We start from the raw sequence: 144,179 nt of genomic DNA, 5'->3' as shown, positions 1-144,179 counted from the left end.
CTGAACATTTATTGGACATAACAGAGAGGTCAGTTCGTGGACAAAATCCTGCACTGGCAACACTTTGGCAATTAAGGGCGTCCATGGAGGTAGCATGGGTCAGTGTTTCCGTAGGAGAATTCCAGCGGCTTTTCGAGTCCATGCCATGTCGAGTTGCTCCACTACGCCGGACTAAATGAGGTCTGACACGATATTAGGAGATATGTCATGACTTTTATCATCTCAGTATAAATCTGTCAGGCGTGGTGATTAGTGGGCACCAGTTGTACTTGGAACACGGGGACAATTGAAGTTATGTTACGAATGACTACAAACTACGAACAGTGCAGCCCACATAACGTTTGTTGTTTCTTGTTTCAGTAGATGAACAATTTTACGAGAGTGAGTCGACAAATACGTCGAAAACGGGATAAAGACGTCAGAGACCCGCGTATCAGGCTCCCCCTTTACGTTAAACAGTTATCCCCTCGTTTGACAGAGCGTTAAAAGCCTGCAGCACACAATTCTTGTGGCAGCAGTCACATATAATGAGTGACCTCTCGCGATATTAGAAGTTTATTTCGTTCCTTAAATTTCTGCAACCCAAAACAGCTATGTGTGCTGCGAGTAACGAAATACTCCTAGATGGGTAAACAATGTGCCATCACTGAATAACCAGGATGGCCAGGATGCTCCTTTTCTGTGACCTTTTTTTGTCCTTTGCTCTATACCTGAACAAAAATTTCCATGAAATACAGTTCCAACCACATACAGGACGAATTTATCTATGGACGTGCTCTGCTGACAATCCCTCCGCTCAAAAAGTCGCCTCGTTTTAGTCGGGTACAGGCTGACAGCACAATTGTCCTCTTGGTCTGGCTGCAGATCATTAATCAATGGCCGCGGAACATTGTGTATCGGCTACCTTCCACGGGACATGTGCTGCCTCCTTCTAGGTACATACTGTCGCAGAATTTGAAACGATATGTCGTATTCTAGCGTTTGCTATTTATTTATTGACTCACCATCGTACTAGAGTTTCACGAGGGGGATTTGAAAGTATGAAATTCCAGCCACTCTGTAGATACATATTAATTTCAAGGTCAACAGTATTGATTATCACGTGCGTACACGCTTTCACCTGTATAATTCTTCTTGATCGCATACAATCTTCACAAAACGTCGAGAGAGCTTTAGACAGACTTTGTAAACTTGTCAGTTCCTCGTGAGGAGCGAGACCCTCAATCATGGTGCTTCATATCTTCGCTATGCTATTTTGCAGCTCAATATGCCTATCCCGCTTGGGCACACACATTCGATGCGACAAGGTCGACACAGCACTAAATATCACTCCAGCATTATTTTTCGCTGAATTAAACCGACGCCGCTTAAACGAAATTCACCTCTCAACGATAGTTCTTCTTTCGAACACCAGAATAAAATTTTCAAAGTGCATGAGAAACAGTAAGAAGTTCTTGAATGAGTACCATTATTGCATGACACTATTTCGGTCAAGAAGAACCTTTACTAAGATCGGCCAATCAGCAGAGAAAATTCGACTGGATCAATGGAAAGCAACTTTGGGCAACATGTACAGTATGTATGAACAAAACCTGCCGAAGGAAATGATCCGAGGCACCAGTATGGTATGACTGTCTCGAGATCCTTAAACAGAGGGCTAAAGTGGGAACAGTCAAACACAATCTAGTTAAATGTAGTATAGTATAAGATATGGAACTCCTACGACAGTAAGGAAAAACTCAATGTATGCACTTATTTTAACCCATCCTCTGAACTGGGTGCTGTGTGACATAAATAACTTCTGCTGATGATAGAGAAGTTAGAAACACTGGTAGAATACCATAAGAAAGGAATTTAAACTATTAGCAAAGCTATTCTGCTAAACTAAGGAAGTCGTCTCTCTGATTTTGTAAAGTACACAGACAATGACACGAAATAAATAAACAAATTTTCAGACATGGATATAGGCCGTCACATCTCATCTACTATGAACGCACTGGTGTTTCCCGCCTTTGTGATTCTGTCCACGAAGGAAGCAGCTTGTGCTCCCATGAAGCGCAATCCAAAATTTTCAGACGGACTATGCTACACGTCTCCACCACGCTTTGGCGCTTTCGGTGGCCGTGAATCATTCTTTCAGGTATGAAACAAAGGAAAGTGTGTATCGCCAAAATCAAGCCGTGAACTACCAGAGTACTTTTAAAGTTCTAGGTTTCTCTCGTGAAACCTTACCATCGGGAAATGCAAGCACAATATGGCAGCACGTGGCGCCATTTCACCCACCCTCTATTTTAAATGATTACTGTGATTACTAGTTTCATCTGGATAAAATGACGAACGAAGTGAGGTACAGCTGAAGGGCCCGCAAGTTCCATCGATGAAAACTTAACTACCCGTTCTACAACGATTTGAATATAGCACACGTTAATTTGTATTTTGGGTGCCGCCAGCCGGTTGATTGTCTAGGGACTCAGTAGCGAGAGCCAATTTTAGTTGCACGTTGGCTGTTGAGATCTGATTTTCCTGTTTTCTGTAGGTGTACGCCTATACGAGCTGATGGGTATAGTTTTCGGAACTGACACAAATAACAATTTGTTTAGTAACTTTTTGTCTCAAAAATCATTTGATCGAAGTATGCTGTCGACTGGGCTAGTTATAAAACGGTTATATCTAAATAGCTTCCCCAGTATTTTTAATGAGTCACCATTGTGCATTTCTAACATGAAGAGCACCTTTACTGTAAGCTATCTATAGCTAGTAGCACAGAGTATGCCTTGTTATACTCCCTTCACGCTTGGTATGGTAAATGTGATCAAAAGTATCCGGACACCTGGCTGAAAATGACTTACTAGTTCGTGCCACCTTGATGACTGCTTCCACTCTCGCAGGTGCTGGAAGGTTTCAATCAGTTGCTGGAAGGTTTCTTGGGGAATGGCAGCCCATTCTTCACGGACTGCTGCACTGAGGAGAGGTGTCGATGTCGGTCGGTGAGGCCTGGCACGAAGTCGACGTTCCAAAACATTCCAAAGGTATTCTATAGGATTCAGGTCAGGACTCTGTGCAGGCCAATTGATTACAGGGATTTTATTGTTGTGTAACCACTGCGCCACAGGTCGTGCATTATGAACAGGTGCTGGATCGTGTTGAAAGATGCAATCACCATCCCCGAACTGCTCTTCAACAGTGGGAAGCAGGAAGGTGCTTAAAACATCAATGTAAGCCTGTGCTGTGATAATGCCACGCAAAACAACAAGGGATGCAAGCCCCTTCCATGAAAAACACGACCACACCATAACACCATGGCCTCCGAATTTCACTTTTGGCACTACACACGCTGGCAGATGACGTTCACTGGGCATTCGCCATACCCACACACTGCCATCGGAACGCCACATTGTGTACCGTGTTTCGTCACTCCACACAACGTTTTTCCACTGTTCAATCGTCCAACGTTTACGATCCTTACACCAAGCGAGGCGTCGTTTGCATTTACCGGCGTAATGGGTGACTTATGAGCAGCCGCTCGTCCATGAAATCCAAGTTTTCTAACCACCCGCCTGTCATAGTACTTGTAGGAGATTCTGATGCAGTTTGGAACTCCTGTGTGATGGTCTGGATAGATGTCTGCCAATCACACATTACGACCCTCTTCAACTGTCGGCAGCCTCTGTCAGTTAACAGACGAGGTCGGCCTGTACGCTTTTGTGCTGTACGTATCCCTTCACGTTTCCACTTCACTATCACATCGGAAACAGTCGACCTAGGGATGTTTACGAGTGTGAAAATCGCGCGAACAGACGTATGACACAAGTGACAGCCAATCACCTGACCACGTTCGAAGCCCATGAGTTCAACGGAGCGCCCCATTCTGCTCTCTCACGACGTTTAACGACTGCTGAGGTCGCTGATATGGAGTACCTGGCAGTAGGCGGCAGCACAATGCACCTAATAAGAAAAACGCATGTTTTGGGGGGTGTCCGGATACGTCTGATCACATAGTGTATTTGCGGTGTTTTACGTATCAACGTGGTAGCTGTGGTGTCACATCATGTAACGTTCATAGTCTACGTCTAGATAGATCCACATGAAACATCCCTGATTTCCTTATACATTTGAAAAACCTATGAGACAAAGATAGTTGAGGTTTGTGGCATCATGTAAAGCAGTTGCCGGCCGAAGTGGCCGTGCGGTTAAAGGCGCTGCAGTCTGGAACCGCAAGACCGCTACGGTCGCAGGTTCGAATCCTGCCTCGGGCATGGATGTGTGTGATGTCCTTAGGTTAGTTAGGTTTAATTAGTTCTAAGTTCTAGGGGACTGATGACCACAGCAGTTGAGTCCCATAGTGCTCAGAGCCATAAAGCAGTTTTTTTCTAAATATCGCTGATGCTGAGTGAGCAAACAGGTAAGGTCGTCAGTCCCCTATTCACTCAACTCCCCCCCCCCCCCTCCCCCCGCTTTCCCACGACAGAAGTAGTGTACTCTAACTGTCTGCATGTTGAGTAAATTCTGTGTGCAAGTGGCAGAAAGTGTTCAAACTGTTTGCAAAGCGTGTATCTGAGGCAGAACATGGGCTACCTAGGGGAATGTTGCAACCGCCTAAAAGCCACACCCATCGGGAGCAATCGTGTTAATACTCGCGGCTACACGGGCTGGTTTTCCACACGGCTCCTTTTGATTTGTTTCAATAATTACCAGGAAAAAGAGACCAATGCGTGTTGTGTTATATGGAAAGAAAATCAGAAGGTTTGGTATGACGGGTGCCTAGCAACTGAGAGGGTAACTTAAACAGCTCGTCAGATTCTGGCAGGAAACGCACATTAGATGAAACGGTAGAGAAGATCAGAGAGACCTTCTAAAGAAGCCCATCAAATTAAGTTCGGCGGGCATCGCGGGAGCTAAACATCTATCGTTTAACAGTTCAAAAATCGCTGTGTAAACGATTTCGCTCGCACATTTACAAAGTTCAAATTGTGCACGCATTAAGTGGAAAGATTTTCAGCTACATCAAAAATTGGCTATTGAGATGTTCGACCTGATCGGGCAAAACAGACAAAGAAGATCGAAGAGTGTCTCAAACCGGCAAAGGAAAGAAGAGATCCATTTGCAACATCGGGAATATTGAGCATACCATGTACATGTGGACAAGTCTATGCTGGAATGACTAGACGATCAATCAGCAGCAGGATCGCCGAATATAAGCGGCATTGCAGGTTGGGACAAGTGGAGAAATCGGTCGTGGCGGAGCAAGCGCTGTGTGAGCCCGGCCACATAATAAAATTCGCCGACACAGAAGTTCTTACTGAAGAGAAAAGCTGTCACACCCGCTTTTTCAGGGAAGCCATATAAATGCACAAACATGACAATAGCTTCAACAAGAAAGAGGGAGGTCTTAAAGGTGAACGCGTCCTGGATTCCCGTGCTGCGGCGACTGACCTTCGCAGGCAGCAGTAATGAACACGGAAGAGCCCTCGGACGTTGGCACGCCAGGAACAAATAATCTGCGGCCGCGAGCTCGCCTCCAGTACACCACTAGCAATGGAGAGAGAAGTTTTGACAATGCCAGCCACTCGCGCTGGCGAAACGTCAGAAACATCATCAAACAAACGTTGGCCGAAGAACCCGAGACAGAAGCCAACAGGCAATTTGTCAAAAACAACATACGACAACAGAGTTGGACCATTTTTCTACGTCGGGGAAACAGTTACAGGAATCGTTTAGCTTGACACGCTTGAGCAGTTTACCTGCTCTCAGCTTCTTCCCCTTGAGAGCAGAATGGTTTACCGCCGCACTGGAGTTTAAGTGATAATTTTTTTTCTTTTTTTTAGTTTGGGCCCATCCTCCCCATCCTTACCCCTTGGTGAGATGTATTGGAACCTCTCCCCCTCACGTGAGGTTCATCCCATAGCTGGTAAAAATACGTACAGAGTAATTTTTATTCGTTTTAAGGATTGATTAAAACACTTTAATGAAAATATGTTTCGTTTAGAAGTGTATTCTACAGAATATCTGAAAAGCGATTAAAAACATTTTATTTTAAACATGTCGACCCTGAGTAATATTCGGACGGACAGACAGACAGAGACAGATGGACAAAATGGGCTTCACAAAATATTATTGACTGTTTTGACGGATCCATAAAAAATTAACCTTTTATTCATATACTATAGACATCAATTGTGGCTTAACCTTTACTTACTTTGCATATGAAAGACAATATAATTTGTACTTCCGTTTGAACCGTATGATCACTTAGCATCTCAGTCTCTTGATTTATATAATCAAAAGGAGCGTTCCCGAGGGTGTCCTTCAGTTTAGCTTCCTTCCACAAACGATTAACGTCTTGCTCACACGTGTGTTTCGACTTGTCGACATGTCGCTTAATACAGGATGATCCAGGAGGAAAGGTGCATGCTTTGAGAGGAAATAGTATTAGTGATTCTAAAGAAGATAGAACACAATTAGTGCACATTGTTATTTAGTGTCATTCTCATTGTTTACAACATACCTCAGTAGTATAGAGGAAGTTGATACGGTACACTTGTGGTCTACCAAGTCGGGAAACTACCTCAAATTGTCCTACAAAAAATAGCTAAGCTACAGCGCACGCGTGCTACACGAGATTTTCAGTATTCTTGCACTCCCTTCACGCAAGCTATTAGTCCTAGAGAAAAAATGGATGGGACCTTTTTTGCAGGAAATTTAATGCAATGTACAAGGGTCGTTCAAAAAGTAATGCCCCTCAAAAAAATGGCTCTGAGCACTATGGGACTCAACTGCTGTGGTCATAAGTCCCCTAGAACTTAGAACTACTTAAACCTAACTAACCTAAGGACAGCACACAACACCCAGCCATCACGAGGCAGAGGAAATCCCTGACCCCGCCGGGAATCGAACCCGGGAACCCGGGCGTGGGAAGCGAGAACGCTACCGCACGACCACGAGATGCGGGCAGTAATGCCCCTCATTTTTTTTTTAAAAAGCCATTAATATATATAGACAAACGTCCTTGTTGGTGCTTCATATTTGATGTTTGTTCTGTGTCGGTGAAGTTTCGAACCGTTCTGGCAGATGGCAGAGCCGTAGTACAGCGTCAAAATGGCGTCTACATACGACTTACGTTACAAGCAGCGTGCTGTTATTCAATTCTAGTGCGCAGAAAAAGAAACCGTGGTGTGCAGTGTGCGGCGATGCTGCAGTTGATAGGAGTACAGTTCGGCGATGGGTAAAGAAAGTTACAGCCTCAGGAAATGCAGAAACAGAGCTCCATGATCAGCCACATTCGGGACGTCCTGTGACAGCCCCTGCTAGAGACATGCTGAATCGTGCGGATGTCATTATTCGTGCTGACCGGCACATCGTAACTCGGCTACTGCTTCTCCACAATATTCATAGAAAGACCATTTAATCTGAATTATTGGAGCGTTTTGAGACCGACGGAGAGGCTTTTCTGTTACGGATCGTTACAGGGGATGAAAGCCTGGTGTACCACTTTGAAAGAAATTCAAGACAACTCCCTCTGCCGGAAAAGTTATGGTGACAGTCTTCTGGGATTGTGATGGCGTCATTCTTGTGGATGTGATGCCAAGAGGGTCAATCATCGATTCAGAGGCATACGTGAAGAATCTGAATGAACTCAAGAACCGTTTCCGACGTGTTCGATCGGACAAGAATCCAGCAGAAATCTTGCTCCAACACGATAATGCCTGCCCACACACAAGTCTGAGAACCCGGAGCACATCGCCAAATTGGGCTGGACATCATTGCCTCATCCACCCTACAGTCCAGACCTGGCACCCTCGGACTTCCATCTCTTTGGGCCGCTTGAAGATTCTCTACGGGAACACACTTTGAAGTTAACGAGAGTGTTAGTCATGCAATGAAAACATGGCTACGCCTACAGGACAAGAGCTTTTACCATCAGGGAATACATGCTCTTCCACAACGTTGGCGTACGGTCATAGAACGTGATGGAGACTACGTAGGAAAATAGGACATGGACAAGATATGTTGAAGAGTATTGTCACCAAATTCTGACTCTTAACAGTAAATATGTTCTGAGAAAAAAAATGTGGGGCATTACTTATAGAGCGACCCTAGTAATTTTCTACTGCGACACATTCTCGCTGGATGGTGCGATTTTCGAAAGAACAAAAATGATATTAAACGTGCTCTATCTCAGAGACTATTCAGAATAGGGCATACGTCCATAAGAAGTTTTTTGTTCAGAATCACTAATACTATCACTCTTCAAAGCACGTACCTTTCCTTCTTACCCTACATATGGACGGTAAAAATTTTGAGACAGATTCATGTTGAACACAATAACAACGACTTTATAGGCGTCTCAGATTATCACGACCAACTCAGTGACTAACTGACATGCAGTTACTTCGACCGCCGCGACATGGAACTCACCGGATTGAACTTGACAATTCTATAGCAATTGTTTCATGCAAAGCATCCAACTACCGTCGAATCACAATTTGCACATTAATACTGTCTATACTTGGGATTAATTTTACGAAACAAAAGTCTTCGGTTGTAATAACGTATATTCTCTGAATAAAAAGTTGATCTGTGATTTTCATCCCGACCTCCCCTTTAAATGAAATTTGATGAGATTTTGCCGGACCCCACCCCGCCGCCCCTCACTATTTTCGACCGACGTAATCATTATTTCCCTTATGTAAAAGAAATTGTATATGTCACACCTTTGTATGACCTTGACGATATTCACAGAAGGTTGTTGTTGTTGTTTTTTGGGGAAGAGACCAAACAGCGAGGTCATCGGTCTCATCGGATTAGGGAAGGATGGGGAAGGAAGTCGGCCGTGCCCTTTCAAAGGAATCATCCCGGCATTTGCCTGGAGCGATTTAGGGAAATCACGGAAAACCTAAATCAGGATGGCCGAACGCGGGATTGAACCGTCGTCCTCCCGAATGCGAGACCAGTGTGTATTCACAGAAGAATTGTGGATGAAACAGGCTCTGTCACTCCAGACATGGGCTGAGACAAAGTATCGCATAGAAATTCTGCGGGTTGCCAAAGGAGATTATGAAGTACGGTATTTATTTGTTGTCCAAAACTTTCTAAATTACTTTACATGACGCTGCAAACCACGAGTATTTATGTTTCACAATTTTTCTTTAATTGTATTTGAAAATCAGGGAGGTTTCATGTGTCGCTCTGTATATGCCCTCAGCCACTGTGCGACTGTGCATTGAGTAAAGGAGAATGCTTTGATTCAGCTTTAGCCACTTTCTGTCCTCTTCGATTCGCGTAATGAGTGACGAAAAAATAATTGTGTACATACCTCTGTAGACATCCAAATCTCCTTTACCTTACTCTCGAGATTCCTAAGCGAAACATGTTACTATGGCAGCAGACTTACCTCATATTTTTCCTCAAAAACTCGTTTTATAAATTTAACCAAAAAGGATTCTCGAGGACAACGTCATTTTTCTTCCAAAAAGTTCCCGTTTCATTTCTTTCTCTATTTCTGTTACATTTTTTTGTGGGCTCTACCGCCTGTTACGATTCCGACAGAGTGCCTTTGTATTCTTTGAGTGTTTGCCGTCGTCAGTATTTGATTCCGGTTTCAAACACGAAATAGTATTGTAGAACTGGCCGCTCTAACGTCCTGCATGCGATTTATCGTACAAAAGCACTGCACTTTTCCATAATACTTCCATCTAATCTCTCTTGTCCATTCGCCTTCCCAATTTCTAGTTTTACATATTTATCTAAAGGTATGTCGTTTCTTAGTATTCGCGGTAGATACAAGGGGGCTCAAATACTAAGTTACACATGTCGTCCCATGCTAGAGACATTCCTGCAGAGACAGATTTATTACGGTACGGTTAACAGGTGCATCACAGCGTGGGAGTAAAATGACGCCGCAATCATGAACATACTCCAAAGCTGAAGTAAGCCGGACAGTACGATTCCTGTGAGCTAAACGACTAAACTGCACCAGATTCACCGTGATGTTCTGGCAGTATATGGACCAAATCCAATGGGCGTCCAGGAGTAGTGAAGCCAGAAATTCGACCAGTGCCGTACGGGTGTGGGGGATTCTAGTCAGGAGAATCCATGAAAACTGTGCCCAGTGAAATTTGCGCCCAACCAGAAATCTGTGAAATCTGCACCCAATACCCGATCCCTTTGTGTCACGGCTTACCTGCATCCGGACCTCCGCCATTACTCTAAACTACCTGCTCACCAGACAGCCGAACTGCACCCTTCTCTCTACAGTAGCCGACTGTCTTTCTTAGTACCGCTCTAGCCGTCGTAGAGTTGACACCATACGACTTGCGTATTTCTGACCCAATAGTTCCGATGTGGAAGTTTCAGGCCGGCTGGAGTGGCCGAGAGGTTCTAGGCGCTACAGTCTGGAACCGCGCGACCACTACGGTCGCAGGTTCGAATCCTGCCTCGGGCATGGGTGTGTTGTAGTGTAACGACGTAAGTTTTATATAACCTATTTTCGTTTGATATATGACCATGTGCAGACTTCGTCACCTACGTCAGTTACAACCCACTTCAAAATGATTTATATTCTTTTTAAATTGTCATAGAATGGTTCTTGAACGAAACTGTAAAACATCAGTTGAGTCGTATGCAAAGAATTACATCACTTGGGCCAATTGGTTTTCGTAAACTTTTTCGATTTAAATTTCGTTTGTTTCTCCTCAGAAATTATATTGACACACGTTATCTTGATTTAATCGATATCAGAATCACACATTGAATAAACCTTTGAGATTCAAAGTTTCGATGAACGCTGTCAGAATTCAATAATCTTGTTAAATATATTATTAATCCGTTCACATAATTCTTCATAAATAAATCCTCAGAACACGTGTTTCAACTTTAGTAGCATCCACTATTTTATTAGCTTCCTACACATACAGATGTGAACTTGAACGTTGACAGACTAGGACTGACTTTTCAATAAGATTAAGCTCTATACGACGTAATTGTTGTACAAAAAGAGTACAAAAAATTCATTTTTAATTTTTAGAAGCACGACGCAACAACTCGGTTCCAGGATCTTCTGTTGCTCCTTGGCTGTCGACCCGCGACGTATAGCGGCCAGCAATTTCCTCTCTGGTCGCGGCAACGAAGATGCTGTCTCCGTTCGTTGCGCCGCCCTCTCCGTACATGAAACATAAAAAAATACAAAACTTTTAGATAACTTACAGCTATTACAAATATTAAGAGAAATACATAAACAAAACTAAATTAACTTATATTCACCTGCAAACTGGGCTGACACTGGTGGATGGGTGACGCTTAATTTCGTCCCACTACAGTGTCTGATGTCCTTAGGTTAGTTGGGTTTAAGTAGTTCTGAGTTCTAGGGGACTGATGACCTTAGTAGTTTAGTCCCATAGTGCTCAGAGCCATTTGAATCATTTTTTGGAAGTTTCAACGACCATTCGCAGCACGCCATATTGCAACTATGAAGGTTATTTTTACATAGTAAAATGAATGAAAGTAACGGGACTGTGACGTGGCGTTGTCCACGACAGAAAGCAAACCAGCAAACAACTGATGAGAGCTGCTTAAAACCAAGGATTGGACGGTGCGTTTTTCACTCGAGGACCAATGTCGAGCTCCGGATGACGCTCCGTTGGAAGCAAGGAATACTTTGAATCAAACAAACAAAAGTGTACGAGAGGAAGAGACTACTATTTCCAAAATATATTCAGAGGAGCTGAGTTGCATACATAATCGAGGGTATGATTTTGTCACTGAAATTCCAGAGCAGCAGGCAACGACGAGAACTTTATACTACCAGCGGGCAAAATCACAGGGAAATGAGAGAGATCCGCAGATAAGAGAACAAGATGTCCTCATAGCAGAGTTAATTGCGGTGATTGATGGCAGCAGTTTACTGTCGAATGACGACAAATTAGGAGAAAGGATAACAGTTTTTAGCGGAAGAGCAGGGAGAGAGGCTCTAAGAAGTAACAAGACTTTTTATAGATGGTACATTCAAGTGCTGCAGCAAACGGGAGTACAAATAATGTGACAAACATCTATCCAGTTGCCTTTGCATTATTGCCAAACAGATGAAAAGAGACATATAATCGTCTTTTCAGAAATCTGGTGGAAAATATTTCAGAATGTAAACTTGCAAACTTGACCGTAGATTTCGAATCAGTAGACATTTCCGCGACTGAAGTTGTACTACCTATAGCCGAAGGGCATGGATGTTATTTCCACATGAAAAAGTCTCGCATGTGTGCTGCGCTGGCGTTTCTACGGCCTGAAGATGTACCGGTGTGTGATTGCTGGCACGAGATACTTCCACAGGCGCCGGATATCCCCAGGCTTTCTGAGTTTTTCACTACTTTATAGATAGGTGGTTGGAAAAAGAAGAAAATCCTGTCAGCCTTTGAAGCTGCTACAAACGGCGTCATCGAACGACGAACGCTGTAGAAGGCTGGCACCACAAAATTAATAAAATGCTTTCTAAACCAAATCCTAATATCAGTGACGCAATTATGTGTATGAATAGAGAAGCAGAAAGTGCTGCAGCAAACGGGAGTACAAATAATGTTACAAACATCTATCCAGCTGCCTTTGCATTATTGCCAAACAAATGAAAAGAGACATATAATCGTCTTTTCAGAAATCTGGTGGAAAATATTTCAGAATGTAAACTTGCAAACTTGACCGTAGATTTCGAATCAGTAGACATTTCTGCGACTAAAGTTGTACTACCTATAGCCGAATAGAGAAGCAGAAAATTCAGCGTGCTCATTAATGTGAGCAGAGATCAGTACGGAATGTAAAACAGGGTCGGGAAAAATAGTAAAAAAGTATGAAGAGGATGATGAGATCAAGGCCTGTTTGGAAGCTATCTCCTACCTACAAAAACTTAATTAAATTTGTCAGAAGGTGTATACAGATAGAAAAATGTACAAACTATAAATAACAACTTATAAATAAAAAAATTAAAGAAAGATATGCTTCTAAGCTGATTTTAAACACGCCTAAATAACAATACTTTGCGTCCGCGGTTTAGCTAGTTCAAAAGCTGAGTAAAGTGAGATGGAAATCTGATTATTTTGAAAATCCTGGGCTCAATTCTATGGCCGGGCAGACCGCATTTGGTTTTCCATGGTTTCGCAGATCATTCTAGGCAAAGTCTGGGATGGTTCCTGCCCCCCTCCCCCCTCCTCCTGTAACCACAAATCCGAGCGAAAGCTAAATCTCTAACGATAAAATGAAATGAGCGTATGGCCGCCGAGTGCAAGTCTTATTCCAGTCGACGCCACATTGGGTGACTTGCGTGCCGGTAATGAGGATGAAATGATAATGAGGACAACACAACACTCAGTCCACGAGCGGAGAAAAATCTTCGACCCCGCTGGGAATCGAATCCCGGGCAGCTTGCATGGGCGCCAGCAGCTACGTAGGAGGAACGTCTCTGACAATAATAACAATTGAAGCGACGTAAAGCACCAAACGCAAAATTTGTTTTCGGTAGGTTGTTACGATAATGAATGAAGATACACTGAGCTAAAATAAAACATATCAGTGGAACGTAAACTTTGTTTCTGTGAGTGGACTTGTCATTCATTTTATAAAGCTTCTTAGACACATACGCATACTTTAATGACTTAAGGTTAAGAATGGCTCTGAGCACTATGGGACTTAACATCTGAGGTCATCAGTCCCCTAGACTTAGAACTACTTAAACCTAACTAACCTAAGGACACACACATCCATGCCCGAAGCAGGATTCGAACCTGCGACCGTAACAGCAGCGCGGTTCCGGACTGAAGCGCCTAGAACCGCTCGGCCACAACGGCCGGCTAAGGATAAGAGTTACGAGCTACTTTAATGTTATTGAATGTCTTGGCGATATTTTCAGTGATCAGTTTCGGAGTTGTATAGAACTGTACAAAGAATTCCCTATTTGGTTACCTACACACCCAGTATTTTACTCCGGTTCAGACTGACGCTTACGCAGTGGCGTAGCTAGGTACATGGTACCCGGTGCAGGCTTTTATTTTGCCACCCGCCTTCCGCCCCCCCCCCCCCCCCCAATACCCAACTACACAAAAGCACAAAATAATTACACAAACAGCTTTTTATGTACGAAAATGAAGAGGTAAAACGCATTTTAAAAAAATTACAGCTTAACTGATTATTAAGGAAGCAGAACAAGTAACCGAAAATCTCCTTAGTGACAGGATACTAGAACGTAGCTTGACATTTCTCCTTCGTTTATGGCTGCAAATTTTGAAATTGCCTCATTAATATCGATATCTTTAGCTAACTCATTTTTTTTTTCATTGCGTAACTGCTAAATTAGACAGTCGTGCATGACTGATAGTGGACGCAAGAGAATTCTTCAGTAATCTGATTTTTGTAAAAAAAGAATTATCTTCCACAACGCTACAGAAACATACAAACTTAAGGAAAATCTTAGTACTAAAATAAAGTTGGGAACAGTTCGAAAAAAATCTTTGTAGTCGTGAAATTTCTGCAAGGATACCGTCTTCAGGAGTCTCATGATAACTGTAAACTGATTTTTGTATAATCGTGGGAAGTTTCGTGTCTGAAGTTTTAATCAAATGATTAAGATCTGAGACAGCATCTAATATACACGACCCATGGATTTGCAATGTGTATTGATTTCTTGTACAAAGTTGTCTGTGTACTCTTAGCATTGACCTTCTCAGTTCGCAGTGTTCTGTATAGAATGGCTTGAAAATGCGAGCTCAGAAAGCTCTAGGTAGCGTCCTTCAGCTCTTCTCCTTGCCACACAAGGGAATTAGTGGACCCTCCCTCGACCTTTCTGAGCGCAGACTTCAGTGGGCGCAATTTTCAATGGGCGCAAATTTCAGTACACTAGTCAGGAAGGAAGACCATCGACATCGACCACAAAGAACAATGCCCAGGTATTCGAGGAACCAATTCGCAGCAGTCGCATTTTCCGAGGGTGAGGACATTCACATAGCCGTTCTCGAACAGATCCCTACCGAAGGAGCGGATTTTTTATCATCGAGTGGCTGAACTATTGGTATAAGATTTTGAAATGGTTCAAATGGCTCTGAGCGCTATGGGACTTAACATCTGAGGTCTTCAGTCCACTAGAACTTAGAACTACTTAAACCTAACTAACCTAAGGACATCAGACACATCGATGCCCGAGGCAGGGTTCGAACCTGCGACCGTAGCAGTCGTGCGGTTCCGGACTGAAGCGCCTAGAACCGCTCGGCCACCGCGGCCGGCTATAAGGTTTGGACCGTCGTTTACAGACACTTAGTGACTATGTTGAAAAACAGTGCCATGCATATGTGTCACTTCAAATTGTAGTGCGGTACTGAATAAAAGTTATTTGGCCCCCCCATAATAATGTCTAACGTGCTATCCGAAATCCCCTGGTAATTATGTGACTGACGCGCTCCAGGTGCTCACCTTGATGGGATACTGTCGGGTTGTTTCTCGATGTTCTGGCCATTTCCTCCGAATCACTCACATTTAAAGTGAGCTGTCATTCATTGCACAATGTGAAAATTATATCCAAGTCTTTCTTCATTTTCTTGCCATCGCCCAATGACAGTACTTTTTGTTGCTGATCATATCTGATAAATCATGTGTGTATAATTTGAATCTTTAGCATCTGGGAACACAGCCGACGAAAAACTCGAGTACACCATGGAGAGCTTTTAAAAAAATTATGTTGAAGATCTCTATTAGAAGCTACGTCCCATGAAAGTATCCATAGCGCACCTTAAAAGACATGACAAGAGGTGTTTTACAAAAGCCTTTGGACAAAGACTTTGTTCCGTGTAATACCGCCGTGTAGGAAGCCCAAACGGCGGCGTTGCATTTCGCTGGACTCGGCTACCTCGACGTCATTCATCCGCGGCGCCGAGGTTACTCACCCAGTGATGTGGCAACCGCTTTCCCTGCCATTGAGCGCGCTGCCCCAGTGTGGAGTATTTGTAAACAGTGAATGGCGGAGTCCCTGAATGACGTGGAAGGGCCCAGCTGCGTGCTGGCTGTCCCACTGTCCGCGTCTCGCGCTTCCCAGAACTACTGGCGGGGGGCTGCGGTGGCCAGGCTGGAACAGTAGCTAGCACAGACCGCCCATCATGTAACTGTACTGAAACCAGCATCTCGATCAGTTGAATTTATTTATTTATTTATCCTGATCAGATTAGAGACACCAGCCACCAGCTCTTACATCGGACCAGTGTTCCACACATCCAGTATTACACACTTCAGAGTTACATAATGACAATAGTTTAAATAAGAAAATTAGATTACTCTAGTGACAATATGAATAAAGAGTAATGACTGTTGTTGTTGTTGTTGTTGTGGTCTTCAGTCCTGTGACTGGTTTGATGCAGCTCTCCATGCTACTCTATCCTGTGCAAGCTTTTTGATCTCCCAATACATACTGCAACCTACATTCTTCTGAATCTGCTTAGTGCGAACCTGCTTAGTGCATTCATCTCTTGGTCTCCCTCTACGATTTTTACCCTCCACGCTGCCCTCCAATGCTAAATTTGTGATCTCTTGATGCCTCAGAACATGTCCTACCAACCGGTCCCTTCTTCTTGTCAAGTCATGCCACAAACTCCTCTTCTCCCCAATTCTATTCAATACCTCCTCATTAGTTATGTCATATACGCATCTAATCTTCAGCATTTTTCTGTAGCACCACATTTCGAAAGCTTCTAGTCTCTTCTTCTCCAAACTATTTATCGTCCATGTTTCATTTCCATACATGGCTACACTGGCTACACTCCATACAAATACTTTCAGAAACGACTTCCTGACACTTAAATCTATACTCGATGTTAAGAAATTTCTCTTCTTCAGAAACGCTTTCGTTGCCATTGCCAGTCTACATTTTATATCCTCTCTACTTCTACCATCATGAGATACTTTGCTCCCCAAATAGCAAAACTCCTTTACTACTTTAAGTGTCTCATTTCCTAATCTAATCCCCTCAGCATCACCCGACTTAATTCGACTACATTCCATTATCCTCGTTTTGCTTTTGTTGATGTTCATCTTATATCCTCGTTTCAAGACACTGTCCATTCCATTCAACTGCTCTTCCGAGTCCTTTGCTGTCTCTAACAGAATTACAATATCGGTGAACCTCGAAGTTTTTATTTCTTCTCCATGGATTATAATACCTACTCCGAATTTTTCTTTTGCTTCCTTTACTGCTTGCTCAATATGCAGATTGAATAACATCGGGGAAAGGCTACAACCCTGTCTCACTCCCTTCCCAACCGCTGCTTCCCTTTCGTGCCCCTCGACTCTTATTAACTGGCATCTGGTTTCTGTACAAATTGTAAATAGCCTTTCGCTCCCTGTATTTTACCCCTGCCACCTTTAGAATTTGAAACAGAGAATTCTAGTCCACATTGTCAAAAGCTTTCTCTAAGTCTATAAATGCTAGAAAAGTAGGTTTGCCTTTCCTTAATCTATTTTCTAAGATAAATCGTAGGGTCAGTATTGCCTCACGTGTTCCAACATTTCTACGGAATCCAAACTGATCTTCCCCGAGACCTAATAATGTAAATGCTGGCAGTATTTTTACAACAGGTCCTATACATACAAATTATGATAAAAGCAATAATAATAACAGTAAAAAAATCAAATAATAATGATAAACATGAGAAAAATTGGCAATAGTAATGAAGATTTGTGCAGATGTACATTAATATCTTGGTGTGTAAAGTAGATGTTTACTAATGTAGCGAGTTTTGGGGAAGGGAGAGTTAAGGAGGGGAAAGAGGGAAGTAATGAGGTGAAGTGCATTCATGTACAGAGGAAGGCATTACTGCTACTTAAGTAGATACGTCATTGACTGTTTTTTGAAGTCGGACATGTTTTTGAGTTCTCTTACATAACGAGGGAGGGTATTCCAGAGTCGGGTTCCCGCTACTTTAAAGGACTTGGTAAAGGTGTCAGCGATGCAGGGGAACAGAGAGGATTTTATTATGATGGGAACGTGTGTTTCTGTCATGTTGTTCCGACATAAGCGTTAAGGACGAGGAGAGATATGAGGGACAGTTTACATTTATAAGGCAGTAGATGAGACAGAGTGTATGGAAATCTCTGCGTTTGTCTGCACGCAGCCAGGACAATTTTGCATATGCTGGTGAAATGTGATCAAAAAGTCGAACGTCACAGATATATCGGACCCAGGCATTCATGACCAGTTCTGGACGTCGCAAATTTTCCTGAGAGAGGCCTTGTAGGATAATATCGCTGTAGTCAATGATTGGGAGTATAAGCGTTTGTACTAATTTCTTTTTCAGATCCAAATGGGAGAGTTTTTTATATTTTTGTAGGACATGAAGGGATGCTGATGCTTTTTTGCACACTGCAGTTACGTGCTCTGTCCAATTTAGATTTTCATCTATTATTACTCCCAGACTCTTCGCTGAGGGAGAGAACTTAATGTTTGTTCCATTTACGATAAGAGATGGTACGGAATCCCGATGTTTTGGGCTAATGAGCTTAGACTGACCAACAAGTACCGCTTGGGTTTTAGATGGGTTTAGTTTTAGTCCAATGTCCTGTGCCCATTTTGATAGTGCATCGAGGTCAGTATTGAAATTTTTAATACCTTTCTTAAGATTGCTTGGTTTCGCACTTAGATTCAACTGAAGGTCATCAGCATACATATGATATGTGCAATAGGTCAGAACCGATGACACATCATTGACACACAGAGAGAAGAGTAGAGGACCTAATACTGAGCCTTGGGGAGCGCCTGAATGGTGGTAGCATCCATTTTCAGGTGTTTCTAGAATACTGTTCAGATTATCTTCATCTCAGCTGTAGTATTTTCAGTAAAGGTTTCCTTATTACGAAATCTTGTGCAGCGTGTTGTTACACCGAAAGGCAAGTGAAAGTAAGTAATATTTATTTCCACAAACAAAATTGTTTTTAAAATCCAAAAACTTGTGAATATAACTTTACAGATTAAGTCAGTGAATTTACAGGCGGAATCTAAGTACCGATGTAGTCACATAGCAGATGTGAATGGCCTAATGTTTGAGAGTATTTATTTGAGTCTAAATATTACGAACTGAAACTCGATAAATGATGTTTTTGAGACAGCAGAATGTCAATATCTAACTCACTACAAGAGTTTTCTCTATAACCAACGATCTCTACTGCATTACGCATCTTGTCTTGATGATTGTCTAAATGGAAGAAAGATTCACACGAAGTACGAAATATGCGCGGAAATGAAACTCGCAAAAGTGTGAAATAAAAACTATTCTAAAGATTTAGAAATGTGGGCGCCCTGAATTTCAAGTGAGATGAAAATTACAGATTTCTAAGTTTCTTCGATCTAGTTCAAATGTTCAAATGTGTGTGGAATCTTATGGGACTTAACTGCTAAGGTCATCAGTCCCTAAGCTTACACACTACTTAACCTAAATTATCCTAAAGACAAACGCACACGCCCATGCCCGAGGAAGGACTCGAACCTTCGCCGTTCGATGTAGTGAAACAGGTTCAGGAAATTACACGGAAAAGGTAGTCGCAAAATTACAACGTTTATCTGAAGTAAACCTGCAGAAGAGATGTCATTAATAGGTAATACCATAGAGGAACTGCTAGCCGATGTGAAGACGATGCTTCTTGTCATCACCCAAAATGGTACGTGTGAAGCCAACCAGCCAGATTTCGTGCGAACCGCTCTTTATCATTTCGAGCGAAAAAAAGCCAGGGTACCTTGTGCCCGAATGCTATGACACATTCGTGTATAACAACGTAATTGATAAGTATCAGTGAATTACTGTTTCTGTAGTCTTCAGGAATATCAGGCCAAATTAGAACCAAAAAGTAAAGAAAACAGAAAACGAACTGTTTACTCGAAAAAAGATTGTAATCGACGTAGCAAAATCTTGAATTATGGGAAAGAATAATTTTCAGCTTTACATCCGAAACGCCTTCTTACCATTTGCAAAAAATGATTCATTGCTTTTGTTGGAATCTTGATGTGGACGTATCGATATCCTTCTCGTTAGGAACATGACGGAAGGTTGTGATAGTGTGATTCATACACTCGATAAAAAAAGTTTTCAACAGTCTAAAGCATTTTATTAAATTTCAGTCTGCGTTGACAGTTTGCATCGCCACATTCAATGAATTTGGTTAAGTATGCCTGTTACGCACCCCGATATGCACAATAACTTGCCACGACCATTTGTTACTCCATCCCAGTTCTGTCCAAGTAAAACTAATAATTACTGTGAAGGGTCTGAATGCATTAATTTTTCTTTTAACAGGTGTGCCTGGTGTAAGGAAGCTGTTTGTTTTCATCATACAATAAACCATTCGCTTTTTTGTGACGAATAAACAAGGAAGTTTTGCGTTGTTAGCAAAATACGCATTATTCAAAAATTATTGTAAGAACTGTGATACAGGAATTGTTATAAAATATTTAATGTCAACAAATTGAAGTCCCGACTGATGGAAGTCGTCTGTAATATAACATCATTCAGTGACTTGATTTTCTTTCCTCTGCAAATCATTTGAGTAAGAATTACATCTGCAACAGTTTATCTGTCGCTATGAATTACAATTTGTTAAAAAAATTGATAAGATAAGGCATTTTGGAATGGTTAAGTGCTTAATATTGACGTTTGTGGCTTAGGACTACGTGCTAGGCGCTTCAGTCCGGAACCGCGCGACTGCTACGGTCGCAGGTTCGAATCCTGCCTCGGGCATGGATGTGTGTGATGTTCTTAGGTTAGTTAGGTTTGAGTAGTTCTAAGTTCTAAGGGACTGATGACCTCAGATGTTAAGTCCCATAGTGCTCAGAGTCATTTGTTTGAACTACGTGCTACGCGGCTCTACGTCCTTTAGTCATGGATGCCTCTAGTTATTGGTAGCTTTGCGCACCAGGCAGGAAACGCTGTACAACCGCTGCTATAAGCAATTCTCCGCGCCGTAAAAATGAGTAAGTTCAACATTTTTTTAAATATTTGCAGTGCGCCTTAGCAGAGTTTTTCTTTCGGTGCATTCTTACTGTGTGAAAAATTTCAGGGTAGGTTTCGATGTGTCGGATTGAACAATTTCGTTGTAAAACCTCCGAACTGCTAATCCCACATGTTCATGGTTTATGAATTGCACTCGCGGCAGGCGCGCGCACCACGAAAGTTATCGCCTATTCGTTTAGTGTGAGCGGTACCGCAAGAGACCAAGGAAATTGCAACATCAGTTTCCCATTAGTACCACCACTACAACCCCTCCAGAGATATACATCAGACTGTGTACGACGGAAGAAGGAAATACAAAAATTTGGACGACGGAAGAAGGAGGTATGAAAATATTCAAAAAAGAAAAGAATATAGCGACGCAAATCACTTGTAAATAAAATAAATAGAAGTGCAAGGGAGGTGAAGCAAAACGACTACGGAAAACTGTGAAGAAATCAGAAAGAGATAGTCGCCGAAAGTGTGAAATCAGCTCATAGAAAAGCGAAAACAGCTTTCGTAGAATGCGTTAACATTAAGAGCGAAAAAACAATTCTAGTATTAACCACAGAGGAGAAAACGGATAGATGGATATAGTTCATTGACGGTCTCTACGACTGGGAGGAAATGTCGTATAACATGATAGAAGAATTTATGGCTGTCAATTTGGACGATATATTACAACCAGAGTTTGAACCGAGCGAGGTGGCGCAGTGGTTCACACACCAGACTCGCATTCGGGAGGACGACGGTTCAAACCCGCATCCGCCCATACTGATTTAGGTTTTCCGTTATTTCCCTAAATCACTTCAGTCAAATGCCGGGATGGTTCCTTTGAAAAGGCACGGCCGAATTACTTCTCCATCCTTCCATAATCCGAGGGCACCGATAACCTCGCTGTTTGGTCCCCTCCTCTCAACCAACCAACCAGAGTTTGGCACATTTTTGGAAGACTTTCGATCAAACAAGCAAAACGGACGGGTAAAATTCTCTCCGAAATTTTAATATCATTGGGGAAAAGGGCAGCCAAACGATTATTGAAGTTAGTGTCTTTGAGAGTGGAAAGCTACCATCGGAGTTTCGGAAAAATATCATCTCAATAATTCCGAATATTGCTAATACGAGTTCCGCTGGAACGTCAGGTTAGACTGCTCATGCGTCTCGTTTACCAAAACAATACCGGAAGAGTGGAAATAAAACAGCAGGAACTGTCAGACAACAAAGAGTTCGGTTCCAGAAAAGGTAAAAGCATCAGTGAGACCGTTCTAATGTTGTAATCGGTAATGGGATCACAAAACAAAACTCGAGATATTTCCACAGGATTCATTGACGTAGAAAAAGCATTGCAAACTTTAAGTGGTACAAAATGTTAGGAATACTCATAAGTCGGCCGCGGTGACCGAGCGGTTCTAGGAGCTTCAGTCCGGAACCGCACGACTGCTACGGTCGCAGGTTCGAATCCTGTCTCGGGCATTGATGTGTGTGATGTCCTTAGGTTAGGTTTAAGTAGTTCTAAGTTCTAGGGGACTGCAGACCTCAGATGTTAAGTCCCTTAGTGCTCAGAGCCATTTGAACCAATTTTCAGAAATGTAAAAGACTTGTGGTATAGAATATGTTCAAGTAAAAAGAGCGATAAACAGAGTGGAGGACTAGGAGAGAAGCGCGTGCGTGAAAAACTCTAAAACATTGATGCAGCCTTTCTCCTCTACTGTTAAATCCTCTATAGTCAAGAAGCAACGACGAAATATTCAGAAACAATCTTAAAATTCAGGACACTGGAATCAGTAACAACCCAAAAATGTCTAGTAATATCCGTCGAAGCGGACTAGAATCTAACGAACACACAAAACTACACTGCGCAACAGAATTAAAGAATCACTTTTTTCGAAACCCAGTAAGTGTCTGCCTTTGCGACGCATAAATCTGAACTTGCACTCAAAGGTGCCTACAACCTTTCTCTGTAATTGTGCAAAAGCGTGGCGCCCCGTGACGTCACCCTCGGGTTCGACGACGCTTCAAGTAGCAAGGTGTGGACACATACCGAAAAAGGCCACATCTCAAAAGTTCACGTGACGTGTAAAGTGGGTTGTATTGTGTGTTGAAACTGGGGACCTAAAAATGACGGAGAGGCATCACGCCGCCGTAGCGAGAGTGGTTCACAACCCCACAACAAGCCACGGCAGTCCACCCACCCCACCGCCGCCCTACACCACACCAAACCCAGGGTTATTGTGCGGTTCGGCCCCCAGTGCACCCCCCCCCCCCCCCCAGGGAATGTCTCATATCAGACGAATGTAACCCCAAATTTGGTGTACGCATACATGGAGGCATACAGTAACTGAGGCGGAATAAGGGGAAGCAGCCCGCATTCGCCTCGGTAGATCGAAAACCGCCTTAAAAACCATCCACCGGCTGGCCGGCACATCGGACGGCGACACTAACCCGCCGGGCGGGTTCGTGGCGCGGACCGACACGCCTTCCCGCTCGGGAAGCAGCGCGTCAGACCGTACGGCTAGCCGAGCGGGCATGAAGTGGGTTGATCATATCCCATTGGCACAAAATTTCACCAAAATTCTGCCCAGTCGCCGTTGTCAAATGGTTCAAATGGCTCTGAGCACTATGGGACTTGAGATCTGAGGTCATCTGTCCCATAGAACTTAGAACCAGTTAAACCTAACTAACCTAAGGACATCACACACATCCATGCCCGAGGCAGGATTCGAAACTGCGACCGTAGCAGTCGCGGGGTTCCGGACTGAAGCGCCTAGAACCTCTCTGCCACAGCGGCCGGCTCGCCGTTGACATGTCACACGACCGGGAGGTCGTCTCACCCCATCTTACCCACTTTTTGCTCCTTCTTTTGACGCCTCTGCGATGGGGTCACAACCGCGATGCCCAGCGTTGACATCGCGCACGTTTTATATGGGTGGCCGAGAAAAATGCCGCACTGAATCGACACGAAAATGCCTCAGGCGGTGGCATAAAAGGCGTCAGTGAGATCGTCCTTTCCTTGAACGTTGATTCCCAGACTTTCCGCAGTCGACAACTACAACCTGCAGTGCTATGAGCAACGACATTTTTGATACTGCTGACAACTCCCTGAAGCTTCAACCCTTCTCTAAACGACGTCGTCAGTTAGCAACACCACTAGACGTGATCGAACTCCTGGAGCGCAGTGCGACTGCAGTTTTTGTTCTGATGCACAGTGTGTAATAACTAGGGACCGTTGAAAACCAGTCGACGAAACCTGAACGCGACCCGAAGTAGCAGCGAGTTCTTATGATTTTTCAGTGCTCCTGTTTCATGGCCTCCTGTGGCGTGACCATGGCGAAAGAGCCTCCTCATTCCGGCAATATCTCTATGACTTCTGTGACACCTCCTCCCCCCCCCCCCCCCCCCACACATATATATTCAGAATTTTAAAAATACCTCTTTACAGAGAAAACCTAAGTAGTGCGAGGGGCCTGCAGCAAGGCAGCTGCCACCGGAAGTGTGTGAAGTGGTACCTACTCCATATATGCTCGCAAAAGTATACACACATTTTTTTTTCAATTTATTGGGTTTCGGAAGGTGCCCATTCAGCCAGCTCAACAGTGGAATGTCAGTTATGATGATACAAACGTAAGGACAACACAACAGCCACTCCTCGAGCGGAGAAAATGTCCGATCCGGCAGCTCGCAAAAGTATACAACGAGTTTGACTGTCGTCAGAGTGTCCTCCTTTTGTATCGTGGAGAGAACATTGACAATTTGTGAAAGGTTAATGAAAAGTTTGACGCTAAACGTAAATGTAGACAGGTTCACAAGGTCATGAAGATATACCTTGTGATATCAGATGCTTTTTTTAAAAAAAATAAAAAAAATTGTAGTGCTACGCATAATTCAAAATTTAGTCTTGGTTTTCTGTCTTCTTAATGTGGAAAAATACCCTTGTAAAATCGAATGAACCTTCTTGAAACATCCTGTCTGATTTCTTCCTACACAAGAAGTTTTTAAAAAAAGTGTCACGTATTCGTACAGGAGGTACCAATGTTGAAAACTGGAAAAAGAGTTCCTATAATGATCATGTCCGGAAATTAATACTTGTCGGGATATGAACCAATGTGTTCTCCCATTCTGATCTGCTTGTTTCATAGAAGTAGGAACCATAGGTACTGCTACTTGTGGTTTCCACACATCCTGACACACCCTAGAGCACTTCTTCGCAGTGAATCACGCGCTCTTTAAAATACACCTGGCAGCACTCCGATTGCGTCACATGTATTGGTCACACGCTGCTGTAACGCGTACGTAGGTTTGCTGCTTTGGAACCACACCAATGCCTTTAAATGTCCTCTTAGCCATAAACTCAACGGATTCAGGTCCAATAAACTGGAAGGCCATTTAGTGAGCGTGTGCATTAACCGAACAGAACATTATGATATTACACGTTGTTCGTCTTACCTGGTGTAAATATTCTTTAACACATTTGACGTTACTGGTAAAGAAAATTAATGTTGATCTCTAAGAAAGACTTCGTATCAGAAATGCAGATTCTACGTCGCTTAAAGAAAATGATAATTAATGACTGTCAAACTAAGTATCACCATGAAACTTCCTGGCAGATTAAAACTGTGTGCCGGACCGAGACTCGAACTCGGGACCTTTGCCTTTCGCGGGCAAGTGCTCTACAGGGCGTGAGTCGTGCTCAGTTGGTAGAGCACTTGCCCGCGAAAGGCAAAGGTCCCGAGCTCGAGTCTCGGTCTGGCACACAGTTTTAATCCGCCAGGAAATTTCATATCAGCGCACATTCCGCTGCAGAGTGAAAATCTCGTTCTGTAAATATCACCATATTCATTTTTTGGATTTGCAGCTCTTGTATTTTTTCCCGTGTTTTGCATAGAAGGTTGAACCTATATCCAGTAATTTTAACTGCAAGCTCGGGAGAAAATACAAGAGCTGTAAATCCAAAAGATGATTATTTCGTCATCTATCCAGGCATTCCCCAGCAAGCTCCACAATAAATACCGGAAAACTTAAATGAAACTTCAGAAGACAACCTTCAACACGCATTTTAATAAAAATTGTCTAACTCATAAAGTAATTTCAGACTATATAAAAAAAGAGTCTGTGAATAGCATGTCATCTGCACCATGTGAAGTGAAGAGGAAGGTGGACATTATGTGCCTATAACATGAAATTAGAGAACTATACGCTAAAAAACCGTTGCTCAACAGTGAACTTTACAAAACGCACTTGGAATTGGCCAATAAATTCGCAGTATCAGCTCAGTTTGAGGAAATAACATAAGGAAAAAAGCCACACATACAGAAAATAATGCGATAAAAACAGGACAAACAAAACAAAACACTCAACAGAAACATAAACAGCACTGGTACGCCTGCTATGAACAATAATCACAGTCAAAAACATCAATTCCATGACCGAATCACCAAGCTGACTGACATTAATTCCAGCAGACAAGAAAAAAGTCTGCGATAAAAAGGACCAAAACACAGCATTAACAGTCACACACATCGCACAAAACAACAGAAGATCTTTTAACAGAATCTGAACACATTATGAAACAACAAGAAAGACTGAGTACACCAAATTTTAATGCAAACGTAACAAGAGAAATAGTTGCTGCAGAAATAACACAGATAATCAGAAGACACAATTCCACCATAATTTCTCATGACAAAACGCCAGAGGAAATCACTGCCAAAAAACTAAAACAAAAATTAATACAAAACAATGCCAGACTAACAAGGGCAGACGAAGGGAACATTACTGTGATTATGAATGATATACATAGGCAAAACATTAGTATTTCTGAAGGACAATAACATCATCAAACTGACTAGTGACCCAACAGGAAGGTACCAGAGAAACATTGAACGTGTACTGAGAAACATCGGAAATACATTCTCAAAAGGCCACACAAAAAAGACACAAAAAGTCCAAAGGCACCCACTCAAAATTCCCTACAAAGGTGCACAAAAATCATGCCCCTTTAAGACCAGTCATCAGCTTCAGATAAGCTCCATCGCATTACCTGTCCCGGCATACACACTCATTACTAAAGAAAATACACCCTTTTGAAAATATCAGGCACCGAGAAAACTCGCTGGAACTAGTAGAGAGAATCAAGAACATAGACATACCAGACAAAGCAAGCCTCGTATCATTTGATGTCATATCAATGCACACCTGCATTCCAATAAATGGAACAATCCACATCACCATACAAAGAGTTAAAACAACAGGGAAACACATCATACTCGAGTAATAATGAAATAGCAACCTAACTCAAGACCATAACAGCACAAAATAACTTTATGTTCAACAAAGAATATTCACACTCATAACAAAACCAAAAAAACCCAAAGCTATATACTGGTACCGTTATGTCGATGACATAATATGCCTGACTGATGAACCACACACACACACACACACACACACACACACACATAGAACAGCTACACAACTAAACAAACAACTTACACCCAAAAATTCAATTCACATTAAAAACAGGCAACACACTAAATTTTCTGGATTTCACTATACAAAAAACAAACATCACCCATGACTTCTTTATATTCAGGAAACCATCAACAGCGAGCGCCACCATTCACAATCTATCGAACCACCTGATGACACACAAGCAAGCAAGCTCTACAGACTGAACAGAACATCCAAAAGCAGACAGACTTACACACGGGAGTTAGAGACAATAAAACAAATAGTAGAGGAAAATGGTTACAAGCCCCATATGCAAAGAAATTAAAGCATCAAATTTGTAAACGGAAAGAGAACGAATGTACAACACACACACACACACACACACACACACACACACACACACACACACAAAGCCTTAAACAATACAACACACAACAATGACCACGTACAAGACACAACAGTGCAACAAGAAACACACAAAACAAAATGGCACATACTCACCTACAATAACAAAATTGTCCACAGGATAGCCAACATATTGAAGCAAAAGGGACTTCAAACAGGATACAGAACAGACAACACACCACAGAAAGAACTCAGAACGCAGGAGACACCGACGCAGGAGACAAGAACAGATTTGAAAATACTGAAATACAGCCACAGTCTATACCATAAATTAACAATAGAAGAAAACTTCCATATACAGAATGCACTAGCAGAAGGCAAACAAGTTTTAAATGAATACACTAGACTCTACACGCAACACCTGTTAAACAGATTGGTTCTGAGTATGGCTCCATGAGACCATTTTTGGGTGTAAATTGATACTGGATTGATTTTGCTGCCTCACCTCCGAAACCTGCATCTGCATCTCCGACGATTCAGCCACGCGCCACAGCCACAGTGAGACAGCCTACACACCGAATACTACTTGAAACGTGTCTTTCTTGTACATTGAGAAATTTCAATTAAATGTTTCTCAGCCGGCCAAAGTGGCCGAGCGGTTCTAGGCGCTTCAGTCTGGAACCGCGCGACCGCTGCTGTCGTAGGTTCGAATCCTGCCTCGGGCATGTATGTGTGTGATGTCCTTAGGTTAGTTAGGTTTAAGTAGTTCTAAGTTCTAAGGGGCTAATGACCACAGATGTTAAGTCCCATAGTGCTCAGAGCCATTTGAACCATTTGAAGTCCCCCATTCGGATCTCCGGGAGGGGACTGCCGTGGAGGAGGTGATCATGAGAAAGAGATTGAAAAACCAATGAAAGGCAAGCGTTCTACGAGTCGGTGCGTGGAATGTCAAAAGCTTGAACGTGGTAGGGAAACTAGAAAATGTGGAAAGGGAAATGCAAAGGCTCAGTATACATATAGTAGGGGTCAGTGAAGTGAAATGGAAAGAAGACAAGGCTTTTTCGTCAGAAGAGTGTAGGATAATATCAACAGTAGCAGAAAATCGTATAACAGAGTAGGATTCGTTATGAATAGGAAGGTAGGGCAGAGAGTATGTTGCTGTGAACAGTTCATTGACAGGGTTGTTCTCGTTAGAATCGACAGCAAACCAACACCGACAACGACAGTCCAGGTATACTTGCCGACGTCGCAAGCTGAAGATAAAGAGACAGAGAAAGTGCATGAGGAAGTTGAAAGGGTAGTACAGTATGCAAAGGGAGATGAAAATCTAATAGCCATGGGGAACTGGAATGCAGTTGTGGGGGAAGGAGTAGAAGAAAAGGTTACAGGAGAATATGGACTTGGGAAAAGGAATGAGAGAGAAGAAAGATTAATTGGGGTCTGTAATAAATTCCAGCTATTGATAGCAAATACTCTGTTCAAGAATCACAAAAGAAGGAGATATACTTGGAAAAGACGGTGAAATAAGCGAAGATTTCAGCTAGATCACATCATGGTCAGGCAGAGATTCCGAAATCAAATACTGGATTGTAAGGCGTACCCAAGAACAGATATAGACTCAGATCACAATGATGAAGAGTAGGCTGAAGTTTTAGAGATTAATAAGAAAAAGTAAATACTCAAAGAAGTGGGATACGGAAGAACTAAGAAATAACGAAATGCGCTTGAAGTTCTCTAAGACTATAGATACAGCAATAAGGAATAGCTCAGGAGCAGTACAGTTGAAGAGGGAAGGACATCTCTAAAATGGGTAATCACAGAAGCTGGAAAGAAAAGCATAGGTACAAAGAAGATAACTGCGAAGAAACCATGGGCACCGGAAGAAATACTTCAACTGATCAGTGGAAGAAGTAAGTACAAAAATGACCAGGAAAATTCAAGAATACAGAAACAGAAGTCGCTGAGGAATGAAATAAATAGGAAGTGCAGGGAAGCTAAGATCAACGGTTACACGAAAAATGTGAAGAAATCGAAAAAGACAGGATTGTCTGAAGTACTGGCTCAGCATATAGGAAAGTCAAACCAGCCTTCGGTGAAATTAAAATCAAGGGGGGTAACATTAAGAGTGCAACGGGAACATCACTGTTAAATGCAGAGGAGAGAGCGGGTAGGTGGAAAGAGGCTCTATGAGGGAGAAGATTTGCCCATTGTAATACAAGAAGAAACAGGAGTCGATTTAGAAAAGATAGGGGATCTAGTTTTAGAATCAGAATTTAAGAGTGCTCTGGAAGACTTAGATCAAATAAGGCAGAAGGGATAGATAACATTCAATCAGAATTTCTAAAATCATTGGAGGAAGTGGCAACAAAACGACTATTCATGTTTCGATAAAATATCATCCACATATTCCGAAGAGTGCAAGAGCTGACAAGTGCGAGAATTATCGGACAATAAGCTTCACAGCTCTCATGTATCCAAGTTTCTGACAATAAAAATATACAGAAGAATCGAAAAGAAAGTTGAGGATGTGTCAGACGAATATCAGTTTGGCTTTAGGAAAGGTAAAGGCACCAAAGAGGTCATTCTGACATTGCGGTTAAGAACGGAAGGAACACTAAAGAAAAATTAAGACACTTTCATAGGATTTCTCGACCTGAAAAAAGCATTTGCCAATGTAAAATGGTGCAAGATGCTCGAAATTCTGGGGAAAATGTGGGTAAGCCATAGGGGAAGACGTTTAATATAGAATATGTACAAGATCCAAGAGGGAATAATAATAGTGGACGATTAAGAACGAAATGCTCGGAGTATAACAGGGATGTAGCCCCTACTGTTCAAACTGGACGTCGAAGAAGCAATGACGGAAATGAAAGAAAGGTGCAAGAATGGAATTAGAATCCAAGGTGAAAGAATATCAATTATAAGATTCGGTGACGACATTGCTATCCTGAGTGAAAGTGAAGAAGAATTACATGATCCTCTGATGACATAGCTATTCTGAGCGAAAGTGAAGAAGAATTACATGATCTGCTGAATGGAATGAACTGTATAATGAGTTCAGAATATGGATTGAGAGTAAATCTAAGAAAGACGAAAGTAATGAGAAGTAGAAGCAATGAGAACAGTGAGAAACTTAACATCAGGATCGACGGTCACGAAGTGTATGAAGTTAAGGAATTTTACCACCGAGGCAGCAAAATAACCAATGACGGACGGAGAAAGGAGGACGTCAAAAGCAGACTAGCACTGGCAAAAAGGACATTCGTGACCAACATAATTCTACTAGCATCAAACATAGGCCTTAATTTGAGGAAAAAATTTCTGAGAATGCACGTTTGAAGCTCAGTATTGTACGGTAGTGAAACATGGACTGAGGGGAAACCGGAACGGAAGAGAATAGGAGCATTTGAGATGTGGTACTACAGACGAACGTTGAAATTTAGGTGGACTGATAAGGTATGGAATGAGGAGGTTTGCGCAAAATCTGAGAGGAAGCCGCGCGGGATTAGCCGAGCGGTCTAGGGCGCTGCACTCACGGACTGTGCGGCTGGCCCCGGCGGAGGTTCGAGTCCTCCCTCGGGCATGGGTGTGTGTGTTTGTCCTTAGGATAATTTAGGTTAAGTAGTGTGTAAGCTTAGGGACTGATGATCTTAGCAGTTAAGTCCCATAAGATTTCACACACATTTGGACATTTTGAACATCTGAGAGGAAAGGAATACGTGGAAAACACGGACATGGAGAAGGGATGTCAGCGAATGACTTCTATGGTAATAGAGGGAGCTGTAGAGGGCAAAAACTATAGAGGAAGACAGAGATTAGAATACATCCAGCGAATAATTGAGGACGTAGGTTGCAAGTGTTACTCTGAGATGAAGAGGTTGGCACAGGAGAGGAATTCGTGGCGTGCGGCATCAAGCCATCATTAGAAAGATTAAAGTGAGACCGCATCAGGCCAGTGCGTATGTTGGATTACTTCATTGTTCAATTGAGAGGCACCCACATGCCTTGCTCATACTGTGGCATCAAGCAGTCAGGCCTGCAAGATGAGTGGTCTGCCAAGCGAGTGGATTCATTCTTAATTATCGAGTAACATGAGCTCTAGTACTCACAATTAAGTTACAAATTATTCTCCTGTTTGAATATTACGCAACGGAAACGGATAACACACATCTGACTATTAGTAATTTACACTACTCTGACTGTTCACTACACACTGGCAATACCACATTTTCTTTCTTACCCAACGGCTTTCATGAACACGTGGCCATCGCACTGAATATGAATGGCGCACACATTATAAATTCTGGATATCATGACAACATACTATTCGAAGAAAAAGGCCACCAATCTTTTTCTTTTCACTGTCTTTTTTATTCCGATAAATTCTATAACCTAAACACACCATTACATTTTCTACAACAGTGGGCATGGCTTTACATTGGTGATTCTCTATCTTATGGTCTCGTAATTATCTAACACTACAGTGCACCTTCTGGATAGGATGGCGGATCTTTTGCTATATCTCACACTTCGACTCTCACACCCATCATCACGAAAATTTCCTCCAGACCGAGCGGTACAAAAAGGAATATGCATAACCCACTGCATCTGAACCTATCTTGCTACTCTCCCATGCAAACCACACATACTTAAATTACATGAAATACACCACACTGGCAACATGGAATACAACACAAGGAATAGGCACAACGTTATAATCACATCACTTTCAGCTTTCCCTCTTCAATTAGTATTCATCCCAGTTTCACACGACACTGCCCCACTTCGTAACTTTTCTTTCCTACTACGAACTCTGGAGGATATGTGCACGTCTTCCTGTGCAATGCAAGCCAAGTGGCGTTGCTGGATAGACGGCTGACTCACTTTGCTTCTCTCTCAGAGTATTATAGTTTGAATCAAGCGTCACACGGAAACATAACACGCAAAGTAATATTAAGAACATATTCGTCACAAACGCGAGTCCTCAACTGATACCATGGACGAGTACTTCTCTTTATCTTTTGTCTCATACACAGATTGAGACTCACACAGTACTCACCACGTGGAAGTACTCGTCTCTAATTTCAAGTCCTGCACACGCCATTTCTTAAATATTTCCAACTTATAGTACACACACCAGTAATTCAGCTTAACTTTAGCACTCGGAAGTATTTCAACTTATTGCTACACGTGGTTTCATTGTGACCGTTGGTCACTTCCGAAGATTACTACGATCCCCTTAATATTACTGCCTGACATTTAATTCTCCCCACAAAAGTTCCTGAAATAGAGAAATTATTATTCCAAACTACTCTTAAGTATTCCACATGCATACCATTCTCTCCACTCTTTTGTCCTTACGGAGCACTCCTAAGACAGGTCTTACCAACACAAGATCCAGCGTCAGAGTGCTGAAACATGGCCGTTCTTCAGGTCACGTCGGACCTCTGTCGAAGTGGGGGAGCACCTTGCTGCCGTATTGGTCAGCCACATTTCAGGCGGTCAAATCTCGGGTAAATTTCATCTCTTTGGTTCCACCAAAGGTGACCAAAGGACCATCTCAAAGATGATCATATATTGCTCCTTCACTATCTGCGTTTAGCAGACGACCATACATTCATTCATTTCACAGATCTCACCAAATTGGGTGTAGGGATTTATTTTGTGGGAGTGCACATGCGATCAATGAAATAAATAAATTGTCATTCTTTCCTACACTGGTATTCGGCTTCGGTGTATTAAGTGAAATTGAGGTATTATTACAAAAAATATGTTGTTCTGACAAGAATAACGAAGAGTGTTGTACCTATTTTCAATGTCGGGCGGTACTGTACCCTTTTTACAATGATGCATCGCCGCTCAATTGAAAATAGTTCTTACGTGAAAAAAATACATAAAATTAAGAAAACATCCTCAAGTTAATCACAGGGGGCAGGGGTTCTATCTTAGGTTAAATAAGGATTAACGACAGATCACGAATAGCGCTCGATCGTTTAATCATCGAACAATTAGCTTCCAGTTTCTCATCATATTCCACTGGAATTCATAAAAATCCAAAGAAAATTACGTTCGTGACAAGGGAACTGAGGAAGGCAATTGATTCTGAAATAACTGAACACGACTAAGTATGACAAGTAGGTCAGTTATCGCCCGCAAACAAAAACACAATAGAGTGAAGCCTGATCTCCCTTAGCTCACACAGAAAAAAGGCACAAAAGTACTTACAAGAAAGTTGAAGCTAAAGAGATATTCGTTTGTCGTCAACAACGCAGAACAGCAATTCTACGGGATTCCACAAGCTTGGCTTTTTCCAGAAACATTAATTTTGATTATGAAGAGAAAAATAACTCGGGTTTTTACATTTTCCTCACACACTGAGTGATTTAGACAGCACTTAAAAAATGTAACGCTTCAGACACATTATTTGTCACATGGAAAACGGCCCAAATCTCAACTCTTTTTTGTTTCTGGGCATATAATGCACGTACTTTTCTTCTAGTTTCGACCAATACTATTTCGCATAGGAGTATGTGATACGTTTTTTTAAACATCGTTCGAAGCGATCTGGACGGGAAAAGTCGAAGAAATTCTAGGTAATTCGGAGGATTACCGTCATTCTTTTTAGCCGTGCCTCTTTCTCAAACATAGCAGGAAAAATCTAAAATGGTGGTGGTGCCAAAACTGTACTCCGCCACACTTGCAGGTTCACGGCTGTAGACGTTGAACCTGAAGGAAACGGGGAGTGAGAAAGAGTCGGGGAAAGCGTGGTATCTGCGAAGGTCCCAGCAGACGTAGACCCGACTGGGCAATTTCTACACAGAAGACGGTCTCACAAACAAAACGAGGAAGCACGCCACCGCTGGGACGCTGCCAACGTCCACCACGTGACAGGCGACACGCAGGCGTGTGTCCCAGTACCACACTGCCAAAAGTTGTGCGCACTTATCGTGAGGTCAGTGACACCGCAAATCACTGGGCGTACTGCTACAATGCAGTTACTCGGAAACCAGACGTTCCGTCAGTTCCTTGTTTCTGGCACTCTGCGTATCGCGTATTGTGCCAGACGTATTCTATTTGCAGACTTTTTCAATGTAGCGAGTACCATTTGCAAGCGTACCTGTGCAAGGTGTATGAAAACGCGTATCGGAAACTTTATGGATTTATCGTCGACATCAAATCATTACCGAAGGCTCATATGAACATGGATCCGAAAATCCTTCGTTAGCACCGCGTGAAAGGAATTCTTCAAATTGAGTCCTGGCTGTATAATGTAGTTCAAATGTGCATGTTTTCTCATTTTCTTGTTTACGGTGTGCCACCGCATTTGTTTTGTCTGACTGTAGTTTGTTCTGTTTCAGAGTAACATCCGTCACGACACATCACACCCATTGCATTTATCAAAACCTTGCGATGCCCAGCATAAAAGTAGCAGGAAGCGAACTTGCAGCTGCAGATACTGAGATTCTGCGCAAAGTGGCTGGCCTGTAGGCTGTGCAACTTTATGTAAACGCCGGCCGGAGTGGCCGGGCGGTTCTAGGCGCTACAGTCTGGAACCGCGCGACCGCTACGGTCCCTTACGTACTGGTTGTATCGAGTAAGATGTGGGAACGGCGGTTTGAAAGCGGACAAAAGTACGAGGAAGGGCGTCCCTTACCAGAGGGATCGCCACTCAAGCTACCTGGCCAAGGGGCAAGTGTGGCAAATGTCCGGCGTGGCAAACGTCCGGCGTGGCAAATGACCGGCATTCGTTGCGGCAGCCTCAAATTCAAATAAATATCTGGGAATTACAATTGCGAACAGCTTAAATTGGGAAGAACACATAGAAAATCTTGTGTGGGAGACCATCCAAAGACTACCATTTATTGGCAGAACGCTTAGAAGATGCAACAAATTTTGTAAAGAGACTGCCTACACTACGTTTGCCCGTCCTCTTTTGAAGTACTGCTTCGCGGTGTGGGATCCTTACCTCATAGAATTAACGGAGTACATCGCGAAAGTTCAAAGAAGAGCAGCACGTTCTGTATTATCAAAAAATAGGGGAGAGATGTCACGGACATGATACACGATTTGCGGTGGAAATCATTAAAACAAAGGCGTTTCTCGTTGTGGCGGGACCTTTTCACGAAATCTCAGTCTCCAACTTCCTTCTCCGAACGCGAAAGTACTATGTTGACGCCGACCTACAAAGGGAGAGACGATCATCATACTGAAATAAGGGAAATCAGAGCTCGGACGGAAAGATATAAGTTTTCGTTCCTTCGGCGAGCTGTTAGTGAGTGGAATAATAGAGAAGGTGAAGGTGCCAGGCACTTTAGCGTGATTTGCAGAGTATCCTTGTAGATATAGATATAGATACAGAAGTAGATGTGGAACAGTCTTACTCGACGGCAGCAATGAGTCATTTCTGAAGTTGAAATTAACCTTTCCGTTTTTTTTTGGGGGGGGGGGGGGGGAAATTGGACCTGCCTCTCAACTCTCAAGCTAGGTGGGGTGGATTTTAGCGAATCAGAATTGTTACTTTCTACTTCCTATAACGCAGTTTACTGTGATTAACCAGTAGTTTTTCAGAGAGTGGATATGTCCTCTCGATTCACACCTCGTCGTCTCCAGACAGTGGTGGTGTTCGTTACAAATTCTAACATTTAGCGAACGGGAAGCTTGCACTGCAAGCGGAAAAAATCCCCGGATTCTGGTTTCCTTTCCATAGAGCTGAAAAGTGCAAAAATCCTATGCTTTGAGGGCAACCTGCTCTCTTAAGATGCGTCAGGTGTATACGTCTGGCAGACTCCAATTTGGGAATTCCCGCACAGTAAACTGGGGAACTTCGGACAAGCGATTTCGCTAATCCTTCCGGGCGCGCATTGTGTCCGAAGGAACTGGGACCGCACGGCCAGCCTCGCGCTTCAGACTTGGTGCGAGGAATGTGAGCGTCCACGGCTGCACACCCAAACTGAGGTTCCCGACTTGAATTCTCAGGCTACTACTTACTGTACTTCAAGACAAATAAATGCATGGTAATACTCTGTACTGTAAGTCTTGACTTCCTATCAAGCGAGATTGCATATCATTCATTCCAATTTCGTATAGCTTCGTAACAGTGCGGTAGAACAACACTCTCTGATATATTCTAAGGGATTTACATGTGGAGTTACTATTAGGAATAATCGTGACTCCGCAGAGTCTAACACAATGATTATCCTAACACAATGACGATAACTGTCTAGACTAAATATGTTTAGCAGGACAGCTGTGTTTGATAGTTACTCAGTTCTGTCACTTCCTAATAATTACACTAGATACTTATGTTTGATCAGTCCGTCGATCGTTCATCAGTAGCGGCGTGCTATTACAGTTGCGATTGAAGGTAGTGTAGGCTGTTATAGACTTCAACTCTAGGAATGTAGGCTCTCGGATGTGAACTGCAACTGGCGACCTGTTCGGACGTGAATTCGACGAAAACTACGGCGGATGTGAATACGCAGTGAACTGTGATGTGAGCTGATGTGAACTGGATTGAGAGTGGCTGCTCGTCGTCATTTATCTCCCGAGTGGCGAAATAATCTCGCATCCGCGAAGCGGAAAGGAATCCCCTACAGCAGAGGCCGCAGAGACAGTTGATATCACCAGCCGCGAAAGAATCTGACACTTTGACAGTCTTGTAGCCGAATCAGAAATCGGTTCCATATTAAGTGCGCTATAGAAATAGATTTGACTCAGTGTGGCACCACTCCTGGAGTGTCTGAATGTTACCACGCTCTGGTACATGGCGTGTACACCGGTAACTAAAGAGAGAGTTACAGAGGTGTAATCAGTGTCTGAAATGACGGATATACAGTGCATGTACGAACTTGCACATGAGAATAAGGACGCTGAACGTTGCTGGTGATAAAATCTATTGTCAGATACTTAGCAGCATCTGAACTGTTAAAGAAGTGTGTTCATGAAGAAACTCAAAACCCCAATGAAAGTTTAAACAGTGTTATAAGGTCAAAAGTTCCCAAGACTGTGTCTGTTGGAATAGAAACACTTCACATTGACGTGTATGAAACTGTTGCTACTTTCAATGATGGCACCGTTGTAAGCTGCAAAATATTTCGAAATATGGGAATGAAGATAGATTTCAACATGGTACGAGCAATGCTTGCTTTAGACAAGGCTGACAGGCTTAAATAGCCTAGAAAAACAAGGCAGAGTAAACAGGAGGAGGGCAAAGAGAAAGCTGGAGGAGGAGGTTGCAGAAGTTAAAGATAATCCATCCTGTGGACATGGAATGCACCAGAAAGGTAATCCAAACTTCGCCACTCGATTCCCATAAGTTTTATTTTTTCATACAAATCACATATTTTCTCAGGATCTACCAAACATTTTGCATAAAATGTTCAGTAAATGTTACACGGTTCCTTCTGCGTAACTTCACACAGTCTTTTTCCAAAAACCTGGATATTGTTGAATTTATAAAACAAAATAGCACAAAAAGTAGCGAAATTTCATTACAATAGAAAAAATTAATCTCAGACAACTGAATTCAAATTTTTAAAAATTCGTATGCTAAGTTGTAGCCAATACTCCATTAAGTAATCTGTAAAAATTTCAACTTCCTAGCTCAAAAACTTTCTGAGAAAGCATGTAATTTACAAACGCTATTGTAATATTGGAAAGATAGAGCTTTCCGGAGCCTCTTAATGTAATCACCGCCTGCGTGCAAAAACCACTCTCCGGTGGCAGGTGGCAGCACTAGCAGTGAAGGGTGTACGAAGTGTGTCGGCGGGGACGCCGAAAAGAGTGCAGTCGTTGCCGCAATGTGGAAACGGAGCGATTTATCTGACGTCCAAAAGTGCATGATCATTTCCTTTCTGGCCAACGATGGAAGCCTATCCAAAACGTGTTAATTTGTAAACACTTCGAGTGCCGCCGAGGTTAAAGTATACCATGCATGACAAAATGGCCTACTCAAAACCGGCAGTGAGGGCAGTGTGGTGCAAAAAAATGTGTGTGAAATCTTATGGGACTTAACTGCTGAGGTCATCAGTCCCTAAGCTTACACACTACTTAACCTAAATTATCCTAAGGACAAACACACACCCATGCCTGGGACCAGCCGCACAGTCCATGACTGCAGAGCCTTACACAGCTCGGCTAATCCTGCGCGGCAAGTATGGTGCACCACGGGCCATTGTTGACAGGGGTGAACCACAGCTGCGGTGATGTGCACGGGCGAATAGACGTTCAACTGTTGAGCAGCTGCCGCGCGGGATTAGTCGAGCGGTCTCAGGCGCTGCAGTCATGGATGGACTGTGCGGCTGGTCCCGGCAGAGGTTCGAGTCCTCCCTCAGGCATGGGTGTGTGTGTTTGTCCTTAGGATAATTTAGGTTAAGTAGTGTGTAAGCTTAGGGACTGATGACCTCAGCAGTTAAGTCCCATAAGATTTCACACACATTTGAACATTCTGTTGAGCAGCTCACTGCCCGGACGAACTAAGGGGGCTACCAACAGCGTCCCCTCAAGAACCGTTCAGTGAATGGTGCTGCGTATGGGCCTCCACAGTGAGCTCAAAATGGTTCAGATGGCTCTAAGCACTATTGGACTTAACATCTGAGGTAATCAGTACCCTAGACTTAGAACTACTTAAACCTAACTAACCTAAGGACATCACACACATCCATGCCCGAGGCAGGATTCGAACCTGCGAATGTAGCAGTAGCGCAGTTCCGGACTGAAGCGCCTACAACCGCTCGGCCACAGCCGCCGGCTCCACAGTGCGTCAATGCTGATTGTTGTTCATAGGTGACGAAGGCTGGAATTTGCACTCGAGCATTGCAAAAGCACGTCCCCTGAGTGGCGGCAGATGGTCTTTACAAGAGAATCGCTTATTATGCTGCGTCGGACAGATAGCCGTAACGTGTACGGTGTGAAGCGTCAGAAAAACAATCGTCGGGAGGGTCCAGTCCGGAGGAGTGCGCGTATGTCTGGGGAATGTTTTCGTGGCATTCCGTGGGTGATCTCGTCATTCTGGAAGGCACAATGGCTCAACAAAAGTATGCATCGATCCTTGGGAATCATGTCTACCGCAGCATGCCCTTTTGTTTTTCCTCGGCACGATGGCATCTGCTAACAGGACAATGCAACGTATCACACAACTCGCAGTGTGACGTGCATGGTTCCAAGAGCACTCGCCACCAAACTTCCCGGATTTAAGCGCAATCGACACTAACTGCGACCACCTCGATCGGGCTGTGCGCGCCCTGGATCCTCAACCGAGAACCCTGGCGCATCTGGGCACGGAATTGGAGTCAGCATGGCTTCACATTCCTGTTGGTACCTTGTAGAGCCTCGTTAACTCTCTTCCTGCTCTGCGTTTGCTAAACATGGTTATTCAGCCTTTCTACATATGCTCACATTAACGTGAGTGGACAGTGTAATACAAGGAGGGTTGCGAGAATGGAAGGCATTAATCACACGACAGTCTGTAAAGTTCTGCATAAAAATTTGCTGTACTCGTTTCTCCTTCAGCGGGTGCAACGATTAAGTAAGGTATATTTTCAGCCAAGCGTGACTTTCTGCTGGAGCATTTTAGGGCAGCATGCTTTGTTTCTGCAGTTCTTAACACGTACCATATCGACTGATGAGAGTGCCTTTTCATGTGATGCGATCTTCAGTTACCATAACAGTCACGTCTTGGTTCATGAACACCTTCATGAAGTGGTACAATGCATTCTGTAACGGAGGGTCGACCTCAATGTGTGGGGTGGAATCATTAATGGTCATCTCATTGGTACCGGTTTGTCGCGCAACGTCTTACTGGTGAAACGTAACTAAAATTTCTCGGAAATGAGTTGCCTCAGCTACTTTATGACATACACCCAGACGTCATCCAACGAATGTGGTTTATGCACGATAGTGCTCCACCTCAATTTACACGCATAATTCGCCAGTATCTCGAGAACTAGTGTCTGGAGAGGTGATTTGCTTGGTCTGTCCGATCCCCAGATTCGAATCCAATGAATTTTTTCCTTTGGTGTCATTTAAAATCCTTGGTGTGTTCTACTCACACTTACCCACTGTTGATATTCTGAGAAAGCGTATCTAAACTGGATTTAACCAAACAGGGAACACAACGGGAGGTTTTCACAACGTACGACAAAGTATGGGACACAGAGTAAGGGGATGCATGGAAAAGGAGATGGTCACGTCGATCAATTTTTGTAAAGGTACGTGTGTTTGGTAAATGTATCATTTAGTGCCATGAACAATTAATCCTTTCACATCTCCTTAACCATCCGATTACCAGTGGTTTCTGACTGAAACCACTATTTAATTAATTTTGTAAATTACCAGTGCGTTTTGCATCAAACCACAGATGCTATTGCAAGAGAAAAATATCTAGTGCCACACTGAGGTACTTCTACGAATGTGGTGCAGTGTAGCAGTCAGTTACTGAATTCAAAGCAAAAGCCGGCGCGAAGAGTGTAACACGTCATTGTAGGAGGTCGTGACATGTGGTGGTTCCATTTTCTCTAGTAGTAATCACACTGAGGAGGTCATTGACAGTGACAGTTGGTATATCTAACGTTACTGCAACGTAAATTTGAGTTTGCTACTGCTGTTACGAGTGGTTCGAAATGAAACCACTCGAGCAGTATGTACTTTTGATATAGATTTATTAAATTTTAGGCCAATTTTATTTGTTATTTAGCACTAAAATTTGTTTTACACATTATTAGGTCATGGAAGTTTTGAGATTGTGTTTCAGGATTGTGTCTAGGAAAAAATGCGAAACTGCTTTCAAATAAATCTCATGAAACGGTGGGTGGTTGAAAACTTTATGTCCCAGTTGCTCCAAAGTGAAACCACAACTTTAAAACAACTATTTATTTACTTTTTTTGCCAATTTCTGCTTATATTCGTTGCTTATTTTGATGATAAAGGTAAACTTTCTGAAAAATTTCAAAGGCATATTCCACAGTGAAACCGCCTCCTTAAAATAACTGATTGTTTACTTTTTGTCAATATGATCATAAAGGTCAGTTTTGTGAAAAAGTTTACAGTAATTTAGAATTAAGTGGAAGTCCCTTAAGGGGGGTAGGACGTCAAACGGGCCGACTTGGAGCAGGAGAGTCACCACAGGACATTTTAATTTCTACAATTTACACTTTTACAAATAAATTCATAAAACTTTGTCATCATGACTAGGAAGGATTGAGGACTCACACTCATCGCAGCGGAAGTTCAAAAGCGTAGCAAAATACCTTTTTTTACATGTGAAATTTCTTCATTTTTTCATTTATTACTGGCTGCATTTGTTGCTATAGGTACACTTTTCTTCCTAAGTAAAAGAGATTCTTCGATTAATTTTTCATAGCATACAAACAGTAGTTACAGGTGTATGAAACTCTAGAATTTTCCAAATCTATTAAAAAACTGTGGAAAAATTGAGATAATTAACTATAAAACTTGAGTTTTTTCTAAACATGAAAATGTAACACTTCATTCATTTTTTCATAAATTAAATAATTTCATCCCCATCGACACGCAAGTCGCCGAAGTGGCGTCAAATCAAAAGACTTGCACCCGGCGAAAGGTCTACCCGACGGGAGGCCCTAGTCACATGACGACCTCTCAAATGTCATATAAATTAAATACTATGACCGGCACTGAAAAAATAAATTAATAATTAAGTTCGAGCGTGAGTCGAACCATCGCGTCATACACGCTCGTCTTACGAAGTTCGAACGCTAATCACATAACTATCATGAACTCTAACGCCTGGCATCTATGCACAGATACATCAGTTACACAATAGACGCGAAAAACTTCTCTTGCGATTTTCTCGGAATTTCCAGAGCAGTGCACGTTAGTACTTCCCTGTCACATTGGTCTAATGGCCTGCTACAGGTGTACAAAGTTTGAAGTAAATCTGTGATCGCAACGTCGTGGCCTTCCCCCGTAAGTCCTACACGCGGCTTGCTGCCTCAGCCCTGCCGATCTGCCGCCCGCGCCTGCCGATTCCCACGCAGAGTTCCTAGCACGACTCGGCGCCATAAAGCAAGCCTCCAGCCACGCACAGCCCGAGGGCAGCGGTTCGTATTCCGCGCACAGCCGCCTTCTCGTTTCTTCGCAGTAACGCGAGTGGGGCCTGGGGCAGTTGAGTCCGCACGATGCCAGGGGAAGTAGCGCACACGCTGGCACAGCGAGCCGAGGGCCGCCTCCCAAATGGAAAACCATCGCTTCAGAACTTGACGCGCCACTTACGCCAATGCCCGTGGCCTATAGGGGTTGCCGACCTAAGCAACGCGAGGGTACAGCTCAGCAGCACCAGGCGGAAGCCCCAGCTAGGGTCAGCGAGGAAGGGTGTGTCTGCCGCACTCTGCCATATACCAAAGTACATAAAGTTCTTTGTAGTTGTTAACAGTGTCTAACCTGGGCCACACGGCCTGTCACCACTAGTCCCACAGAGTGCGCACTACGCTACACTATTCAGGATTTCTGTGCCTCTCAACCACGAGTTAAACTAATCTGCGATTATAGGTGCTGCCCTTCTTTGCATATGTTCGATATGTTCTTTTATTCCTTTTTGGTATGATTACCTTACACTTGAGCAGTGCTCCAAGAAGGGACACACAAGTAGACTAGCTTCGGTTTTCCACTACGCTGCCAATGAACCGAAGCGAGCCACATACCTTACCCACGACTGATCATACCTGATCTTCCCATTTCATACCCATAGAAATTGCTATACCCTAGGTCAGGGCTTAACAACTGGCCGGTTTTGAGCGCGAGTACTCGCGTCTGCTCAGGCACGTGCTCGCGAGCAGGTGCAAGGTCGCGGAGTAGGGAGGCAGGGGAGGGAGGGGAAATGCGCGCGCACGTTTGAATGTGATCTCGCGTTCTTAGCAGATTTAACTAGCCATCTGAATGCTTTGAACATTTTACTACAAGGTAAAGATCTGCTAATTACTCATTTCATAGATCGAATACGAGCTTTTAAAATGAAATTGACACTTTGGGTGAGTCAGCTGGAAACAGGAAACCTAGCTCATTTTCCTAAATTATCATCCATGCAAGATGTTAACAAAGACTGTGAACGTTATTTACATAGTTTAGTTGATCAGCGCTTTGAAGATCTGACAGCACTAGACAGTGATTTTGATCTGTTCTCTCCATATTCAGCGAATATTTAAGAGATTCGTCCTGAGCTGCAGCAAGAAATTATTGACCTGCAGTGTGACAGAGAATACAGAGACAAATTTCAGAACAAGAAAAACATTTTGGAATTCTACAGACACTTCCCTCAGGATAGATTTCCTCGTTTGCACAAACTGGCGGCTACAATTATATCAATGTTCGGTTCCACGTATGTTTGTGAACAACTGTTCTCTGCAATGAAATGTAACAAGACGCGCCTGAGAAACGCATTGTCTGATCGAAATTTAAACTGCACGCTGCGCCTAAAATGCACAAGAACAATTACTCCGAACATAGACGCAATTGTAAAGGGCAAAAAGTACAAGATAACCGAGAATCCCACACTTCAGTGACACCTTTTATTGTGTAACAGTTGACAAATTAATACGAATGTAGAGGCATACACTAAGCTAATAAAATTATGTGGCATGTGTACATTCTCCTTTATTTGTTTCATTTTTCGCAGTAATAATTCGTGAGTGATATCCCTGCATGTGGCCGCGGATTTACATTGACTGGCGGCAGCCGTTGTGTGCCCCACGTGACTTTCCCCACTCTCCGCTCTGGTCTGGTAGTGGGGGTAGCGTGCTCGCACTGCTCACAGCTTGCTCCGCGAACACGTATGTTGTGAAGCCCTGCCCTAGGTATTTGTACGAATTACCAACTACAGTTGTTGTTCATCAATATTGTGCTTCTAAGATACTACTTTCTTGCGTTTTGTTGAGCGCGCAGTTTTACATTACTATTAATACTGTCTGGGCAACAGCCTTGTCGCAGTGGTAACACCGGTCCTCAAAGTTAAGCGCCGTCGGGCTTGGTTAGTACTTGGGTAGCTGACCGTCTGGGTCTGCCGAGCGGTGTTGGCAAGTGGGGTGCACTCAGCCCTTGTGAGGCAAATTGAGGAGCGACTTGATTGCGAAGCAGCTGCTCTGGTTGCGAAAACTTCCAACGGCCAGGAGAGTGATCTGCTAACCACATGCCCCTCCTATACGCATCCAATGACGTCTGTCGGTTGAGGATGACATGGCGGATGGTCGGTAGTGTTGGACCTTTTGAAGCCGTTCAGATTTGTTTTAGTTTGGTTTTGTTAGTATTGTCCGTCTCATCATTCAACATGAGCAGCAAGTGTCACAGCGCACTTCACTGGGGCACACCTGAAGTTACTTCTACACTTCCGTCGATATCTCTCCTTGCAAGGTAACATTTTGTGTCCTCCTCAAATAGAAATCCTCAACTGAGCTACAAATTTTCTTTGACGTCCCGTATGATTGTACGTTTCTTAATAACCATTGATGTGGCACGATCGAGGCTTTTTGGAAGTGAAGAAATACTGCATCATCCTGACTGCCTTGATCAGCTAAAGGAAACTGGTGGAACAAGGATTTGCCTGTCTGAGCTACCAAGCACCAAGGAGTAGGGATATCACATGCACTCCGTGACTTAACGCGTATTTAGGCGAGTTGATCGACGAAGTAGGATGAATCTGTTGTACAGCTGAAAGATAGCGGGCCCAGGTCTCAGGAAGCGCCACGGCAGTTCCGGCTTGTGGCTAGGTGACCAGTATGAGTGAGTCCAGGTACGAAGACTAGCAGCGTCGCTGGGAATAGGGAAAATTCCAGTACGAAGCTCCCAAGGGCTTTGTGCAGAGACAGTGCTCCAAGACATGGCGGAGTGTCAGAAAAATTAAAAACTAGCTTCTTACGGCTCTTTGAGACTTCAGCAGAGCTGAATACATCGGCAATCTCAGATAAATGAGCTGCTTCCAGTGACATTACAGTACTTCAATATCTTTAAAAACTGCAGAAATTACTATTTCACAGTGAATAAACATCTTCACAATGTACCTCTGAACTAACAACTTTTAAATGCTTCCTGCTATTTCGCCAAACGTTATCTCAGATGATAGCGTTGAACTATAGCTGTCATCCCTGAAAGCTATATATCTATATCTATTTTATTTATTGATATACGACGTCTCTTATATCTATTTCATTATGCAAATGTTTTTCAGAACATCAATCCGCCCCAAGTACACAGCAAATGAATACAGCATGATTACCTCACTTTTTATCATACTTGCGTATTTATTTCATAAACAGTTTACTACTTTGCAGGTAAATCTATTTAAATATTGATTGTAAGTACAATTAAAAACTGTGCTGGTTTAAAATTGGTCAGTTGCATGTGTTAGACGACTCCACAACTGAATAAAGAACCAAAAGACATTTCTGTCAAGTAGACGTAAATAACTGTTTAAACAATGTATAAGGGCAATCTGTAGTCATTTATTGTGAGTGCAGTTGTTTAAGTGCATGTTCTGAGTGTGATCGAATGTTTATAACGTTTCTTTTATTTAAATATTGTTGTAGTATTAGTTTAGAGCCGGAAAGTGGTCAAGGTGAGCCAAATAATGTCTGTAGCGCGTAAGAACGATATATTTTTGGTAGGGACGACTTTCAGCCAATGGAAAAGCAAACAGTAGCGGAAGACTACGGACGCAAGTGGAAATGGGACCTTTCGACTGAAGAGTTCAAGCGAGGGTTTCTAGACACTCGTTGTATCGAGTGCTCGAAGAAGGCAGACCTGTCTATGGTAATGTGCGTCCTTAAGTTGTATTGGTGATTCTAGAGGTAAACGGCCACTATAATACTCTAACTTTTGAGGAGACTTTACATTTCGAAAGGTCTGAATGTGCTCCAGAGCAGGACTCCCAACTTATTCCACTTGTGTTAAGGAACTGTCGATAGATAAAGTATGAGTTACCATTCTCTGTATTGCGAGTGTCAGTTTGTAAATCATCATGTTGAACTCTGAACAGTTTTGAGCTGGTGAATATCTCGTGCATGGTCATCACGAAACGGACTTATAGTTTTCACGTATCTTCGATGACTATTTAATTTAAGGATTTTGCTACCGTCCTTGCAAAGCTCTCAACGTAAATTTTCTGCATTTGATAAGGGCATTTTCCATCTGTATTTAAGTGAATATCGTAGGACCACTTCCCATTTATTTGAGATGCCCTTTCTTGAATAAACGTTATTCAATACAATTCTCTATAGTCTACATCAATTACAGACGTTAGAATAGAACTTTTGTTGCTAAATTACTCATTCAACTTTTACTTTGTATTTCTGTGTAGTTTATTAACTCGCATTTCTTCCCAATGCTTAGACTATTTGATTGCATGATCACAACTACAAGTTATTATTTGCAGCGGATTAGCTGCGGCACATGAAAGCAGACGTGCGCGGTTCTATCCTATGACTACATCGAGCTATTCTTCTTAAACAGAGCTCTGTATAGTTTAAGTATCTAAAATAGAACTACAGGTGAAATAACTACTCAACAGTCACCGTTAGGTACTGTCGTAAACTCCTACATATCATAGTCGTAGTCAGTATCACAGCTGTTGTTAGTGTGCTCCACAGTACGTCCGTTATATTTTCTCCCTAAATAAGGAAAGAAGGAGACACATCCAAGCAAATCGCCGCTAATGATATGATCTGTAAGCAGACATTCGTATACAGAATAGAATCGGACGGCCCAGCTATTCCGTTGCAGAAAGCTTGTGAGATACATAGTACAAATTAGGTGAAATGGTTGCTCCTTATTTACGGTTCTAAGGGAATTGGACCAGTTGTAAAGATTCCCGAGACTTTCATTTTTGCTTGAGCACAGAGGTTCAGGTTTGATCCCCGTGTTTTAGCGTCTAGCCTTGATATGTATAGACAAGCACTTCTTGCACTAGATGCGTTATCCGGTAAGAGATAGTGTTGTACCTTGGTAGAACTGTCACCTGTAGTCAGCCCTATAATAGAAATTTAGCACATTTTCTTATTCCATTTTATAAATGCTGGCATTCAGTTTTACGCACTGCATTTCTTTTCTGAAATTACAAAAATTACGATGGAATATCAAGTTTTCCAAATGTGAAAATGTGTTCCGCGGTACAACATGGTCTTGTACCTAGGAATAAATATTCTATTGAAATTTAAGAGCGCCGAGTCGATAAAATCTTGTCAATGCTTTATTTAATAGTGTATTTGTTACATTATTTCTCTGCTACCCACCAAAAATCAGAAAGTGAAATCATATTAAGAAGAAATATTGTTAAACACCAGTTACAGGTTAAAAAAATTCAAGTAGAAGCTATTGGCAACTAACACAAAATTCCATTTTCAAGACAAGTAAAATTGTTATGAGGTTAAAGAAATTCAGTTCTTTTGCAAGTTTCATGGTAAGAAAGCTTCTGTTTCAAGGAACAAGATAATAAACGACCAACGAAGTTTGATATAACTGTCCTCATTTTATATAAATAGTTCGAAAAATATCCAGCACTTTACTCACCATAAAGTTCTGTAGCCGAATAATTAACAACATATTCGAAATAGCTCAGATATATTATACAGCACGTAAATGTGTAGAACACGAAATATTTACAAATGCCGCAAAAACACAACCTCATGTCAAAGAACAACAGAAATTTCGTAAATGGCGAAACTGCTTACATTGGTCACTAGCGCGCTTCCATTTACACGATTCTGAAATGTCACCAGACTAAAGTACCGACCACTAATGATCATGTGTTCCTAAGTACACTATCCTTTAGGTACAACACTCTCCCCTAGGCTCTCTTCGGTTTCTGTAATCGAATTCTCTTTGCTTCTGTCTCTAACACCGTAGATTTTGTGACCTCACCGAGATACTTGAAGTTTCTGACCGTCTTGGTTTGCTTATACTTCGTTTTTAATTTCTTAAAGTTAAATTTAGTGCAAATGAACTTCGTTTTTTCAAAAGAGGTTTTAAGCAATTCTTTTCAGTGCATTCTTTGAGGATTTTTATCTGTTTAAGTCTTGTGATTTCAGTGTCCGCTAGTATTGCTAAATCGTATGCGAAAGCTAAGTAAGCTTATCGTAGTGTCATTTTTAGTCCGTCAAACCTCAGTAGTTATCCAGAGATTTTGGTTTTCCAATTCTTTTTAACATTTCCTAATGACTCGTTACCTAGAATGAGGTTGAAGAGGCGTGGAGACAGTTCATCTCGTTGGTGAATACCGATTTTAATTATACAAAAAATTCTTATACTTCTCTCGTAAATCTTACTCTGAACTTTTGTGTCTCTGAGTGTTTACTTGAAGAGCCTTACTCTCTTTGGATCTAGTGCCTGCCCTTCTAGAATGTCAAAAATAGACAGTCGGTCAACCGAGACATATTGCTTCTTGAAGTCGACGAAAGTACGGATGATTTAGCAGTTTCGGATTTCCTCATTATTTTAAGGTTGAAGAGTAGATCTGCACACGAACGCCTGACTGAAACCTCGCTGGTCATTCGCCGATAATATCTTCTTACTGTACTTGTGTTCTTTCAAGTAAAGATGCCAATAATGACTCGCAAATGACTCGAAGCAGAGAGATCCATCTGTAGTTATTTGCCTTCATATTTATGTCTCTACATAACACTGTCTTGACAGACGCGCTTTTCCCAGAACGTAAGTTAATTTGCTTAAGAACGAACTCGAAAATTGCAGCTGTAAAATATTTCACAACAAATAAAAATTCGTGCTGGACCGGGACTCGAACTTCAATTCCGCTTTTGTCACGAGTGGTCGACTTAACCACATTTTTTTGTTTGTTTTGTTTTTAGGGGGCACAGTGGGAAGGGGTCATTTCACGAGGCTTGGCCACAATGTCTCCGTAGACAAACAGCAACATACGGCCTCCGTCGCCAAACAGGAACATATGGAAGGAGTAAATGGCCACAGGGAAATATTCATTTCCTTATTGAAAAAAAAATAAATCTGCTTTTCTCCATGACTTGTCTCTGTCGCCAAGATTTTAAAAGAATGAAGAATGGGTACTACCTACGTGAAAGAAAGAAAACAAACACGAGGTAACACTTCTGGAACACGCATACACAGCGTTGATTACTCAACGGACGCCGCCGCCCCATCGTAATGGCAATCTCCTCGTAATGTCGTGTAGGTACCGTTATTCTTTCCACTCTTCTACGTGTGAATGTATCGAATTTACCTCCTAAAAAATGGTTCAAATCGCTCTCAGCACCATGGGACTTCACATCTGAGGTCATCAGTTCCCTAGAACTTAGAACTACTTAAACCTAACTAACCTGAGGACTCACACACATCCATGCCCGAAACAGGATTCGAACCTGCGGCCGTAGCGGTCGCGCGGTTCCAGACTGAAACGCCTAGAACCACTCGGCCACTGCGGCCAGCATTTATCTCCTGCCATGAATGATACAGCTACGGGACGGATTGTGGAAATCCTCAGCAAGAGGTTCGAAAAGTATTGGCTGTACTTATGGTTGACGATAGTTTAAATAGTTCCAAAAATCTATGAGTCCTATTATACAACGTCCAAACAAATAATGGATCGCGAGACCTCTGATCCGCGTGGCGGCGTTGTGTTTCGTCCTCGGGTAATAAACAGCGTCCGGATAGAGGAGAGGGCGTGAATTGACATAAAAGGGCGAACATCTCTTCCGCGGACCTGCAATGTAGCCGTTGTTCGTCTGTATCTTGAACTTTGCAGTTCACACATAAAGGAGAATCAGCAAGACGGATCCTATGTAGTATCCCTCGAGTAATCTGTTTTTTGTTCACCGTCGAATACCAGATCGAACGTACGTCTGAACCTAGCGTTGCCGCGTTGGCAGTGCGCCATGCTACCTTCCAGTCACGGTAGGGTACGTCAGTTAGAAGATATAAGACGACCGGCGGCGAAGTGTGGTGCAATAGATGTCACTGGCCGTTGGTAAGCGAGAGAAAGGGGTACCGGTATCTCAGTTAACGTCACAGGAGGGTGAAGGGAAGATGGTGCCAAAGCCTCCATCAGTAAGCCCGTGAGATTGGATGGGCATCGCCGTCTTAGCCTGAGGTGCACACCAACGTATAGAGAGACTGCTCTATCATGAATGTTAAGAAGGCCAAGCTCGCAGCGTTCTTTAGCAAGAGACAGAGAGTCGTATGCAACCTTATATATCATTCCAGCGCTGACAAATAAACCGAATGCCGCCATGAGGAGCTATTTTTTAAACATCGGTAGCGTTTGCGCTACATGTGGAATTCGTGGTGCCTGAAAGGCTTTATCAAATTCGGTCCCCAATATCATAAAAGTGTCTGCCACAAGACACTGTTCGTGGCGATGCTCACGTTCCGAGCATCCCTTGGCCTGGAGGACGGCGTGTCTGGAGACAACCATTGACGAAGTGTATCCATGAACTTAATTGGCCCGACCAGGTGAAGGTTTCCATCGATCCACAGCTCAATCTCGATCATGTCTAACCCGCTGGAATCGTAATTGACGATATCGTTGGGTCAAAATAAGAACACGTTGGTGTCATCTCCTGTGAAGCTCCATGTCCATCAGTTTGCGCTGAACGGTTTGTTCCGAAACGCTTACGTCTGTGTCAGCACCGTACTCGGTTCAGAGAGGGCATGCCTAAGATCTCATTCTGTGAAGAGTTGTGAACATCCAACATCTTGTCACCTACTCTTGGTTGCAACCAAAACGTTAACACCCTGACCATAACAATCTGGCATCTAAAAACATCGCTTATCTCATAGAATATCCCCATTCACGTCGCGTATCTTTGCTAGAACGATTCTCCTTTCGCTTACACAGTGTGATTCTGCTGCCCCTACCGGTGACGTTTTATGCAACCCGCTATATGCAATCTGACCTTCAAAAACCACACACGTGGTTTTCATATTCTCTCGCTCATTATGCGTAAACTATTAGTCGGACAGAGAAAATGAACAGGACCTTTCTGTAGGAAACTTGATGTGGTTAAATTTAGTACTGGGATACTTTGCTAGAGACCGTAGTTTCCAAGTTATGCAAGAAAATCATACAAAAGTGACCTTCAAACACACCCCTACTCCCACACTCAGCCAGTACGAGGTGCATTCAAGTTCTTAGGCCTCCGATTTTTTTTTCTAATTAACTACTCACCCGAAATCGATGAAACTGGCGTTACTTCTCGACGTAATCGCCCTGCAGACGTACACATTTTTCACAACGCTGACGCCATGATTCCATGGCAGCGGCGAAGGCTTCTTTAGGAGTCTGTTTTGACCACTGGAAAATCGCTGTGGCAATAGCAGCATGGCTGGTGAACGTGCGGCCACGGAGAGTGTCTTTCATTGTTGGAAAAAGCCAAAAGTCACTAGGAGCCAGGTCAGGAGAGTAGGGAGCATGAGGAATCACTTCAAATTTGTTATCACGAAGAAACTGTTGCGTAACGTTAGCTCGATGTGCGGGTGCGTTGTCTTGGTGAAACAGCACACACGCAGCCCTTCCCGGACGTTTTTGTTGCAGTGCAGGAAGGAATTTGTTCTTCAAAACATTTTCGTAGGATGCACCTGTTACCGTAGCGCCCTTTGGAACGCAATGGGTAAGGATTACGCCCTCGCTGTCCCAGAACATAGACACCATCGTTTTTTCAGCACTGGCGGTTACCCGAAACTTTTTCGGTGGCGGTGAATCTGTGTGCTTCCATTGAGCTTACTGGCGCTTTGTTTCTGGATTGAAAAATGGCATCCACGTCTCATCCATTGTCACAACCGACGAAAAGAAGGTCCCATTCATGCTCTCGTTGCGCGTCAACATTGCTTGGCAACATGCCACACAGGCAGCCATGTGGTCGTCCGTCAGCATTCGTGGCACCCACCTGGATGACACTTTTCGTATTTTCAGGTCGTCATGCAGGATTGTGTGCACCGAACCCACAGAAATGCCAACTCTGGAGGCGATCTGTTCAACAGTCATTCGGCGATCCCCCAAAACAATTCTCTCCACTTTCTCGATCATGTCATCAGACCGGCTTGTGCGAGCCCGAGGTTGTTTCGGTTTGTTATCACACGATGTTCTGCCTTCATTAAACTGTCGCACCCACGAACGCACTTTCGACACATCCATAACTCCATCACCACATGTCTCCTTCAACTGTCGATGAATTTCAATTGGTTCAGAAAACGAATGATTGCGCGCTGTTCAAGTAAGGAAAACGTCGCCATTTTAAGTATTTAAAACAGTTCTCATTCTCGCCGCTGGCGGTAAAATTCCGTCTGCCGTACGGTGCTGCCATTTCTGGGACGTATTGACAACGAATGTGGCCTCATTTTAAAACAATGTGCATGTTTCTATCTCTCTCTAGTCCGGAGAAAAAAAATCGGAGGCCTTAGAACTTGAATGCACCTCGTACAGTCAGGATTTCTTGTGCGTTGTTCATGGCACCTCCTCCTACCTCTGTACAAAATTTTGCGACTGCATGAATTATTTGCCTCGCACGAACTTTATTGGTCTTCACTGACTGGCCTTTTTACGCCACTGGCTCATTCGAGTTCTTACAAACTGTAGAATTTACGTGTGTTTAAATCTGGTCTAACAATTTTGTACATTTTAACAACGTGTAATAAACAATTACCTTGTCCTCCTCGTCTGGTCTGACTACAAAACTACTTTGCTTGTAAGGGTTAAGTTTCAGTCGAATTGTCAACGTAGTAAGCTTTAGTATAACGTTTACAAAAGTCAATTTTTCTTTAATTACCCTCAGGAGCGCGTTTAAATAAATAATGTTAACGAAGTGGCCGATAATATCGGTGGCATAGTAGCCCACTCAATATCGGGAATAGTTCTGATATGGAAGGAGGGAGTGCCACGAGCAACATACTAAAAATCCTAACTGATGAGGGATGGGTGTCGGAGTGAAATTGCGGTTGAAGGTCACTTTTGTAGGTTTTTGTTGCATAACTCGGAAACCGTGGCCTGTTGCGAAAACTTATCTCAGTACAAAATTTAACTCTATTAAATTTCTTACAAGAAGGTACTCTTCACTTTCAAATGATTCAAATGGCTCTGAGCACTATGGGACTTAACATCTGAGGTCATCAGTCCCCTAGACTTACAATTACTTAAACCTAACTAACCTAAGGACATCACTCACATCCATGTCCGAGGCAGGAACCTGCGAGCGTAGTAGGCGCGCGGTTCCAGACTGTAGCGCCTAGAACCGGTCAGCCACTCGTGCATGGTTTGTGAAGGTCAGATATAACACATCGCAGGTTGCATAAATCGAGATCGGTAGGGGCAGTTGAATCAACCTGTATACTTTTCTTATAGCGTCACGTGCCCTCAAGAAGACCTGGCAGCGTTCGGTAGACGGTGGACAGGTTAGTTAGGTTTTAGTAGTTCTAAGTTCTAGGGGACTGATGACCACAGATGTTAAGTCCCATAGTGCTCAGAGCCATTTGAACCATTTTTGAGTGGTCATAAAGTTTTCGCTCATCATTGTAAGTTCAAATGGTTCAAATGGCTCTGAGCACTATGGGACTTAACTTCTGAGGTCATCAGTCTCCTAGAACTTGGAACTAATTAAACCTAAGGACATCACACACATCCATGCCCGAGGCAGGATTCGAACCTGCGACGGTAGCGGTCGCGCGGTTCCAGACTGTAGCGCCTAGAACCGCTCGGCCACCCGGACCGGCCAATATAAGTAATATAGAATAAAACTAATTTTGAAATAGAAATAAATGTTGTTATTCTGAAATGGTAATTACATAAATACCATCCCCGCTTCCGACTCTGACTTTAAATTTGAGACAACAATTGCGGAGCCTCCGACAGCTTCTGTTGCATCCGTAGCCGGTGTTAGCATGTCGTAGAAGGCCGTCCTGCTGACGCGTCCCGCGCTGTCAGGTGGCTTTGTGTTTGCCAGCCCGCTACTGCACCGGCAGCCTGAGGTGCAGCGCGCCAGGCCAGGGAGTTGACCAATGGCAGCCGAGAATAGCGGAGCGCGCCGCGTCGTCCCCGAGCTGTCTGGCACGGCGCTGCGCTCTGTTTGTGGGGCGCGCAGCCGCAGCGGCTGGCTGGCCACACTGTGGCTATTCCGGGGCCCGGGTCACGGCTGGCGTGCCGTGCGATGTTACAGCCGCCTCCCTGCAAATACTTGCTTTCCTCCCCTTGCGACAGTGAACACCCGTTAGATCACACGCTCGTTAGATCACACGCTCCGAATGGGTTTGGGTTGGGTTGTTTGGAGAAGGAGACCAGACAGCGAGGTCGTCGGTCTCATCGGATTAGGCAAGGACGGCGAAGGAAGCCGGCCGTGTCGTATCAAAGGAACCATCTCGGCATTTGCCTGGAGCGATTTAGGAATGGCCGGACGCGGGACTGCGAGCCGTGCCGTATCGTATCGATTGATCGATCGGGTCGGCATAGTGTGATCTTTGAGCTCGGCCGTTTGACGTGGCATTTGGCCGCGACGGGCGTGTGGCGCTAGAGAGGGACAGCCGGAGAGCTGCGCGGCGAGGGAACATCGGAGGCGAGCGTGGTTGAGCAGGCGTGGCACAACGCAGAGGCTGTGGTGTGTTTGACACGTTTGCAAGACCGACCCTGGCTTGTAGTGTGGGAACTGGACTCGGCCACATTACCCGAATCGAGTCGTGCGGCCCTGATTTGGATCTGTAAAGGATTTTATAAAAGATTAGGTGAAAATTGCTTGTCATGTTTTTGGTGCACATATTATACTGATCCTTGTTTCCCAAGTACCGGCACCATGACTCTAAACTGCTGTCTTGCCAACCAAAAGGTCCCCTCTATTAAGTGCTGTTTAAGTAAACACGTGTTATTGTGTTTGGTTAAGCCGGTCGCGGTTCCGAGCGGTTCTAGGCGCTTCAGTCCGGAACCGCGCGACTGCTACGGTCGCAGGTTCGAATCCTGCCTCGGGCATGGATGTGTGTGATGTCCTTAGGTTAGTTAGGTTTAAGTAGTTCTAAGTTCTAGGGGACTGATGACCACAGTAGTTAAGTCCCATAGCGGTCAGAGCCATTTGAACCATTTTTTTGTGTTTGTTTAAAGGTTTATTTGATTTTGTGATGTGATACAGTCCGAGTAAGCGAGGTGTATTAATTGGTGCTATTGCTGTTCGGAGTGACGGACGGCATAAGCCAGTATGGTGAAACTGTAATATTTTTCCTGGTACAGTGAGCCGTGTGGACTTTGTTACAGTTGATTCAAAGCACAGGCTCAACATTGAATCTGTACGTTCTGTGTTATCGAATTGCATTACTTGTTCACTTGTAAACTGTGAAATGGTAGCCTTATTTAAGTTTATCTGTATCCTGTTAAGGGGTGATTTAAATGAGCTCCGCAGTTTCAGTGAGCATATATTAACCTACTAGTCTAGTTTAAATTTCTAAGCTGACTTGGTATTATGCTATTCGCCCTCGTTCCTTAAGGTTACCTCAAGGACATTAGTTATTGATTCACCCTTGACTATTTTATTTCAATGTTCGTGAAATAGGCTGTTATTTTATACATCGTAGTTATTTTACGTTTGAGTAATTAATGCTTGCCGTTTTCTCCCCACCCCCTCCTCCCCTCATCTCTGAAATTGTACAGTAACAAGGGCTCTAAGATCTTTTTCACAGTGTGTTATAGTGTACTGCGTGCGGCACCCTGTCCAGCTCGCCCGCTTGCTGTGGGTTCTGGGTCCAGCCGCCTCTGGTCTGGGTCCAGTGGGCCCCCCTTCTGCAACTTGAATTAGCCCGTGCCTATGTGACGTCACCTGTTTTGAAAATGTGTCACGAAGGGGTGTATCTGTTGCTATTTTCTTTTGTGTTAAAAAATTTTGTGATATCCATATTGGTTAAACTTTATCTCATTATTGTAGTCTTCTTTTGGGAGCTTTACTGTGTATAGAATTTAATTAACTTGCAAGTCACTTAATGCTTGGTTAAAGATTAATGTTGTTGTTTTAATAGGGCCGTTACCCGTGCTTGTAAGGATTTTGAATTTTAAAGATAAAATTTTAATTGGCCAATGAAAAGTTAATAAAAGTGTTGTTGTTATGAACTGTGAATGTTGCTTATGTGGCCCGGCCCTCCCGATCAACAGCAGTTGGCTGATTAGCGTGGATTAACCACCACAGACTGAACCGATGCCGGCCGGGATGGCCGAGCGGTTCTAGCCGCTACAGTCTGGAACCGCGCGACCGCTACGTCGCAGGTTCGAATCCTGCCTCGGGCATGGGTATGTGTGCTGTCCTTAGGTTAGTTAGGTTTAAGTAGTTCTAAGTTCTAGGGGACTGATGACCTCAGAAGTTAAGTCCCACAGTGCTCAGAGCCATTTGAACTGAACCGACGTCCTCCCCCATGCGCGTCCAGTGTGCTAGCCACTGCGCCACCTCGCTCGGTCCGAATGGGTTTATCTGGGCTTAACCCAACGCTAGTGCCACTCACCGGCTCTCGTCTGTTTCGTGGTGGTTCTACATGCAGTACTTTTCGCGAGCTACCGCTAAATACTGATCCCAGTGTGTAGGCAGCCCGGCCAAATATTGTATTCCGCCTCCGAATTAAACCTAACTCCTCTAGTGTTGCAGGGGAGCTTTACAATGAGGTGCCAAAAGTCATAGGATACCTCCTAATATCAGAATGAAATTCTCACTCTGCAACGGAGTGTGTGCTGATATGAAACTTCCTGGCAGGTTAAAACTGTGTGCGGGACCGAGGCTCGAACTCGAGACCTTTCTCTTTCGCGGGCAAGTGCTCTACCATCTGAGCTACCCAAGCACGACTCACGCCCCGTCCTCACATCTTTACTGCTGCCAGTATCTCGTCTCCTACCTTCCAAACTTTACAGAAGCTCTCCTGCTCAGATGGTAGAGCACTTGATCGCGAAAGGCAAAGGTGCTGAGTTCGAGTCTCGGTCCGGCACACAGTTTTAATCTGCCAGGAAGTTTCATATCAGCACACACTCTGCTGCAGAGTGAGAATTCCATTCTGGAAACATCCCCCAGGCTGTGGCTAAGCCATGCCTCCGCAATATCCTTTCTTTCAGGAGTGCTAGTTCTGCAAGTTTCGCAGGAGAGCTTCTGTAAAGTTTGGAAGGTAGGAGACGGGATATTGGCAGAAGTAAATCTGTGAGAACAGGGCGTGAGTCGTGCTTCGGTAGCTCAGATGGTAGAGCACTTGGCTGCGAAAGGCAAAAGTCCCCAGTTCGAGTCTCGGTCCGGCACACAGTTTTAATCTGCCAGTAAGTTTCCTCCTAATATCGTCTCGGACCTCCTTTTCCCGGCGTAGTGAAGCAGCTCTTCACGGCATGGGCTCTTTAAGTCGTCGGAAGTTCACTGCAGAAATACTGAGCCATGCTGTCTCTGTAGCTATCCGTAGTTGCGAAAGTGTTGCCGGTGCAGGAACTTGTGCAGGAACTGACCTCTCGATTGTGTCCCCTAGATGTTCGATGGGATTCACGTCGGGCGATCTGAGTGGCCAATATTGTTCAGAATGTTCTTCAAAGCAATTGCTAACAGTTGTGGCCCAGTGAAATGGCGCATTGTCATCCATAAAAATTCCATCGTTTTTGGAAACATAAAGCCCGTGAATGGCTGTAAATGGTCTCGAAGTAGCAGAACGTAGCCTCATCCAGTCAATGATCGGCTCACTTGGACCAGAGAACCCAGTCCACTCCATCTACACACCATTATGGATCCACCACCAGCTTGCACAGTGCCTTGAGTACAAAAAAAAAAAAAATGTTCAGATGTGTGTGAAATCTTATGGGAATTAACTACTAAGGTCATCAGCCCCTAAGCTTACACACTACTTAACCTAAATTATCCTAAGGCCAAACACACACACCCATGCCCGAGAGAGGACTCGAACCTCCGCCGGGACCAGCAGCACAGTCCATGACTGCAGCGCCTGAGACCGCTCGGCTAGCCCCGCGCGCCACCTTGCCTGCAACTTGGGTCCATGGCTTCGATGGGTCTGCTTCACACTCGAACCCTACTATCAGCTCTTATTACCTAAAATCGGAACTCATCTGACCGGCTTACGGTTTTGCAACAGATATGGTCACGAGTCCAGGAGAGGCGCTGCAGTCGATGTCGTGCTGTTAGAAAAGGCACACGTGTCACTCGAATGCTGCCATAGCCCACTAACGCCAAATTTCGGCGCTCTGTTTCAATGGATACGTTCGTTCTACGTCCCACATTCATTTATGCGATTATTTCACGCAGTCTGCTTGTCTGTTAGCATTGACGGCTCTACACAAAAGCCGTTGCTCTCGGTTTTTAAGTGAAAGCCGTCGGCCATTGCATTGTCCGTGGTGAGGTACTGCCTGAAATATGGTATTCTCTGCACACTCTTGACTCTGTGGATCTCGGGTTACTGAATTTCCTGACGATTTCCGAAATGGAATTTCTCACCCGTCTAGCTCCAATTACCATTCCGCATTCACGGTCTGTTAACTCCCATCGTGCGGTCAAAATCACGTCGGAAACCTTTCCACCTGGTTCACCTGAGTACAAATAACAACTCCGTCAATGCACTGCCATTTTAAACATTGTGTTCACGATACTACCGCCATCTGTGTATGTGACTTTTGTCACCTCAGTGTGTGTGGTCTTTCTCGTCTTTCAGTGTGTGTGTGTGTGTGTGTGTGTGTGTGTGTGTGTGTGTGTGTTCGTGAGAGAGAGAGAGAGAGATCAGACAGAGAGAGAGGGAGAGACAGAGAGAGAAAGAGAGAAAGAGAGAGAGAATAAGTAGAGATCAGTCTTTTGATTGGACTGAATGGTCCGCCACGACTTTCTGTCTTGTACTAAACTCTGTATCTCAGAGTAGAACTTAGACGTAACGCCCTCAGGTATATGTTGTATATATTTCAATCTCTATCTTTCCCTACAGTTTCTACTCTCTACAGCTGTCTCAAATACCACGGAAGTTATTCCTTGATATCCTAATGCGCATTTCATCGTGCCCCTTCTAGTCAGTATTTCCAAATGATCCGCTATTCGGCGATTGCTGAAAATGTATGCAAGGGGCACTACAGTAAGTAGTGTGTGGATAAGTTGAGAATTTGGGTCTGACAAGAGGTGTGCTAGGGTAGTCCTTACAGTTGCCATGACCAGTGTCCTGATGGCGTAGTAGTCCGAGAATCTGCCTAGTAAGCGGAAGACCCAGGTTCGAATCTTGGCCCAGCACAAGTTCTCAACTTTCTCCATTGATTTCAAGCAATGCCCGTTCGCAGCTGATGTCAGTAATTCCTTCGTGTCTTAAGTTGTTGCATATAACCACCTGTGTAACGGAGGTAAAAGAAACGTGAAATCTCAGTGCAGTTCGATGCAATGCACTCTGTCTTCAACCGTGAACTGGAAAATGTGGTTTGTGTACACTTCAGTCAGTCGAAAAGCCTCGAAGAATTATTTCGAGCTTAGATTGTGTGCACATTGTTACTGTGTAGCAAAATCGGTTGTCATCACAGGGAAATGTCCACATCGTAGCGGCGTCGTTTGAATCCTCAAGTACCGCGTGACACGAAACATTTAACATATGTCTCATAGCGGTCGTCCATGTTAGAAAACGCCAACTGATGAGGGCTACCTGAAAACTACTGGTCGAAAGTACTGTGAGGATTCGGGTAAGAGTAAAGCCTATGACCGGTTTACTGGCCTGACTGCGAGTAGAGAGTAGTGTTTCTGTGCTGCAGAAAAAGTGGACCTGGGACCATCCCGCACGGCCTGGAAAGAGGGCAAATCCTTGCCCTCATCCGGCATTGAGTTCAGGACCCCCAGGGCCAAAGTCGAGCACTCTGCCAGCTAGATCACCAGCCCACACCACGGGGACTATAGAGATTTCCTTTTTGGAGGCAACTGGAAGGGCTGTGTCGACTGACACAGTACACATACGATTTAGTACGATAAATGTGGCCTCAGGGCATCCATCACGAAGAACAGAACAACTTTCACTCTACCACGGAGTGAGAAGAAGTTGGGAAAGTATTACTTGGCAATTTATTGCCAAACTGTCCTGTAACCTGTTTTATAATTTAATAAGCAGTGAAATCCATCGATTTTGCATTGCATTCGGGGCATTCGTGTTATGAAAAATAAAAGAACAAATATGCAAAGTTTCAAAACGTCCGCTTTCAGTCTTACACCGTGAACACCATGACCGAGCGCTACTATACTGGTATTCCAGTATTTCCGTGTCTGTGAATACGCTGATTAAAATTTCATCATTCTGCGAGCTTACTATCAGCACAGGAAAAGACCATTTCTACAGAAGAAGAAGGGTGTGAGTAAATGTTGGCTACTGGGTTTGTTGAACGTTACTGGAACTTTTCAAGCGGAGGTTTCAACACAGCATGCCCAGAGAACAAGCATCTCCATTTTTCAGACTTTGAGGAAGGCCGGATTGGGCGTGAGAAACACTGGAGCTGCATGCCGACAGATTACACGAACAGTTGACTGTAGTGTATTTACTGCAGAACGAGTAGTAATCAAATGTGCTCAGGACTAACAGTGTGGCAAGAAGAGTGGGCGGGAGCTCTTCTGCGGTAACTGCACCACGAGAAGATCGTAGTATTGTTCGACTGGCTCTAGTAAATAGACAGCTTATAACAACTGAAATCTGGGCAGAGGTTACAGACAGTCATGGTTTGATACTGAATGCGAAATAGTAACTGAAGAAAAGAACAAAGCATATAGAAGGACACTGCGATCACACTGTACGAGGAGGATAGTAGAGGAATACAAAGAAAAACGGAGGACTGAAAAGAGGACTCACCAAAGAAAAAAGAGAGAATGGATGAAAGCAAGTGTCAAAGAAATGGAGGTCATGAGAAGCAAAAATGAAATAATAAAATTCTATAGAGAGGTGAATGCGGCACGGAAGCATTTTGGTAGCAAAACAAGCTTAATAAAAGATGAGACAGGGAATATAATAAGTGAAGGGAAGGGAATATGCGAAAGATGGCGCAGGTATTTTGATAGTCTCCTCAACCCTAGAATAACTATACCAGAGAACCCAACAGACACGTATGGGGAAGAGGACCTAGACAACAACATTACCCCACCAAATGTTGAAGAAGTGAAAACTGCGATGAAGAAACTGAAAAACAACAAGGCGGCAGGGACAGATGGTATTCCAGCAGAACTTTTTAAGCAAGGAGGCAGAGGGCTGGAACAAAACCTTCTGAAAATGGTCACCAGAATATGGGAAGAGGAGAAAATGCCCCAACAATGGAAAGAGGGTATCATATGTCCCATATATAAGAAGGGAGATAAGATGGAGTGTGGCAATTACAGAGGGATCACACTACTTAATTTGGGATATAAAATACTCTCTAATATACTATTCGACATAATACTCCCAATCATACAGAGGGAGACGGGGCCGTACCAATGCGGATTCCTTTCTGAGAAGTCAACCATAGATCAAATATTCACCTTAAGACAAATCCTGGAAAAAACAAACGAATACGGAGTTGGCACGCATCACCTCTTTATAGATTTCAAAGCAGCTTATGATAGCATAAATAGAGAGCAGTTATATCAAGCTCTAGATGAACTGCGTATCTCTAGAAAGTTGGCAAGGCTGGTGAGAATGACAATGAGCGAAACACAAGGTAGTGTAAGAATTGGAGGAATGATGTCCAACACATTGAGTATTAAAAATGGAGTGCGACAAGGGGATGCATTGGCATGCCTTCTCTTTAATGCCGCCCTGGAGAAGGTGATTAGAAACGCAAACCTTCTGAACAGAGGAACGATCTTCTATAAATGCTGGCCTACGCAGATGACATAGATATAATAGCAAGAACCCAAAAAGCAATGGAAAAGACATTTACAGCTCTTGAACAGGCCAGTAGGTACATGGGGTTAATTATTAATGAACAAAAAACAAAATATATGGCAGCTGGAAAAGCACATAGAGAAAATATGCCAAATACAATAACAATGGGCAATTATACATGTGAGAGAGTTGAACATTTCAAGTATCTGGGCTCGACAGTTACACATCTAAATGATACCTCCTTTGAAATTAAGCAGAGATTAATACTGGCCAACAGAGCCTATTTTGCCCTAACAAGACTTCTATCCTCAAGACTCCTGACTCGTACCACGAAATTAACTATGTATAAATAACTTATACGACCAGTGCTTACATGTGCCTCTGAAGCCTGGACATTAACAACTAAAGATATTGAAACACTGGATGCATTTGAAAGAAAGGTACTTAGACGAATTATCGGCCCAATCTGTGAAAGAGGAAGATGGAGGAGGAGATACAACCATGAGTTGTATATCATAATACAAAGACCAACCCATCAGAAGGATAGTAAAATCATCCAGACTGAGGTGGGCGGAACATGTGGCTCGCATGAATGATACAGAAGTACCAAAAAGAATATTACAAGGAAAGCCAGGAGGGCAGAGAGGACGTGGTCGACCAAGAGCCAGATTGGAAGATGGAGTAATCGAAGATCTTAGGAAGATGGGCTATACAAACTGGAGAGTATTGGCAAAGGACCGAGAGAGATGGAAGGAAATTGTAGAAGAGGCCAAGGCTTATCATGAGCTGTAGAGCAAAGAAAGAAGAAGATAACAACTGAAATCTGGGCAGAGGTTACAGACAGTCACCGCAAACCGCCCGGACAATATTGGCGAAAGCTGAGTTCACGTCTCGAATTACCATGTGTCATGTAGCATTGGCACCATATCAGAGATCAGAGACTTGCAAGACGTAGAGCCAGAGTCAACTGGTATGTTTAGCGGCATTCTGTGGTGTTCAGAGATTCGTTCCGCTTCTGTTTATGGTGGTCGGATTGACATCAACGTTTCCGAAAAAGAATCTGGTGAAAGGGCACAGCAAGCAGCGATTCTCGGTATTCAAGCCTCTCCAACTCCTGGGATCATAATGTGCGGAGCTGTTGGGTATGACAACAGGACTTCTTTGGTAATTGTTTTAGGAAGAAAGATTAAATGCTCATTGTTATGTGGCATGAGTGGTAAACCTTGCTGTCATACATTTAATGATCAGGATAACAAATTATATATTCCAGCAAGATAATGCAAGACCCCACACTGCAGTTCACTGACCAGCCTGCTCCCGTGACTTGGATGCGATCGGAAGACGTCTGCTTTCCTACCAGCCTTCAGCAAGCAGTCTACATGAACTCACACTGTTTGTGTTTCTGGCATGCCAAAGAAATTTCTCAGTGTATTCTGAGGCTGTTTGCTTCCACATCACAATCAATAAAAGTGTATTGGTACCTGTATGGATCAAATCTCATATTGATTTTGATGGTAGACATTAGTTCCGAATAGAATGAAAGTTCAACATTTAACCCTAGCAGTACCAACTCATTTTCCATAGCGTAGACTACCAAAGGGGGGGGGGGGGGGGGGGGGAGGTGACTTTATACCCACCACAAAAAAATGTTGGTAACTTTTATTAACAACATACTTTTTAGATAGATACTATGTACTAGCAGGATGCAGAACCTGAAATATATATTTAGCACAATCTTAGCAATAACATTGCATTTTTCGTAACGTCATGACGACTACAAATTTTTTTAAAATACAAATCTCGTTACTTGCCATTAATTTTTATTCACAGCAAGCTTTTTAAAGATATATAGATATGTAAGAAGGGTCCAGAACCTGAACATATAAATATGAAATTTGTCCTGAAAATCACATCCGCTACTAAGATTTAAATTATTGGGTTAAATTTTACTGAAAATTTTTAAATAATTACGGAATCTAGTAAAATAAATCATTAAAATAATAAATATTTCTTTCAAAAATTTAAACTATAAAGTACATCTCTCCGCCCCCTATCCCCCTCCCCGTTCCCAACAGCCCTCCCCCTGGTATTGCGAGGGTTAATAACGGTTATGTAATGAACAAGTGCACAAAGTTTGATAAATATGAGATTGGTCATTCATGGCGTACTACACTGCATTTCCGCCAGTGAATCTTGGAGTATACATGCTCAGCGACGTAGTGGAACGATAATAAAAAACGGATTGTACGAAAACCACATAGAAATAGATTCCAAAACCCTTGTTCAACTGATTCTTGAGCATAATTCATAAGTCTGGAAAGCTTACGGGGTGAAGGACATAGAGAAGATCCAAATAAGGATGATCGTCATGGATTGGTTTAATGTGCGAGGTAGCGTAACAGTGATACTCATCAAACTCCAAGGTAGACGCTACAAAAGAGGCGTTGTGCAACAAGGAGAGGTTTTTTCTTGCAGTTCCAAGAAGTGTCTTGTAAAATATTACTTCCTCCCAAGCAAATCTCGCGGAGAGAATGTGATGGGAAAGTCAGAGAAATTCCAGCTCAACCTAAGGCTACCGATAATCGTTCCATCCACACACCAACGGAAACTGGGACACGAAAGAGGGGAAATGACAGAAGTACTTTCCACCGCACACCGAACTGTGGTTCGCACTGTCCAAAATCAAATGTCCCTTTCCCACTTTCAACAGTAAGCAAGTCACGCAGCCCTATAAAAACAGTGAATCTCTCAGACAGGGACGGGGATGGAAACGGAACCTTACAGGTTGAGAGGGTATGTGATATTAATTCAGCGATTACAAAATACGAGTAAAATTTACAAAGAATTTGACAGAATGAACCCACTTACCAGTATGACGTTGCAGCCTCTACCGTCTAGCTGTATACACTGATTCGATTGAGAAAGCCTTGTATCCTCTCTTGAGGCAAGCTGGGTCATAACTGGTGTAAGTCGTCCTTGATATCGCTGATACTGCCACTGGGACGAAGTTGACGTCTGAACTGGTCCCACGCATGTTGTATTGCGAACAGATCTGGGGGTCTTGGGGGGCTTGGGATTACCTCTACATCAAACAGACAGTTCACAGAGACGTTTCATGTGAGGAGAGGCATTGTCCTGTTGAATAATGGCACCGCGATACTGTAGCATGAGAGGTAACACATGAAGGCGCAGCACATACATGACGAGCTTTTATACCGCCAGATTTCCCTCAATCACTACCGGCCATTCTTGAAGTTATAACCCATGGCTCTCCTCACCACGACATCTACATCGACACCTACGTGGATACTCCGCAAATCACGCTCAAGTGCGTGGTAGAAGATTCATCGAACCTCCTTCACAATAATTCTCTGTTATTCCAACATCGAACACCACGCGGAACAAACGAACACCTACACTATATGATCAAAAGTATCCGGACACCTGGCTGAAAATGACTTAGCCGGCCGGAGTGGCCGTGTGGTTCTAGGCGCTACAGTCTGGAACCGCGAGACCGCTACGGTCGCAGGTTCGAATCCTGCCTCTGGCATGGATGTTTGTGATGTCATTAGGTTGGTTAGGTTTAAGTAGTTCTAAGTTCTAGGGGACTGATGACCTCAGTAGTTAAGTCCCATAGTGCTCAGAGCCATTTGAACCATTTTTGAAAATGACTTACAAGTTCGTGGCGCCCTCCATCGGTAATGATGGAATTCAATATGGTGTTGGCCCACCATTAGGCTCGATGACAGCTTCCACTCTCGCAGGCCTACGTTCAATCAGCTGCTGAAAGGTTTTTGAGGAATGGTAGCCCATTCATCATGGAGTGCTGCACTTAGGAGAGGCATCGATGTCGGTCGGTGAGGCCTGGCACGAAGTCGGCTCTCCAAAACATCCCACAGGTGTTCTATAGGATTCAGGTCAGAACTCTGTGCAGGCCAGTTCATTACAGGGTTGTTATTGTCGTGTAACCAGTCCACCACAGGCCATGTATTATGAACAGGTGCTCGATCGTGTTGGAAGATGCAATCATCTTCCCGAATTGCTCTTCAACAGTGGGAAGCAAGAAGGTGCTTAAAACATCAGTGTAGGCCTGTGCTATGACAGCAAGGGGTGCAAGCTCCCTCCATGAAAAACACGATCACACCATAACACCACCGCCTCCGAATTTTACTGTAGGCACAACATACGCTGGCAGATGACGCTCACGGTGTATTCGCCACACCCACACATTGCCATCGGATCGCCACATTGTGTGCCGTGATTCGTCACTCCACAAAAAGTTTTTCCACTGTTCAGTCGTCCAATGTTAATGCTTCTTACACCAAACAAGGCGTCGTTTGGCATTTACCGGCGTGGTGTGTGGCTTATGAGCAGCCGCTCGACCATGAAATCCAAGTTTTCTCACCTCCCGTCTAACTGTCATAGTACTTGCAGTGGATGCAGTTTTGAATTCCTGTGTTGTGGTCTGGATAGATGTCTGCCTATTGCACATTACGACCCTCTTCAACTGTCTACGGTCTCTGTCAGTCAACAGACGGGGCCGGCCTGTACGCTTTTGTGCTGTACGTGTCCCTTCACGTTTCCACTTCACTGTCACATTGGAAACAGTGGACCTAGGTATGTTTAGGAGTGTGGAAATCTCGCGTACAGACATATGACACAAGCGACACCCAATCACCTGACCACATTCGAGGTCCGTGAGTTCTGCGGAGCGCCCCATTCTGCTCTCTCACGATGTCTAATGACTATTGAGGTCGCTGATGTGGACCACCTGGCAGTAGGTGGCAGCACAATGTACCTAATATGAAAAACGTTTGTTTTTTGGGGGTGTCCGGATACTTTTGATCACATAGTGTATATCTTTGCGTGCGAACTCTGATTTTCCCTCTTTTATTATGATGATCGTTTCTCCCTTTGTATGTCGGCGTCGACAAAATATTTTCGCATTCGGAGGAAAAAGCTGGTGATTAAAATTTCGTGAGAAGATACCACCTAACGAAAAACGCCTTTGTTTTATTTATGTCCACCACATATCCTATATCATGTCACTGACACTCTCTCCCCTATTTCTCGATAGTATAAAACGTGTTGCTTTTCTTTGAACTTTCTCGATGTACTCCGTTAATCCTATCTGATGAGGATCCCACACCGCACAGCTGAACTCCAAAAGAGGACGGACAAGCATAGCGTAGGCAGTCTCTTTAGTAAATCTGTTGCATCGCCCAATTTTTTGCCAACAAATCGCAGCCTTTTAAAATGTTCAAATGTGTGTGAATTCCTAAGAGCCCAAACTGCTGAGGTCATCGGTCCCTAGACTTACACACTACTTAAACTAACTTATGCGAAGGACAACACACACACCCATGCCCGAGGGAGGACTCGAACCTCCGGCGGGAGGGGCCGCGCAGTGCCTGACATGGCGCCTCAAACCGCGCGGCCACTCCGCGCGACTCGCAGTTTTTGGTTCGCCTTCCCAACACCATTTTCTATGTGTTCTTTCCAATGTAAGTTGTCGGTAATTGTAATTCCTAGGTATTTAACTAAATTTACGGCCTTTAGATTTGACTGATTTATCGTCTAACCGAAGTTTAACGGATTCCTTTTCGTACTCATATGGATGATGTCAATTGCAAATTTTCGCATCATACAGATATCTTTTCTAAATCGTTTTGCAATTTGTTTTACTCTTCTGACGACCTTACTAGACGATAAACGATAGCATCATCTGCAAACGACCTAAGACAGGTGCTCAGATTGTCTCCTAAGTCGTGTAGGATGAACCTCTGCCCAGACTTCCGCCATACTCAGCAACTCGACCATACGCAGCATATCCATCTCCTTCACAGTAGTCGCTGAACATCTGGCACTGTACACGCCTCTTATATATCCTAAAGGCCTGGTGACAACACGAAACGCCGTCAGTGCTTAAGCACTCTAGTGGTGGCTTTACCGTAATGTCACAGAGCACTGCAAGCCTAGTGTTTTACACACCCGCTGATAAGTCTAATCATTTACACAGCCTTCGACGGTGTGTACGTGTATGAAGTTACATTCATATCCGACCATGTCTTCTTGCCTTTTTCCTTTTCATCAGGCAGTGTAGCTAAGTGAGATGTTGTATTACAATAATAATGAGATGACGAGTACATCACGGAAGACTGAATTCGATCTTCCGAAATTGTTTCACCGCGGAAGATCGTAACACAGTCCCTCTTTTTAATGATCGCACGAACCTTGGAATGGAAGACAGTGGGATAGCCGACCCCGACTCCAGTCGCTTAGAAGTGAGCGTAAAGCCATCAGGACCAGATGAGATCCTGTAAGATTCCACAAAGACTGTGCGAAAGAACTCGTTCACCTTCTAGCGACAGTTTAACGTAGATCGCTGAAGCAACGCGGGGTACCTAGCGACTGGAAAAAAGGGCAGGCCGTTCCCTTCTTCAAGAAGAGCAGTGTAATTATAATCCTATATCGCTGGCTTTAATTTGTTGTAGAATTATGGAACATGCTCAAGAACTATGACCTTCTTTGAGAACGAAAATCTCCTCTTACAAAAATCAACGCGGGTTCCGCAAACAAAGATCTTGCGACGCTCAGCTCGCTCTGTTCCTCCATGAGGTCCATGGTACTGTAGACAACGCCCATCAGATTGGTGCGTGTTCCTTGACTTCAGGAAGACATTTGACACCGTCCAACACTGCCGATTAGTGATGGTTAAAATGGTTCAAATGGCTCTGAGCACTATGGGACTTAACATCTGTGGTCATCAGTCCCCTAGAACTTAGAACTACTTAAACCTAACTAACCTAAGGACATCACACCCATCCATGCCCGAGGCAGGATTCGAACCTGCGACCGTAGCAGTCGCGCGGGCCAATTAGTGAAAAAAATGCGAGCTTATCCAGTATCGGATCAGATTTGTGACTGGATTTAAGACTTTGTAAGGTGTCAGGCAAATCCAACACCTTCCATGAAAACCCTGACATGATAAGCAAATCCAGTAGTATGTCACATAGCTCCAAATAAATCGTGACATTAAATTAACCAAAGCAATACGAGTAACGAGTAAGCAAATGGAATACCACAGACTAACACAAGAATGCCTAAATGCATTTCATACCTTCCCACCGTGAGACAGACGCAGTTCCGAGGGGAGAAACGAGAACAGAAGCCGAGAGCAGAACCGTGTCAAGCTGGAAGGCCCTACGATAAGGGACGGACGAACACCCACGTCGCCAGCTAACTGCTACGACCACACCACTCGCAAGTTTTTGGCGTGAGACTTTTTCGCGTGTCTGTTACGTCAAGACCACCTTCCAGCCAATGTTAAAAGCTAGAGCCCTCCAGAAGAACAGTATAGATCTTACGATAACACAAAAAGGGCTACACCACCCGCAAGTTTTAGCGTGAGACTTTTTCGCGTCTCTGTCACGTTAGGACCACCCCCCAGCCCATGTTAAAAAGATAGAGCCCTCCAGAAGAACAGTATAGATCTTACGATAACGCTAAAAGGACCACACCAGCTGCAAGTTTTAGCGTGAGACCTTTTCGCGTCTCTGTTACGTTGTAAACTTTAAAAACATTGCCCCACCACGAAAAGTATAACGTTTCTCATTGGATAGACAGAATTTTTGTAGGCAGAGCTTAAGGTTAACATTGAGACCCTGATTGGTCAGATGAAAACACAGCTAGATAGTTTTTTTTAAACCAACTTCGGTAAATTGTAGTAAGGAGAAGTTAGAGAAGAGTTGCTTCCGAGAGGGCGAGCTGGACGGAGCTGCGCCGGCCGCCGCCCCCTGACGAACACCAACAAGGTAATGAACGCACGCGATGCCGCATTTTTCAGCGCATACGGCTTCACTCAGAACTGCTGATGTCTCATCTGTTACATCCCCTTTTTGCGTAATACTAGTGTCGATCGTCAATTAAAGCTCATGGTGTTCACATTTGCCACTTGAAGTAAAAATCTGAAACGCGATGATTTTTCTGTTATATAGTTATTGAGAAGCCACATCAGCCACTGTAATGTACGACAAGTTATATAAGTAATTAAAGATAATTGAGGGTCACTGTACACCATTTTGATAGTTTTCTCTTTTGTGAAACTTAATTTAAGCCTGGATTATAGATGTGATATAGGTCATCCTTTGATCCATTGTAGAACTTGGAAACCCATTCAGGGAATATTCGCTCACATTTTTGTTGAACGCAGTTGGTTTTTACTATCCTGTATTAAAACATTTCCTTTTATCAAAAGTGCAATTTATAAACGATGTTTTGTGAGTAGAATAAAATTTCCAATGGTAAACTTAACTGCTTTTCCGACGTTATTTTACCAGCTAACTAAAAATAGGAAAGCCTTGAACCCCTTCCACTAAATTTAGTTAGTATTAAGATTCTTTTACAGGGGGTGCAGTGGAACTGACGCTGAAATCATTATGTATTTGATTATATCATCGCTAGTCTCACTGAACTCTTCTGAATTCTACATGTCATGTGTGGTCTGGCGTCTCCTTACCAGCAACAGGTCCCAGGTTCAAACTAGTCAATTCCCTAAAAAACACACTCAGAGCGTCGTTGCGCGAAAGTGGTAGGGAGACACAATATAGAACAAACAGAGACCACGCAGAATGTTTAGAACTTCCTTGCAGACAAAACTCAACACGTCGACCTTAACGGAATAAAATCGACAGATGTAATTTCCCGAGTACCCCCAGGGGAGTGTCATAGGACCGTTACTGTTTACAAACTACATAAATGATTAGTAGAAAGATTCGGAAGCTCTTTACTAATGTTAGCAGATGACGTGGTAGTTTATAAGAAAGCAGCAACGCCAAAGTCAGTATCGATTTGAAGAATGATGTGCAGAGGACTGATGAATGGTGTAGGTTATAGCAGTTGACTCTGATCGTAAATAAATGTAATATATTGCGCACACATAGGAAAAGAAATACACTACTTTACAACTGCACTACCTATGACAATTGCTAGAAGCAGTGTCTACCCTAAAATATCTAAGAGTAAATGTCCTGAGCGACTTTAAGTGGAGTGACGACATAGAACAAATAGTAGGAAAAGCAGATGCCAGACTGAGATTCACAGGAAGAACCTTAAGGAAATAAAAATGGAATTGCTGTGTGGGTAGGGCCTCCCGTCGGGTAGACCGCTCGGCTGGTGCAAGTCTTTCGAGTTGACGCCACTTCGGCGACTTGCGTGTCGATGGGGATGAAATGATGATGAAGAGGACAACACAACACCCAGTCCCTGAGAGGAGAAAATCTCCGACCCAGCCGGGAATCGAACCCGGGCCGTTAGGTATGACATTGCGCCGCGCTGACCACTCAGCTACCAGGGACGGACCTCAAGGAAATGTAACTAATCGACGAAGGAAGTGGCTTAGAAGGCGCTTGTTCGACCGATTCTTGAGTATTGTTCATCAATATGGGATCCTTACACAGTATGGCTGATGAAGAGATAGAGAGTATCCAACGAAGAGCGGCGCCTTTCGTCACGGGTTCGTTTAGTCGGCACGAGAGCTGTACACAGACGCTCAACAAACTCCAGTGGGAGACGTTACAAGAGAGGCGTTGTGCATTACAGAGAGGTTTCCTGTTGAAATCTTGGGACAGCACTTTCCGGGAAGAGTCGGACAACTTATTACTTCCTCCCATATGCATCTGGGGAAATGATCACGACGAGAAAACTGGAGAAGTTAGAGCTAATACAGATGCCTACCGCAATCATTCTTCCTACGCGCCACTCGCGATTGGAATAGGGAAAGGGGAATGAGCTAGTAGTACAAGAAGTACCCCCTGCCACACACCGTTAGGTAACTTGCGGATTGTGATATAGATTCGAGGGTCTAGGATGCAAGTGCGCTGATGATCCGATGACGCACTTAGGGCAGAGGTCCGCAATTGTTTTGACATGGGGCCACATTGTGGAGGTGGAGGTTTTCACTGTATTAGTGGCCCGCACCATTTAGAACCAACTTTATCAATCAATCCCAAGCCGAATGGCTACTTGGGTAAGGGCCGCAGGCTGACCAATGCGTTATTGACTTCCTCAGTTTGTGAAGTTACTTTCATTACTTAACGTTGCATTTCAGGAAAAGTATAAATTTTCCATAAAAATCAATAACTATAAGTTAAATAAAATAGTGGCTGCAAGAACACTAATTTTAAAATCCCTTTATTAGAAAAATGTATCTTATCACGTTTTTCTGTCTTTTTGTTTTTAAAATTGCTTCAACGGTGAGACTACTTGTTCAGATTCTCAATGTCTGTCAAAGGACATCTAGGGCCAGTAGTTACTCTTGGTGTTGGTCAAGCTAGAAAAACTCTGCTCACAAATGTACAGAGTGCGTTCCGTAAGTAATGCGACCAATTTTTTTCTGACGCAACGGTGCACCACAGCGTGTTGTAAACGGCTGCGCTAAGTGGAGGGGGGTGTTAGCTTCAAAACGCTCTTTGTTTCATTCGGCTGCGAGCTGCCAGAGAGTCAGGACGTGCGTTTCCGTCAACCCCGATTTAAGTTTATGTAACATGGCACAATGGATCATTCTGTAGAGCAACGGTACGCTATCCAATTTTGCGTTGAACTTGGGAAGTACGCCACCGACAGCATGCCTTTGGGACTGATTGCTAGTTCAAATCACAAGTTTTCCGATGGCACAAGTCGTTCATGGAGGGCGGAGTGGAGATCACCGACGAACCTCGCAGTGGACGGCCATCAACCGCACGAGTCGACGAAAATGTGACGTGTGTGAGCGATTGTTTGAACTCTGACAGACGGCTGAGCCTTCAATTGATAGCACAAACTCTAAACATGTCAAAAACAACCGTTTTCCGCATTGTGACCGAAGATTTGAACATGAGAAAGGTGTGTGCCCAACTCGTCCCAAAAGTGTTGACCGACGAACACGTGCACATGCGAGTGCTTCGGTGCTAAGAAATGTTGGAAATGTGTGAAAATGATCCTCATTTTTTAAACTCAGTTATCACTGGTGATGAGTCGTGGATTTTTGTGTACGACCCTGAGACAAAAACGCAGAGTTCAGAGTGGCACACCCCATCGTCGCCCCATCCCAAGAAGGCACGAATGAGCGAGTCCAGGATCAAAACAATGCTCATTGTCTTCTTTCACGTCAGAGGCATTGTCCACAACGAATTCGTACCTACCAGGACTCCAGTGAACTCAGCTTTCTACTTGGGAGTGCTCAAAAGACTGAAAAGGAGGGTCTCGCACTGCCGAAGCGACATCAAGAACATGTGGAAAGTTCACCACGACAACACGCCGAGTCACAGCGCCTTCATTGTCAACGACTTCCTGGATAGGACCAAGACCCCATTGGTTCCCTAGCCTCCCTACAGTCCTGACCTGGCTCCCGCTGACTTTTTTTTGTTTCCTCGGTTAAAAGGAGTCATGAAAGGAAAGCATTGGGACACGATTGAAAGCATCCAGGCTCATGTTACATCAGCTGTAAAGGACATTCCGGAAAAGGCATTCCAGGATGCCTTCCAGGCATGGGAACACCGCCTCCAGAAATGTATCGACGCAAGAGGGTGCTATTTTGAAAATTTTTTATTATTTGTACGAATATATTCAATAAATGATTTTTTTTATGAATTTGGTCGCATTACTTATGGAACGCACCTTGTATGTAGACCCAAATATGGAGAACATTTTCCTAGCAAATTTGTTCATGCGTGGAAACTTTACAGCAGGCAAAGATTTGTAAGTCCTGTATGTCTTTCACAGTGCATTTTGACTGTATTTCACTAGGTAAATGGAAAATGCCTTTATAGACGTTCCCATCAGCCACCGCGTCGAGTGTCAATTTTATTTGTGCAACTAAAATCTACATTGCGTAGTGCGCATGCATATTTGCGTTTCTGTTGTAATAGAAATCCTCGATCGAGCACGGGAGGGAATCTCGGTTCAAGGCCAATTTTTCTGACTGTCTTGGTCTGCCACACAAAAACCCTTTTTTTTTTTTAATTCTTTGTTGATCTCATTTTGTTCTATTCTGTTCGTTGTATATGATCGGGGCGGACATCTCATGACACCCGTTCAGGTTGTTCGTTGAACCGTTCACTCAGTTTTTTTATTACGGAGAGTAGCTAAACCCTCTGACTGAACACGTTGAGCTACCGTGCCGGCGTTAGGTGGTCGCCTGCGGCCCGCGAGCCGCTGCTTACCCACCCCTGACTTAGGGCATAGTACCATTAGTAGGCTTTGTTGCGTAGGTTTTTTGTTTCTGATGGTTGATTGATCTGCGCCCTGCAGTTACTTTCACTCCTGCATTGCGAATTGGTATGTAACTGAAGTGACTGTCTGCCGGAATGACGCGTCGCAACGGAAAGGTCAGCGCGGGGCGACCTTGACGCGCGACGCCGAGCAGAAAACCGGTAGCAGCCGGCTAGGGCGCCGCCGCCGCCGCCGCCGCCGCCGCCGCCGCTGCAGCGGGTTGCGTCAGAAATAGCGCCGCAAACAGGTTTACCAGCGAGCGCCGGCTCCCCACCACTGCAGCCTCGTTGCTCGCATCACGCACGGTACAGTTGTACCTGCGTTAACTGCCACAGCGGTTATCGAACTCACGACTTCCCAGGTCGATATTTACAATCACCCCCGGCTTGAATAGTGGCTACAGCACTCGCCTATCACGATACCAGGTGTGGTAACATACTCTGTTTTAAATGAACTTGAAAAGATTCCGAGATCTTACCCACTGGCTGGAACATGTGCACTGCTAACTGTACATGCACCATCTCTAGCTGACTCCGAGCAACTTCCGCAGTAAATCTTCCTCGAAAGGCAAAACAGGGCATCAATTCAATCTACGACGTTCGAGCGTGCCAGTGGAAAAATAAAATATATAAAAAAAAGCTTTCACGGGAACATATGCAGTGTAACATCACTATCATTTTTTTTTCAGGGGTAATTTGTCAACTCATTAAGGTTAACATAGAAGGTAAGTGCATAACTTTGAGTCATGATTATGTAGACAAGTAATACAAACATTTGCTTCTAAGGTTTGCTAATAAAGTTGTTTTAAGTATCCCGTCATTTTAGTGATCGCTTAACGGAGGTTACTTTCTCGATGCCCTTCGTATTAGCAGTTCATTATCCTGCGAAGGAATCATTTTCTCAGAACAGAAGTAAAAGTATCTTTTTCTCAAAACTGCACTTAATTTTCGACGTAAACACCCATCGTACAATATTGCCCAATGACTAGACTCAAGCTACAAAATCGAGAGTCACGCCAAAATCGGAGCCCTTCAAGTTTCCACGAAAATAAAATAAAACTAAAATAAAATAAAAACAATTTATCATCAACAACAATATGAAGGCTTACTCTTGTCTAGTCTTTTCCATATTCAAGATTCTCAGAATTGGTCTTCTCTCTTTACTGTAGTTTTTCTGTACTTTGTGTCCCTGTTGTTGTTGTTGTGGTCTTCAGTCCTGAGACTGGTTTGATGCAGCTCTCCATGCTACTCTATCCTGTGCAAGCTTTTTCATCTCCCCAGTACCTATTGCAACCTACATCCTTCTGAATCTGCTTAGTGTATTCATCTCTTGGTCTCCCTCTACGATTTTTACCCTCCACGCTGCCCTCCAATACTAAATTGGTGATCCCTTGATGCCTCAGAACATGTCCTACCAACCGATCCCTTCTTCTGGTCAAGTTGTGCCTCAAACTTCTCTTCTCCCCAATCCTATTCAATACTTCCTCATTGGTTATGTGATCTACCCATCTAATCTTCTGCATTCTTCTGTAGCACCACATTTCGAAAGCTTCTATTCTCTTCTTGTCCAAACTATTTATCGTCCATGTTTCACTTCCATACATGGCTACACTCCATACGAATACTTTCAGAAATGACTTCCTGACACTTAAATCAATACTGGATGTTAACAAATTTCTCTTCTTCAGAAACGCTTTCCTTGCCATTGCCAGCCTACATTTTATATCCTCTCTACTTCGACCATCATCAGTTATTTTGCTCCCCAAATAGCAAAACTCCTTTACTACTTTAAGTGCCTCATTTCCTAATCTAATTCCCTCAGCATCACCCGACTTAATTAGACTACATTCCATTATCCTTGTTTTGCTTTTGTTTATGTTCATCTTATATCCTCCTTTCAAGACACTGTCCATTCCATTCAACTGCTCTTGCAAGTCCTTTTCTGTCTCTGACAGTATTACAATGTCATCGGCGAACCTCAAAGTTTTTATTTCTTCTCCATGAATTTTAATACCTACTCCGAATTTTTCTTTTGTTTCCTTTACTGCTTGCTCAATATACAGATTGAACAACATCGGGGAGAGGCTACAACCATGTCTTACTCCCTTCCCAACCACTGCTTCCCTTTCATGTCCCTCGACTCTTATAACTGCTATCTGGTTTCTGTACAAATTGTAAATAGCCTTTCGCTCCCTGTATTTTACCCCTGCCACCTTTAGAATTTGAAAGAGAGTATTCCAGTCAACATTGTCAAAAGCTTTCTCTAAGTCTACAAATGCTAGAAACGTAGGTTTGCCTTTCCTTAATCTTTCTTCTAAGATAAGTCGTAAGGTCATTATTGCCTCACGTGTTCCAGTGTTTCTACGGAATCCAAACTGATCTTCCCCGAGGTTGGCTTCTACTAGTTTTTCCATTCGTCTGTAAAGAATTCGTGTTAGTATTTTGCAGCTGTGACTTATTAAGCTGATAGTTCGGTAATTTTCACATCTGTCAACACCTGCTTTCTTTGGGATTGGAATTATTATATTCTTCTTGAAGTCTGAGGGTATTTCGCCTGTTTCATACATGTTGCTCACCAGATGGTAGAGTTTTGTCAGGACTGGCTCTCCCACGGCCGTCAGCAGTTCCAATGCAATGTTGTCTACTCCGGGGGCCTTGTTTCGACTTAGGTCTTTCAGTGCTCTGTCAAACTCTTCACGCAGTATCGTATCTCCCATTTCATCTTCATCTACATCCTCTTCCATTTCCATAATATTGTCCTCAAATACATCGCCCTTGTATAGACCCTCTATATACTCCTTCCACCTTTCTGCTTTCCTTTCTTTGCTTAGAATTGGGTTTCCATCTGAGCTCTTGATATTCATACAAGTCGTTCTCTTATCTCCAAAGGTCTCTTTAATTTTCCTGTAGGCGGTATCTATCTTACCCCTAGTGAGATAGGCCTCTACATCCTTACATTTGTCCTCTAGCCATCCCTGCTTAGCCATTTTGCACTTCCTGTCGATCTCATTTTTGAGTCATTTGTATTCCTTTTTGCCTGTTTCACTTACTGCATTTTTTATATTTTCTCCTTTCATCAATTAAATTCAGTATTTCTTCTGTTACCCAAGGATTTCTACTAGCCCTCGTCTTTTTACCTACTTGATCCTCTGCTGCCTTCATTACTTCATCCCTCAAAGCTACCCATTCTTCTTCTACTGTATTTATTTCCCCCATTCCTGTCAATTGCTCCCTTATGCTCTCCCTGAATCTCTGTACAACCTCTGGTTCTTTTAGTTTATCCAGGTCCCATCTCCTTAAATTCCCATCTTTTTGCAGTTTCTTCAGTTTTAATCTACAGGTCATAACCAATAGATTGTGGTCAGAGTCCACATCTGCCCCTGGAAATGTCTTACAATTTAAAACCTGGTTCCTAAATCTCTGTCTTACCATTATATAATCTATCTGATACCTTTTAGTATCTCCAGGGTTCTTCCATGTATATAACCTTCTTTCATGATTCTTAAACCAAGTGTTAGTTATGATTATGTTGTGCTCTGTGCAAAATTCTACCAGGCGGCTTCCTCTTTCATTTCTGTCCCTGTGGCTGTGCAATTATACGTTATTATTTGAATATCTCTTATCGGCCATTCTTCATCCAAAGTCTTTAGTTTCTTGTAGTATACCCTTACACCTAGTCCGAGGTTTGTGTCTCATTTATCCTAAAATCGACCGTGGAAACCAAATTGGCTTACCCGGATTTTTTGTTTTTCTGTCTGAGACGACCACTCTTCTCCATAAAACTAACTTTAACTCCGTCCGAACAGGCCTTGGAAGGCCCAATGGTACCGACCGGCCGCCGTGTCGTTCTCACCTATAGGCGTCACTGGATGCTGATATGGAGGGGCATGTTGTGGTCAGCAGACCGCTCTCCTGGCCGTATTTCAGTTTACGGGACTGGAGCCGCTACTTCTCAGTCAAGTAGCTCCACAGTTTGCCTCACAAGGGCTTGAGTGCACCCCGCTTGCCAACAGCGCTCGGCAGACTGGATGGTCACCCATCCAAGTGCTAGCCCAGCCCCACAGCGCTTAGCTTCGGTGACCTGACTGAGGCAAGGCCGTTGGCTCTTCTCTATAAAGGATTGTAGGAATTGTCATGGTACTTTAAAATTGTTTAATTGACACAACGCTGGTTTTGTCATCTGTTCTTTTAATTGTGTCACATAAGCTAGGGAATGATTTAATTTTGGACCAAATGTCACTGGACTTATCTAAACCCAAATTACGACGGGAGAACTTAAAAACCATGACTAGTTTCATGCTTTGTCTCCCAGTAATATTTACGTCCTTTTCAACTGTTTTCCAATGAATGCTTGTATCTTGGTTTTATTTGACGATACGTCAAAATTATTTGTTTTTAAAGAAATCGTAGAATTCACAGCCTTTGTTAAAGGTTTTTTTTTTAGTTTCTTACTTTATTTTTTGCGCATATAACCAACTCCAGCATTGCAGTGATGATCATAACTACAAGATGAAAGTAAAAGTAAAGATATTTTTAGATAGAAAAATCAAGCCAACCTGAACAGTTTAAAAGCTTGCTATAACAGACTACACTTTGGTGTAATGTAGTCAAGGTTTGGTTCCTACCATAAGCCTCGTCCAATGAGCTGCTTATCGGCGAGGACGAAAGCCGCACAGCCCATCGATATCAACGCGATATGGTAGTTCCCAGTACGCCGTTATAAACTGACAGACGGCCTACTTCTGCGGCCTGTTCTACGGCTGTTGTATGTCTTACGTTAGGAATTTAACCATTGCATTAAAATTTACTCTATCATTTTGCTGAAGTGATTATTGCATGTAAGTGCGAACCTCACTTTGGACTGCACTGACATTTAATTCCCATCAGTAAATATTTGTTTTTTTTATGATCTGTCACCACAACTCCACCAGTCAGAAGAATGTCACTGTTGTCGACCATTTACGTATCACATACGTCGTTGGTCAATTCAGTTAACGGTTACGCGTCCTCTGTGTCCCTTCCTTGTGAGATGAGAAGCATGTTTTTTTTTTCATTTGTATGCAGAAGTTTCATGTTTCTCAAATTCCGACTTGCCCTTAATTTTACTTTCTTTTTATACAACAGATGGGGGCTGTAAAGCTGAACCATGTTATCTGTGTAAATGAAATTATATGTGACCAAGATTATGAATTCTATGATTTATTTATGTATCACGGTAATTGGTTCCCTTTGCAGTTCAAGGCGACTTCATTTCGTGTTATATGTTCTTCATGTTGAGTACAGTTCGTGGACTGAAAAACATTTTTAGCGTTAGTTGAACTCGCCAAGACCGCTTTTCCGAGAAACTCCACCTTCCGCTAGCTAACAATTCCACGATCTAATACAGTTCTTCCGCCTTCCACGTGCACACGAACCTACAAACATCGGACAATCTGATTAGAACTTCACGTTCGCGAATGGGAGCTTATTTGTGAATTATTTTAAGCCTTTCATATTTACATAATAACGTTATCGATCATTGTGGATTACAAATTCCACGTTTTTGTTAACGTGAAACCACCTCGAATCTCTTACACACAGAAGGGGCTACCAAATGGATTCCTCGATTTGCTGAGTTCCAAGTGATTTCCGAAATTTACCATTGACGCCTTCCAGTCAGATGGATCATACGTCTAGAATGTTTGACTTTTGATTCAAATGTGGGTATCCTTATTGGTCATCTTATTTCTCCCATTCACAGCACTTCCCCGGAAAGTACTAGTTGCTGGCCCGACTTCTCTCATTATTACTCGTACTTCAACTTGACGGTACTGGCAGAATGATTGGCGTCACCATAAAATTTTTAACCCTTAAGCCAGCCTAGCAGACTCGGATTATTCAACATGCGTTGTGAATCGCCTGTAGAGTTCGCTTTATGTGATAGCATCAAAACTAACCCATCAAGTTCTGGCTTCGAAGTAATCACCCCAAACTCATGATGCTCACGCGAACTCTCCCAGGAGTGGGTTCTTGCATCACTAACAGTCAAGATCATGACTCCATACCGCGCCTGTCTACTGAGTCAGAATCAGACGAACGTAAAATCATTTGTCCAATTAAAATGATACCCTAATAATGGCTCTTCTGACCGCTTATCTCTTAAGATTCGGAAATAATACATTACTACCTCTCTTTCTCATTCTTCACCTGCAGAAATGTCCGCCCCCGGTAGCTGAGTGTTCAGCTCAGCGTGTTCGGTCAGAGGGTTTAGCTACCCTCTGTAACAAAAAAACTGAGTGCACAGATCAACGAACAACCTGGCCGAGTATCATCGGACGTCCGCCACGAACAAATTCAACGAATAATATAGAACAAAATGAGATCAACCAAAAAAGAAAAAAAGTGGTCAGCGCGACAGAATGTCAATCCTAAGAGCCCGGGTTCGATTTCCGGCTGGGTCGGAGATTTTCTCCGCTCAGGGACCGGGTGTTGTGTTGTCCTAATCATCATCAATTCATCCCCAGCGACGCGCAAGTCGCCGAAGTGGCGTCCAATCGAAAGAATTGCACCCGGTGAACGGTCTACCCGACGGGAGGCCCTAGTCACACAACATTTATTTTTACCTGCAGAAATAATGCGTATTCACAAGCAGAGGAAAATTATGTTCCTATTGATTTCTCTTTCATAACCGATATCAAATCAGTGGTTAAGGTATACAATATCCTCGGGTTGCGAAGTAAAGCGGTAGCTCTCAGCTCTATATCCCTGCGATTTACCTGTCGTCTGACGTAATTCCACTTGTATAAATAGTAGCTTGTTTGCGAGGGGGAAACGATGCAGGTGCTGCATTCTAGACTCGTTATCGGACAGTTTGTAATGTCTCTTTTTAATACATGGATTGCGAAGTGATTAGTGCCTGCAGAACTCGCAACGAATGGATCGAAGAGAAGTGAGAACGAAGTGGGAGTGTGTTTACTGCAAGTAGCTCGTGTTACTCGAGGGTTTAAGGAAAGAGGGCTTGTTGATGTTCTAGCCAGCTCAGCGTAACATCTCAACGACTCCAAGAAACTCAACTTCATAATATGCCAGCAGGAGGAGGCGCACTTTCCCTCCACTTTGAAAAATCATGGTCTAAATAACCGAACAAGGGGACAGGCGTCGTTCAAGGCTGTTGTCTTCAAAACTTTGCACCAATACTAAAAGATTATTACTAACAATTCCTAGGAAGCCCATCAGGTGGGTTTACTATAGGGATAGGTAAGGAATGGGGAAAAGAGGATGGGGAGACAATAGGTGCGTACATTGGTGGACGGAGAACAGAACATAGCCCAGCTACAGTAGGGACCTATGTAACGATAAGACACTAAGCCATTTCATGTGAGTTGTATGAGTGTGACTGGGTGGAAAATACAGAGGCATTCTGACGCAGGGGCAGGAGTCATAACTAGGAAGTCACCAGCACATACTTCGGAGGAAATAGTGTAACCAGCAGACTAGAGAAAAGTGCGCTACATCTTAAAGACGTGTATTTTCTCCTCGGTAATTAATTTATGATTCTGGTTATCTTAAGTATTTATATAAGTTTTTCTGTGGCCTATTTTTCTCATGTCATGACCTGTCTGTGTTTTACACGTCCAATGAACGATCTCCATATTTTCTTGAATGAATTAGTCTGAAAGTCTAAGAAATGTGCCACTCAAAATGTATTGAGGACAAGTAAATATATAATGATAGTTTTTCGCTAAGCTATAATGATGATGTTGTTGGACTGAGAACGCTCAACATCATGGCTCTGAGCGCCCTTATTGGATGTCAACAAACACATCTGGTGCTTTGAGCGATGTCTGTTCTCATAAACGATTTTGCTGCGCCGATTCCCCAGGAAAAAGTTAGCATTTTCCCTCAGAATGTCTGCCTATGTCGAAACAAGATGTGGTTTGCTGCCGATAAAATACATTTGTCAGTCTCCTTGTCATGTACTGAAACCTGTCAATCTTTTGAGATAAAAGTCCTTACGTCAAACCATCTGTTATACACTGCCTGAAAAAAAAGTGAAGTACCCAATAGATATGACTGGATTTCAATGAAACTTCATACGCGAAAACGAGTATGGTGGTGGCCAGGGAAGAAGTCCCGTTCTTCCAGTGTTTTGGATAGGCACAGTGCTGTTACTCCTGCTGTCATAGCGTGGGAAGCTATCGGGTATGATTCGAGGTCACAACTGATAGCGATTAATGGAACTCTGCCAACACAACGGTATGTTTCAGACATCCATCATGGCCATGTGTTACCTCCCATATAACAGTTTGCTGGTGACATTTTTCAACAAGACAAGGCTCGTCCACACATGGCACGTGTCTCTCAAACATTTTGTGCGATGCTGACGTACTCCCCCAGACAGCAAGATCCTCAAATTTGTCCTCAATAGAATGAGTGTAGGCCCAGCTCGCGTGTCAATCCCATCCCAGTGCCTGTATCCAGAATTTCAAGGACCAGTTAGAACAGTCGTGGGGCAGCTTGCTTGAGGAGAGAATACAATGAAATTATAGTACCATATCCAATTGAATCAATGCATTCATCCAGGCCAGAGGGTGTGCAACGTATTACTGGTAAGTGGTCTCATACTGCAAAGAACTTTGTAAATCTGACTAGATACCGTAATAACTGCAATAACATCACATACCCTCTCAACCCGGAAGTTTAATTTCGTTTCCTCACACCCTTCTGAGTGATTCTCCTTTTTGTCAGGTAGCTGAACACATGATAAAACAGGGACTGAGTCTTGCACTAAAAATCTGCTGAGTTCCTCTCCCAAACAATAGCGCAGAAGGTCCGACACTTTACAAAACTGCAAAGCGCGTGTTACACTTTTGTCATTGTCAGCTATGACGGTAGACAGGTCCCCAAACAAGTTGAAGGTCATCCTTGTGTAGGTACACTGATAAGCCAAAACATTACGACTACCTGCTTAATAGCTTGTTTGTCCGTCTTTGGGACGAAATACATCATTGATTCTGACTTTATTCGGCAGTTCGTTGGTAGGTTTGTGGAGGTATCATGTGTTGTTGTTGTGGTATTCAGTCCGGAGACTGGTTTGATGCAGCTCTCCATGCTACTCTATCCTGTGCAAGCTTCTTCATCTCCCAGTACCTACTGCAACCTACATCCTTCTGAATCTGCTTGGTGTATTCAACTCTTGGTCTCCCTCTACGATTTTTACCCTCCACGCTGCCCTCCAATGCTAAATTGGTGATCCCTTGATGCCTCAGAACATGTCCTACCAATCGATCCCTTCTTCTAGTCAAGTTGTGCCACAAACTTCTCTTCTCCCCAATCCTATTCAATATCTCCTCATTAGTTATGTGATCTACCCACCTAATCTTCAGCATTCTTCTGTAGCACCACATTTCAAAAGCTTCTATTCTCTTCTTGTCCGAACTATTTATCGTCCATGTTTCACTTCTATACATGGCTACACTTCATACAAATACTTTCAGAAATGACTTCCTGACACTTAAATCTATACTCGATGTTAACAAATTTCTCTCCTTCAGAAACCCTTTCCTTGCCATTGCCAGTCTACATTTTATATCCTCTCTACTTCGACCATCATCAGTTACTTTGCTCCCCAAATAGAAAACTCATTTACTAGTTTAAGCGTCTCATTTCCTAATCTAATAACCTCAGCATCACCCGATTTAATTCGACTACATTCCATTATCCTCGTTTTGCTTTTGTTGATGTTCATCTTATATCCTCGTTTCAAGACACTGTCCATTCCGTTCAACTGCTCTTCCAAGTCCTTTGCTGTCTCTGACAGTATTACAATGTCATCGGCAAACCTCAAAGTTTTTATTTCTTCTCCATGGATTTTAATACCTACTTCGAATTTTTCTTTTGTTTCCTTCACAACTTGCTCAATATACAGATTGAATAACATCAAGGAGAGGCTACAACCCTGTCTCACTCCCTTCCCAACCGCTGCTTCCCTTTCATGCCCCTCAACTCTTATAACTGCCATCTGGTTCCTGTACAAATTGTAAATATCCTTTCGCTTCCTGTATTTTACCCCTGCCACCTTCAGAATCTGAAAGAGAGTATTCCAATCAACATTGTCAAAAGCTTTCTCTAAGTCTACAAATGCTAGAAACGTAGGTTTGCCTTTCCTTAATCTAGCTTCCAAGATAAGTCGTAGGGTCAGTATTGCCTCACGTGTTCCAATATTTCTACGGAATCCAAACATCTTCCCCGAGGTCGGCTTCTACTAGTTTTTCCATTCGTCTGTAAAGAATTCGCGTTAGTATTTGGCAGCCGTGACTTATTAAACTGATAGTTCGATAATTTTCACATCTGTCAACACCTGCTTTTTTTGGGATTGGTATTACTATATTCTTCTTGAAGTCTGAGGGTATTTCGCCTGTCTCATACATATTGCTCACCAGATGGTAGAGTTTTGTCAGGACTGGCTCTCCCAAGGCTGTCAGTAGTTCTAATGGAATGTTATCTACTCCCGGGGCCTTGTTTCGACTCAGGTCTTTCAGTACTCTGTCAAACTCTTCACGAAGTATCATATCTCCCATTTCACCTTCATCTACATCCTCTTCCATTTCCATAATATTGTCCTCAAATACATCGCCCTTGTATAGACCCTCTATATACTCCTTCCACCCTTTCTGCTTCCCCTTCTTTGCTTAGAACTGGGTTTCCATCTGAGCTCTTGATGTTCATACAAGTGGTTCTCTTTTCTCCAAAGATCTCTTTAGTTTTCCTGTAGGCAGTATCTATCTTACCCCTAGTGAGATAAGCCTCTACATCCTTAGATTTGTCCCCTAGGCATCCCTGCTTAGCCATTTTGCACTTCCTGTCGATCTCATTTTTGAGATGTTTCTATTCCTTTTTGCCTGCTTCATTTACAGCATGGTGCCATATCCAATTGAATCAATGCATTCATCTAGGCCAGAGGGTGTGCAACGTTACACTGGTAAGTGGGCTCATACTGTAAACATCTTTGTAAATCTGACTCGATATTGTAATCACTGCAATAACATCACGCACCCTCTCACTCCGGAAGATTCATTTTGTTTCCTCATCCCCTTCTGGGTGCTTCACCTTTTTGATAGGCACTGTATATGGGTAGCTGAACACATAATAAAACAGGGACAGAGCCATCCACTAAAAATTCGTTGAGTTCCTCTACATTTTAGCAGCTACGATGGTAGACAGGTCCCGAAACAAATTGATGGCCACCCTTGTGTGTACACTGATAAGCCAGAACATTAAGACTACCTGATTAATAGCTTGTTTGTCTGTCTTTGGAACGAAATACATAGTTTATTCTGACTATCAGATATTTGGCAGTTTGTTGGTAGGTTTGTGGAGGTATCATGTAATTCTCGTAAATAATGAGCCGCTGGTTTGCGTACGCTGTGATGGCGCCTGATAATGACGCAGATGGGTTCGAAAGAATTTATATTAGGCGGATTTGGTCGCCGAGACATCAACATGAGTTCACTATAATGCTCCTCAAATCACTGTAGCACGGTTCTGGCTCCGGGATACAGACAATTATACTGCAGAAAAATGGCATCGCCGTCGGGGAAGACGTCAAATATGAAGGACTGCAGGTGATTCGCAGTTGTGAGCGTGTCTTCGATTATTGCCACAGGATCCATGCAGCCGCGGGAGAATGTCTCCCATAGAATAACGCTGAACCCACCAGCCTGCGTCCGTGGCGCGCTGCACGTTTCGAAGCACCGTTCACCTCTATGACGACATTTTTGGAGACAACCATCGACCTAGTGCACCAAAAATGTGATTCACCGGAAGAGCCAGCATGTTTCCACTGATCGACGGTCGAATCCCGATGGTTGCGTGCTCACTGCAATTGTAATTGACGATGTCATTGGGTCAACATGTGAACACGTGGGGATAGTCTGTTACGGAGCTCCATGTTCAACAATGTACGATGAACAATACGCTCAGAAACACTTATGCGGGCACCAGCATTGTGCTATTTGGGCAGAGATGCCACAGATCACCATTCACCCTACTTTAAAAAGCAGACAAGCCCCCGAATCCCACTCACTGTGAAGAGTCGTGAACATCCAACCATTTAGCGCCTAGTGGTAGTTTCACTGTCCTTCTGCCTCTCCCCCTAGATGCTCACGGCAGTAGCACGTCACCTCTCAACCAGCTTCGCCGTTTTCAAGGTACTTGTTTACAGGCTCTACGTAATAATGATCTGCCCTTTTGTCAAACTCGCTTATCTTTATGGATTTCCCCATCTGCAGCCCATATCTTCGCTATCACGATCCCCCGCCCGTGTCTGTCCCGCTTACATACTTTTGTTTCCCCATCACGAGCCCGCAACGCCATCAGGCCGCGTCCAACGTCACGGTGGAGCAGTGGTAATAATGTTTTGGCTGATCAGCGTATATAAGACATATATAGTCAAAATATACATTACTGGCAATTAAAATTGCAACATCACGAAGATTATGTGCTACAGACCCGAAATTTAACCAACAGGAAGAAGATGCGGTGATATGCAAATGATTAGCTTTTCAGAGCATTCACACAAGGTTAGCGCCAGTGGCGACACCTACAACGTGCTGACATGAGGAAAGTTTCCAACCTATTTCTCATACACAAACAGCAGTTGACCGGCGTTACCTGGAGAAAAGTTGTTGTGACACCTCGTGTAAGGAGGAGAAATGCGTACCATCACGTTTCCGACTGTGATAAAAGTCGGCTTGTAGCCTGTCGCGATTGCGGTTTATCGTATCACGACATTGCTGCTCGCGTTGGTCGAGGTCCAATGACTGTTAGCAGAATATGGAATCGGTGGGTTCAGGAGGGTAATACGGAACGCCGTGCTGGATCTCAACGGTCTCGTGTCACTAGCAGTCGATATGACAGGCATCTTATCCGCATGGCTGTAACGGATCGTGCAGCCACGTCTCGATCCCTGAGCCAACAGATGGGGATGTTTGCAAGACAACAACCATCTGCACGAACAGTTCGACGACGTTTCCAGCAGCATGGACTATCAGCTCGGAGACCATGGCTGCGGTTACCCTGGACGCTGCATCACAGACAGGAGCGCCTGCGTTGGTGTACTCAACGACGAACCTGGGTGCACGAATGGCAAAACGTCAATTTTTCGGATGAATCCAGGTTCTGATTACAGCATCATGTTGGTCGCATCCGTGTTTGGCGACATCGCGGTGAACGCACATTGGAAGCGTGTATTCGTCATCGCCATACTGGCGTATCACACGGCGTGATGGTATGGGGTGCCATTGGTTACATGTCTCGGTCACCTCTTGTTCGCATTGACGGCACTTTGAACAGTGGACGTTACATTTCAAATGTGTTACGACACATGGCTCTACCCTTCATTCGATCCCTACGAAACCCTACATTTCAACAGGATAATGCACGACCGCATGTTGCAGGTACTGTACGGACCTTTCTGGATACAGAAAATTTCGGCTGCTGCCCTGGCCAGCATATTCTCCAGATCTCTCACCAACTGAAAACGTCTAGTCAATGGTGGCCGAGCAACTGTCTCGTCACAATACGCCAGTCACTACTCTTCATGAACTGTGGTATCGTGCTGAAGCTGCATGGGCAGCTGTACCTGTACACGCCATCCAAGCTCTGTTTGACTCAATGTCCAGGCGTATTAAGGCCGTTATTACGGCCAGAGGTGTTTGTTCTGGGTACTGATTTCTCAGGATCTACGCACCCAAATCGCTTGAAAATGTAATCACATATTGGTGAACCATTCCGCCAGAAGACAGTGTGTGTCGATAGACTCTATCCCATCCGTAACCTGGTGGGCATCACTTCTTACCAGAGGTTGGTATGAGGTTCGCCACCCCACCGTGGTTGTATTTGGCTACAGTTTGTTGCGCGCCCCATCCAACCACACGTTTTCACATTGGTCCATGACTCTTTTGTCCCATAATTGGACGCAAGGGACGGCACACAGAATCACAGTGCCTCCTTTGCCCGCTGCTTTGGTTGCTTTGTCGGCTGCGTCATTTATCCACATACCAACGTGTCCTGGTACCCAGCGAAAGACCACTATTTGCCTTGGTGTTGGATCTGCTGTAAGGGATCTTGGACAGTTAGAAACTTTTCTCTGCTGGATATATGTATTGTACAAATTGCAGGGTGTAACTAACCTGTTTCTACGGGTTGTTACGTTAAGATTAGGGTCGTCACCGACTCTAACCATACAACTAATCAAAGTTTGGCAGAGTCGGAAAATAAATTAATTTGATCACAGACCAAAAACTCATAAAAATGCATACGTTGTGATGTCGTTCATAGAGGATTCGATGTAATTAATAGTATTACCCGTGGGCTCTTCACGAGAATCAAACATTTAAAATAAAATAGAAAATGCATGAACACTGTGCATAAGATCAGCACCCAGCAACGCACCTGAAGATAAGACTTAATGTAAAGCATTTGTTTTAAAATAAAAGAGGAAACTAATCACTGGACCTGTGCGTAAGGAAACGCGTTGAATTTATTCCCAAGATATGGATGTGAGGCATGTACACAATTCCTGATAACATTTATTCCTAAAACATTAAAGAAAAGCATCTATACGTTCACCGTTGTAATCTACACCTAAAATCATTGGTGTGAATCATTCATACAACTGCTGTTTTCTGATAACTGTTCGCAATAACTCGTGAAGCTGTACACGTTTCGCAGTACACCCGCGTGCCCACGTGGTTTGTGGAGACGCAATTTCTAGTTACCATGGCCAAGTTGCAACAATATCATATCACACAATCATGAACAGTTAACATTCGTTAAAACAAACATGAAATAGGACAGTTAGTGTTGACGGTAGCCCGACAAACTCTTATGTTCAACAACGTGGTTGGTTCCTCACGGACGAAAGATACATAAAGCAAGGAAAATTTACGATAAGGCAAAGCTATTAATATTTAGAAAAATAAAAGCTTATACAAGCACAGCTGAAGGCAAACTGACATTCATACAGAAGCGAGTGCTCACTTCTTATCGACACCTTTGTATGGCGCTCTTCCGGCGGATCCAACTCTCCTATAGAAATTTACTAAAAGAAAAATCTGCCAAAGTTCTGCTTTCCTTGCTGCGACAAGGCAAAGCAGTATTTCAGGGTTGAAAAGCGAGACCAAAAGCTAACAGCTCTCCTCTCGCCAAGTAACAACGCCCCACGCGGTCAGTCTAACTCGCCCTTCTTCGACTAGAGCACAGCTGTGGACGCTTCCCGTACCGGCGGCAGACTGCCTCCCTTTTTCTTCTCCAGCCTCTTCCACGCTCCTCGTGGCCCGGAAAACCCAAAGCTGCCATTTCCACCACCAACCTAACGCAGGTGGATTTCTCACAAGTAACGCAAACCTCTTTGCCTACTTGACAATTACGAGAGTTGGCTATTCTGTGCAACTGCTGCTGAATCTGTATGATTATCGCAGACTTTCTGCAGCAGACTACGCCACCGTCTAGCAACGTGACACACAACCACATTCATTCAGTCACACCACTATGAGAGTTATGAGTAAAGAGAAACAAGGAAAAGAAAGAGAAATGCTAGTGAAAATGGGCTACCGGACTAATGAAAGGTGGCTACAGGACCCTTTCAAGGGTACTGAGAGAGTGGGGACAGATGAGAAATTCTGTACTGTGATGGCTTCTCACCAGCTCCATTGTGTTTAGCACCATTTACACCTCAGTATCACAATCTGATGGCAGTTCTGGGAGGCAAACTCTGAAGTCCCTATCAGGGAACCAAAACTGCAAATGTTAAACTCTTGATACGACCCAAAATTTAGTAACATCAACTTTTTAAAATTTTTGGAATGTAAGATTTCTTGTACTCCATCATACGCCTCTGAAGGCGCCAAGGCAGTAGCTTCTTCCATTCCATTGACTCTTTACCATGATGCCTGTTAAATCCAGATCTATGACAGATTCACCTCCACATTAACATACACACTCTGCAAGCCACCATATGATACATGGCGAAGGGCATCTTGTTAAACGCTTTCCTGTTTCACTCGCAAATGGAGCGTGTAAAAGACGACTGTCTGTAAATCCCTGTACGAGTCCTAGTCGGTCTCACCTTGTGTCACAGTTCTTACGCGGAATGTACGTTGTGGCAGTAGAATCATTCTGCTGTCAGTCGAAAATGCCGGTTCTCCAAGTTTTCTCAATAGCGTTTCGCGAAAAGAACGTCTCTTCCCTCCAGGCGTTCCATTTGAGTTCACGAGGCGTCTCAATAACAGTTGAGAGTTGATTGAATTTACCGGTAACAAATCTAGCAGCAGGAGTCTGAATTGCTTTCTGTAATTCGACCGACTGGAGGGGATCGCAAACACTCGGGCAGTACTCACGAATGAGTCGCACTAGTATGCTATACCGCGACTGCCTTTATACACTGACGAAAAGAAGTCGCAACAGCAAGGAAGACTTGTGCGTCATAAACGAAAGTTGGTAGGCATGTTTCTCCACATGAAAGATGATTTCTATTCAGTTTTCGCTTACGCAACGGTCGTAAGCGTTAGCTGGGCCGGTTTTACACTATCAACTGTCTTTGTCAAAGATTTGATCGAACATTTGATCAAATATTCGTCAAATATATTTGATAAAGATCTTTGACGTGGCGCTAAAAAGGGGTATTACACTGTCATCATATTTTTCGTCAAAGTTCAAGATGGCCAACAACAACAACTTTTTATTAACCGCAGCAACCGCATGTTCCACAACTGCACAGTGTGCACATGGGGGAGAGAAGCGGGGGGAAAAAAGGAAACGTACCTGGGTGAAGCCGTGGGTTTTACGACGACACTATAACAGCATTCAACAAAACTTGTTACGTGAGCTTATAGTGGAGGACGTCAAGTCGTACATCAGTTACTTAAGAATGGATGAGCATACATTTCAGTATGTGCTCAGTGAAGTGTATCCTCATATCACAAAGCACAATACTCACTTAAGAACTGCTATATCTGCAGAAGACAGGCTCACTGTAACACTCCGATTCCTTGTTACAGGAAGGAGTTAGGTTAGGTTAGGTTAGGTTGGGTTAGGTTAGGTTGGGTTGGGTTAGGTCAGGTCTCCAATCCTCTTAATCTATTTTTGTACTCAGGGTGCCTCAAGTTGTTAAGCGCCTCATCAGCGTCATACATCTCTATTAATTTTGTAGTTGTCAGTACACACCAATTGTATTTACTGGCAATGTTTATAAAAACACTACAGATCACAGAACGCTGCAGTGACGCTAGCGCTCCGTGTGGTAACATCTCACATTGCAATGAACGGAAGACAAGCGACTTCTTTGATCAAATTTACAGCGAGGCCCTAGATTTGATCAAATTTATTTGACGACAGACGAGATTTCACAAAGTTCCCTATTACACCATCAAATTTCTTTGACAAAGATATTTGACAAAGAAATCCGATAGTGTAATACCAGCCTCACCTTTGAGATTGGGCGTGGTGAGTTGATGTTAGTCAAGAATGCCTGAAAGGCGACAAACATGCCACTATCAGCACCTCGCAGAGTTTGAACAGGGTCGTGTAATAGGGCTATGAGACGCTGGCGGTTCCTTCTGTAACACTGCAAAACGTCTTGGCAGCAGTTTAGCCACTGTACTTGATTGCTGGCAGCGGTGGTCACGAAAATGTAAGGTCACAGTCAGACTGGACTCCGAATGGCCACGTGGCATTACCGAGGTGGAAGACCATCGCGACCGGCGTATGGCTCCGGCGCATCGCACTGCATCTACTGCAGCAGTTTGAGCAGCAGCAATCATATACAACCGCTCACTTGACGAAAGGTCTGTTCCTAAAGACTGGAAAGTAGAACAGGTCACACCAATATTCAAGAAAGGAAATAGGAGCAACCCATTGAATTACAGATCCATATCACAGACCTCAATTTTCAGTAGGATTTTGGAGCATATACTGTACTCGAACATTATGAATCACCTTGAAGAAAATGACTGATTGATACATAATCAACACGGATTCATAAAATATCGTTCTTGTGCCACACAGCTAGCTCTTTATTCCCATGAAGTAATGAGTGCTGTCGACAAGGGATCTCAGATCGATTCCATATTCCTAGATCTCCAGAACGCTTTTGATACCGTTCCTCACAAGCGACTATTAATCAAATGGTTCAAATGGCTCTGAGCACTATGCGACTTAACTTCTGAGGTCATCAGTCGCCTAGAACTTAGAACTAATTAAACCTAACTAACCTAAGGACATCATACACATCCATTCCCGAGGCAGGATTCGAACCTGCGACCGTAGCGGCCGCTCGGCTCCAGACTGTAGCGCCTAGAACCGCACGGCCACTCCGGCCGGCACTATTAATCAAATTGCGTGCTAATGGAGTATCGTCTCAGTTGTGTGACTGGATTCGTGATTTTTTCTCAGAGAGGTCATAGTTCGCTGTGATAGATGGTAAATCATCGAGTAGCATAGAAGTGATATCTGGCGTTCGGCAAGGTAGTGTCATAGGCTCTCTGCTGCTCCTGATTTACACAAATGAACTAGGTGATAATCTCAGCAGCTCCCTTAGATTGTTTGCAGATGACGCTGCAATTTACCGTCTAGTAAAACTATCAGACGATCAATTCCAGTTACAAAATGATCTAGAGAGAATTTCTGTATGATGCGAAAAGTGGCAATTGGCACTAAACAAAGAAAAGTGCGAGATCATCCACTTGGGTACTAAAAGAAATCCGATAAATTTTGGGTATATGATAAAGCGCACAAATCTAAGGGCTGTCAATTCGACTAAATACCTAGGAATTACAATTACGAGCAACTGAAATCGGAAAGACCACACAGATAATATTGTGGGGAAGGCGAAACAAAGACTGCGCTTTGTTGGCAGAACACTTAGAGGATGCGACAAACCTACTAAACAGATAGCCTACATTACACTTGTCCGTCCTCTGCTAGAATATTGCTGTGCGGTGTCGGATCCTTACCAGGTAGAATTGACGGAGGACATCGAAAAAGTACAAAGAAGGGCAGCTCGTTTCGTGTTATCGCGCAGTAGGGGTGAGAGTGTCACTGATATGATACGCGAGTTGGGGTGGCAGTCACTGAAATAAAGGCGGTTTTCTTTGCGGAGAGATCTATTTACGAAATTTCAGTCGCCAACTTTCTCTTCCGAATGCGAAAATATTTTGTTGACACCCACCTACGTAGGGAGAAATGATCATCATAATAAAATAAGAGAAATCAGAGCTGGAACGGAAATATTTAGGCGTTCCTTTTTCCCACGCGCCATTCTAGTGTGGAATGGTAGAGAAGCAGTATGAAAATGGTTCGATGAACCCTCTGCCAGGCACTTAAGTGTGAATTGCAGAGCAACCATGTAGATGTAGAGTTGGCACCACAGTGACACGATGAACTGTTACAAATCGGTTGCTTCAAGGATAGTTCCGATCCGGACGCCCTGTACCGTGCGTTCCACTGACACCAAAACATCACATTTCCGACTTGAGTAGTGTCAAGGCAGAGCTCATTGGAAGGCTGAGTGGAGGTCTGTTGTGTTTTCTGATGCAAGCTGGTTCCACCTCGGTGCCAGCGATGGCCATGTGTTGAGGGCCTGCAACCAGCCGGTGTGCGTGCTACACACAATCGGCCCACACCTGTAGCTATGATCAGGACTGCGACAGCAGGAGCATTCTCGTGGTTATACCACGCACCCTGATTGCGAAACTGTACGCCAATTTGGTAACTCGACCTATTGTGCTGCCCTCCATGAACAGCACTTCAGGAGGTGTTTTGCAACACGATAATGGGCGCCCACATACAACTGTTGCAACACAACAAGCTCTACAGAATCTGAGATGTTGCCTTGGCCTACTCTATCACCAGATGCGTCTCCAATCGAACACATATGGGACATCATCTGACGACAACTCCAGCTTCATCTACAAACATTTTTAACTGTCCTTCTATTGGCCGACCAAGTTCGACTCCATCTCACAACCTGACATCCGGCACCTGTACAAAACAATGTATGCGCTTTTGCATGTTTGCATTCAACAAATGGTTCAAATGGCTCTGAGCACTATGGGACTTAACTACTGTGGTCATCAGTCCCCTAGAACTTAGAACTACTTAAACCTAACTAACCTAAGGACATCACACACATCCATGGCCGGGGCAGGATTCGAACCTGCGACCGTAGCAGTCGCGCTGCATTCAACATTGTGGCGATTACACCGGTTATTAATGTAACAGCAATTCACACTTCAAATGGTTTATCTCGATCTTACATTAACCTGTGATCAAGCAATGTTAATCACTCAAATATGTTACCTAGAAAAACGTATTCTCAAAATTTCATTACTCTACATTAATTATTTTTTGGTGTGGCGATTTTTTTCCGTCAGTGTAGATGAGCTACATTTTCCTAGAATTCTTCCAATAAACGGAAGTCGACCATTCGCTCCCCTACTACCGACCTTATGTATTCTTTTTATCTCATCTACATCTACATCTACATCTACATCCATACTCCGCAAGCCACCTGACGGTGTGTGGCGTAGTGTACCTTGAGTACCTCTATCGGTTCTCCCTTCTATTCCAGTCTCGTATTGTTCGTGGAAAGAAGGATTGTCGGTATGCCTCTGTGTGGACTCTAATCTCTCTGATTTTATCCTCATGGTCTCTTCGCGAGATATACGTAGGAGGGACCAATATACTGCTTGACTCTTCGGTGAAGGTATGTTCTCGAAACTTCAACAAAAGCCCGTACCGAGCTACTGAGCGTCTCTCCTGCAGAGTCTTCCACTGGAGTTTATCTATCATCTCCGTAACGCTTTCGCGATTACTTAATGATCCTGTAACGAAGCGCGCTGCTCTCCGTTGGATCTTCTCTATCTCTTCTATCAACCCTATCTGGTACGGATCCCACACTGCTGAGCAGTATTCAAGCAGTGGGCGAACAAGCGTACTGTAACCTACTTCCTTTGTTTTCGGATTGCATTTCCTTAGGATTCTTCCAACGAATCTCAGTCTGGCATCTGCTTTACCAACGATCAACTTTATATGATCATTCCATTTTAAATCACTCCTAATACCTACTCCCAGATAATTTATGGAATTAACTGCTTCCAGTTGTTGACCTGCTATTTTGTAGCTAAATGATAAGGGATCTATCTTTCTATGTATTCGCAGCACACTACACTTGTCTACATTGAGATTCAATTGCCATTCCCTGCACCATGCGTCAATTCGCTGCAGATCCTCCTGCATTTCAGTACAATTTTCCATTGTTACAACCTCTCGATATACCACAGCATCATCCGCAAAGAGCCTCAGTGAACTTCCGATGTCATCCACAAGGTCATTTATGTATATTGTGAATAGCAACGGTCCTACAACACTCCCCTGCGACACACCTGAAATCACTCTTACTTCGGAAGACTTGTCTTCATTGAGAATGACATGCTGCGTTCTCATATCGCGGCATGTAATGACGATTTCCTAAATTTAAAGTAAGGTACGACTGAGCACCAAAATGAAATTTTGTCCTTGTCATCCATTGTACTCGTATTGTCACTGAACGATGACACATTCCCGTACACCACAGTAACTCAGTAAACAGTCACCCTATCTGTCACATCTTTTATGTATACAGAGAACAAGAGTTGTCACCCTTCTCTGGGACACTCCTGGTGATGCCCTTGTCTCTGATGAATACTCGCGATCCAGGACAACTTACTGGGTTCTATTACTTCACAAGACTTCGAGCCATTCGCATATATGAGAATCTATTCCGTATCCTCGCACCTCCGTTAACACTACCCAGTGTGGATTAGCGACAAAAGCTTATCGGAAATCTAAGAGTATACGATCTGCTTGTCGCCCTTCCTCCATGGTTCACAGGATATCGTTACAGAAATGGGCAAGCTGAGTTTCGCACTAGCAGTGCTTCCTAAATCCGTGCTGATCTGTCGAGAGAAGCTCTTCCGTCTCAACGAAATTTATTGTATTCGAACCGAGAGTATGTTTAAGAATCTGCAACAACTGATGTTTAGGAAATCGGTCTCTACTTGTGCAGGTCCGTTCTTTTACCCTTCTTATACAGAGGAGTCGCCGCGCAGTATGAGGCGCCACGTCACGAATTGCTCGACCCTTACCACCGGAGGTTCGAGTCTTCCCTCGGGCATGAGTGTGTGTGTTATTCTTAGCATAAGTTAGTTTTAGTTAGTTAAAGTAGTGTGTAAGTCTAGGGAGCGATGACCTCAACAGTTTGGTCCCTTAGGAATCCAAACACTTTTGAACATAGAGGAGTCACGTGCACTTTTTCCAGTTGCTTGGAGCTTGTTTGGCACTTATCCACTAGCGGACTATGTGGAGAATTTTCTAACGTAGGAAAGTAATTTTCAATTCATAGCTGCCGAATTATGACACTGACTTTTTCTTTATAAATGCAGTAACATACTTTTTTTCTATGATGCTGGAAAAGCTTCCTGAGGAATAGGTTACTTGTGAGCACCAGGAGTCATCCTCCCACTTCCCTCCATTCACAATAATACAAACACGACATCACAATCCAGTGCAGAAGTCCACACGACAAGGGAAATGCAAATGCAAAAGCACTCCACTAGCACCTGACACAGAACAGCAAGCGCGATTCTCACATGCCCCAAGCGCTTATTTCTCTGTATGTGGAACTGTCTTTAGTTTTGAGTCCCACACCAGCATTTCGTGTTACGCATATTTCACTTCATCTGCTTCCGTATCTGTGCTTAGCTCCTTCGTGCTATTCTTCGTCACTATCTTAAACTCGAAGTATCCTTTGGGAAGTGATAAACATTGCTTACTTACGCCTCCTCCTCTTACTACTACTACTATTACTACACACACACACACAAACACACACACACACACACACACACACACACAGTAGCACGGGCGTTGGATGAATTTTTTCCGGAGGGAGAGAGGAAGGCTCTAAATTTGCCATTTTTGATAAAAAAAGAGAGCTGCCCAGGTTCGAGACATGTCATGGCATAAGAACTATTTACACAGGGTGATTCAGTTGCCCCTGGCTGTGGGTTTCATGCAAACCGAACGCCTTTAAAAACCATGTGCGAGATTTTCATATTCTCTCGCTCGCTATGGGCAAACTATTAGTCCTACAGAAAAAGTGGGCAGGGTATTTTTGTAGGAAATTTAAAGTAGTTAAATTTTGTACGGCGGTAAGTTTTCGCTAGAGGCCACGGTTTTCGAGTTATTCAAGAAAAAAGCGTTTCAAGGTCACTTTTGTACGGTTTTCTTGAATAATTCGAAAACTGCGACCATGAGCGAAAACGTATCCAAGTACAAAATTTAACTACATTAAATTTCCTACATAGAGATCCTGTTCATTATTTTTTTTTTCCTGTAGGACTACTAGTTTGCGTGTAGCGAACGCGATATAAAATCTTTAGTGTGGTTGTTGAAGGCATTGTGGGTTGCATAAAGTCCACATAGAGCCCATAGGTAGGGCAGCATAATCACTCTTTATACCACCAGACAATTGATGGTAATCCACTCAGTATATGAATGAAAACTCCTAACTCCACATTCGAGGTTGGGGGAGGAGGGAGGGCAAGTGGCCCCTCCCCCCCCCCCCTCGCCAATCCCTCCCGCTCGGTGATGCCCATGCTCAGTAGTGCCGTAATGTACTTTCACCACCACTCCGAAATATTGGAGCTTCTGAAAGGAATCCCACCTCCGTCTCCGTTTCTGATAAGTTTGAATTCAAGTGGTCAGTAATTTATTCAGACGACATGTTGAATGGTACGTATTACACCATATAAATGTGGTCAAAGTGATGGTGTGTGAGGATTGTTGTTAAACAAAAGAGCCCGTTATTGTTAAATTGTTGTACTATGCTGGACACTGGTGCATTGACAAATACTGTGTGACACCACTCTACTTGTAAGACTACGGCAGTGTACCTTCTTACTTCATCCCAGTCCCGTTTCTCGGATGTAAATAGCACAATATTACCGCCGTGACCGCGCATTCCGTTAACTAGGGCTTGTATTAATTTACTAGGAAACTAATTTTGTTATATAAATAAATACAAACATAAATAAATGAAGTGATAATTTCACACGTTGTTTTTCCCCTCTGACCTGTAGAAAATAACTGTACAGACTGCCACTCGCAATTTCGGTTCCGATAAAAGCTCCTCAATGCCAGCCCATAGCGCACCAGGCACTGACGAATGAATAACTAACTCGCGGAAGGCATGTGCAGTTATAGCGACGCGCCCATCTCGCTGCTGTCGGTGTACTGTATACCGCGCACGCACGCGACTCGCGGTGTCACGTGACTGAGGCGTGTCCACGTGCGCCGAAAGTATACTTCCAATTCCTTGGCGCCCTCTGTGGTTTGACAGCCCACAGCCGCGACCGCAATGCCCTGGCGGTGCGTGGCGATCACGTGATGAAGCGGTGGCCGCGTGGCCTGACGGCGCCCCATTGGTCGACGAGCACGTGACGCGCTGCCAACCTAACGCGTGCTACGCGCTGGCGCCTGGGACCCACTCCACATATCCGGCGCGCGTCCTGAGGCATCTGTTGCCTAGCAACGAGCAGACGCTTGCGAACTTGCCAAAGCGGCAGCCAGATGTTGGCAGTCACCTCAGTTTTGTGTGGCTCGCTCACTCGAGTTGCCAGGACGCAGCTACTAGTCCTGCATGGAGAGGCATCTACAAACACTGACGTACATCTGCTGTCTATATCTACATCAGCGTTTACTTCTACATCTACACTCTGCAAACCATTGTGCAGTGCATGGCAAAGGGTACCTCTCATTGTACCAGCTATTAGGGTTTCTTCCCGTTCCAACCACGTATCGAGCGCGGGAATAATGACTGATTGAAGTAATTATTCTCATCTTGTCCTCAGGAACCCAATGTGAGCGGTACGTAGGAGGTTGTAGTATATTCCTAGAGTCAACATTTAAAGCCAGTTTTTGAAAAGTTGTTAGTAGACTCTCACAGTATAGTTTACCTCTGTCTATGCCAGTACAGTTTCTTCATCATCTCTCTGACACTGTCCCACAGGTGAAACAAACTTGTGACCATTCCTGCTGCCCTTCTCTGTACACGTTCAATATCCACTGCTAATCGCATATTTTTTTATTTTTTTTTTAGCATTTTGTTCGTTGTTGATCGTTGTGTTTGGTCGTTGCGGACGTCACAATAACATCCATTCAAGTTCGTTTGATGATCCTTCCACTCAGTTTTTTTATTACAGAGGCCAATCGGCTCTCTGACTGAACACGCTGAGCTACCATGCCGGCATTTTTTTGGTACAAGTCCCTCTCACTTGAGCAATATTCTAGAACAGATCGTACGAGTGATCTGTAAGAAATCTCCTTTGTAGGCTGATTGTACTTTCCCTGTACTCTACCAGTAAACCGACGTCTACCATCTGCTTTACCCACGACTGAGTTTATGTGATTATTCCATTTCATATCCCTACAAAGTACTAAACCCAGGTATTTGTATGAGTTGGTCGTTTCCATTTGTGACTCATTGATTTTATAATCATAGGGTGCTACGATTTTTCATTTTTTGACTTGCACAGTTTTACATTTCTTTACATTTTAAGCACGTTGCCAGTCTTTACACCACTTGAAATCTTATCAAGGTGTGACTGAGTATTTCTACAGCTTCATTCAGACTGTATTTCGTTTTAGATAATTGCATCATCTGCAAAAAGTCTGAGGTTAATATTGATGTTGACCGGAAGATCATTAATATACAACATGAACAACAAGTGTCTCAACACACATCCCTAGGGCACCCCATAAACTACTTCTGCAACTGACGATTACCCTCTATCCAAGATAACATGCTGCGTCCTCTCTATCGAAAAATACTTAACCCAATCACAAATTTCATTTGACAGCCCATAAACCAATAAGTGTAGGTGTGGTTCCAGGTCAAAAGTTTTTCGGAAATGAAGAAATAGTGCAACTACCTGAGTGCCTTGAACCGAAGCTTTCAATATGTCATGTGAGAAAAGAGCGAGTTGGGTTTCACATGATCGATGCTCTTAGAATCCATGCTGGATGGCATGGAGGAGATCATTCTGTTCGAGAATCATCATTATGTTTGAGCTCATAATATGTTCTAAGATTCTACAACAAAGACCCCTGGAGCGTCCTTCAAATATAACGATTTTAGCTGTTACTCAACACCACTGACACTTATACTTATTTCACTCGATTTCTCAGTGGCACGAGAATTAAATTGGGCTAATTTTCCTCGGTTTTCCTATGGAAAGGAACATTTCAAAACAGAGTTAAACATTTAAGCTTTTGCTTTGCTACCCTCAATTTCGGTTGCTGTCTCATTCGCTAGGGGTCCGCCTCGGTAGCTGAGTGGTCAGCGCGACAGAATGCCATGCTAAGGGGCCAGGGTTCGAGTCCCGGCCGGGCCGGAGATTTTCTCTGGTCGAGGACTGGGTGTTGTGTTATCATCATCATCATCATCTCATCCCCATCGCAATGGCGTCAACCCAAAAGGCTTGAACCAGGCGATCGGTCTACCCGACGGGAGGCCCTAACCATACATTTCACATTTCATTCACTAGGGACTGGATACTAGCTTTGGTGCCGCTAATAGTGTTTGGGTTTTGTGAAACATCATTCGACAATACTCTGCTACCATAGTCATTGAAGGCTTACTCATTGCTCTCTTGACAGCCAAACGCGTTTTATTCAGCATGTCTCTATCCATAGTCCTATGCTTTGTTTTACACCTATTATGCAGTAGTCTGTGTTGCTATAGAAGTTTCTTTACAGTGACTGTATACAGAGGAGGTTCCCTCCATTGTGAACTGTTCCACTGTGTACATACGTGACCAGTGCATGGTCAACTATTCTTTTAAGACTGAGCCATAGTTTTGATAACAGAGGGCAAAAATTCGTTATAAAGTTCGGCGCTCAAAATGAAGCATTTTATTTAGCACAAAGATTGTCGCATCGAAACCTAAGGGAAAATCAATACAGTGTATCACGTCAAAAATAGTACTTAAGCGTCACATGTTTAATTGCAAACTTGGATATACTGCTTTAATTTTTCATTTTCTGGCGTACCTCTACTTCTTCTACTGGCTATTGATGGTGGAGACTTGCCATGAGTATGTACAAATGATAATTTGCGCAATGGATCCTTTAACGCTACTGAAGTCGCCCTGACACTTATACGTCCCGCAGTAGGAGTACATTATTCTCATTAATTATGATTAATTATGTAAATTGTCATGTGATAACCTACCCGTTTTCTAATCTTATCCTGTGGATACGATAGAATATCATGATAAGCCGACAAAATCCAGTCCCCCTATTAACGAATACGTTATAAATGTATAAAATGTGCAGAAGAGACAAGATTCATTGGTACAGAAAATACTATCTACTAAAGAATAAATGCCTTGATTTTAACACATTTATTCATCATCAAAACAATTTAGAAACACTAAACAATAATTACAAATCTCAGGTTCTTCCTGTATTAAAACTGGCCCTTAAAATGTCTGGCTCTGTCCTATAATGTGCTCGCGATCTGTGATTAGGCGCGGAGTAGCTGACATCCCCCGTTGTACTAAATAGCAAGAAGGAACTACTAGCTCAATTAGCAGTGTGAAACCTCAGTGCAGAACGGAGTAAAACACGTGATTCACCAGTGAAAATTCACTCTCCTACACGCCGGTGCATAAGCAAGATCACCGTAATGACAGGAGCTATAACCGCAGAACTTCTCGCCTCAGCGAGATAACAGTGAAATTGTACTTCACCGAAATTACAGCCGAAGACGTCCGTCGACCGCCGTGGAACACCAAGTTCCACGACCCCGCAACGACTCTCTTCTCCTTCTTTCGCTGCTCAAAGTCTTTTAGTCTCCCTTAAATTTGGGTGGCGAATCATCTTTCCGGTAGGCGTTCGTTTCAGAACGCCGCCGGAGTTGACCGAGCGGTTCTAGGCGCTACAGTCTGGAGCCGCGCGACCGCTATGGTCGCAGGTTCGAATCCTGCCTCGGGCATGGATGTGTGTGATGTCCTTAGGTTAGTCAGGTTTAAGTAGTTCTAAGTTCTAGGGGACTGATGACCTCAGCAGTTAAGTCTCATAGCGCTCAGAGCCATTTGAACCATTTCTGAACGCCCACCAGTCGCAGTTTAGAATCCAGATCGAAGTTTCTGGAAGTTGTTTCTAAGTCCGTAGGAAAGTACGCGAATACCTGCTGCCATGTATTTTTGGTCGACCAGGCCGCCTTCTCACGCCTGCCCGCCGGACACGCGTCCCCGCTTTGCAGGTGGTCCAGCTCACGGGCGGATCCCGGGATTAGCACCGAAAGCGGCTGTGCCGTCCTATTGTCCGAAGGAATGTGTGAGCTTCCTGTGTCCATCCGTTCTACCACGAGTTTCACAGCTCTGCTTGTTCCCCAGTCACTCAATATGCAGACATTATACAGTAAATTAAGTATACTAGACGATGTCAGTCACATACATGTTTTTAATCAACGGGCACAAACCTGATCTTTTTTATCATTGAAGGGGCTTACTTATGTTGTATTGGATGTAAACACGGTTTGTAAATTGTAAAATGACGCAACTTTACAATTTCTCTTTAGATCCTTTGATGTTAGTCTGCCGAAACGATTAACGAATGTAGACAAGTAAAGTGTGATCTAGTCTGTTGACCTATTCAATTTATTTTTCCATTTTTTGTCATTTCATCCCTCGCCCCAATGGGAGGGGCGGGGCTGCCAGCAGTGCAATATATACTCTTCAGTCAAAAAAATTTTACAAAATGTAATAAGGACATTACAGCAAGACTGATGGATGCAAAATTTCAAAATGTTTTTAAAATCTGGAAAAAGATGCTATTAGAAAAATATAATTTTTTCTTCATTTAAAATTTAGAAAATAAATAGTATAAGAGATAAAGATAAAAGAGAAACTAATAGGACATTTAAAAGACGTTGAAAAGGACTGTGACGTTAGTAAAAAAGTAACTCTGCACTTTCACTGAAAAGCTGAAGGACCTACGATTATGGAGCCAGCAACAGCTTGCACAGTACCTTGTTAGCCGGCCGAAGTGGCCGTGCGGTTAAAGGCGCTGCAGTCTGGAACCGCAAGACCGCTACGGTCGCAGGTTCGAATCCTGCCTCAGGCATGGATGTTTGTGATGTCCTTAGGTTAGTTAGGTTTAACTAGTTCTAAGTTCTAGTGGACTAATGACCTCAGCAGTTGAGTCCCATAGTGCTCAGAGCCATTTGAACCATTTTTTGATAAAATAAATTAGGAACCCGAAAGTCGCCGAAGTGGCGTCCAGTCGATAGACAAGCACCAGGCCATTGAGCCACAGTAAATTATTATTGTCAGAATCTAAAGATCTATAAAACTAAAGTAAAGTAAACTCTGACCGAACAGGCCATGTAGGCTCAACGGTACCGACCGGCCGCCGTGTCATCCTCATTTACATGCGTCACTGGATGCGGATTTGGAGGGGCATGTGCAGCAACAAGTGTCCTTTGTAAAGTTATGAGATTTACCATTTAGGTTTGGTTTATGAGGATCAGCTGTCTCTCAGTATAGGTGGGATGAACTTTGGCGAATCAGAACTACTGTTACTTTTACAGACTTCTCCTTCCAATACTTTTGTTTATTGCCTCGCGGGGTAGCCGCGCGGTCTAGGGCTTCTTGGTCACGGTCCGGGCGGCTCCCCCCATCGGAGGTTGGAGTCCTCCCTCGGGCATGCGTGTGTGTGTTGTCCTTAGCGTAAGTTAGTTTAAGTTAGATTAAGTAGTGCGTAAGCTTAGGGACCGATTGCCTCAGCAGTTTGGTCCCATAAGACCTTACCACAAATTTCCATTTTTTAAATTTTTTTTTATTGTGATTAACCACTAGACTTTCAACGAGGGGAAATGTCCTCTCGACTCACCACTTCACCGTCTCCAACCGGTGGTGACGTTCATTTCAGTCTCTAGCATTTAATCCTCTCGGTTACAACTATCATCCGTCTTCCTCTAACTGTCCCCATCGCACTCCACTCGACAGTTTGTTGCTGTTAACAAATGGTAAGCTTGCATTTCAAGAGGAAAAAAATCGCTGGATTCTGGTTTCCATTTCATGTAGCTAAAACTAAGTAAATCCTACGTTTTGGGGGCAACCACCTCTCTCAAGAGGCGACAGGTGTAAATGTCTGACCGTAATCCGACTTGGGAATTTCCTTGCATCGTAATCCGACTTGGGAATTTCCTTGCAGTAAACAGGGGAAGAGAGCTCTCTTTCGGACCAGAGTGGTTCGTCTAATCTTTCCCGAGCGCGCATTATTTCCGAAAGCTCTGGAATGGCCCTGCCGGCCTCCCGTCCACGGCGGCATAGTCAAGCTGTAGTTCCTGACGTGAATTCACAGGCTACTACCAACTGTAACTTCAAGTGAGATTAATGGACCGTAATACTCGGTAGTACAACACTTTCTGACCGCCTGTCAAGCGAGATTGCGTATCATTCATCTCAATTTCAGAAAACTTCACAGCACTGCCGCAGAATAACACTCTCTGATTGACATATACTGAGGGATTTATACGTGGAGTTCCTATTAGAAATAAACGTGACTTCGTATTTCGTATGTGTTGTTCCTGGTCAGATGCTTACATCTGAGCCTTAAGGTCCTAATCTGGTCAGACTAAATCACTAATAAATAAATAAATACACGGTTATACCTTCTTGCTCTCAACATGCAAAAGTCTGACTCCGCATTTGCTGAGCATGTACTGAGTGAGGGTCATAACTACCAGAGACCTACGTCCTTCACTTAGCCAACGAAGGTCATAATCTCAACCTGCTGGAAGCCCTGGAAATTATCAAACACCTAGGTCGCAGTCTAGATCTAATCCTAAATGACCAGACACAGCTTAACACTTCCCCCTCTCTTAAACTTCACATAATCCTGTCTGTTTTTCATTACTTTCCACACTGTCTGTGCCTACATATTCCCCCATTTTCCTGTAATTAGCGAGTTCCTTTATTTTATTGAAATTATCTATGTAATCCATATGGACTGTAGTTTCAGTTGTTAAGTCTTTCTTTGGACTGGTACTTGTATTACTTTCCATGTTTAATGCCTCTTGCAGTTGTCTCATCAAGTAGTATTTTTTTCTTGGTTTTATTTATTTAATGCAAACTGTTGCATAGGCACAGTTTTGTGTGTAGTGTTAATGGTTTCCTGTCTGCTTCTTTTGTATTTAAGCACTGCTCAGCTTTTTGACCTTCTAAAATTCAGTACCACCACACTCTCAAGGACTGCATTTACTACATAGTCCGTCACACCCCCCCCTATTTTCCTCCATTTACTCATTCCTGTTTATCTTGTTGGTATTGCTTAAGTTCCTTACATATTCTGTAGTTACATTGATAATTCTTTGGTTTTGTTTATTAATATAAACTGTTATGTGGGCTTTTTGTTCCTGTTTTGTGTTAAACTTTTTTCCCGTTTACTCCGTTTCCATTTATTTACTATTTGACATTTTACTTTTTGCATTGCCCTACCACCACACTGTCAAATATATTATTTTCTGTACGTTTCTGTTTCAGTCTAGATCTGTAACTTCTCTCCCAATGTTGTTTACAAACATTGAAACTTCTTTGCTGACAATACTCAGTAAATGTCTGAAGATGGCCTTGTAAGCCGAAAACCGGTTAACACAATAAAGGTAATACTGTAGAACAAAAGAAAATTAGCACTTTTCATTTATTAAGTACGTAAACTTCATGTTTGAGAGCCGGATGTCTGCAAAATCAGTTGACGTGTTGACAGAGCGGGTAAAATGCTGGGACAATGATATTTGCCGAATGGCACTGGGACATCATTTACCCGGCGAAATACAAGTGGAGGGCATTGCCAGATTCGAAGTGTATCAGACTTAGCCAGAGCAGGCGTGTGACTTCGAGCTGAGGTATTAACCAAATTTACAACGTCTTCAGCTAAGAATTTCAGTTCATCTACCCTTCAAAGCAAAGAGCTCCGAGCAGGTACCGTGATGACGCGGTGGTCCATGTCGTAACGAGAGGTGCGTTGTTTTTTTCAACTCTTATACATAATGGCGATTTTCCATAGATTAGAAAACCACATTCGTCCTATATAAACTATGACATATGGCACATTTATGAGACAGTAACACACTTGAGCGAGAAAGTTGTTCGAAAATTGTGCCAAGAAAGCATGGCAGGCGGCATCTCGCTGCTCCACGACGTTCTTCGGTAATTCATTCACAACCACCGGTCTAAATCCTTTTATTTTCAAATCTTTTTCTTTATGCTGTCACGCATTATTAACTGCTTGAGTTAAAACACAGCTGGTCTTTTGCAATTTAGTTTCATTGGAGACTGCTCCATTGATTTCAGTGGCGACGTCACGCATTTCATCCGGCGTTTCCTTACGTACACTATACAGACTTTCTGATATTGCCTGAAATAAAAGCACGTGTCTGCCCATCAAGCAAAGATGCTTTGCCCTTAACTCACGAGGTGACTTTTCTGTTACCTCCACGAGGTGGGGTCGCTGGGACACCTATGCTTAAACAGAGATTTAAGGTGAAAATTATTTGATATTATAAATGTAAATTATATAACATTCAATTTCAGAACTATTTAAGTGTTGTTTAAATACATCTAGTTGATTTATTACACTAAACAAAGTCTGCAGTATTTCACTTTTTATCATATGAAACTACATACGTGTGGTGTTTTAAATAGTACACTTACACGAACTCTTAGAGACCTGAATTTTTAATTCCGAAAAATTTTAATACACTCCTGGAAATGGAAAAAAGAACACATTGACACCGGTGTGTCAGACCCACCATACTTGCTCCGGACACTGCGAGAGGGCTGTACAAGCAATGATCACACGCACGGCACAGCGGACACACCAGGAACCGCGGTGTTGGCCGTCGAATGGCGCTAGCTGCGCAGCATTTGTGCACCGCCGCCATCAGTGTCAGCCAGTTTGCCGTGGCATACGGAGCTCCATCGCAGTCTTTAACACTGGTAGCATGCCGCGACAGCGTGGACGTGAACCGTATGTGCAGTTGACGGACTTTGAGCGAGGGCGTATAGTGGGCATGCGGGAGGCCGGGTGGACGTACCGACGAATTGCTCAACACGTGGGGCGTGAGGTCTCCACAGTACATCGATGTTGTCGCCAGTGGTCGGCGGAAGCTGCACGTGCCCGTCGACCTGGGACCGGACCGCAGCGACGCACGGATGCACGCCAAGACCGTAGGATCCTACGCAGTGCCGTAGGGGACCACACCGCCACTTCCCAGCATATTAGGGACACTGTTGCTCCTGGGGTATCGGCGAGGACCATTCGCAACCGTCTCCATGAAGCTGGGCTACGGTCCCGCACACCGTTAGGCCGTCTTCCGCTCACGCCCCAACATCGTGCAGCCCGCCTCCAGTGGTATCGCGACAGGCGTGAATGGAGGGACGAATGGAGACGTGTCGTCTTCAGCGATGAGAGTCGCTTCTGCCTTGGTGCCAATGATGGTCGTATGCGTGTTTGGCGCCGTGCAGGTGAGCGCCACAATCAGCACTGCATACGACCGAGGCACACAGGGCCAACACCTGGCATCATGGTGTGGGGAGCGATCTCCTACACTGGCCGTACACCACTGGTGATCGTCGAGGGGACACTGAATAGTGCACGGTACATCCAAACCGTCATCGAACCCATCGTTCCACCATTCCTAGACCGGCAAGGGAACTTGCTGTTCCAACAGGACAATACAGGTCCGCATGTATCCCGTGCCACCCAACGTGCTCTAGAAGGTGTAAGTCAACTACCCTGGCCAGCAAGATCTCCGGATCTGTCCCCCATTGAGGATGTTTGGGACTGGATGAAGCGTCGTCTCACGCGGTCTGCACGTCCAGCACGAACGCTGGTCCAACTGAGGCGCCAGTGGAAATGGCATGGCAAGCCGTTCCACAGGACTACATCCAGCATCTCTACGATCGTCTCCATGGGAGAATAGCAGCCTGCATTGCTGCGAAAGGTGGATATACACTGTACTAGTGCCGACATTGTGCATGCTGTGTTGCCTGTGTCTATGTGCCTGTGGTTCTGTCAGTGTGATCATGTGATGTATCTGACCCCAGGAATGTGTCAATAAAGTTTCCCCTTCCTGGGACAATGAATTCACGGTGTTCCTATTTCAATTTCCAGGAGTGTATAAGAGGGCTGCAAAGCAGGGATACCAATAAAAAATCTTTTTGTTTTTCCCAACTATACAGAATGAAATTTTCAGGACGTAGAGCGTATTTCCAATTGTAGCACTTATAGCATTTCTTCCCGTCCCATTCAGGCATAGAGTATTGGCAGAATGGCTGCCGAAATCCCCCTGTGTGTGCCACAGTTAGTCAGATCTTAACTTTGCAGACCTTACGAGAGCGATACGTAGTGGGCTGTACTGTACTACTAGATTCCCCAGTCAATACTCATCACCACAAATCGTTGTGCTCATAGCTGGCCATCGTGACCCCATGAACCAAGTGTCTCCATCCCAGACGGTTACTATCTTGTCTTAGAGCCTGCTCGAGATATAAACCTGAGATCTTATTGATTTGATCTGTCCACCTGCTCGCTGCTTTTCCCCTTGATCTGTTGCCCTCGATCTTCCCTTCCATGATTATTTTCTCTAGATTTGCTACATCTCTCCTCACAATGTGATCAAAGAACGGGAGAATATTTTGGTTGACACGAGAAGAATACTGAGTTGCTCAAAAATAGACATATTTGTTCTTCTTCCGTCCATTTTATGCGCAGTATCCTGCCCAAGTGCCAAAATTCAAAAGCACTTGCCTTTGGCCTTAAGGACCCAAGTTTCGCAGCCATAAAAGAACACGGGAAACACGAGTGTTTAAACAAGCCGCACCTTTTTGGTGTTCGTTATCGCCCTGTTCCGTCACATCTTGATGAGCTTCTTCATAGCCACTCTCGCTAGCGTGATCCGTCTTCTTATCTCATCTTCGCAGCTTCCCGTGTCGCTGATAGCTGATACCAAGACAGATGAAAGAACGCACAACTTCCAGTTCCTGCAATAGAACTGGGAGTTAAGCCTGTTCTCCTCGATCAATTATCATGAGTTTGGACTTGCTGAGATTGATGTTTAAACCACATGATAGACTAATGTCCTTCACTTATGTCAATAGTTCAGAAAATTCACCTTCGCTCTGGCTAAATGCATAGGGTCCTCAGAAAATCTGCGATTGTTAAAACACTGATGGCAAAAAATCGCAACACCAAGAAGGAATTGAGCGACATAAACGAAAGCTGATAGGTATTTCTCTACATCTGTTCAAATTTCGCGCCAGTCGCATAAGAACGCCACTATGAAGATACAAATCAGGTTATCTTGAAACGTCCCCTTTGGAAAATTATGAATTACTGTGCTGGTAAACCTCTTACGTTTATTTGATTTACAAAGAGCTGAGCAAAACTCAACGTACTCAACCAGTTTTCTCTTTACTTATTCTGATCATCACTAAACTGACACACAATATTTTTAGCACAACGCAGTCTGACTCTCAATAATTCCTACAAAAGAATGGCCCTCACTAACAATAACCTATACCTTTCATGAATCACTTGCCTCACAAAAACCTTCGTTACTCGAACTACTGAAATACAGCGAGCGCCAATACTGCCACCTAAATTAGGCACTAACTACTGATAGACATAGTTAGCAAATGAAAGATTTTGATAGAGAACAAACAATGTATTTACCTTAATAATGTTCAAAAGTCATCATATACATCCATCTTTACAAATTTCCTTTTTCTGGCGGACACACGTCCAGATCGTCCGCTTATAGTGACCTCTCAAAACTCTGGCATCTCTCTCTCTCCACATCCACCACTGCTGGCGGCTCACCTCCAACTGCACAACGTTACACGCTGTTCATATCCAACTGCCCAACACTACAATAGCGAATATTCCGACAATGCCAACCAGCCACAGACTGCACACAGCACCGTCAGTTTTCATACAGAGCGCTACGTGGCGTTATCAACATAAAACGTAAACAGCCTGCTTACAATCTTTGAGAGTTGACATGGTGAGTTTATGTTAATCAAGAATGCCTTTAATGCGGTAATGACGCCATTGTCAGCACCTCACTGAGGTTGAACGAGGTCGTGTAATAGGGCTACGAGAAGCTGCAGAAAGGCTTGGCAGGAAATTAGCCACTGTACATGATTGCTGGCAGCGGTGTTCAGGAGAATGTACGGCCGCAAGGGGATGGAGCTCCCTTCGACCACGTCGCACTGCCGAGAGGGAAGACTATCGTGTTCGGCGTATGACTCTGGCACATCTTACTGCAGTTGTAGCAGCAATTTGAGCAATAGTTTGCACCACAGTGACCAATGAACTGTTACAAGTAGGTTACTTCGAGAACAGCTCCGAGACACACGCCTTGTAGCAAACATTCCACTGACCCCAACGCCGTTTGCGTTGTCAGTGGTGTCAAGCCAGACCTCGCTGGAGGGCAGGATGTAGGCCTTTTGTGTTTTCTGATGAAAGTTAGTTCTGCTCCAGTGCCAGTGATGGCCATTTGTTGACTAGAAGGAGACCAGTTGAGGGCTGCAACCAACATGTGTGCGTGCTACACACTGTGGGCCCACACCTGTAGTTATGATCATGGCTGTGACTTCGTACTACAGCAAGCCCACTCTTGTGGTTATCCCACGCACCGTGATTGCAAATTTGTACGCAAATCTGGTGACTCGACCTGTTGTGCTGCCATTCATGAACGGCATTTCAGGGGGTGTTTTCCAACAAGATAATGCGCGCTCACATACCACTATGCCAATCCAACATGCTCTATAGAATGTTGACATATTGCCTTGGCCTGCTCTATCACCAGATCCGTCTACATTGGAGTACATATGACACATCATCGGACGACAAGTCCAGCGTCATCCGAAAACAGCGTTAATCGTCGTTTTACTAACCGACCAGGCACAGCGGGGACGTAAATCCATCCCTCAAATTGACATCCGGCACCTGTACGATACAATGCAAGCACGTTTGCTCGCTTTCATTCAACGTTCTAGCGGTTACACCAGATATTAATGTACCAGAATTTCATAAGGTTTACATTAATCTGTAATCTTGCAGTGCTTATCACTTAAATATGTTACTATACAAATATATTCCCAGAATTTCATTACTGTACGTTAATTATTTTTTGGTGTTGCGATTCTCTTCCGTGAGTGTAGTTCTCACGAATTGAGATGCCTTTATCCATCCATCAAGAGCATTCAAAAAAAATGTTCAACTGGCTGTGAGCACTATGGGACTTAAAATCTGAGGTCATCAATCCCCTAGATCTTAGAACTACTGCATGGGGGCTTAATTAAATACTTTTGAAAATAATTTTTATTTTTCGTTCGTAGCTGTATGTCCGATTACGCTGTTTCGTAAACGGTTGGCCCTCACCAGTAATTGTACGCAATCTGACTGCATAGAACGACAACAAAGAATGAAATGAAAATTTCGTTAACACAATTAATTAATTAAGTCCCCAGCAACTATAAAACCTACGAAACCAAAGCACAAGTGTAATTGTTCTGTGTGTGGGAGTGTGACTCAACGTACACATCTGGCACGGTTCTTCTTCAACAAGACAAGAAATTTCAAATACCATTTATACTGACGTGATAGAAAAAAAATTAGAAATACTATAATTGCGCAAGAAACCCAGAATTACACTCTAATACAAGAACACACGCCAGATGCTTTGTTGACTGAACCTGTAATGACGCATTATTCAGGACACTGAAATAATGAGAGAGAAAAGAAATTTTTTTTTTTTTTTACCTTCGTTTATATTGATGAAAAGTACTCTAAACATTACAATCTCTCCACACCGACTCGCCACTACGACATCTCAGCAAGCACTTACTACCACGAGTTTTCAACAAGCACTGACTACTACGAGTTCTGCCCAAGCACTGCCAGTGGAGGCGGCTGAATAATACTCTTTGGCGCAATCTCTGGCGCTGTGGCTCAGTGTAGCCACCTTTCACTACTTAAACCTAACTAACCTAAGGACATCACATACAGCCATGCCCGAGGCAGGATTCGAACCTGCGACCCTAGCGCCTAGACCCGCTCGGCCCCATAGGCCGGCCAAGCGCATTCCTTTTGTCCCGTTCCGTGTAGATGTTGTAGAGGTCGGGGAATAGAACACAATCCTGTCTGACAACTTTTGATACGCTGAAGAAATCAGACGTCCCAGCACTTGTCTGCATAGCTGTGAGGTAGTTACTGTATATTAATACTGGTTCCCGAAAATTTATAAGTACTTTTTCGCGGGCTAGTTGACGTATATCTTCGAACGTCTGCAGTTTCAGGTTTTTCATCATCTCCATGAGGACACTCGTTGGGTGATTTCCGCACGTGGCGAAGCCTTATGGTGACATTTTACAACGTGACACATGCAAGGAATTTGTAGCAGAGTTCAGTGTCTTACAAAATGATCTAGTAATAAATCACTCAGTTCGATTGTAGTTGTATATACTCGTGCATTTAATTTTGAAATTAATACTGTATATTAAAGATTTGCTAGCGCCAGACTCGAAAGACACTGCAGCTATTACCAGCAGTTTCTCCAAATGTACGTATGAGAACCATCGGTAATGTAAAGAAGACGGTCAATTATTGTAATCTACAGTTCTCTACATGTCCAAGACAACCGGATCACATATATGGATGTACATCGCTACAGTATTTTCTTACGGAGGACGGAGTAGCAGTAATATGTAATGCTTCTGCTTTCTTGCAGTTGTGCACTCGGGAGAAGACGGACTGAGCAATAGGTACGGCAGACACCTCTCAAAGGTCTGCAAATGTGTACACAGCCGCGCAGCATCTCTGCTTTCACCACCACCAGAATGGCTCACAGCTTACGTAAAACTCTGACATTTAAAATTTCGACTTGACTGAATGGCCGGTTCTTTCTATTACGGCTCATACTCTCACTGAATCAATACGTTTCCTTTTTCTAGCAATGTACTATGTGGCATAGGGTGAAAGTACATATGCAAGGCGTCGTAGTATCTTCTCTCTTTCAGCGGCGTTATATTGTGCCGAAACGTACTGTGAGAACTTTTTCAAATTTCTTTTTTTATAACTGTTCTTACAGCTTAATTATTTTATTTAAATACCACCATTTCTCATCACCTGCCTTTCCTTCATATCTCCATGGTTTTATACACCTCATTTGACGTTGCATCTGGAATTTTATTATTTACATCATTAGCTGTCTGCATTCTTAACTTACCTCTTAAAACACACAGCTTTAAAAACACTTCGCAATGCTTGCACAGATTTTCGTCTTCTACTAGCTACTGTGCAATTCCTTCGCCTTACAGCTATTTTCAAAGGTTTCAACCTCAGACTTCGAAGGTTCTGTGACAAGCTGTCTTCTGGAATTGCACTGTTGGGATGAGAATCGTAGGATCCCCGGCAACGGGTCAGGGATGCACATTGGAAGCTTATACCCAGGCGACGATCTGTGCGTGAAATGCACACTAGGATTTTTAAGCTTAGGCAGCTCTCCATCCGTTCCAGATAATGATGGTTACAGCAAGCCCCGAAATACTGGGATAAGAAATTGCCCCCGGAGAAGAACCGAATAAAGAGCTAGCCAACCAGTGTCGAAGCGGTACCAGCAAACTCTCAGAGATGGAAGCTGCCTTAAAGATCACGAGAGCTCATACAATACTAGGTACAGAAAACTGATTAAACTGGTGTTGTAAGTAGGCTCTTTAGGTTTTTATGTTGGTAACGCCATGTAGCGCTCTGTATTACAATCGCTGACTGCGCTGTGTGCAGTCTCTGGCTGGTTGGACTCGTTGTTGGAAGTCATTCGCCAGTACAGTGTAGTGTTGGGCAGTTGGATGTGAACAGCCCGTAGGTTTGGGCAGCTAGGTGAGCCGCCAGCAGTGGATGATGTGGGGAGAGAGATGTCAGAGTTCTGAGACGTTAATATGAGCGGATATATATATATATATATATATATATATATATATATATATATATATATATATATATATATATATAATGACTTTTGAACACTATTAACGTAAATACATTGTTTGTTCTCTATCAAAATCTTTCATTTGCTAACTATATGCCTATCAGTAATTAGTGCCTTCAATAGTTAGAATCTTTTATTTAGCTGACAGTATTGGCGCTCGCTGTATTGCAGTAGCTCGAGTAACGAAGATTTTTGTGAGGTAACTGATTCATGAAAGGTATAGGTTATTGTTAGTCAGGGCCATTCTTTTGTAGGGATTTTTGAAAGTCAGACTGCGTTGCGCTAGAATATTGTGTGTCAGTTTAGTGATGATCAGAACAAGTAAAGAGAGAACTGAAACTTCCTGGCAGACTAAAACTGTGTGCCGGACTGAGACTCGAACTCGGGACCTTTGTCTTTCGCGGGCAAGTGCTCTACCAACTGGTCCGCAGAAGAGCTTCTGTGAAGTTTGGAAATTAGGAGACGAGACACTGGCAGAATTAAGCTATGAGAACGGGTAAAGGGTAGCTCAGTCGGAGCTGGCACGGTAGGTCAGCGTGTTCGGTCAGAGAGCTGGTTGGCCTCTGTAATAAAAAAAACTGAGTGGAAGGATCAACAAAACGAACTTTAATGGATGTCATGTGACGTCCGCAACGAACGACCAAACCCAACGATCAACAAAAGAAAAAGTAAAAAAATAAATTAAAAAAAGTCGGTAGAGCACTTGCCCGCGAAAGACAAAGGTTCGAGTCTCGGTCCGGCACACAGTTTTAATCTGCCAGGAAGTTTCATATCAGCGCACACTCCGCTGCAGAGTAAAAATCTGGTGCTGGTAAGAGAACTGACTGAGTACGTTGAGTTTTGCTCAGCTGTTTGAAAATCAAATAACGTAAGAGTTTTACCAGCACAATCTTTCTTTACATTCAAAGGGGAAGTTTCAGTGTATTTATCGCAGTAGACAAGAAACTCAAACCCACTGAAATACTCATAGAAACTGCAACTGCAAGATATTGGTAGTATAAATGGGGCAATCAAAAAGTTTCTATTTCAGGATATTGCTGCAGCGTATATGCAACGTAGCGTGACTCCGCTGCAGCTGTATAAGCACCGACATGTAGGTAAGGGATTAGTTTAGCATTCGTGTCTTTCCCAGGTGCGTGCGGTAAATGCGGAAACGTAAATCATGGTGACGTTATTACCACATGTGTACAACGTGCTGTTATTCTTTTCAAACTCCGGTAGAGATCCGTCAGGGAATCAAGAATGTGTATGGGGCAGCATGTCTGTCGAAAACCATCGATGTGGAACAGTAAGTCAACCTCTGCACTGGTCGATTCGACACAAGACGCTGGTCGATCTGGGAGGCCTGCCTCATCCATTACAGAAAAGTTGATGACACCGGAGCGCCCGCTGTGTTGTCCTGATCTCCCTGCATGCAATGATCACGCGTTCGGTCCCTTAAAAAAGGCCTTGAATAGTAGACGATTCCTGTCGGAGGAGGATATGCGGCAGGCAGTTCTTCACAAGGCGGCACACGGTATTTTACCAAACAGGTATCTTCAGCCTGGTGCGTCAGTGGGATGATTGCCTCAGTGCTCATGGTGGTTTTGCTGATTGACATACCGGTTCTGGACTGTACGGCCTTCGAAAACAAACGTTTTGATCGCACCTTTTAAAATACAGGATGGTCGGAAATTCCCGTTACAAACATCTAGGACATGTAGAGGGTAGTGAGTACACAACATTTTGAATAGGAACCCATGTCCGGAATCGTATCGTTTCCGTTCTATGACAGTTTCAATTCAGATGTGTACCTCGTCAACGTCTGCTTAGAGCAAGATAAACGTTTCAGAGTTCCCTGTCCTGGTATGCAACAGGATAGACACGATGACATGTACTACGTGAAACGATCCCCAGATGTCACTTACTATCCGCTTTGTTGTGAGACCGAGTCAATACCTGTGCATCACCGGTACGGGGAAACTAGGTGCAGTACACGTTTGTGGAATACACAGACATGCTACTTGTGTATGGCGAAGCTGGAGGTAACGGAAGAGCTGCTAGTCGGCTGTATCACGAACGTTTTCCACACCGTCACACTCCATCGCACAAACTGTTTGCCCAAGTTACACAACGGCTACGAGAAACGGGTACCTTCACCGTAAGGAGGCAGGACTGTGGTGGTCCACGGCGATGCCGCACTCCCGAATTTGAAGAAGGTGTACGGCGTCGCACTGAAGATATCCAGTCAACGAGGTCGCGAACAGTTGTAATGGCTGTTAGTCTTAGCACCGTCTTGGACGTCCTGCATGTGCAACAATTACATCCGTACCACTTACAAAGGGTACACGGTATGGGTCCAGCAGACTTTCCATAACGCGTCGCCTTCTGCACACGGTTCCTGCACCGTTACACCGACGCGCCCCTGTTTCCACGTCGAGTTCTCTTCACAGATGAACGTAGGTTCACAAGGGATTGTGGTCTGAATGCTCGAAATAGCCATGTCTGGACGGACGAAAACCCTCATGCCACGCATGTTCAGGGATTTTAAGACAGGTTTGGAGTTAACGTGTGGGCAGGTATGCTGGACAGTCATGTGGTTGGACCATACCTCCTTCCATCCAAGCTCACTAGTCCCGCATACTTGGTCTTTCTACGACAACGTAGTGGACCCGCTCTTGGAAGCTGTGCCATTGAATATCCGTCAGGAAATGTGGTCATCATGATGGAGCACCACCTCACTTTTCACTGGCTGTCCGGAGACATCTCAGCAGACGGTATGGTGAAAGATGGATAGGCCGTGGTGGTCCAACCGCGTAGCCGCAACGATCGCCGGATTTAACCCCTATGGACTACTTCTTGTGGGGTCGTATGAAGAGCCTAATTTATGGCTCAAATGGCTCTGAGCACTATGAGACTTAAATGGCTCTGAGCACTAGGAGACTTAACTGCTGTGGTCATCAGTCCCCTAGAACTTAGAACTACTGAAACCTAACTAACCTAAGGACATCACACACATCCATGCCCGAGGCAGGATTCGAACCTGCGACCGTAGCGGTCACGCGGTTCCAGACTGTAGCGCCTAGAACCGCACGGCCACTCCGGCCGGCCCTAATTTATGAGACACCTGTAGAGACAGAGGAAGATCTGCTGGCACGAGTTCTGGCCACTGCACAAGACATTGAAGAGACACCAGGTGGGATGGAGAGAGTGTACCAGAACATGCTGCGGAGGTACAATGTGTATAAAAACGTTGGTGGTCGCCACATCGAGCCGCTGTAATGCATCGATACGTTGCGGCTGGTGCCGTAGATGCTGGGTTCTTGTTGTTGTCGACTAATGTCAACCATAAGGTGTAGGTTGTAATGAAAATGCGTAAGTAATAACGGAACGAGTCAGTATTCTTTTCAAATGGATTGCAATCATTGTACTGGGTCACGCCTAAGTACATTCCTCACGTGGGTGTGGATGAGATAATCATCCGCATTGAAACTGTCGTACAACGGAAACGTTACGTTTCCGGACATGGGTTTCTATTCAAAATGTTATGTACTCACTAACCTCTATATGACCTAGAAGTTTGTAACGGAAATTTCCGACCACCCTATATAATGTCTGCAAGAATACATGACTGCACGCGTCTGGTATTCATATGATTTTTCTACTAACTGTAATCAAGTCTCGAATAGCAGCGACAAGGGAAACTTAAAGAACTGTCATTTACTTTTTAAAGTTGATCAATATGGCACGTTGACAATCTGGTGATGGGACAAATTGTACAGTATATTATTAAAATTAGATTTTGCTGTAAGTGTGCCTGAAATAGCAAGTGTTTTAATGTCAGCCAGCGATGACCGAGCGAGGTGGCGCAGTGGTTAGACACTGGACTCGCATTCGGGAGGACGACGGTTCAATCCCGCGTCCGGCCATCCTGATTTAGGTTTTCCGTGATTTCCCTAAATCGCTCCAGGTAAATGCCGGGATGGTTCCTTTCAAAGGGCACGGCCGATTTCCTTCCCCGTCCTTCCCTAATCCGATGAGACCGATGACCTCGCTGTCTGGTCTCCTTCCCCAAACAACCCAATCCAACCCAACCTCAGCCAGCAATGAATGAACAGCTTCGGACGGCACTGCGAGGAGCCCAGCGGTGTATCAAACATTCCTTCGCGTCGCTTGAAAACACTTCGGCTAAGGTTGGCGTTTCGACACAGAAGAACTGATAACAGCGAGATACTGTTTCGAAGCGCGTCAGGTGAGTAAACAGCTGGCGTAAAGGCTTTTGTTGACGCAATACTAGCCCCAGTAAGCCGACCAACACTTGCTCGCCCCGTTGGCGTATAGACTTATAGAGTGTGGCGGACGTTATAAACTGTCGGATCAAAAGGATTCAGACACCTATTAGTGGACATTAATATGGGGTATGTCCATCCTTCACCTTAAGGGCGACTTCAAGTCCGCTTGGGACTTTTTCAGTGAAGTGTCTGAATGTCTGTAGAGGAATGGCAGACCATTCTTCCTCAAGAGCCAAAACCAGAGAGAGTAATCATGTTGTTCTGATGGGCTCTGTAGTGAAGTCGACGTTCTACCTCATGCCAAAGGTGTTCAGTCAGGTTCAAGTCGGGACTCTTGGCAGGCCAATCCATTTCAAGAATGGTTTTGTCCACAAACCATCACCTCACAGATGCTGCTTTATGACGTGGTGCATTGTCATGGTAAAAAAAAAAAAAATCATCGCCTATTAACTGCTCCTGTGCCGTACGCTTTACACAATGCCACAAAATGTGTTCATATCATTCCGCATTTAGCGTTTTCTTAAACGCAATATGGAGACTACATCCTAACCCCGAAAAACACCCCCATACCGTAGCATTACCTTCCGCGAACCTCTGTTGGCACTAAACATGATGATAGGTAACGTTTTCCACAGGATTGCAACACAGTGTAGTGTAATTAATTACTCCAAACCAGTCATCTACTGTCAGTGGCGTTGCTCTTTACACCCCGTCAAGCGTCGCGTTGCACTCGCTACGGAAATGTGTGGCTTATGGGAAACTGCTAGACCATTCTACCCCATTCTATTTGACTCTACGTACACGATCACTTTTCTAGGTTCATTGCTGGTAGCAATTTGGAAGTCACGAATGACTCTTTCCGCTGACTTCAAGCGATCTTTAACAAGCAACCTCGACAATGCTTGATGTTCCCTGTCCGACAGCACATGACTGGTCTTGATTTATGGGTGGTTGCTTCGTGTTTCCACTTCATCATCACATCACCACTGTCGAGCTGGGACGTTTTAGAAGGGTTCAAATGTGCCTGACAGATTTGTTAATAAGGTGACGTCCAATGTCTAGTCCAAGTTCGAGTCTACTGAACTCTCCTGATCGACCCATTCTGCTGTGCTGCTTCTCTGGATACAACAAAATACTTCCTGCCCCCTCCCATACAGTCGGGGCCGCCTCTCGCGACATCTAGAAGTAGACGTGTTTCATTTAATCCGAATTTGTTGTCATATACTCCAACAGTGATGAATTACCTGTCAGATCATTTGTCAATAAACGAACCTTGTCCTTGAAACTTTTGCATTTTTTTCGGCAGCTGTGTACGCAATTGAGCAATTCTGTGAATATTATCCACTTAAAATCCAGAACTGTAGTAAATAAACGCTATTATCTGAAAGTAATGGAAAGCATTACACTTCCTCACGATAATGACTTTAAATTGCACGCATCAAAAAATATTTTGCATCACCTCGGTTCCGAAAGCTGGAACCTGTACAGAAAATTGCAATAGAGATCAACATAAACATCATTTCTGCCCTTTTTATTGCTCATGAAAACCACACATTGCATGTTGTACCACCATACAGCGAGACCTTCAGATGTGGTGGTCGACACTGCTGTGCACAACCGTACCCCCAATACCCAGTAGCACGTCCTCTTGCATTGACGCATGCCTCTATTTGTGGCAGCATACTATCCACAAGTTCATCGAGGCACTGTTGGTACAGATTGTCCCATTTCTCAACGACGATTCGGCGTAGATCTCTCAGAGTGGTTGGTGGGTCACGTCGTCCATAACAGCGCTTTTCAATCTATCCCGGGCATCCAGAATGAAATTTTCACTCTGCAGCGGAGTGTGCGCTGTAAAGTTTGGAAGGTAGGAGGCGAGGTACTGGCAGAAGTAAAGCTGTGGGGACGGAGCGTGAGTCGTGCTTGGGTAGCTCACTTGGTGGAGCACTTGCCCGCGAAAGGCAAAGGTCCCGAGTTCGAGTCTCGGTCCGGGATACAGCTTTAATCTGCCAGGAAGTGTCCCGGGCATGTTCGAGAGGGTTCATGTCTGTAGAACATGCTGGCCACCCTAGTCGAGCGATGTCGTTATCCCGAAGGAAGTCATTCACAAGATGTGCACGATGGGGGCGCGAATTGTCGTCCATGAAGACGAATGCCACGCGAATATGCTGCCGATATGGTTCCACTATCGGTCGGAGGATGGAATTTTTGTATCGTACAGCCGTTACGGTGCCTTCCATGGCCACCAGCGGCGTACGTCGGCCCCACACAATACCAACCCAAAACAGCAGGGAACCTCCACCTTGCTGCACTCGCTGGACAGTGTGTCTAAGGCGTTCAGCCTGATCGGGTTGCCTCCAAACACGTCTCCGACGATTGCCTGGTTGAAGGCATATGTGGCACTCATCGGTGAAGAGAATGTGATGCCAACCCTGAGCTGTCCATGCGGCATGTTGTTGGGCCCATCTGTACCGTGCTGCATGGTGTCGTGGTTGCAAAAATGGACCTCGCCATGGACTTTGGGCATCATCCAGCCTACTGCACACTGCTTGAGTCGTAACACGACGTCCTGTGGCTGCACGAAAAGCATCATTCAACATGGTAGTGTTGCTGTCAGGGTTCCTCCGAGCCATAATACATAGGTAGCGGTCATCCACTGCAGTAGTAGCCCTTGGGCAGCCTGAGGGAGGCATGTAATCGACAGTTCCTGTCTCTCTGTATCTCCTCCATATCCGAACAACATCGCTTTGGTTCACTCAGAGACGCCTGGACACTTTCCTTGCTGAGAGCACTTCCTGGCACAAAGTAACAATGCGGCCGCGAACGAACCGTGATATTGACCGTCTAGACAAGGTTGAACTACAGACAACACGAGCGGTGTACATATTTCCTGGTGGAATGACTGGAACTGATCGACTGCTGGACCCGCTCCGTCTAATAGGCGCTGCTCATGCATCGTTGTTTACATCTCTAGGCGGGTTTAGTGACATCTATGCACAGCAAAGGGACTGTGTCGGTGATACAATATCCACAGTCAACGTCTATCTTTAGGAGTTCTGAGAACCGAGGTGATGCAAAACGTTTTTTGATGTGTGCATTTCCTGAAATGTCGCGACTTGAATTGTTTGACCTGTCATGTAATGCGTAACGGAATCTCTCTGCGCGTGCCCTACATCTCGTGGACTCGGACAGCGAAGAGCGTGCCTTACAAATTTAAAGACCATGCATTTATGTACTTTTCTATGCGCAATATAGGCAGCTGAACGTGCTACATAAGTATGAGACTGCGACTTTGGGAGTGATATGATCGGCAGTACAAAAAACAATGCTCAGGCTGTGCAAAAACATTACCAGAAACATTGGTTGAAGATTATATTAAAATGAAAAATGGCAAAGATGATAGAGTTCCAATCACAGAGGTTACTGTTAGCGTACATATCCAATAGCTGAAAGCTCTCAAATGCGTGAGGTACAATTTTCCAAAACAAAAGAAAAAACGAGCTTTTCGTCAGGCCGATGAGACACAGGGGATGTCTACCGGCCGCCGCGTCGTCCTCTTCCTTGCGGCGTCATGCAGATACGGTATGGAGGGACATGTGGTCAGCACAATACTCTCCAGGCCGCTCTGCGCACTTCCGGTCCTCAGTTGGCAACACGAGGCTGTGTGCACCCGGTACCAACCCTCCCACCCTCGAAAATCCTTGCCAGTAACTGGGGTAGAACCCGGGTCCACTGCATATTAGCCAACTATACTGAATACTCAGCTATGGAGGCGGAAAATTTGCTCAAAGTTCATCAGTTGGTTTTGGAACTAGGGGAGAGTACCACTTTGGAGTTTTTAGTTATTATAGTCTAAATGGTCGCCGGCCGGTGTGGCCGAGCGGTTCTAGGCGCTTCAGTCTGGAACCGCGCGACCGCTGCGGTCGCAGGTTCGAATCCTGCCTCGGGCATGGATGTGTGTGATGTCCTTAGGTTAGTTAGGTTTAAGTAGTTCTAAGTTTTAGGGAACTGATGACCTCAGGTGTTAAGTCCCATAGTGCTCAGAGCCATTTGACCCATTTTTTTCTAAATGGTCAACTCCAGGATGTTTTTGGATTTTGATTTTAAGAACGGAAATTCTGAGAAAAATAAGCGCAATACACTTAATTTTGTAAACATCCGAAAGCGGTAAAAGTTAGGAATCTGATTTCCTAATTTGTACCAGTGCGTGCATAAATTGTACCACCACCATAAACGTTTTCGCTTGACTTAATATATGCTACAGTCTGAGTTTAAGGAAACGTTCTGCATGTTAGTTCTCACATCACTATTTGCAGGCCTGCAATATAACCCTTTCCCTTTGTAGCCCATCCCTGGACAGCTTGCATGGTTCCACATCTGTACACTCTGAGGCTAATTGGCCATGCCCATAATGCTCCAAATGATCTCAACTGGGGAGAGAGCGGGCGACATTCTTAGCCAAGGTAGAGTTTGGAAAGCACGAAGACAAGCAGTGAAAACTCTCTCCGTGACAAAGCGGTCATTATCTTGCTGAAATGTAAGACGTGCGTGGCTTTCTATGAAGGGCAACAAAGCGAGGAGTAGAATATCGTCGACGTACCGCTACGCTATAAGGGGTCCGCGGATGGCAACCAATAGGGTTCTCCTATGAAATAAAATGGCACATTGGATCATCACTCCGACTGGAGTAGAATTGTCTTCAGTGATGAGTCCCGCTTCGAACTTAGCCTCGATGACCAGGAAGGTTTCCGGATCTCTCCCCAGTAGAGAAGGATTGGGGCTTTATGGGTAGGAACCTCCAACCATCTTGGGATTTTGATGATCTAAAGTGCAAACAGGACACAATTTAGCACGATGTCCCTCAGGAGGACATCCAACAACTCTATCAATCATTTGTCTGTGCTTGTACATCACGTGTACCGATTTCCGTCTCATTCGGACAATTTCTTCGTGGTGCGTAGGTTTTAATTTTTATTTTTATTATTTTTTATTTTTTAACAGTATATTCCAAGCTCCTAACGATTTCTTTTATTCGATATTCCTCGCACAATTGGCTGTTGCGTTTCTCCTTTTTACGAATGAGTTTCTGTGGCGGCTTCGCGGCTGACCTTCCATAACACTTCCTTACCACAAATGAAGCTGTAGTTCTAGATTTCTTCTTCTTTGCTTGCTTAGCCTTTTTTGCATGATTTGCTCGTCAACTCAAAGGCTCCTTAGCAAGGCCTTTAAGGTTTGCTTGGAACTTTCACCATATTTCTGGAATTCGTCGATATTTCTTCGATGAATACCTTCAGCCCACTTTTTGCCTGCTATAGCTTCTTCTGCATTGAAATTCTTGGGTAAAGTCAAACGTAAATTTTCTTATGCCTGACGTGCTTAAACTCAACATCATCTCTTCGCATGTAAGCATGTAATCTTCCAAGTCGTTTTCAATCTCGCTGGAACACATTTTTACTGCGGCCAAACGTTTATACACTGAAGAGCCAAAGAGACTGGTACAGGCATGCGTATTCAAATATAGAGACATGTAAACAAGCAGAATACGGCGCTGCGGCCGACAACGCCTACATAAAATGACAAATGTCTGGCGCAGATGTTACATCGGTTATGCTGCTACAATGGCAACTCAAGATTCAAGCCAGTTTAAACATGGTGTTATTTTCGGCGCTCTGGCGATGGGACACAGTGTCTCCGAGATAGCAAAGAAGTGGGGATTTTCCTGTACGACCATTTCACGAGTGTACACTGAATATCAGGAATCCGGTAAAACATCAAATCTCCTACATCAATGCGGCCGGAAAAAGATCCTGCAGGAACGGGACCAACGACGACTGAAGAGAATCGTTCAACGTGACAGAAGTGCAATCCTTCCGCAAATTGCTGCGGATTTCAATGTTGGGCCATCAAAAGTGTCATCGTGCAACCATTCAACGAAAAATATCATCGATACTGGCTTTCAGAGGCGAAGGTTCACTCGTGTACCCACGACACAAAGCTTTACGCCTCGCCTGGGCCCGTCAACGCCGACATTGGACTGTTGATGACTGGAAACATGTTGCCTGGTCGGACGAGTCTAGTTTCAAATTGTATCTAGCGGATGGACGTAAACGGGTATGGAGATAACCTCATGAATCCATCGATCCTGCATGTCAGCAGAGGACTGCTCAAGCTGGTGGAGGCTCTGTAATTGCGCGGGGCGTGTACATTTAGAGTGATATGGGACCCCCGACATGTCTAGATACAACTCTGTCAGGTGACACGTACGCAAGCATCCTGTCTGATCACCTGCATCCATTCATGACCATTGTGCACTCCGACGGACTTGGGAAATTCCAGCAGGATAATGCGACACACCTTCTACATCTACATCTACGTGATTACTCTGCTATTCACAATAAAGTGCCTGGCAGAGGGTTCAATGAACCACCTTCAAGCTGTCTCTCTACCGTTCCATTCTCGAAAGGCACGCGGAAAAAACGAGCACTTAAATTTTTCTGTGCGAGCCCTGATTTCTCTTATTTTATTGTGATGATCACTTCTCCGTATGTAGGTGGGTGCCAACAGAATGTTTTCGCAATAGGAGGAGAAAAATGGTGATTGAAGTTTCATGAGAATATCCCTTCGCAACGAAAAACGCCTTTGTTTTAATGATTGCCACTCCAATTCACGTATCATGTCTGTAACACTATCTCCCCTATTTCGCGATAATACAATCCGAGCTGCCCTTCTTTGTGCTTTCTCGATATCATCCGTCAGTCCCACCTGATGCGGATGCCACAGCGCACAGCAATATTCCAGAATAAGGCGGACAAACGTGGTGTAAGAAGTTTCTTTAGTAGACCTGTTGCACCTTCTAAGTGTTCTGCCAATGAATCGCAGTCTTTGGTTTGCTCTACCCACAATATTATCTATGTGATCGTTCCAGCTGACATCCAGAATTGCTACAGAGTGGCTCCAGGAATACTCCTCTGAGTTCAAACACTTCCGCTGGCCACCAAACTCCCCAGACATGAACATATCTGGGATGCCTTGCAACGTGCTGTCCAAAAGAGATTTCCACTCCCTCGTACTCTTACGGATTTATGGACAGCCCTGCAGGATTCATGCTGCCAACTCCCTCCAACGCTACTTCAGACATTAGTCGAGTCCATGCCACGTCATGTTGTGGCACTTCTGCCTACTGGCGGGGCCCTACACGATATGAGGCAGATATACCAATTTCTTTGACTCTTCAGTTTATATCTCCCTTTCAATTTTTGTTTTTAATTTCAGCGCCCTGTTAACTGTTTGCTATGGCACATTTTATATACAGGTATGTGTATATAAATTTAATCTATCGTCCCTATTTAGGTAAACTGTTACAGCTATATGCAATTTATCTGTGCCCCACTTTCCATAACACCTTTCTGTTACCGAACTACAACAAAAATCCTTATTTAATTATTAACGTAGACTAAAGAACGTTTTAGAAAACGTAACCCATCATTTTTAAACATTGTCTTGCTAGATGATTCTAGGCTATCAGTCGCTGACATGTGTGATTACCTTCTTCGAAACTCAATTTCTACGTCATCTTAAGTGATTGTAAATGCCTATCCTGGAGTTCCAGATTTTTTAACATTGTTGACACGCATTTGATCTGGTGAGGACTGGTTGCGTAATGTTCCTTATCTCTTGGAACACCTGTTGTTTCGTAGAATTGCGCTTGTCACTCGGGGCGCTGAACTCCTTCTCAAACATTACGACGATTAAGTGCACTAGTTTCCCAGTTACCAGTTTCAATTTGACATCTTTTCATACTGTCCTTCGATACATTTTTGTATCGTTTTTGTGGTCCCTCTAGCTTTCTATAACCATCCTTTAGCTGGGAGTATATAATTTGTTCTGGTAGACGGGATTCAGGCGCACGAACAACGTGGCTCGTCCAGCTTAATTGATGCATGATGATCATGGCTTCAATGCTAGTACAGTTTACTTCTTCCAGAACACTGCCGTTAGTGCACCGATCTTACCATTTCACCTTTAGGATCCTTCCCGGGCAGCGCTAATACCACTTTTCCATACAAAACATCTCCCATGTCTCATACATAAGGCAGTGTTGGATTTCAGCATCAGGATTTACATTTTCTGACAGATGGCTGCCAACGTATGGGAAGTGTTCTGCACTCTGCAGGACTTTGCCTTGGACTGTGATTGTTGGGCGTAAGGTGATAAGAGTATGTAGGATGTAGGACCAGCGTCTTCTGGATCTTAAGGCTTAGTCCAGTGGTCTTCTGAGTTAGTAAGAACCGTATGTCATCCGTATGCTCAAGTTCTACGATGGATGTAGTGAATACTTTAGTCTTGGCCAGTAGTCTACTGAGATTGAACAAATCACTATCAATCCTGTACTCTTTTTCTGTGACCTTTAGCAGTTTCCTATCGACAAGATTAAGTATGGCTCCAATAAATTTTGAAAACAAAATGGGAGCTGTCACACAACCTTGCGTGATAATCGGTGTGATTTCGAAATTCTCTCCAGGGCTATTGCTGATAAGATCCAGCTGCCTAACATATGATGACGAGCAGATAGAAGAAGTGGACGGTGTTAAATTCTTGGGATTACAGATTGATAATAAATTCACCTGGGAGGAGCACGCCACACAAAACTGCTGAAGCGTCCAAACAAATCTATTTGTAATGCGAATTCGTATCAGACATAGGGGATATAAAAATGAAAAAGCTGGCATATTATGCTTACTTTCACTCCATAATGTAATATGAGATTATTTTTTTGGGTAATTCATCAAACCAAGCTAAAGTTTTCCTGGCACAAAAACGTGTAACAAGAGTTATATGTGATGAGAACTAAAGAACATCCTGCAGAGGCCTGTTTAGGGAACTAGGGATACCAACTACTGCTTCCCAATATATTTATTCCTTAATGAAATTTGTCATTAAAAATATATCACTTTTTCAAACCAACAGCTCAGTTCATGGAATCAATACTAGAAATAAGAATAATCTTCACAAGGATTTAAAGTCACTTACTCTTGTACAAAAAGGTGTGCATTATTCAGGAACACACATTTTCAATAACTTGCCAGCAGCCATTAAAAGCTTAACAACCAATGAAATTCAGTTTAAGAGAAGCCTAAAGGATTTATTGGTGGGCAACTCCTTCTACGCCATTGATGAATTTCTCAGTAGAACCTACAGATATTTTGTGTGTCTGTGTGTGTGTGTGTGTGTGTGTGTGTGTGTGTGTGTGTGTGTGTGTGTGTGAGTGTGTGTTTACATATAACTTCTGCACCATTTCAGTGCAGTAATGTGTTCATTGTAAATAAGTATTGTAGTAGTTCTATTACGTGTTAATTGCCTTATAAATAAAAAACTTTTTTAATTTTAAATTCAGTGCATTAATGCCATCTTAGCAAATGAGTAGTGTAAAATGATCCTGTCATATAGTGTTCATTAAAAAACAAAAAAAACAAAAAAAACACGATCATTCCACTTGGTACCTGTGGAAGGTATATTAGCTTATTTGTTTTAGTTGTAAATATTTGTCATGTATTATTGTTTTTCTGGCATGTTCTACATCCTGTAGGACCTCCTCACTACGAATCAATTGGAATGAAAGTAAATCTAATCTAATTTAATCCATTCCATTTATGTTATCGTAGGGCAGTGTTAATGTACTTCATAAGACAGCCTGTTTTAGGTGAGATCTTTCATAAGGCATGTCGTTTGACTGAGTCGAAGGCCTTGACAAGATGCCATGTACAGAGGACGTTATTCGTTGCACTCCTCCTGCATTTGTCTGGAACAGAAAATCATATCACCGATCGAGGTGGCGCAGTGGTTAGAACACTGGACTCGCATTCAGGAGGACGACGGTTCAAACCCGCGTCCGGCCATCCTCATTCATGTTTTCCATGATTTCCTTAAATCGCTTAAGGCAAATGCCGGAATGGTTCCTTCGAAAGGGCACGGTCGACTTCCTTCCACATTCTTTTCTAATCCGATGGTACCGATGACCTCACTGTTTGGTCCCCTCCACCAAATGAACCAACCAACCAAAACCATATCTGTGGTCCTGCGATTCGGTCGAAATCCACACTGTGTTTCAGGTAAATGATCTCCAGCGAGGCGAGAGATATCAGGCGGTTGGATAGAATTCGAGTAAGTATTTTTTCCAGCAGCGGAGAGAAGTTATACTCTACGGTAGTTACCACAGTCAGTTTTATCGCTTTTTCTGAGGGTGGAAGCTGTCAGCGTATCTCTGAAATCAAGAGGAGAGTTTCAGTGTTCCATATTTTCACAATGGGCATTAGTATATGTTCAGCGATAATTCGTCCACCTGCCTTGCAAAATTTAGCAGGGATTCCATCTGATCTTGTGGGTTTGTCATTTTTTAGTTGCTTAACATCTTTCTCAGGTTCTTGTAGAGAAGGAACTTCGCCAAGATCAAGGTTTTTATACTTTTGCGGAATTGTGGAAGGTGTTTCATCGATCTCAGGACCTTATTTCAAGAGCTCGTGGAAATTGTTCCTCCACCGTGTGTTAATGGAATTGCTGTCTTTCAGAAGAGTGAAGCCATATCTAAATTCAAGAGGGTTTTGTACAGCAGTCTAAAAATGTAAATGTATCTCATAGGATTGCCTATTTTAGTTATGATTCTCCACAAGGCATCTAATTTGACTGAATCAAAGGCGTTGACAAGATCTATGAATGCCATGTACAGAGAATGTTGTTGTTTTTAGCACTTATCCTGGCACAGAAATAGTAATTCCCGCCGTCATGTACGCAAAAATTAGATAAAACCTGCAACAAAATCAACGCGGTCCTCAGACGCCCTGTACCACAACACACAGAACTCACAGTTGACAGTATGGCTCCAAGAAGCACCCAGTTCACGCTGACCTCACTAAAAGTTGTATAGTACAAGATGTACGAATTGTATAGCAGTAGTACCAATTAGGAAACGGTACAATATAGGCAACTCTCCCGCACTACACCTAACAGTAACAGAAAATATAAGACATTTAAAAAAACTGAAGACGAGAAACAAGGATATCCGTTTGGTCCTGTACAAGTGTTGAATGTCAGTCAACTGTTAAACAAGCTGCGATACCAATGCAGCACTTTCTATAACCAGTTAATTGCACAGTATGATGCGGGGAGACTGGGATCTTGCTTTCTGTTGATAATTAGTACGAGGAATAACGATGACAACGGAAGATTGATCTCACGAGAGATGTAACAACTTCGCGACTTACTCTCAGATAGTCGCAGGGAGACGTCTTGAATAAATATTTGGTGGCTGCATGCTCGTATCGCAAGGAAATTCAACATTTGCACTCTTCTGTCACACGAGAGGTAGGCTGAAGGCCAAATGCAATGTGCGTAATAACAATGGAAGTTTTTGCTACCAACTGCGATGTATTCTGGGTAGCTGACAGCAACAGGGCGACAAGGCGTGCAGACATGTGTGTGTTATCTGCGAGGAATTTACCTGTGAAACAGTCAGTGGTAGCTGATGTCATGGCCTTGACCAACGCTACAGGGCAAAAAGATATTTTGAAAGAAAAACAGTCAAATGTTTTGTGAAATGATTTGTCGAAGAGTAAGAAATAAAATATATCAGAGAAAAATTTGGTGTGCTTTTGAATGATGCAGGTACAGGAATGGTACCTCAACGGACAAGTATCTTCTAGTAGTCTTTAAAAGTCTATGACTCTAATTTAATCATTAAACTTTTTAAGTTCTCATTCGCCACCACATTTACCATTAATGATTTCGAGCGCCATTCAAAGGCACGTCAAATGTTTCTCTAACCTGTTTCATTTCTCACTTTCACTCAAATAATTTCACTAAAAATTTTATTCAAAATACTTTTTTCATTTTTAGGTTTTTTCACAAATCATGAAATATAAATTATTTCAATATCGACTAGTATTATATTTTTAGTAAGTTTACACAGTTCAAGAAAAAGCAGAGAGGTTTCAATTTATGCTGTGATATGATTTTTTTTTTGACACTACAATTACATAACTAACAGTATTTCAGTTTCCCCACAAACCATTAATGGCGACAGCGTCTGTTCCTTTAAACACGGGGAGTGTGTGAAGGACATTGTATTGTTATAAATACACATAAAAGTAAGCATATCCAATGGACATTGTATTCTAATAAATTGACTTACTGCGTCAGCATAGACGCTGTCGCTATTAATGATATAATCATGCCTGGTTTGGCTAAAATGACGATACAAAATAACATTTGTCTTCCTGTGCTTAGATTCACGGATGTGCGAGCATTTGGATTGTGACTGCGTGTCGTGCGCTCAGATGTGCTCAGAAGTGGTTAAGGCGACTACTCATGACAGGCGAGAAATCTGCGTTCTAGTCCCGGTTTGGTATAAAATGTCATTTGTCACAAGTAAATGACGCTAATATGTACTCACAATATGTGAATCCATTTCATTTTCCAGAAATCACTAGTTAAGTTTTTCTTAATTATCCTGATAACTTTCAAAACCAGACTTCAGCTGGTAATGACCTCATTTGTTCCTTTCCCACTCTTTGTTTGGCTATGAAAATTCGAACAAAAATCCATTGTGTGATTTCGATGAAGTCTTCTTCTCGCTCCACTCAAATATTTCACATAAAAATCTTTCTAACACACATGTGGTCTAGGACCAAAGACTTTCTTGCTTCATGAGTATCGATAGCGTGTGAACATATCTGTGTATTTGCACGCATCATCTGCTAAATCAGTCAAAAGCGAGTGATGAAACTTCATTATTGCATATACAGTCACATTTCAGCCTGTTTCCTAGAAGAAAGTGTTCACGAGTTGTGCGTGATGAGATCTGCATTATCGTATTAAAAGCTGCACTCTTCGAGGGAAAGTTGTTTGTAGGGTTGGACATGTTCTGATATCCAGCATTCATCAAACTTCCCCGATAGAAGTAGAGATGTCCGACTTCTGTACATAATATTGGCCTACCACATGACTGACCCACTTCCCGTTCAATTCATGGTACTGCATGGCTGAGACCTGACACTGGCTGTGGGAAATTGCAAGACTGTAAATTTAAGACTCGTGTGTTGAATCAAAAGGGTTCTGTCGTGCACCAGTGCTCCTTAACACCCTAAAAGAAATGTATATCAATCTTGAAGCCAATTCGTTAGTACAGACATCAGCTAACATGAAAATAAATAAATGAGCAATAAATGAATAACAAAATCAAAGGGCAAACAATGTAAAAATAATGAATGGCTTAAAAATTTGACATGGATTTACTCAAATAACCTCCCAAATATGTGTAAATGATGGGCTCACATAATTTGATAAATTAATCGAACAGTGATTTTAGATACAAAATTAAAGTAGACATGTTATGCAAGCAGAGCAGTCAGAGACTGCAGCAATTTTGGGATAATCACACAATAATAATACAAAAACCTGCAGCAGGAACATAAAGTTCAAGAACGTGAGTATCTCGCAACTGCAGAACCTGAAGTTGATTAACACTGCTGTCAGAAGTAAAACCATCTGGGTTAATTCCACTAATCAATTACATAAGGCTCCAAACAACTATAGTTCACAGCTGCCAAGAGATACACAAATATATATACATACAATACTGGACATTAAAATTGCTACACCAAGAAGAAATGCAGATGATAAACGGGTATTCATTGGACAAATATATTATACTAGAACTGACATGTGATTACATTTTCACACAATTTGGGTGCATAGATCCTGAGAAATCAGTACCCAGAACAACCATCTCTGGCCGTAATATCGGCCTTGATACGCCTGGGCATTGAGTCAAACAGACCTTGGATGGCGTGAACAGGTACAGCCCATGCAGCATCAACAGTTCATCAAGAGTAGTGACTGTCGTATTGTGACGATCCAGTTGCTCGGCCACCATTGACCAGACGTTTTCAGTTGGTGAAAGATCTGGAGAATGTGCTGGCCAGGGCAGCAGTCGAACATTTTCTGCATCCATAAAGACCCTTACAGGACCTGCAACATGCGGTCGTGCATTATCCTGCTGAAATGTAGGGTTACGCATGGATCGAATGAAGGGTAGAGCCACGGGTCGTAACACATCTGATATGTAACGTCCACTGTTCAAAGTGCCGTCGTATGGCGATGACGAATACACGCTTCCAATGTGCGTTCACGGCGATGTCGCCAAACACGGATGCTACCATCATGATGCTGTAAACAGAACCTGGTTTCATCCGAAAAAATGACGTCTTGCCATTCGTGCACCCAGGTTCGTCGTTGAGTACACCATCGCAGGCGCTCCTGTCTGTGATGCAGCGTCAAGGGTAACCGCAGCCATGGTCTCCGAACTAAATGGTTCAAATGGCTCTGAGCACTATGGGACTCAACTGCTGCGGTCATTAGTCCCCTAGAACTTAGAACTAGTTAAACTTAACTAACCTAAGGACATCACAAACATCCATGCCCGAGGCAGGATTCGAACCTGCGACCGTAGCGGTCTTGCGGTTCCAGACTGCAGCGCCTTTAACCGCACGGCCACTTCGGCCGGCGGTCTCCGAACTGATATGGCTCTGAGCACTATGGGACTTAACATCTATGGTCATCAGTCCCCTAGAACTTAGAACTACTTAAACCTAACTAACTTAAGGACATCACACACATCCATGCCCGAGGCAGGATTCGAACCTGCGACCGTAGCAGTCGCGCGGTTCCGGACTGAGCGCCTAGAACCGCTAGACTCCGAGCTGATACTCCATGCTGCTACAAACGTCGTCGAACTGTTTGTGAAGATGGTTGTTGTCGTGCAAACGTCCCCATCTGTTGACTCAGGGATCGAGACGTGGCTGCACGATCCGTTACAGCCATGCGGATAATATGACTGTCATCTCGACTGCTAGTGATACGAGGCCGTTGGGATCCAACACGGCGTTCCGTATTACCCTCCTGAACCCACCGATTCCATATTCTGCTAACAGTCATTAGATCTCGACCAACGCGAACAGCAATGTCGCGATACGAAAAACCGCAATTGCGATAGGCTTTCCGACCTTCATCAAAGTCGGAAACGTGATGGTACGCATTTCTCCTCCCTACACGAGGAATCACAACGTTTCACCAGGCAACGCCGGCCAACTGCTGATTGTGTATGAGAAATCGGTTGGAAACTTTCCTCGTGTCAGCACGTTGTATGCGTCGCCACCGGCGTCAACCTTGTGTGAATACTCTGAAAAGCTAATCATTTGCATATCACAGCATCTTCTTCCTGTCGTTTAAATTTAGCGTCTGTCGCACGTCAACTTCGTGGTGTAGCAATTTTAATGGGCGCTAGTGTATTTGCTAAGTATTGTGCTTAGCACCTTTGTTCAGTAAAGTATCCAATTTGTTTTACAGTGAAAGTCGCGATTTGTTGTTAAAACCGTCTGGCGCCAGTATGTACAATTATCATCGTTATTCTTTTGTAGCTCAAGGGATTTCCAATCTCCACAGATCAGCCCATTAACGCTGACCCATCGCCGTCGAAATAACAGTTTAATGAAGTTCAAGGCCGTTTCCTTGCTAAGAATGTCCCAGCAGAGGAAAAGTACCTCACCTCCGGCGACCCCTGCGTGAAATCAACAAGCGCATCAGCGCGGATCAGTGCCCTCTACGAGCGAGATAGCTTTCAGACATTGCTGCGACCCGCGTCGCCTGCCCTGTGGAGAAGTAAACAGACGGCGCGTCCTTTCAGCGCCAGGCTGACTGGCGTACGAGAGCTGTTGCACGGAGCTGTTGTCCAGAGGCAGCGCAGTCGGCGCCGATGTCCAGCTCCAGATAAGCGGTGCTCGCCCGCCAGGGACCTCGAGATCACGCGCTGAGCGCCAGCCGGGCAGCAACCACCGAACGCGTGTGCTGCAAACCGGTCCACGGTAGCTGAGCCGAGGACGCCGTTGGACCGTCTCGCGCAACTCACAACTGGTATTCACCAAGCCAGGGCACCTATTTGGTAGAGTCAAATGTAGCGATGTAATCATGCAGTTCCAAGAAGACACATAACTCTCTTCAAACTTTGATTTTGCCGCCACCTCGGGAACTTGTACAGAGGTTATACTGGAGAAAAACCTGAAGCTAACAGCTTGCACTCGTGCACCTGAAACACAGAAAATAGAGCGCCTCTGTAAATGAAGGATAATTATCCGTATTTAAATACAAATAGGCTATTCAGGGATATTGTCTCAATATTTTCGTACAATGATGTGATCTGGAGACTTTTCTAACTCTCTGTCTCTCTCTCTCTCTCGCTCTCGCACCCGCACACACACACACACACACACACACACACACACACACACAGGGAGGTTCCAACGACCTTTTCGTCGAGCCCAGGTAATACGAAATATTTAATTAATATCAGATCTAATCACGGATCCGAACTATGGAAGAGGTAAGGAACCAAATTACCGCAGTCGTGGGTCAACTGCGTGCTCAGTCAGTTACCTGATAAATTTCCCATAATTTCGAAGCGACAGATTTTTTTTTTTTTTTTTTTTTTTTTTGCCGATACATAGTCTTAGACGTGTCATGTGACACCATACAGGCGGTTTTCGTGCAGTTATGACTCTACGAAGATAAGGACAACAGGCCGAGCGGTTTTTGGTGCTACAGTCTGGAACCGCGCGACCGCTAAGGTCGCAGGTTCGAACCCTGCCTCGGGCATGGATGTGTGAGATGTTCTTAGGTTAGTTAGGTTTAAGTAGTTCTACGTTCTAGGGGACTGATGGCCTCAGAAGTGAAGTCTCATAGTGCTCAGAGACATTTGAACCATTTGATAAGGACAACACAATACCCAGTCCCCAAACACAGAGAATCTCTGACCATGCTGGAAAACGAGAAAACGAAGACGGACCCTTTCTGCAACCAACTGCCGCACTCATTCCGGAGCCACTGCTTCTCAGTCAAGTAGCTTCTCAATTTGTCTTACAAGGGCTGAGTACACCCCGCTTGCCGAGTCCGACTGACCGAAGTGTTGCCACGGATAAGGACCACAGTAACCTTAAAAAGGCAGAAAGGAGGAGTTGTGTTCAAATTTATTCCCCGGCCACGCCGTAGAAGAAGAATACATTTTTCTTCCGCGTATCTGGATTGGAGCCGCTCTGTTATAGTCAACGTAAGAAATTAAAGACCCTCTCCCCTCCCTCCTTCATTTCCCTTGCCGCTTAGCAATAACACAGACGGAGAGGTTAGTGCCGTTCCCCTTGTAAGGTTGAGAGTGCGAACTGAACATATTCGCTGTAAACGGAGAGGGCAGACAATCATTCTACTGTGGGTGCAATCCCACGCTGGCATCCGCTATAATGAGGAAGTTGGTATCTTAGCGAAGCAAGCTGCATCTACAGGAACGGTTCGTGATTTTAAATTACCGTATACAGACTGCTAAACTCTCCTCCCGCACAGGCCATGAAGGACCAAAGGTACCGACCGACCGCCGATAGCCCACAGGCGTCACTGGATGCGGATATGGAGGGGCATGTGGCCAGCACACCGCTCTCTCGGCAGTATGTCAGTTTCCGAGACCGGAGCCGCTACTTCTCAACCGAGTAGCTTCTCAATTTGTCTTACAAGGGCTGAGTACACCCCGCTTGCCAACAGCACTTGGCAGACCGGATGGTCACCCATCCAAGTCCTAGCCCAGCCCAACAGCGATTAACTACTGTGATCTGACAGGAACCGGTATACAGACTACTACGTGAAGTCAAAGACCACGGAAAACAGTAATGGCAAGAGATATGGATGTGTACCAACAAACGGAAAGTGGATATTGTGCGGCATTACAACCTCAAATTCCCACAAGGACGTGGTTTATGGGGACGCATTTGGATCGGTATACGATTTTCGTGGTTATTCGACTCCGCTTTAAACAAACGTCGTTTACTGTACGTCTGAACAGAGCCAACATCTACGGCTCCCCTGCATGTGAGTCTGATTGCGAGTCGAAAGGTGATGTAAACCCCATTTCGGCGATATATCTCGTAATAAATATGCAACCAGTCGCTTTTTTACGATTTACTCAACCATGAACATGTTTTCGAGGCACCACAGGCCCATCATCAGTAATGTTGTGGACCAACTGTAGCTAGGTGCAGTACTGATGAGTGCACTGCCTTGTGGTATCCATATCAGAGCTCTTCCTATAATGTACATTATTAAGGTATATAGACAAATATACATAGTGTTTAGCTGCACTTTGTTTTACCGATTTACAGAAAGCAAACAGTGGATGTTTTTACAAAGAATATATTCTCTGTAAAAACATCCAGTGTTTACTTTCTGTGAATCAGTGTGAAACCAAGTGCAGCTGGGTTGGGGTTGTTTCGGGGAGGAGACCAGACAGCGAGGTCATCGGTCTCATCGGCTTAGGGAAGGACAGGGAAGAAAGTCGGCCGTGCCCTTTCAAAGGAACCATCCAGGCATTTGCCTGGAGCGATTTAGGGAAGTCACGGAAAACCTAAATCAGGATGGCCGGACGCGGGATTGAACCGTCGTCCTCCCGAATGTGAGTCCACTGTGCTAGCCACTGCGCCAACTCGCTCGGTCCAAGTGCAGCCGAATACTGTGTGTATTTGTGTACATCACAGGCAGAGACCTGATATGGATACCACAAGTCAGTGCATTTACCAGCACTACATCTAGATACACTTGGTACACAGCATCATGCTCTTGTAACACCTCCATCTGATGATGAGCTTGCAGTGGCTCGAAAACATGTTCATGGTTGAATAAATCGTAAGAAAGCGACTGGTTGCATATTTATTACCAGATAAATCCCCAATGTAAATCACAGTCGCAGTTCGACATCCACAATGGATATACTGAGAAAATCACATTTTGTTTTCTTGTACCAAATTTGTCAATGAACGGTCGTAATTTCTGAAGACTGACGAGTATGTGTTACCTTCTCCTTCAAATAGCGTCTTTTGGGTTCTAAAGATATTCACCTATATAAAGTGACTGCCAATTTTCTGAAGAGTATAGAGAAAAGTCTGTAGGACTTGTATATTCGATTATCTTTATCACTTATTATGAGATTTAAGAACTAGTGTGAATAACAACATATATGTCTAGTTTACTTATAATTAGATTTGCTAAGCTTTTGCTGTAGAAAAAATTGACGCCTTGAAATTTCAATTCTGTAAATATGCATTTATGTATTTCTCTCTAATATTATCTATTCTATGGAAACATGTGTTGTTGGTGTCTAAACAGTGTAGAAATTCTGGAGGCTAAATGAAACAAGCAAACTAAAAAGCAAATTTTCAGTGAAGACACATCGACTGAGGAAATAAAACCGATGGAGCTCTGAAGCAGTGTCTACTCGCGAGTGGTTGGTTTTTTGTGGAGGCTGGCATGCAAGATGCAGGTTGCAATACGTGGTGCACTTCATTACCTGGGTGTCAGACGAGTACAGGAACCTCACGATAGTAATCAAGTCGTGTCACAAGAAAATGTACACGATTTCAGCTACGGCCGTAACAGCAAGCGGTCGTGTCCTGTTCTGCAAGCAGCCTGCCACCGGCACGCCGATGCTTCCGTAATAAACTACACGCCCGTGCGCACGCGGCCTCGTTCTCGTATCTGTTACTCTCATGGCTCATTAATTCCTTACTTATTCCCTTCAGATTAGTCATCTCTCGGTATACGTAGTAATTTTGCCTAACGACTGGAACGTATTCGTACCGTCAGTATCTTTCTGTGCCTTAATGTATTCTTTTCCTGCGAATAGCTTGCTGTTGCCAATAGTATTCCAGAATTGAGGATTCATGTCTTTTCCTCCACTGTGAAGGCGACCTCGCATTTTCCCGTGTGTTTCAGTAGAATATACGAATTCTGGATTCAGCCGCAGCATCCCTGTTGCTCGTCTGTAGCCTTCCTCATATCGTTAAAATCGCAGACACGCCACTGTTGAGACGTTGCGAGTTCCGTTACTGAATGGTCAAAGAAACAGGCAGATCTTTCAGATAAGCCGTAATTTTTCGAAAAATTGTAGGAAGGAGTGACAGAGTTTCAGGTACGCTTGTGATCATCGACAGGAAAGAACCATTCTATTTCCACATTAGTGTAAAGTCGTCACATGAGCGACTGCACCCCACCCTTTTTTTATTTATTAATTTCTTCACGAGTGGTGACAAAGCAACACCATATATCTCTCAAACCATACCATGTGCAGCTTATAGGAGACCCGTAGTTTCCATTGGCACGTTATTGAGTGTGTCATTTCGTTTGATTTCAACTCCCTACTTATCTTTGGTATGTATTGCACTAAAAATATATGTAAAACTAGCGACATGTTATACTCTGTCTGTCTTGTTAGGAAACAAATTTGTTCCATTCATTGACCGCTACGGTCGCAGGTTCGAATCCTGCCTCTGGCATGGATGTGTGTGGTGTTCTTAGGTTAATTAGGTTTAAGTAGTTCTAAGTTCTAGGAGACTGATGACCTCAGAAGTTAAGTCCCATAGTGCTCAGAGCCTTTTTTTTTTTCATTCATTCACGGCACTTCCTATGACAACAGCCATTCCCACTTCAGTTTACTCCTTGAAGCTTCCATTCAATGCTGCTAGTATCTGCCACGGGTTTGTTTTTCTGGCGGTGTTAATTGTAGAATAACAGAAATACACAACGGTGCGGATGGGATTACTGATGAAGAGTCAGTTGATATGCACCTCGCGTATGGGTTCACTAACTTCGATGAATAAGCGGCAAAACGATGTTATGCTGAGCTGATCCCGTAGCGACGGAGACCACATCACAATATCTTTCCATCTGTACAGAGGTGCCTGCGAAAAACCGGATCCTTATCTATACCGAATAGTTAGAGTGGAGAGGACTTGCTGCTCAAGGAGTGGCAGAACATCCGATCTGGAATAGAATGCGTTATCGACATTAGTGACAACATGCCACCAGTAGCCGGCGCATTGCAATAGTCCTGAACAAAACCCAAGAACAAGTTTGAGAATCTTATATAAACGACAAATGCACCCGCATCATTCACAGAAGGTACAGTTGTTCCAGCTAGTGATCTTCCAGTGTCAACTTGAGTTTGCAAATTTATTCCTACAGTAATGTGCAGAAAACAACAATTCTCTCACGTTAGTTTTGTTTGCCGCCGAGGCCATGTTTACAAGTGAAGGCATTTCCAGCAGACGGAACAGCCATCTACACTATGTAATCAAAAGTATCCGAGCACCCCCCAAAAACATACGTTTTTCTTATTAGGTGCCTTGTGCAGCCACCTATTACCAGGTACTCCATATCAGCGACTTCAGTAGTCATTAGACACCGTGAGAGAGCAGAATGGGGCGCTCCGCGGAACTCACGGAATTCGAACGCGGTCAGGTGATTGGGTGTCACTTGAGTCATACGTCTGTACGTGAGATTTCCACACTCCTAAACACCCCTAGGTCCACTGTTTCCGATGTGATAGAGAAATGGAAACGTGAAGGGACATGTACAGCACAAAAGCGTATAGACCAACCTCGTCTGTTGACTGACAGAGACTGCCGACAGTTGAGTAGGGTCGTAATGTGTAATATGCAGAAATCTATCCAGACCACCGCACAGGAATTCCAAACTGCATCAGGGTCCACTGCAAGTACTACGACAGTTAGGCGGGAGGTGAGAAAACTTGGATTTCATATCGGCTGGTCATAAGCCACACATCACGTCGGAAAATGCCAAACGACACCTCGCTTGGTGTAAGGAGCATAAACGTAGCACTATTGAACAGTGAGGAAATGTCGTGTGGAGTGACGAATCACGGTACACAATTTAGCGATCCGATGGCAGGGTGTGGGTATGGTGAATGCCCGGTGACCGTCATCTGCCAGCATGTGTAGTGCCAACAGTAAAATTCGGATGCGGTGGTGTTATGGTGTGATCGTGTTTTTCATGGAGGGGGCTTGCACCCATTGTTGTTTTACGTGGCACTATCACAGCACAGGCCTACATTGATGGTTTAACCACCTTCTTGCTTCCCACTGTTGAAGAGTAATTCGGGGATGGCGATTGCATCTTTCAACACCTGTTCATAATCCACGGCCTTTGGCGGAGTGGTTACACGACAATAACATCAGTGCAGCGGATTGGCCTGCTCGGAGTCCTGACCTGGATCCTATAGAACACTTTTGGGATGTTTTGAAACGCCGACTTCGTGCCAGGCCTCACCGACCGACATCGATACCTCTCCTCAGTGCAGCAGTCCGCGAAGAATTGGCTGCCATTCCCCAAGAAACCTTACAGCATCTGATTGAACATATGCCTGCGAGAGTGGAAGCTGTCATCAAGGCTAATGGTGGGCCAACACCATATTTAATTCCAGTATTACCGCTGGAGGGTGCCACAAACTTGTAAGTCATTTTCAGACTGGTGTCCGGACACTTTTGATCACACTCATTGATATATCGATTTTATCACAAGTTCGCTGTGGATGTACCAGGTGGTATTGCCAACTACGCAGTCCAGTCACATTAATATGACCACCAGTCAAAAGCCTGAATAAGCACCGTCTGCAGCACAGGCTGGTGCGAACCATGCAGGAAGAGCGTCAGTGAGTATGTGGAAGGTACCGACAGTGATGTGGAGCCATACCGACTCCAGTGCCGTAGTCAGGTGCGCTAGGTTTATCGGTGTGAACATCCCAGTCGAGATGGTGGACTTCGGATTAATTCGGAGTGTTTGGTGCACAGGGATATATGGTAAACAGATCCTCATTCTCTTCTAACCACGCACGTACACAGCGAGCTGGATAGCACGTTGCATTGTTCTGCTGGTAAATGCCATCGTCGCGAGGAAAAACTAACTCGATGTAGGGATGGACGTGATAGCTAAGGATAGACGCATATTTGTGCTGAAGCATTGTGCCTTCCAGAATGATGAGATCGCCCAGGGAATGCCACGGTAACATTCCCCATGGCATAACGCTCCCTCCTCTGGGATGGACCCTTTGCTTTCAGACGTCGGCACTTAATGTACGTCCAGCTGCAGTATTGGCGTCCAAATTCCAACCGTTGTCGCTGACGAACAGCAGTCAACATGGGTGAACGAGGCGCCAGCTAAAGCCCATAAGCAGCAATTCTCGTTTTGGATAGCACCTTTTTTACATGCGTGATATACTTTAATCGCAGCCGCATGCGAATATTTTACAGACGTTGATATTTTGGAAATGCTTCCACCGGTGGCTCGAAAGCCAGTGATCATGCCCTTTTGGACGTCAGATAAATCGCTACACTTCCGCATTACAGCGACGACTGCTTTATTCCGCATCCCCATCCCCATCCCGACACGCTTTATACACTCTTCACTGCTAGTGTTGCCACCTGCCTTCTGTGAGTTGTTGTTGCTCACTGACTTCGGACATAGTCGGTGGTCACATTAATGTTACTGGACAGTGTATCATGTGATTGAACCGCACGTGCTTCACGATTAACTGAACGAAGTACTACGCGAAACATTTCTTCAGTATCCTTCCACAGTTCCCGGAAGGTGTGTCAGCTTGTATGGTTCAACATGACTGGTCGCTGGTGCGCTTTACAGCCGATGTTAAGAACTACATTGATGTAGAGTCTGGACAACAATGAAATGGTCGCGGTGCTCCCGCCACGTGGTTAGCTCAGTTATCAAACTTGACACCAATGGATGTGTTCTTCAGAGGGGCATGTGATGAGCTTAGTTTAAGAGATTCTTGTCGATAGTCGTATAAACCAGTTTGCTAGGATAGGTTGCAGGACCCCCTCGCTTCTAAACTGATACTGTTATTACTCAGCTTAGCCGCGAGTCCGTAGAGGGTGGTATATGTGACGTACAGTATAACTGGTCAGCATTTCCACCCGGAATTTGCGAGTGTAAGTCGGACCTTCCTTGATCCGCCTTGGTGGGTCGTGTCGTCGGATTTCCTCCTACCTGTGCGCGGTGCAGCTCTCGTAAATGTCGTCCCGTGCAGATTCTTCATTGGCGCACTGGATGTCTCTGTCGGTGGAAGCTAATTATCTGAAATTGCTGTCGATCAACTTTGGGGTATCTATTTACTCGAAATTAACATTCAAAATGCCTTAATATCACTTTTATTCCTGTTAGATCAATAATGAAACACTCATGTCACAAACTACTCGTAACCGAGAGCATGGCTACCATCGAACAAGACAGGAAGAGCTCTTAACGCCGACTGCCGACTTTGGCACGCAGCCCGTATCTCTTACTAGTTTCGTCACAGTTCGTGGATTTCCGATAAAGTTCGTACTTACTAAGATATGCATTTGTTAATGAACGGGTGTGAATTTCAACGAGGCAAAATTATGATAAATAGTTTTAAACATCCGGGGTCTCCTCGTAGTATTCATGTTGTCATAAATGACTTTAATTATTAAATATAAATAAACAAAATCGGTGACTTTGGCGCCAAGATGGCGGTACTTCCCGTCATGTATATTTCCCAGGCTGACGCTTGTTGCTACGGTCCAGCGCCGAGCCCCACCCCACTACGCGAGACATATGGTCGCTTCGTCACCTAGCCAACCAGCGTGGGAAATGCTCTCCGACTCATGGCCCGCTACGGACTAAAGCACTTCCTAACTATCGTGAATACATCAATAAGAGACAATAATTTATTGAAACTGGAAAAAATGTATTCCTCACGTAAGAGGCACCTTACAAGGTGCAGCCACGAAAGTGGTACCCTAGACTCGTGGGATACTTGAGTGTGTGAGACAATAGGTGGTGCGGTTCTGCACACGCTGCCGTGGTGACAGGGGTCGAAATTTGGAACAATACCTGTAAGGGAACAATAATGCTTCTGTTACACACTGCATTGTACCGTGACGTGTTACATCTGAAAGTTGCAGTATTGCTCAGTGTTTCGCGTTGTACGTTTCGTTGACTGCGTATGACAGGCTCTTTCTCTGATGGGACAGTATTTTCAGAG

Source organism: Schistocerca serialis, chromosome 7 (assembly GCF_023864345.2).
Source record: "Schistocerca serialis cubense isolate TAMUIC-IGC-003099 chromosome 7, iqSchSeri2.2, whole genome shotgun sequence".
Taxonomy (NCBI): Eukaryota; Metazoa; Arthropoda; class Insecta; order Orthoptera; family Acrididae; genus Schistocerca; species Schistocerca serialis.
This window is presented reverse-complemented; position numbering follows the sequence as displayed.